The following is a 144,179-nucleotide window of genomic DNA, read 5'->3' as shown; positions in this document are numbered from 1 at the left end:
ATATGGTGATTAGCCTGGTATAAGGTGGCAGACAGATAGACGGATAGATGGATGATGAATATTAGCCCCAATGTGTGGGCCAAACTTAACCTGAAGGGACCACCTTTAGGTCTAAGAGTGTAGTTCAGCCTCCATTCCCCATGCAATCCTTGGCTTCTTTGCTGAGGCTTCAACAAGGGTATGTGCTATGAGCTAAGTGAAAGGTTTATGCTGGGTGACAAAGAACTCTCCCAAGACTATTCAAAATAATGCATCAATTGACATTACATTTACAGCTTCATTAACAATATTCATGTAATTATGTTATCAATAATAATACACCACAATTAAACAATATATACACATGCATTATTTTCCCATTAGGTCCCCCTCGTTCACCAAGAACCCACAATTTGTTGTGATGCCCACCTAGCAGACTTCCCCACCCCACCCTAGTTATTGGCCAGTAGATTAAACATTTTGTACATTTAATAATTGCTTGGATTTACTCCTTAAAGATGAAGTTAGTGTAACATTCTGAATAAAAAAAACTTTGAAGCTAATAATCAAAAGATTAGAGAAAGGATATCTTTTAATTAATTTCAAACCTTGGATTGAGTATTAAATAGAAACATGAAAGAAATATTTCAGTTGGGAAGGACTGGTAACTGAAGAGTCTCCCCTCTCTTGAGGATTACCATTTAATTTCAAACATTGATTTGAAATAAAAGATGGTACAATCCCCAAGGAAAGACGTTTTTCGGTTGTAAACATAGGAGTGATGTATAATAAATGAAATATATAACATTCTCCTTGAGGAGTTTTTTACTTTATTGTGCAATCATGCTAGGGGAATTATTTATGCCCTTTAACTTGACTCTCAGACAAAACCTATCAGGTATATTTCTGTAATCATTTTTTTTCCCCTTTATTTATATGGCTGTATTTCCATTTCTGAAAATTGTACTATGGCATCATGTTTAGGATTTTGCATCAGTCAATTTTTTTTTCTACCAACATTTATGAGAGCTTGTAAAGGGTGTTGTAGATTTGTTCTGGGTAATCATCTAAATGTTCAGATGCTTGTTCAAATCTGAACCCAACCTATGGAAGCCCTCATCCTGGCTCATCCCAAAACCCCACATGCATAATCTACCCTTTCTTTCCCCATGCAGCCATCTGACTGTCCTCCACTCCCATTACAATCCTCCCCATTGTGACTAAACAGTAGGGGGGTCTACAGTAGCTTTTCCTACTAATTTGTTTTGTGTCTGTCTTAGAGCTGGGCGAAGAAAGCAAATAATTATTAACACTTGGGGGAAGTGTGTGCTCTTTCCTTTTGCATTTGCTTACCACAAATACCATAGTAAACAAGTTTACTGGCAGGCATATAGGATGAAAAAGCAAATTTTAGGTGAATAGCAAGCACATTTCAAATTTGAATTTGCTCCGGCGACCGGATTCTAAGAAACATGCTCATCCAGTTAGGGAATGGATAGAGTATGAAACCTGTGTGTCCAATTAAAGCTTTGTATTTGCTTCGGCAAGTCTTACCCTTACCGACTGCTTGTAAGTTATGATCATGAAGAGAGACGCAGTCCCTGAGAGAGCTTGGACACAGCCCCCTGAGACTTTGCAAATCAAGATTGGGCGGTTGATGGGGAGCCAGTGCGCTCTCCAGAGTACTAAGGAAGTGTGCTCAGATTGACTTGTGTTGCATAGCAGGCAGACGGGTGCTGCATGTTCACTTAGGTATCACAAAGGTCAGTGTCTTGGAAATACCTGCAATAGATAGCATCAATTAGATCTCTTGCAGAAATCCTATTTTGGAAATTGTGTGTACCCATAGGTCCCTATTTCTGTACAGTGACAATCCTGGTCATCCCACTCATGCGCTCACACCTCTATTTCCGCAGCCCTAGCTACTTTAATCAAAGTCATACTTTAATCAAAATCAAACCCAAAGTGGACTCTGGGTTTGAGGCTCATGTCTGGGTCTCCCATGTTGCTCTAGCAGAGCCTGAGAATGGTGAAAAGGTCTGTGATGCATTACTATAAGGGGCCATACTGTGAGCTGGTCATGATTAGCACTAAAGTTTTGGGGTGATAATCAATTTTAAACAACAAAGTCATTAGCTTTCGTAATACAAGTGGGGGCACACAAAGATGGCACAGAAAGTTAACGGGGGAGAATTTCATGATGGATATTCCAGATCTTTCATGCTCTACACTAGCGTGTTATGGGACGTAATGTAATCAACATCCTATAGTACTGAGTGTTGCTGCGAGTGTTGTACACCACTCCCTGGTAGAGTTCTGGCAGGATCTACCAGGCTCAGAGGCAAGGGCTACACGTACTCCAAGAACTAGGCTCTAAAGACTGTATCCCTCAGCTGGCACCGGTAACATTCACAGATTCTGAGGATGTAGCAGAGCATTTTTTCACTAGGGCTACCAGAACCAAACAGTGAAAATACCCTAGCAAATACTCTTTCTTTTACGAGCTACAAGAAAAGTTCATAACCCTGCTCTTTGGGCAACCCAGTACAAGGGCATAAAGGTAACAGAGCCCTCTTGGGGGCCCTGCCATCGCACCTGCAGTTTTTCCTGTTTGCAGGCCACTGTGCTGTATCTTCCTGCTGTAACTTCTGCTGGCCCCCTCCCTGTCTAGCTCTCAGCTTTCAGTCCCAGATCTCAGGTTCCCTGCTGCCCAGCCTTCCCTCCCAGGCTGCTGCCTCTGTCCAGCCTGTTGCTCCAGCTCACACACAGCATTTGGCTCTCTCCTGAGCCTGGCCCCTGCCGACCTCAGGATGTTACTTCCTTTTCTTGGTGGCCAGAGATTACTGAGTCCTCTGTTGGCTGGATGCTGAAGTGGGTGACATAATACCTTGCCCGGGCTAATCCTTTCCTTCCATCCACGGTGCAAGAAAAGATACTCGGTAGATCTGTGTTGGGACTGGAATTTCCATTTTGCAGGAAACTCCACAATCTCTAGGGTTTTCATTCCAAATCGGAATGGAATGCTGAATTTCAAAGTTTCCCACAAAACGAAGTTTCGGGGGGGAAAAAAAATCAAACCATTCTGTTTTGATTTCAACTTCTTAAAGACAAAATCTAACATAAAGTAAAAATAATTTTGAAATGAAAAGTCATTTTGAAACGAAAAATCAAAATGTTCTTTTACAAAAATGTTAAAACAGAGCACTTTGACATCATCGAAATGCTTCATGTTGGGTTTTTTTTTTTCAAAATAAAATTTTGTCAAAATCAACACGTTCCTGCAGAAAGTTTCTATTTCAATGAAACATCATTTTCTGACTGAAGAAAAAACTGTTGGAAAAATTTTGACCCAGTGTAGTAATCAATAATCATCCAGTAGCTATAATGCAATAATAGTACTGGCCTCATTCCTGTAGGATGAGTATCACTAATAATAACTTACACTTATATAATACTTTTCATCAGAGGGTTTGTCTACACAGTGCGTTAGTCTGCACTGGTGGGATGTAAATTCTAGTCCTCACCAGTGTGTGGTGCACTAACGGGCCTGGGTGGACTCTTCTGATGCACACTAAAAGTTCTCCAGTGCACATAACATAGTCTCAGTACTACATTACCATGCACTAGAGAACTTTTAGTGCATGCTAGCAGGGTCCACACAGGCTGTAGGCTAGAATTTTCACTTCACTGGTGCAGACTTACTCATGATATAGACAAGCCCAGAATATTTCAAAACATTTTGTAAATATGAATTAGGTCCAAAATACTCCTGTGAGATAGGTAAGGATTGTTGTTCCCATTTTACCGATGTATAAACTAAGTCCTGGAGAAAGGGCTTGATCCACCTCCCATTAACTTGAAAGTTGAAGGCACTTCGCACCTCACATGATCAGGACTTCAGTGAATAGAACAGGTGACATGAGGAACAGAATTGAAAACTCCTGACTCCAGTCCAGTGCTCCAGCCAGTAGACACAAGTTCTGTTGAGGTCTAGAAGGCCGGGAGCAAAGGTCTTTCCAACTGGCTCTGCTGCTGGAAAAAAACAGTGGAACTCATGTAGCAGGCCCTTGATGCTGAAAAGACCAGTCAGAGTAGGGACTTAAAAGTGTAAGCTTCCTGTACCCCCCACTCTGCTAGAGTTGTAGAGTTGGCTGACACATCGGCTGATGCAGCTGCAACAAAAAGATAAAAAGAAGGAGGGACCAGGGCACCCAGATGATGTAATGATTCAGCACATTTCTTGATCAACCTCAGCCTCCAGTCTGGGACTTCAAGCTACTCTCCCGTAGGAAACCCCCGGAAGAGGGCAGCAATGGTTCTGCTGTCTGCCCTCCCCCTAGAGGTGAATCTCCCCTCCCCCTTCCAATGGGCACAGATTCCTTCGTGGGTGCTGCAAGTAAAATGGTAATATGTACCTGCCTATGCCCTGAGGGCTAAACCTAGCCAAGAGGTCTTTCTCATTTACTTGTTAATCATTATATGAGAGTTCTTTCCAAAGGCAGCTAGATTTACTGCTCTGTAGATTCTGTTTCAGACACAGACTGCTCTAGTACAGTAAACATCGAAGTATAACTTATGGGAAGCCCAACTTTCAAACTTGGGCACCTAAGTTAGTGCACACGGTTCTCTTTTTAGCAATCTGATCAACACCCAGAAGCCCACTAACAGTGTATGGACGCTTAGTTTTACAAAACAGTCCCTGTATGTTCTTTGCTTTCTATGCTAGGCTCCAATCTTATTTGAGAAAGAAGTTTTAAATAGGAAAACATCTGAATAGGGATCTTTTTCTCTAATACCTTTTAATTATTTGTTCTTTTATTTAAGAAGGGTTTTCCCTTAATATATTCGGCGTACAGATTCTGATACAACATATAAAAGAAAGTACAGATAGGAGCATTTTCAAACAACATTTTTTTTAAAAATCTATTTCTCCATATGACCTAAAACATTCTTAAACTTGTGCCAGGTAAACCACATATGTGTGATAAAAAAGATAGGCAGTATGGCCACAGTAAAATAAAGTACTTTAAATCGTGGTATCTTGATAGGTCATAATGCCATATTCTTATAATTTAAAAAAAAATTCTTAAAAAAAACCTTAACAGCGTAACATTAACAATCCTGGATCTGCCTATTGTAGAATATATAATCAAAAATATTTACTTCCTGGATGATTAGGAGGATGATTTTAATTATGAACGTCAAAGAAAAGGTAAAGTGTTTAAAAATCAATCACATCGGGGGAAAAAAGTTGTACTGATTCCAAAAGCTTCCGGGTTGATGTGATGAGCTTTAAGCCTCTCACCAAGTGTGTGGCACCATGCAGAAATCTGCCAAAACAACCCAGTTTGGTGCTCATTGTATCCTAATTAATACTATAATGAGTTTCCTTAGATAGCCAAATCCTTAATCAGCCCTATCAAAACTATGTCTGCTCAGAGAAAGACTCATGTTAATTCTGCTTAATTCCTGACAGTGGTTAAGCACCATTAATACTCCATAATTTCATTGTATGTTATTGTAATCATATCAGCATATATCTCAGCAGCTACAGAAAACTCAATAGGCTGTTCATGAATTATCAGTCATGTGACTCTGTTTCGCTAAGAGACTATCTTCCATCTCAGCCAGACCTCCTTTGCCCTCCCCACCGTCAGTAGCCTAAGCAGGTATTAATAAAGATCTCCTTTTTAAAATTGCACTGCTCAAAATGGTCTTTAAGGGACCCAGCAGTAATCTCAAGATCCCTATATTTTAGCAGGAAGGCAGGACAGAGGAATTAATAAGAGCCTTTTCTGTGTAAACTGCTCCCTGCTCTAAGGCTATATCCTGGTGTCAGGGCGCTAAGAGAATTTTAAATGCACAGGATGGATTGTTTGTGTTGCAAAAGCGAAACAGGGGGCAAAGGCTAAGAGACTTGAGAAAATTGAAAGACTGCCAGGGATGCTGGGATGCAAATAGCAACAAAACAGGGATAAATGCTCCTGCTCACATATGCAGGAGTCCTGCAGAAAAAAAAAAAGGTTATTAATTTTCACCAGGCTGTATCTTACAGCTGGTAGCTCAGCATCAGTTTTTGGTGTAATGAAAATGGTCTGAGCAGAAGATAAATGGTTCATAAAGTGGACCATTTAGATGCAATCGAGGCTCAATCTGGCCAGTGACTAATCACGTCCCCCCAGTAAAGCTGAATTCCACTAACAGACTTTTTTTTTTCCCCCTGCTGTACCAGTGAATTGTAGTCAGGTCTAAGTTCAAGGCAGGCAGAGAATTATCTTGATTTATTAGAGCACTGCCTGGCCGTGCCACTCGCGCTGCTGTGGCTTTGTGGGCTTCTGCCCTGTTGCTGTCGGAGTGTAATTTTTACTGGTCCCCTGTGACTAGTGCACAGCATCATTTTCAGTGGCTAGAAAAACGGGCTCCTTTTGCACCTGTAATTTTTCTTCTTTTGCAGCTGAAGGTATATAATATGTCTCTAAAGTGCGTAATAAGTTTCTGAAAAACGTGTTTTTAAAAGCAATGGATTCCAATGGTTTATAAGCCTGAGCAAGGCCACATAAGGAAATGCACCAGATTGCAAAGGTATGCTTGGTTGAAAAGGCAGCCATTTCCCCCCACCCCCACTTCCATTTAGTGAATTCAGCCTTCCAGTCCAGGGTGTAATTTCAGGCATTTTTCTGTACAGTAGCTATTCTCATAATGAACTCTGATCAAATAAAAATGTTGTTTATATTGAGACTTTACAAGTCCTGATTAAATATAAAATAGAGTAAAATCTCTCATAATGACATTTAATTGTGAGAAAGAAAAGATTCCAATATAAGAGCGTTCAGCTGCATTGGTTCAATGTTCCTTTGCATAATGCCATTTATAGATAGTTCAATTATGACATTATTATGAGCAGCATATGAGTAACTAACTGGTTTGTCATATTTTTAGACCTATGGAGAAAGGACTTGGGTAGGCGCTACATCCTTTCTGGTGGGAGTTTTTTCACAAAAGGCACATTATTTCTGCTGAGATTTGCAATGCCAATTTCTTTAATTATGCCTGATGTTTCACCCATGATCCTGTAAGCATCTTCACAAGAACTGGGAGTGGGGAGGAGGAAACCCCAGTTTACCTCCTTGAGAGAAAAGAATAAACTGACTGAATAATTTAAATATAGCAGCTAATATATTTTCTTCCAAGTCAGTTTGTTCTGAGCACTCAAAGAAGACAGGCTGTTTTTTCTTTTCCTCTGAAGGATCTGACAGATATGATAGGTAAACTATCAGGGCTAGGCAGGCAAAAACGCTACTATAAACCCTAGTGACAATACATCTTCTATAGAAAGAATTCAGCTCCTCAGCTGGAGTTTAATATTTTTCTAGCCGTGTGGTTAGTTTTCTGAAGTGTAAGGAGGAAGCTGTGCATATCTGATCTGAGCTTGTGGATTAATTATTTCAAGATCAACCTCTCTGTGCTGCCCTTTCCCCATTTAGCATCCAGTAAGGGGATCCTTTGCTTATTCTGTTTTTAAGAATTTGTTACTTTGAACAGTGATGGAAACTATAAGGCATAGCGTAAGCAAGAAGCACGCTGTCAGATCATGACCATGTAGATGTACATGAGCTGACTTGATTTTTTTCTTCCCCCACTTAAAACAACTCCACATGTTCAGCGCCAGAACTCTCAGGCTGTTGGTGGCACGGCGCTGGGACAAAGCAGGGAAGTGCCGTGTGAGCTCATTTCACCATTGCCATTGTGGTGCAAATCGTTCTCCAGCCAATACCAGTTTAATCTGGCGTCATTGTGGGTTTCAATTCAGAATGATGTAGTACTGCCTGAAGACTTCAAAAACAATTAAATGAAATGACTCTAGCTTTTTTTCCCTTGGGAGAATCCTCTAAACACATCTTAGAACTCCGTCCAACATACAGTTTTCACTTCCCCTCTCCACACCATCAGGGTCTGTGCATTGTACTACCTATCCCTCTGGGCAAAGGAAGGATAGGAATGGTTCCCCTTCAAAGCCAATCAAGAGTACTTCTAAAACATCCAGGGGAGGCAGTAGAGAGAGGTGAAATCATACCTCTTCTTAAGGGCTGAATGAACAGCCCCTCCCACGCTCTCAGATTGTACTAAGCCAAGATCATTCCATTTACAGTTTTGTAGCTGTTTTAGAACAGATGCTCCTGGTTTTTTTTTATTTGGGGCTTTCTTTTTATGACACAGAACCCCAGTAACACACTTACCAACATGGAAAAGGCTTTTGGGAACAAATTTGCACTCATGAAGGATAGCAGATTGACACCACTTGGACATTGAATTGTCCTTCAAATAAGCAACAACATGGGCGTCACTAAAGTAAGCCTCCCAATGTTGACCTGTCAATCTGCCTCAGCTCTCTTCTGAACAGGCTACCTCTTGCAGTGATCGGCTAATTAATTTGTTTTCCAAATATTCAGTCTTGCTCAACAGGATATTTGCCAGATAGTGAAAATTGTGGTACCGTTTTTGTGACTAAGGTGCCTGCCTGCTCATTTCACCCAGGCCATTAGATGGTAATTTTCAATCACTATCAGAAAGAAGCCAAAAATGAGCCTCAAATTCAAACCCTTTTTAGTCTTGGGATGGGGAAGGGATCTAAACCCCTATAATTTGGTTCTGGGTTGGAGGTTGTGTTACAATTCCTGTTGAGATGTAGCCAAAATCACACCATCACACCTGATTTTTATCACATTGCAAAAGATTTTCGGTCCAAAATCTTACAAGATTTCAATAACATTGAACCCAGAATCTAGCTCTTTTGAGCTTAGAGCCCAAACAGCAAACTGTAGACTAAACCTAATCTTGATCAGGATTTGAACATGGCCTCCTCGGGCCATGTCTAATCATTCAGTAACAAACTGGGCAGTATTTGAACTGGAAGCAAGAACAGTCCCCTAGATGTGAAAGAATCTACATCACTTTGATAACGCCCTGAGCCTACATCAAACATGACTCACCAGAATTTTCTTTTATCTTTTTTGTCTATTTCTTTTGCTTCTGTGGAATAGTTGGGGGGTGAGGGGATAAAGGGTTGGTTTTTTTCCAGTTTCAGAAACAATTCATATTTCTGAAATAGCTAATTGCCAAAAGAAAGTTCCATTTTCAGTGGTCACATTCCTATTTAATATAATTTTATCCCTATTTAATACAACTTTAAAGCAGAAAATAAAAACAAATGTAAGTAAGGAGAATCTATTCCAGTCATTTTTGTTTATTAATAGCCAAATACTTTTTCATCTAAAAAAAACCCCCCACTGTATAACACCTTGATTGCATTGCTACTTTATATTTACTTGCATAAATAAAACTGCAGTTTTACTGCTGGAAAGGCAGCTATTTTAAAGATGGCAAAATGTCAGCTCCTAGATGGTTGGTTTCATTTAACAGGGCTTCACATGAATTTATGAACTGTTGTGTAACATCTTCTGCTTGCCATGAATGGCAGACTTTAGGCAGAAACCCAATGGATGTTTAGCCAATATATAATAAACGTAGTATTTACATGGTCTGTGGACCCTATTAGGAATCAAGAACGGTTACTTTCTAAATTTACTGCTCTTTAATGCCTTTCCACAATATCCTAAATAAAGTGTTCCTTGCTCAGAGAAAGCTACTGGAGTATAAAGAAAAGGAGTACTTGTGGCACCTTAGAAACTAACAAATTTATTTGAGCATCAGCTTTCGTGAGCTACAGTTCACTTCAGTATGTGTGACCTTCATTTTGAAATATCTTTAACAAAACTTTTGACGGTTAGCTTATTTTCTTCTGATGCTAGGGTGACGATGTAGTTTAAGACATTGTTCCCTGACTTTAAAGGTGCCTTGCAGTTTTTAAGAATATTTCAGCAGCTAAAGAAATTCTGCTGCAGACACAGTGTATCAGTTCATTTCTTAAGCAATAAATGGCAAGCAGGGTGGTGCTGAATAAGCATGCTTATATAGAATTTCTCTTTGAAAAGCCCACTAGTTAGGCCCTATAACACTTCAGTTGATATTTCTACAGTGCAAACACGATAGTGAAAATTAAGTTGCCCCAGCAAATTCAGTTTAGGAGAAATTTGTTATGAATAAAACGCTGCTGCTGGCCTTAGAACATTGAATTTATCCACCAAATAATATCTTAGAAATACCACTTCAGAAGAAATCAGCTCTAAATAATTGATAAATTTGGTTTGTTTAGAAACCTTTTGACCCCTGTAATAGAAAGTAAAAACACATTTCAGTTATTAAAGTCACATATATTCCCTCTGGTAGGGGAAGCTTTTAATTTTAAGCTGGGCTCTGTTGGGGCCATTTGATAAAGCTTGGAAAAACCTTTTCAACTGCTGCTGGTGGATTTGGGTCAGCTTCCCTCGGGAAAACGGCAAAAGATAAATTTGTAGCTTTTCATAACATAAGAAAACTTCAGAGATTTTAAACATCAAGACCTATTGGAACTGAAAGACAGACTTTTCTCTTTTGTCTCCACTCTCCCCCTGCCTTCTTCTCCTCTCCAAAAGAACTTTAAATTCTCTTCTTGTTGTAATTTATTTTTATATATGGGGCTATAATGTTTTGACCGCTCTAACTGTGCTACCAGTGGCCTTTATTAACATAAAATTTATATTTTCGATAGAAACAGCATCTGTGGTGGTTTTGTTTCCAGGCTGTGTCATTTCAAGCTGCAGATTTTAAGCAAAGAGAAAAATTTAAGATCCTTCTCCACATTTTTAAAATACTCTACTTAAACTCTTTTTATATTTGGGTTTACAGACCTTTGTGTTTGAAATATAATTTGATCTCATTTCTCCTATATTGTATTAATAATAATAATTAATCATTAATAATTGATTAATTAATGATGTGGATGCTGAAGGGATCACAATAGTTCACCTGACCTTTCCACATTAACTTGTTATGAAAATAAAAACGGGGGGATGGAAATTTAATGCCCCGAATGATGCTGGATTAATAGCTCTAAAGAATCTAAAAATCTAGTCGTCCATTTGTGCATACGTAAGACAAATACTGCAAAGGCAGTAGCATTGCACACGTCCCCCATGTGTCCATGCATCTCAAATCTGGAAGTATAACTAATTGTAGTTGCGATGGTATTTCAGGCTCCATGTCTCTTCAATCCTTGGCTCCTGTAAGTGGCAACTCTGGCCTACAATTTGTGATGTGAACACATTTCCATCACGAACTAGACTGAGACCACCACATTCATTTTACATAAGCCACTGAGCTGCCATCAATCAGATAGGAACAACTTTAATTGACTGCTAACCTGGGCTGGATTAGAACAACTGGCCTGGAAGGGAAAATTATTACTCTTCTCAAGAAACATCCAATCCCCGTCCACATCTTCTTAAGTAAAACCAGCCAAACAACTCTCATCTATAATATGATTCCATAGTAAATCACATTAATAATAGGTTTCAGAGTAGCAGCCGTGTTAGTCTGTATCCTCAAAAAGAAAAGGAGGACTTGTGGCACCTTAGTCTCTAAGGTGCCACAAGTCCTCCTTTTCTTTTCACATTAATAATAGTAAATCAATTGAACCAGGTGTTAAAGTGGAGAATTAGATGGATGTGGCAAGACAAATGTACTTTCTGTTTGCTTTGCACAAGAATTACATGGTGAATCTGGCAGTGATACTTATGAAAGTGCAGAGAACTAGGTGAATTCTTGTAAAATTGGACAAGATGTGATCCTCCCACCACCCATCTGACAATTTCCTGTTTTGCTTACATTGAAAATAAGAGTATACTGCTACAGACTGGTGAAAACAACATTGTCTTTTCTTTATGCATTTTAAAGGTTGGTCACTACTCCCAGTGTAAGTAATTTTATTGCACAGACTTAGTGGTAAATTATTAAAAGGGTAGCCATTCATGCAGGAACAAATGATATGTGCACATACAGGTGTCTGCACTTGGCAAGTGCAGATCTGTGTGTGTGTGTGTGTGTGTGTGTGTGTGTGCGTGTGTGTACTTTAACCTTTCCAACACCTTCCTTATTTGAATAAGCTATCGCTTGTTTTGGAATAGTCATGTGTACACACAAATGTCATCCACACGAGTGGAAGTTAGGCCTTGAAAATGTATCTCTCAGAATATGTGCAGTTTTGCATGTGTAGGCGAGCTGGGCAAATAATAAAAAATATAATTTGTTGTTGGACTTCCTGATTTGATTATTGTTGTGTCACTGCTTCCTGTGCTACACATCCAGTTAATACAAAACAGTTTAATTGTAAAGTGTAGTGTCCTTTTGGTCCCTTAAATTGATGATATCTGATCTTCCCATAGTTTTTATTCCAGTTGTTTCCAGTCTTTTTTTGTTTGCAGTTGACCCTCTCACTTTTTTGGATAGATTAGCAGCTGGCTGTCATTTCTCATCTCCATCCCCTATTTCAAGTGATACTCTTTGTTTGATGTCTAATGTTTTGTGTTCCATACCAAGTCAATATAGGATGTACTTCATCCTTTCTTTCAGCAATAACCATGTAAAAGATCAGGTGCTTTGATACAAATGTATGCTTTCATTATCACTATGTATAATGCAATGCCATCAACAGACTAAAACAGACTTAAAAATAAATTTTGTCCTGGAATTTTCATCCAGTTGTACTTTATATTCGAGAAACTTAAATGGCCACCCTACTCTGCTATGCCCCATGGGAAGAAACTCTAAGGGATAAAGGAGTTCAGGAGAGCTGGCAGTTTCTCAAGGTGACAGTATGAGAGACACAACTGCAGACTATCCTGATGTGAAGGAAAGATAGGAAAGAGAGTAAGAGTGCAAGATGGCTCCCTCAGGAGCTCTTTAATGACCTGAATATCAATAAGGAATCCTACAAAAAATGGAAACATGGATGGATTGCTAAGGAGGAGTACAAAAGAATAGTGCAAGCATATAGGGACAAAAGGCTAAAGCACAAAATGAGTTATACCTAGCAAGGGACATAAAAGGCAACAAGAAGAGGTTCTTTAAATACAGTAGGAGCAAGAGAAAGATGAAGGAAAGTGTAAGTCCTCTACTTAGCAGGGAAGGAAAGCTAATTGATGTCATCAAGAAGGCTAAAGTGTTTAATGCCTATTTTGCTTAAAAGTGTTAATGGGGATCAGATATTTGACATAATTAATATTGTTAATACTAACAACAAGGAGAAGAAGAAACGTAAACCAAAATAAGGAAAGAACAGGTTGAAGAACTGTTTGATAAATTAGATGTATTCAAGTTGGCAGGGCCTGATGAAATTTTTCCTAGGATACTTCAGGACCTAATCTTGGAACTGTTAGCAATTATCTCTGAGAATTCACGAAGGATAGATGAGGTCCCAGAAAATTGGAGAAGGGCAAACATAACACCTATCTTTAAAAAGGGAAATAAAAAGGACTAGGGGAATTATAGATCAGTTAGCCTAACTGCGATACCTGGAAAGGTACTGGAACAAATTATTAAACACTCAGTTTGTAAGCATCTAGAGGATAATATGGTTACAAGGAATAGCCAGCATGGATTTGTCAAGAACAAATAATGCCAAACCAACCTAATTTTCTTCTTTGACAGGCTTGCTGGCCTAATGGAGAGGGGGAAGCAGTAGATTTTAGTGAGGCTTTTGACACAGTCCCACATGACATTCTGATAAGCAAACTAAGGCACTGTGGTCTAGATGAATTTACTATAAAGTGGGTGCACAGCTGATGGAAAGATCATACTCAAAGAGTAGTTATCAATGATCTGCTGTCAAACTGGGAGGGCATATCTAGAGGAGTCCTCCTGGGTCTGGTACTATTCAATATTTTCATTAATGATTTGGATAATGGAGTGTAGAGTATGCTTATAAAAAATTGCAGATGACACCAAGCTGGTAGGGGTTGCAAGCACTTTAGATGGCAGGATTAGTATTACTGAAAAGGATCTGGGGATTATAGTGGATCACAAATTGAATAGAAGTTAACAATGTGATGCAGGTGGAAAAAAGGCTAATGTAATTCTGGGGTGTATTAACTGGAGTGTTGTATGTATGACATGGGGCTGGTGTACTATGTCCAATTCTGAGTGCCACACTTTAAGAAAGATGTGGTCAAATTGGAGAAAGCCCAGAGAAGAGCAAGAAAAATGATCAAAAATTTAGAAAACCTGAGGGAAAGTTAAAAAAAACTGGGCATGGTTTGTCTTGAGAAAAGAAGACAGATGGGCAGGGGACTTGATAACACTCTTCACATATGTTAAGAGTTGTTACAAAGAGGACTATAATCAATTGTTCTTCATATCCACTGAAGATAGGACAAGAAGTAATTGGCTTAATCTGCAACAAGGGAGATTTAGGAAAAACTTTCTAATTATAAGGGTCGTTAAATCCCTGTCACTGGAGGTTTTTAAGAACAGCTTGGACAAAAACCTGCCAGGGATGGTCTAGGTTTACTTGGTCCTGCCCCAGCACGGGGCTGGACTACATTTCTATGATTCTATGTTTGAAGGTATAAGACTCAAACTATGTAATATTACCCATATTGCATGGTTTAAACTGTAAAGGTTGCACAGGCAACTGTAAATCTGTGGTTTCCTAACGTTCAAGAGCTTCACTTTGCAACCTAAATAACATTCATTTAACAGGGTTTTTTTGGGTGTGCATAATTTTTCCTAGGTTTATTTTTTCTTTTAAAGAAAAAATTAAAAACAAATTCTCTTTTGTGAAACTTTAACAATTCCCTATCCCCTATTGTGAACCACCAGCAAAGACTTGACACCTGAACACCCCTCTCCCTGCACTGCAGCAGAGACAGAGCTACAACTCGTGACTGGGGGTGGATTGCTGAATCCGAGGAGTGGTCAAGAGGAAGCCCAGCCCAGTCCAGCCTGACACTTTCCCTCCCCTACACCTGGAGCTGGGGGAGCTCCTGACCAATTTGTTGCCCCAAGAGTGAGGAGTTAGCCACTGGCACATGTGCTGAGTCTGGGAGGTGTTTCAGGTGGAATTTGGCCCCTCTCTCTCCCTCCCTGCCTGGGGAAGCTCCCGCCCCATGTGGTGCCCTGGGAGGGGTGGAGTTAGGTGGGTCATGTGCTGGGTCCTTGGGCGTGAGGGGGAGCCCAGCCCAGCCTAGCTGCTCCAGCTCCCTGCCCTGCTTACAATTGTCCCAGTAGCTCCCTTGTGTTCCCTATGCAGTGTGTGCTTCTGCGGCTGACCTGGCCTTGGAATGTTCAGTGATTTAGGCAGGTCGCCAGACTTCTCCTAAGCAACACAAATAAGAGAAAAGAGGTGGCCATTTTTTATCACTTTCTACTATAGCCAGAGCTGATTGGAATTGCAGGAGACACAGGAAAGATATTGAAAAGCCTAAGAGGACTTCCTCCGCCAAATATTAAAGACCTTCTGCAATCAATGGAGGTGTGAGAGCTTCTCAAAGAAAAGGTCACAATAATTCTTTATACTAGCAAGAATTCAGCAACGTACAAATAAGGAAAGGAGGACTTGTGGCACCTTAGAGACTAACACAATTATTTGAGCATAAGCTTTCGTGACCTACAGCTCACTACATCGAAAGCTTATGCTCAGATAAATGTGTTAGTCTCTAAGGTGCCACAAGTCCTCCTTTTCTTTTTGTGAATACAGACTAACACGGCTGCTACTCTGAAACCTGTACATATGAGAGTCACTACCAGGTTCCTCTGTAATGAAATAGTGAAAAAAAATTTGAGGAACTTCTTGAAAACTTCCTCTCTTTTGAACATGTCTTTGGACCAGTCAGAGTTTTGAGTATGGACATACTGCACATTGGATAGCAGGCACAAAAGCAACTGAAGAGCAGGGTGGGAATCAAAGCAGAGGTTAAATGTTTTCGGGAGGTGTTTGTCATTGCATAGGTGTTTGTAACAGTTTGTTCTGCCTGGATTGCAGCCACTTATCAGAAGCAGGAAATGACTGTTTTTCTTGGATCTCTAGAATGCCGGGGAGGGGCCAACTTAGTTATGAGAAGTGCAGTGTCGGGACATAACTAGTAAATGATTACTGACATGCCTGTGGCAGTGACGAGCTTGGCCGAAACAGGGGGGTGGCTCTCCCTCCCCCCAATTTTTAAAATATCTCAGAAAGATCACCTGCAGGAGAGGTTTGGTTTGGGATGTGGTCAGAGGTGACTTCCCCACAGCTGAAGGAGATTTAGAAAGGGAGGATGGTGGCAGAATATGCACCATATTATTCCCTGGGTAGGAGCACATGCCCTTCCCCTCATAGCATGGAATGGACTGAGGTGTAATTTCCCTTTCGAGAAGCTACCCATTTGAGATTATTAGTATTATTAGGTGTAAAGCCAATAGTATTATTAGATGTAATTTTTCTACAGCCTTTTTCTTTCTGTTTCTGGTTGTCGCTCGCTGAAGTTAAGTATGGAAAAGGAACAGTGCCCTGAATGTATCCATTACCAGCACACTGCAGACACTGAGGTACAAAAATCTAAAGAATTGGAGGGAACGTGTATTTTGTATTCACTTGTGTTCAGAATATAGACATCTAATGAACACAGTGAGAGATTTGAAGATTAATTTTATCTAATAAAAAGACAATGATAGCTCATAGGAATTTTTAATATACAGGAATATGAATGTAACATTGCATTTATTAACTGTTGGTGAACAGAAAGAGAGTACATACCAATTGGACATAAGCTATTAGCATTTCTTCAACTTGGAATGTGTTCATCATTACCTTTAAAAGGGCATGTCATGAGACCAAGGAAACGTCACACTTTAAAAAGAATGTTAAAAAATATAGCAGATGAGGGCAAGAAAACATTGGTTTCAAATGCAAACCATTCACTTTAATTCATACCTCTGAGTGAGGAAATGTGAAAACTTTTCTGTTTCATTCTTTCTGTTACTCATTCCAAGTTACAATACTTACAGTGTAGTGTAGATTACTATAATTAACAGGTTACACACATGAAAACATTTTTTCCTTGATGTGCCTCTGATTCCTTTATATTATTAGCATTAATACACTATAATAACTTCCTCCAAGAAAGAAACAACTGCTATGGGGGTTATTATTGAAGCTGATGTTCCTTTCTTTCAGTAATAATATTGAGAAATTGCAAGTCAATAAATAAAGCAATGTAATGACACTTTTACCTTCATAAAAAATAAGATTTAAAAAACTGTATGTGTAACATACAAACATACACGCACACTACCTATATTTACAGTATATTCCGTGTAGACTTTCGTCAAGAGAACATATTGGGGACCTTTTGAACCTAGTAACTCAAAGAAGTAATTTTCTTTCTGGTCTAGAGAAGCAGTTTCAGTTTAAATAAAATTAAACTCTATTGAATTAAAATGTAAATGTTTCTATGTCTTTTGTACTGTGATGTTTACAGCAAAGATTAACATTATTCCTATTTTTTCTCTTCTAAAATATATGCCATGCGACATATCCATAGATTTGTGTTTTTTTAAAATAATATGGCATGCTGGTTATAACATAGTTAATGTACCAGCTGCAATTAACAGACTGTCAAAAGATCAACTAACAACTGCTGATAAGCTTCATTTAACTAATTTGAGAAGTGGAAGTTTGATTTTTTTTTTTTCAGGAAGGTAGCTTGTTTCCTTATTTCCTGTCAAGTGAGCCAACTCCTGTGACCTGTAGTTAAAAGGGCTTTTTGTAATTAAGGCAGCAAGTCTCCAAGTGAACAGTTCTCACAGTAGGAGAGGGGAAAGAAGGAGGATGCATAACACTGCTTAACTAACTAAGGGGAGCTTAGCCAATACGTTCTCCTCCAAGCTGGTTAGTACACCATGAGCCTGTGGAATCTCTTCCTCCACTGGGTTCTTGTCCATTTTATGGACGACTGAGTCTGTTAAGATCTTGGGCAGTGGCCCTATCAGAGGGTAGGCTCCCTTTTCAGTGACTGCCCACAGACAACCAGAACTGATCAGCCATGTTATATCAATAACATTCTCACACCAGGTTGTGTAAATTGATCTTTTACAATTTCTCTCAGTGACAGTTTCTGTAGCCAACAAGATAAATCATTCCTCCTGTGGCTTTTTTATTGATTGCTGAGACCAGTATAAAAATTACACTGCTCAAGCTGTGAGGTGAGCATCCTCATAAAAGAAGACTTTCTGTTTACAATTGGAATATGTTTGGGTCCAGATCAAGTACAGATTTACTATCCTAGAGCCATGAGAGACCCAGAATTTAACGGAGACACAGAACATTTGGAAAGTAACCCACATAAATTTTAGAATACAAATGGTGTACTTCAAAAAACCCCAAGTGAAAAAAAAATGCAAGCTTAGAAAGTCTTGTTGAGGTAAAGACAGACATAATAACAAACCATCTGTTAAAAACAGCGATGCATAAGAAGCACAGCAACAGAATCAACCAAGGCACTTTTTGCAATTGCTTCTGCAAACACTAACACAAATTGCTTTTTGATACCATTTTATCACCCATGCAAATATTTTTTAAAGGGGAAAATAAGATTGGAGAGCTCTCTGCCTCTTTGCAGGAAAGAAACATCCGACAAGTCTAGAAGATTTGGCAGCTTTAATGTCATTTTAGATAAATTGTTTTAAGCTCCTGTACAATATCAGTTGTACTATTTTATTAAAGTTACAAAGCTAGAAGTATATGGCATAGTGAGTTTTTTGTCACTGCTTGAATTAAACTCCAGAACGTTTAGGGGTTGTTGTTGTTTTTTTTCTCATTTTAATTGTCATCTTAAAATATTAATTAAATTCCATGGATCTGTTGTCAGACTATTCAGGCCTCATGCTAATGTCATGTACAGCAGTACAAATCAGGAGTAACTCTGTTTAAATCAAGGGAATTATTCTTGTGTAAAACTGGCGTAAGTGAAACCAAACTCTGGCCCTCAAGTAGGTGCTACTTAGGCAGACGTTTTATTAGACAGAAGAAAAGAGTGGGGGTTAGATTCCATGTGTGGCTCCTTCACTGGCTCACTCTGTGATCTTGGGTAAAATACTTCCTCCAATTTACAAATCTGTAAAATGGATATAATAAACATAGGGTGAAATTCATCACTCTAGTAACTTCATTTAAATCAGTGCAGTTATACCAGAGATGAATTTGACCCATATCACCAACCTCAGAGGAACAGTAAAGTTTCAATTAATGTTTTCAAATTATTCTGAGATTCTTGATGATGGGTCTTATAGAAGTGTAAATTATATTATTAATTATTTTTAGTAGTAGTAGTAGTAGAATCCAGGAATTTAACTTTTTACACAATAATGAAGTATTTCATGTCTCAGATATATAGACAGCCATGACTGATATCACCTAGTTCTCTAAATATGTAGCAATAAGTGACCTCACAAAGCCGAGCGTCTCATTACTGGTTCAAGATATTTTCCGAACAGTCCAAAATTGTCATTTCTCTAGTGATGCAATTGAAATCTGGGGCAAAGCTAAACCTAAACCTGCCTTTCTGTTGTGATGACCAAGGAGAGCTAAAAATCATCAAAAACATTTTTTTAAATATTATTTAATTATGTCTAAGTTTAATTTTTGTCATCAGTGGTAAAACCATTCAAAATGCCGGCCCCACAAAGCAGCTGCTATTTTTTTTTAATTTAAATTTGGTACGTAGTCTTTGTTAAAATGAGGAATCTAGTATTTGGGCATCTGTCTGAAAATAGAGGTAGAGAGAGACGATAGCCTTTTGCCCCTTGCTATTGAGCCTCTCCCTGGAGTTTAGAAGCAGCTCTTTTTATTTGCACAATGGCCAAGAAGCCTGATTCAATTCAATAGGACTGGGGGAAGGCAAAGAAGTGAAAATATTTTTTACAACTATTGCTCACTCTGCCACTGCTGCTGTTGTCCATAAGGGGAAGAGACTTGACCTGAGACAGAAGTTTGGGGCTGCTTCTCCTTCACCCCACCCCCCACCCCCTGACTCCTGAAGCATTTCTGGAGGGAAAGAGCTGAAGTAGTAGTAGACAAACTGGGGCAGGAGGTGCTGGTGCAAGGGATAATATCAGAAGAGGGAAGATTTTAGTACAAACAACAACTTTAGACAGTAGTAGTGGCATATGAAAATGTTGTTAAGGAAATGTTTTGCCTAGGTTTTCGCATTGCATGGGAAAGTCCATATTACTAATTTACCTTTGTTTTCTTGTGCATTCTTCCTTAGTTTGGGTGTCTTACTTGGAGAAGTACTGAAGAAAAGCACCAACGTTTAGTTTTGGTTTTTCCCCTCAGTCAAGAATGCAAAATAAGTGGAGCTAATTTTTAGCAGGATCCTCTCCATTTCCTTAATCCCAGATTGTTACGACTCTCAAGCAGTTCATTGGAGGCAATTGTGGGAAAAAAGCCATTTTCCTTTCAGCTGTTCTTCCAAACCCTAATGAGGTAACAATTGAAATACAGAAAGTTGCTTCAGAGGTCAGGAGAGTATATTCTACACAATGGTTGCAGCATTTGAAACCATGACAGCACTATAAATTGACAAACTAAAGCAGAGCACTTGGTGGTCTGGAGTGAAGAAAAGAACATCACCAGAAAGCAGTAAAAGACGAGCCATGAAACCACACAGAGAAATGAGTGATTTTTTTTTCAGATCACCTTGTTAGAATTTAGTGTATCAAAGGTCAGACGAGTAGAACAATAATAAGGTCCAAGGCTGAATAGCAGTGAGGAAGCTTAACCCAGGACCTCGAGGTCAACCATAAGTAAATGTGGTAGAACATTGAAGCAGTGGTAGCCCAGGAAGAGAAAGTACAAAAGTCGAAGGGTTAAGGGGGAGGAGCCTGCCAGTTATCAATTAGACCAAGAGAAAGCCCAGTCTGAGGCACCTGGCACAGAAAAATAATCCCATCTCAATGAAAAGAGATATCCTTCTGTGCACAGATACAGCTGTCTGGTTTTCAGGTTTTTTGGAATTTGAAATGCAGTGTGGTGACGCTCTTAAACCCATAATAGATGGGAAAATGCAGTCCAAATGGATGCACTTTCCCCGTGTATTATATGCAAATGGCACAGGGCAATGTTTTCACCACACATTGGACAATATGATGAGAAAAAGGTGGCATAAAAATTACTGTCTTTTAAACATGTGAACACACAAAAACATCAAAGGGGTTGTTTTTAACTTTTTTTAAAAAGATTTTGTACTAAAAAGTACCAGTTTACCTATAAGTTATAAGGAGGCTCCTCTCCAGATTTCTTGTGTAAATTGCTTTATGTAATTAAGTGTGATTTTACAATGGACAAAAATAGCTTTTATTTGCAAGATTGGTGACAAAAAAAGCAGTCTGAGTATAGCCCGTGTCTTCCTTCCTAGAAGCGTAATACTGCACCATTTAAGTCAATGGGAATTTTTGTCATTGACTTCAGTGGAGCTGAGTCAGGCTCAAAGTGAACTGGATGATTGGATTCCTGTAAATATCTCATATTTGTTTAACTACCCTTAATTGTCTGCTAATATGGACTCTTGACTTTGCTTCTAATACAGACTCTGTAAATGGCTGTTAAAAGTTTTATTCGTCTATAGATTTGATTTGATTTTTTGTGCAGATCAACAGTTGGGTGCAACTCTAATGAACAGTTGAAATATTGTAAGGGCTTTGAGCATGTATAAGATGAGCTTGAAGATAATAGTTACCAGGTAAATTCAGCCAAGCTTTAAAAGTGCTCAATTTATAATCCAGTACTCTCTTTTTCTGACATCTGTGTCTACTCTTAGTCTCAAATTTAGAGGAACTATATGGTCCTGGAATGCTGCTAAAACCAGCATAATTCTTAAAATCAGAAAAAGTTTCACAAGCTATAATAGAGACTACAGTATTTCCACTCTCCTGTGAAGTGAACATGTTACTTTCCATTTACGAAAGGCCCATTGTGAAGGTATTGTGATAACTTTTTGAACTTCTTCCCTTCCGCCTCTTCTGAGTAATAGCATGAGAGGTACTAGCAGAACTGATCCTAATTGTTGAGCACAGAAGTACATGCTGCACCAAAACCAACCAAACAAAAGTTGTGGGAATTGCATCGAAGTGGGAACATACTCACATTGGGCAAGCTGTGCTATTCAATCTGAATCTCTTTCCGCAAAAGAGTGAACCAGAGAAGCCCTCTTAGAAGAGGCTCCACTTTTAATTTAAAACAAGGGGATGGTCATCGAAATCCAGGATGATTGGAAGGTAGAAATGGGTCACTGAAAGAAACTGGGATGGGGAGAAAGATCAGAAGGATACAAAGTGAAATAAAGCACTGCAGTTTCAATCTCATACTGAATCTAATGATCATATTTTTTTAAAAAAAAAGTCTTGAGTTCTCATTGCATATGATTAGGGAAGAGGTTATAACCTTGCTGTGCTGATTTAAAGGTACATTTTGTCCAAAGAGAAGGATTCTTGAAATTGGTGTATTAATTCCTATAATAGTGACTGTTTGATGGAGCTTCCTGGTGGGACCTCGCTATAGTCAGGTGTTATTTGGATTACTGTTACCTCCATTTTGGTATCTCTAAGTGGGTGTGCCTGCTGTGAGGAGGACAATGAAGTGGGAAGGATATGAATTTCCTTGTTTAAGGGGAGGAGATCCCATATAAATATCCTGCTGAAGTGCAGGTAACAATAACATCTCTTTTGTGTACAACAGGGGAACTTGGATTAACCACTATTAGGATTTAGTATATTTTTCTTAAAAGGGAAGTTAGTTTCTCTTACTTCATACAAGTGGAAATGTTGTGCATTGCTCGACTTAAACTGGATTTTATTTTTATTATTAGAAGTCAATGCATCTGTTTAATATGGACAAGAATGTTTGATAACCTCTGACTGGACCAGAAGTGCTGTCTATTTGCTGGATCAGAGCAAAGGCCCTGCGTCAGTTTAAACTCAGGCTACTTAACCAAAAATCCTTTCTTTGTCTGCTGGTCCCTGGAGAATCCAGACTGAACAAGTATATGGAAGCCTCTCTCCAGGTGTGGTTAGCTCTCTGGAGGTATAACGACCTGAATTAATTCAACTAAACACCTCCCATCCCCATTCTTAGTTTATGAAGGGCTGTGGTCTCCCTCCCCCATAGCACTCCATACAGTCTCTCAATAGTACATAAACATTTGCATTTTCAATACAATGAACTCCTAAAATATTTCACTTCATTCAATAAGGTTTAACTTAATTCAATAAGTTCCATCCAGGATATTGCCGGATATTGTCATATCTGCCACACACAGTTCACAAGCAGCCTAACCATTGTCAGGTGTCCTGTAGGCATCACAGCAAAGGAGAGGTTTAAGAAGGATTTGAAGGAGGACAATGAGGTACCTTTGCTAATGTTTATGGGGAGCTCCTCACATGCATGAGGGGCAACATGAAAGAAAACACAAAAGTGTTTGAAAATATAACGAGTGAGTGATAAAGGCTGGCTACCATAATTAGCAGAGTGGAGGAAGGAGTTGACCTCTTGATGGCCTTTGAAAGATGATAGTTAGGGTGAGGATAGACCATGAAGGTCCTTGAAAGGGAAGATAATTGATAGAGGAAGGAGAGCCTGTGGAGAGAGTCAAGGAAAGGGATGACATGGTCAAAGCACTGGGCTAGGGAAATGATCTTTGCAGCCGTGTTTTGAATGGAGGCGAACTAGGCAAGATGGTGCAGGGCACTTGCATTTGTCAAATCCAGAAAAAAGGATGTTGCAGTAGTTGAGATGTAAGATTTACCTGTGTGGATGGATAGGAAAGGCCTTGTCTTAGAGATCTTACACACAGAGAATCATCAATATTAGATATAGCCTGGTCAGGGCCGGATTTCCTATTAGTCACTGTAGGTATGTGCCTAGGGGTGCTGGCGTTCTAGGGGCACCTAAAAGTTTAAAGTGGGTTAAAAGTTTCATTTTTCACGGAAAACACAAAGGTCAGCTGTAGGCAGTTGAAGATGCTGTGGCTAGGGGTGCCTAAGGTGTAAATCCGGCCCTGAGCCTGGTGGGAGGATCTTGACAGAGGTCTGAGTCAAAGATGATGTACAGGCTACAGGCCTGAGTGACAGGCAGGATGGTAGTGTTGTCCACAGTGGTCCAGAAAAGGGGAAGAGGGAGGAATTGTGCCTGGGTGGGGAGGGAGATTAAGAGTTCTGTTTAGGCCATGGTCAATTTAAATCAATGGCTAGACATCCATGAGAAGAAGTCAGAGAGGCAGGCTGAGATTTTAGTTTGGACAGAAGGAGACAGGTCTGGAATAGAGCTGTGAGTTGTCAGCATAGAATTGATAGATGAATTTGTGTTTGCTAATGAGATTACCCAGAGGTAAAGTGCAGAGGGAAAAAAGAAGGGAACCTAGGACAGAGCCCTGTGGAATCTTTCTCCCCTCAAAAAAGTTGGAGGGGGGATGAGGAGGATCCTCCAGACAACCTGCTGAAGGAGATTTTAGATGGTAGAAGGAACACTAACAGAGGCCTGAGTCATGGAAGCCAAGAGAGGACAAGATATCAAGAAGAGCACAGTTGATAATGTAAAAGGTGGCTGACAGATCAAGGCGGATGAGGATGGAGACTGGTTCTGAGATTTGTTGAGAAAGGTCATTGGAGACTTCAGTAGGAGTCGTTTCAGTAGTGTGAAAGAGGCAGAAGTCAGACTGGAAAGGGTTTAGGATGGAATTAGAGGAGAGGAACTCCAGACAGCAGCTGTAGACAGTGCGTACAGTGCATTTAGAGATGAAAGGGAGAAAGAAGACGAGATGGTAGTTGGAAAGGTAAGTGGGATCAAGGATGCTTTTTTTTTTCCAAAATGGAAGAGACTAAAGTATCCTTGTATTGTGAGGTGAAACAGCCAGAGGAGAGTCAGAGGTTAAAGGAGAAGGGTAAGGAAAAGGATGAGATTGCAAGGGAGATCAGGAGATGTGGTAGGATGTTAATGTTACTGTATGCAATTAGGATCTAAGCATGTGAAATACTGAATCTTTACTGTGAGCTGCTGGACATATTCTGCTCCTAGGACAGTGTTATGCAAGAGCCTGGAGATCAGACTAGATTATCACAATGGCCTTTAAAATCCATGAATCTATGAATATGGACTGAGTGTAGTAAATGGCTCTAGCTTTGAAGAGTTGGCTAACAGAGAACAATTAAAAATGCAATTTGTCTCTCTCCACAGAATAAGTTTGGCACCCATGGCATACAGCATTCTTCTGCTGTATGAATATGAGATACGTTATTGTTGTGAGAAGTCACAACTCCCTTCTCCTCTTCCCCCCCACCCCACCCCCACCAAGTTTCAACCCAAGTAAGAAATCTCAGTTCAGAGGGAAAATTTTAAAGAATGCTAATGCTTTAGTTCAGCATGTGAAACTGATAAGTCTGAGCTACTGAACACAAAGTGTGCCATTTCCTATGACACTTTTTAGTACAATTACAGGATTCCTTTGTGGAGGTACCATGGCATAATGATATAATAAGAATAATTTGATATTTCACTGGCAATAAAGTTAGCTGTGCTGCTAAATAGTTTTCTAATTTAATATGTAAATACAGCTAGCAAAGGGTGCAGTCAGAAATTTATACATGCATGCATTTCCCACCCCATCATAAATGGACCTAAAATACACCATGGATAGTTCAGTTCCCTCTGGTGAGGGGTGATTTGCTCTTGCTTCCCACTGGTTTCACATCACCTGGAATATTTCTATAGCCAACAAATCAGAGGAGGGTACAGTTACATATAAGACCACTTTTGCATTAAAGTGTGTTCATGTTAACAATGATGGAAATTATAGCAACAGAAGAAAATGAAAGTTGCAAACCAAAAGAAATAAAACAACTTGTTATTTACAATAAACAACAGGGGATTTTTGTAGGACTGAAGCAATCAAAAGAATCTGGCATCACAAAGCAAATCTGAACAAAAATAATAATAATACTTAGAATTCAGACTTTTCATTTATTGAATTGTCTCTGTACAAGAAGCTGTACAGAATAACACAATATATACTAATGCTCTGAAATTACTCATGAAATAACCTAGTTGTAAAGAAATATAGTTTCTGTGCAGAATGGAGAACTGTTATTTTGTTGGTTCTTACACTTCTCACTCAAATATCTATTGTGTGCAGTTTTCTTCTCTGTCCAAAAAGTATTCCTCATGTTGTTTTTAAGAGTGTAGGAGTGCATGTAATGATTAACTGGAAGAAATAACTGTTCAATAATGCATCACCATGTGTGGACCTAAACTGGATCAAAATCTTTATTTCTGCTGTTTTTCAGTTCCCCTTCCTGTGATTTTTATGGAATACTTCACAATCAGAAATGTGATTTCTTCCATGTTCACATCTGATGCATCTATTAGACTCAAAAGAGTGAATTTAACTTCTTTTCAAGCCTTAATCATAGGTTGCAGAAATTCAGTAATCACTGTCAGATTACAGATTCCTCCTTTTTCTATATTTGCAAATCCCTAACAAACCTTATTCCACAGTTTGCCCAAGCTAAGTCACCATTTCAGCTGTGCATAGGTCAGGACAATATTCAGCCTCACACCCACAGCAAAAGAAATGTTCTCAACTTTTGCCAGTGATATTTGTAAATTTAAAAATGAAAACAAAAATTGCAATGCAGGTGCACATATGACTCCTGCTGTGAACTGGAGCACTGTTTGTAGTATCCCATTAATCTCTCCTTCATCTCTTCACTTTTAAGTGCATTGACTTTGTCCTGCATTTTCCCCCTGGTTTCTGCACATGCCATTTCTGTACATGCCATTTCTGGTAGGACTCTTTAAGACAGAAAAGGCAAAGACTTTCACCTTTCTGCAGTTTTATCATGTGAGTTAGTTCTCAAATTCTTTTAAGCATTTTGATGGCTATATTAAATGAATCAAATTTTAAAGGCTTGGAGTAGTTAATGTCAATTTTAATTAAGCTAAAGAAATTAAATTCTATAGACAAATGCTTTCGCTGCTAAATAAGTGCTTTCTCCAGGGTTCAGAATGATCCTCAATATTTAAGTGGTAGAGTAATAAGGCAGAATTCTCATTTGCACTAAGGCATCTTTACACCACTCTACCAGTGGAAAGGAGCCTTAAAGTGGGCATTTATATTTATATTTACCTGCCAGAGCAGTGTGAAAGCGGAGCAAATGATAATTGCACCCACATAGTTAACAGAAGTTAAATGACATTAAGAACTAGAGCTGAGCAAATATTATGTAAAGTGATGCCCCAGGGTAGGTTGTTAGAAGCAGGGATTGAACTCCAGACCTCTGGATGCTTTTACTTCATGAACTAAAAGACCCAGATGTAGCACTTCTAAACCTGTTTGTGGTCAGGCCACTAGAAGGGGACAGAGAGACACATCATGTAAAGGTGGATTATAAAGCGGGTCAGAAAATGCAGATTACTTGAAAGTGAAATGTTTTGTGAAGACATGTTGCCTTTAATGAAAATTCATTTAAAAATGAAAAACTGAAAGAAAAAAAAAGTGAAATCTTCCCTTGCAATCTTTTTGGTCAAATTATATTATATACTATATAACTATAAACTGTAACATAAAATGAAAGAAATCCAGATCAGAACAAGACATTCAATTTTGCAGAAACAAAAGGTTTTCAACCTGATTTAAAAGATTTTCAGCATTTCAGTTTGTGAGAAATTTCTAAAAATTTTGTTTGCATTCCATTCTGGAACGGAAGAAATTTCAACATTGTGAAACTCCTCCCAAAAATGAAAAATTTGCACACCTTTGGTAGCTTACACTGACAATAAATGTTCACAAATATTTTAATAAATTAGAAGCAAATTTTCATTTTGCTGTATTTTCAATATTGTACTGTATTTAGTGTTCAGTTTCCTTGAAGTCATGCCAGTGACATTTTGTTTGTACACATGTACCTAAAAAACAAATTTTCACCTTGTAGCAGAAATTCATTTGATGAAAATCCTTTTTGCATAGAAGTGATACTGTAACAGCCCTTTCAGAAAAAGAAAAGGAGTACTTGTGGCACCTTAGAGACTAACCAAGGTGCCACAAGTCCTCCTTTTCTTTTTGCGAATACAGACTAACACAGCTGTTACTCTGAAACCAGCCCTTTCAGAGCTTCATTTGTGGGGTTAGTGAAGGATGGTGAGTGGCAATTCAGAGCAAGGTGAAGAAAGATACTAGTTTGGAGGCAGAGGAAAAGAGAAAAGGGAGGAAGAGGAAATTGAAGAAGGAAAGGAGAAGTGGACCTACTCACCATCTATTTGGGCCCATTTCACAGAGATAGTAGGGGAACAAGACCTCTGGAGCCTGCAGAAGGCAGCTGAGCTGAGGTCCCTATGCTATTAACATGGGCACCTATGCATTTTGAGCTCACCTTTGGGCTCATCACAAGGATGAGCTGGAGAACTTGACAGGAAAAAGTTCATCACTTTGTTATCAGGTGCAGCATCCATCATAAAAGGAATTGCCACTAGGGCCCAACCCAAAGGATCTTGTATGTGCAGAGCATGAAAAACTGCTCTTCTACTTTATAGACCTCAGGGGTTGCTCCTTCATCCCTGGCTTGGCTGTAGAAGAGAAGAGCCCCTTGAAGGGTGAGAAGGAATTTATTGGGAGGTTGACTGCCTTTTTCACTTGAATGATAGAGGTGTAGGCCATTCTCTCCATGACCATGTCATCATTCTCTTCCATCAGTATCCCTCTCTGACCCTTTAAGGATTTCCCCAGTCCTGGAAATTTCTTTCCCCTGAAGACAACCATCATCCCCTTGTCCAGTTTCTGAGAGATAAATATATATGGCAAATACAGCTCAAAAGCAATCCATAGGCTAAAATTTGTCTGCTGCATAAAACAATTGCCAATAATTTTATATAAAGAACACATATGTGAAACTCAAAGTTTGTCTGAACAATCTTGAACAGCAAAGAGAATGAAATTAATTGGTTAAAAGATGGGGAACAAAGGGTAGGAATAAATGGTTAGTTTTCACAGTGGAGAGAGGTAAATAGTGGGATCCCCCAGTGATCTGTTCTGGGACCAGTGCTATGCAACATATTCATAAATGATATGGAAAAGGGGATGGACAGTCAGGTGGCAAAGTTTTCAGACTATACAAAATTACTCAAGATAGTTAAGTTCAAAGATGACTGCAAAGAATTACAAAGGAATCTCACAAAACTGGGTGACTGGGCAACAAAATGGCAGATGAAATTCAATGTTGATAAGTGCAAAGTAATGCACATTGGAAAACATAACCCCAGCTATACATACAAAATGATGGGGTCTAAATTAGCTGTTACTACTCAAGAAAAAGATCTTGGAATCATCTTGGATAGTTCTCTGAAAACATCTGCTCAATGTAAAGTGGCAATCAAAAAAGTGAACAGAATGTTATTAACAATTAGGAAAGGGATAGATAATAAGACAGAAAATATCATAATGCCACTTTGTAAAGCTAAGGTACGCCCACACCTTGTATACTATGTGCAGTTCTGTTCAACCCCATTTCAAAAAAGATATAATAGAATTGGAAAAAGTACAGAGAAACACAAGAATGATTAGGGGTATGGAACAATTTCCACATGAGGAGAGTTTAAAAAGAGTGGGACTGTTCAGCTTAGACTCATAGACTTTAAGGCCAGAAGGGACCATCATGATCATCTAGTCTGACCTCCTGCACATCACAGGCCACAGGACCTTGCCCACCCACTCCTGTAATAGACCCATAACCTCTGACTACGTTACTGAAGTTCTCAAATCATGATTTAAAGCCGTGACGTTACAGAGAATCCATCATTTACTCTAGTTTAAACTAGCAAGTGACCCATAACCATGCTGTAGAGGAAGGTGAACAACCTTCCTCTACAGAGGTTTCCCATTCCTCTGATCATCTTAGTAGCCCTTCCCTACCCCTGTTCCAGTTTAAATTCATATTTCTTAAACATAGGAGACCAGAACTGCACACAATATTCCAGATGAGGTCTCACCAGTGCTTTGTATAATGGCAATAACACTTCCCGGTCTCTACCGGAAATACTTAGCCTGATGCATCCAAGAATTGCATTAGCCTTTTTCATGTTTGCATCACATTGAAAGCTCATAGTCATCCTGTGGTCAACCAATATACACCCAGGTTTTTCCCTCCTTTGTCAGTTCCAACTGATACGTCCCCAGCTTATAGCAAAAATTCTTGTTGTTAGTCCCTAAATGCATGACTCTGCAGTATTAAATTTCATTCCATTTCTATTACTCCAGTTTTCAAGGTCATCCAGGTCATCCTCCCCCATACTGGCAATACCTCCCAACTTTGTATCATCCACAGATTTCATTAGCATGCTCCCACTTTTGTGACAAGGTCATGAATGAAAATGTTAAATAAGATTGGCCCAAGATCAACCCTTGAGGAACTTCACTAGTAACCTCCCTCCAGCCTGACAGTTCACCTTTCATTATGACCTGTTGTAGTCTCCTCTTTAACCAGTTCCTTATCCACCTTTTGGTTCTCATGTTAATCCCCATCTTCTCCAATTTAACTAATAATGTCTCATGTGCAACTGTACCAAATGCCTTACTGAGATCCAGGTAAAACAGATCTACTGCATTTCCTTTGTCTAAAAAAATCATTTATATTCTCAAAGAAAGAGCTCAGGTTGGTCTGGCACAATCTTATCTTTTGTAAAACAATGGTGTATTTTACTCAGTTACCATTGACCTCTATGTCCTTAACTACTTTCTCTTTCAAAATTTGTTCCAAGACCTTGCATACAATTGATGTCAAACTAACAGGCCTGTAATTTCCTGGATTTTGTTCCCTTACTTAAAAATTGGTATTATATTCACAATTCTCCAATCATAGGGCACGACTCCCAAATTTATCGACTCATTAAAAATCCTTGCTGTGGAACTTACAATTTCATGTGCTAGTTCCTTTAATATTCTTGTATGGAGACTATCTGGGCCCCCCCAATTTGGTCCCATTAAGCTGTTTGCATTTGACTTCCACCTCAAATGTGGTAATTTTTACTTCCATATCCTCTTTTCTGTTAGCCACCCTGCCACTACACCTCCTTTATTAAAAACTGAGGGGAAGTATTCATTTAGGTTTTGGGCCATGCCTAAATTGTCTTTACTCTTCACCCCATCCTCAGTAGTTAGTGGTCCCATTTCTTCCTTCCTTGTTTTCTTTTTATTTATATGGCTATAGAACTTTTTACTTTTGGTTTTAATTTCCTTTGTGATGTCCAACTTGGCTTGGCTTTTGGTAGTTTTCACTTTTTCCCTACACTTTCTGACCTCCAAGAGGTAGCTTTCCTTGTTGATCTTTCTCATCTTCCATTCCTTGTAGGCTTTTTGCTTTCTCTTAATAACCTGTTTAAGATGCTTGTTGATCCAGTTTGGTCGGCAGCTTATTCCTATGAATTTTTTCCCCTTGTTTGCGATGCAGAAAAGGGACGACTAAGGACGGATAGGATAGAGGTTGATAAAATCATGGTGTGGAAACAGTGAATAAGGAAGTGTTATTTACCCATTCACATAACATAAGAACCAAGTCACCCAATTAAATTAATAGGCAGCAGGTATAAAACAAATAGAAGAAAATACTTCACACAATGTGCCATCAAACTTGAAACTTGTTGTCAGAGGATGTTGTGAAGGCCAAAAGTATAACTGGGTTCAAAAATAATTAGATAAGTTCATGAAGGATAGGTCCATCAATGGCAATTAACCAAGATGGTCAGGGACGAAACTCCATGCTCTGTGTGTCTCTGAACCTCTGACTGCTAGAAGCTGGGACTGGATGACAGAATGAATCATTCAATAATTGTCCTGTTCTGTTCATTGCCTCTGAAACATCTGACACTGGCCACTGTTGGAAGACAGGATATTGGGCTAGATGGACCATTGGTCTGACCAGTATGGCCATTATTATGTCCTTACGTATAAGTTATTTGCTATGACTAATTCACCCAATTCTTTCAAGAACCATTAAAGTTCCACAATGTGCATTTTATTTTATTCTAGGATAGGTGAATAATTCATAATGAATCTTTAAAATGATAAAAGGGGGGAAATTCACACAACACACACAAAGAAAAGGAGTACTTGTGGCACCTTAGAGACTAACCAATTTATTAGAGCATAAGCTTTCGTGAGCTACAGCTCACTTCATCGGATGCATGTAGCTCACAAAAGCTTATGGTCTAATAAATTGGTTAGTCTCTAAGGTGCCACAAGTACTTCTTTTCTTTTTACGGATACAGACTAATACGGCTGCTACTCTGAAACACAACACATAATTAGACTGGGGAACTCATTGCTAAAATAGATCACTGAGTCCAAAATCTCAGCAGAATTCAAATAAGAGTTTAGAGATTTATGTGTATGATGATAAAATCCCCAGTTGCATTAACTAGGATTAAAAAAGAGGAGTGGGGGTAATAAAGCCCCATGCTTCAGAGTATAAGCCACTCATTGGCTGTCTGGAATTAGGAAGAAGAATTTAGGGTCAGATGATTCCGTAACTGTCCATTGCAGGGTTTATTGTGCTGCCTTCTGAAGCATCTAATCCTGGTCATTGTCTGAGACAAGATCCTACAATAAATTGACCCATAAATCTATTCCTATGTTCCCAAAAGCTGCATGATTCCTCTGTACAAGGTGATATCCAAAATGTTGAATAAACTTGTGTGGGCCTTCATGTGAAGCCTGTTACATGTACTGGATTGTTTTGACTTTTCAGTGAGCAGTAGTTTAAAAACTGTTTGTTTCCTGTGTCTTAAATAGGCTGGTTTGATGTCAGAAGTAGATTTTTATCTATCTTGCTGATGTAGAAAAATATGTGACAATAACATCACTGTTCAGAATTGGTGAACATGAAAATGATGGAAAACTGGACAGGAAGAAACTAGTGACAGGGGAATGAACATCCAAAGGTTCAGAGAGGTTCAGCATCCTGCAGCAGCAGGACTATTGCCTCTGTGGTTTTTCTCCAGACTTTATTCAGAGGCCCAGTGGGAACATACACATATGACTTTTACAAACTGTAGTAATAAAAGGGTTTTGTTCAGAAGTAGTTGTGCCAGGTTAAACCTGTCTCTCATGAAGTGAAACACTTAGTACCAAATCCTGCAGCCCTAACTCAGTCTTGAGTACAATGGAAGTAAAGAATTGTAGTCTAGACTGTAAGACCAAGCAAGGACTGCATAGCTCTATGAAGGATATTTACTAACTGAAAAGTGTATGGGTCAGATTTATCCTTATATGATTGTATGATTTTAAATGCAACCCTTTGTCCAGAATTATTGCTTTTTAATTTTGATTGTTCAAGGTGGTTTTTGCTCTTTTTTGCCCCTGTAAGAAAATAAAGCCTCCTTCATTTGGGAAAATTCACTGGACAATATAGAATAATCAGTTGCACCCTCTCCGAATGCATATTTAATTTCCCAAGTTTACAAAACTGTCAGATAATATTAAAATGTTCCTACTTCTCATTGTCCATCCTCAGTACAATTTTTTTTCCTGTTGCTCCTTCTGTTTCTCTTAAATTCTGTCTCTCATCATGTTCCTCGTCATCTAATAATCATGTCATCTCATAATGTTCCTTACTCTACATTAGAACTGATCTTGAGCCAAAAGTTCAAATTTAGGTCCAAAGTTCCCCAAATGAAGGAGTGTTTGTTGGATTCTTGTTCATTCCATTAGAGAGATATGGGCCAAGTGCAACATTAGGGCTGGTGGAAGATTTCTCAACTAAAAAAATTTTCCTGTTGAAAATGGGGTTTTACGAACAATGAAATCTCACATGGGAGGTTTCAAAATCTCTCATGGGAGATTTCAGAACAAATGAAAAATTTCTCTTAGTTTTTAAATTAAATTTTGTTTGTTTTTTTCAAACTGAAATTTGGGATTTTTTTTTCCCATTTCTCCCCCATTTTTCCTTTTGAAGCCTCTCATCTCAGAGGATGAATTATGACTAGACTTTTTTTTCACTTATTCCTGTTTCTTTTTTTCCTTTTCCCATTCTGTCATTTTTCAAAACTTCCTCAACTTTGGAAAAGTGATAAAGTTGCAAGAAATATGCTACTAAGCGGAGAGAAGGTGTTGGAGGAACCAGCATAAGCCAGGACCTTACCAGTTGTCAAGATGGTGTGAAACTTGGGGAAGTTTCCAGACTTATCAATGTTGCTGGACATGCAGATAGAGGTTGCATACCTTACTTCTTGGGTATGGGCCTGGCCACAATGATGCATGATTTGGTCAGCATAAGGCTGGATTATTTCACTTCCCTCTATCCAGAGTTGACCCTGAAAGCCATCCAGAAACTGTGATAGGTTCAATAAACAGCAGCTTGCCTACTGAGTGGAGTGCCAAATTACAATCACACAAACACTACATGCTCTGCATTAGCAGCACATCCAGTTCTGGTCATATTTCAAGGTCCTGGTCTTATTGTGAGTTGAAAGTGAATTTAAGTCTGCCTATCTAAAGGACTGCCTCTCTCACTATTCGGGCATCTCCTGCTATGACAACTGTGTTCATCAGGGATGTTAACACTAGAGCCACTTTTTCTGACAAAATGTTTTTCCATCAGAAAATGCTGATTCATCAAAACCCAAATTTTTCACAGAAATGTATCAGTTTCAGTGCAGATTTCACATAACCAGGATGGAAGCAGAAGACCTAGGTTCAAGTTCCTCCTCAAACTCAGGCAGAGTAGGAGCTTTAACCTGTTTCTCCCACATAGTAAAGGAGCATACCCTTGGCCACTGGGTTACTGGCTATTCTGGGATAAAGGGCTGTGTTCACCCTCTCCCGCTCTGTTTTTTTTTGCAAAAAAATTCAAAAGGTCTCAGTTTCATTCCACTGCAGAACAAAAACAAATGTCAAAACCTCAATTTTTTTCACAAAATGGCATTTTTGTTTTTTGGCCAGCCCTAGATAAGACCAATAGAACCAGGTTTTAATTTTCTGAAGCTAGAGCCAGGGCATTCTCATCTAAATGCCCTCACCTCTGGAACTCACAGCTACACACTCAGTCCAAGTCTTCCCTTATGATGAGATGAAAGACCATCTCTTGCAGTGAGCTTCCCACTAAACCAGCAAATTGGGCCCAGCTGTGAATAGCATTCTCCTGAACGACTAGATTAAATTGGCAAAGTTTCTGCAGAGTTTTGTTCCTCCTGGTGTAAATTATTGTCACATCAAAACATATGTTAACTGATGCCCAGATACTACTGTAATGGGTGCTTCAGAAAAGATTGTATAATAAAAATGAACAGTGTAAGGAAATGTACAGTATGTAAAGGGAAACTTCTGCTTATATTCTGTATATACCAGTACATAAGTTACTATAAAGCAAACAAAAGAATGGACTATGCTGTAAGGTATTTCTTTGATAAAAAATTTTCTCTGAATTTATTCACAAAAGCTGCATCAATAAACCTAATTCCTTGCCTCCGTATGCATATTGTTAAATGTGTCAGATATCAGTTTAGTACCAGAAAAAGAGTTTGCTAGTGAGCCTGCTAGGGTATGCTTTCTTGTATCATGTACTGGTATCTAGCAGTCAAGAATCATAGAATATCAGAGTTGGAAGGGACCTCAGGAGGTCATCTAGTCCAACCCCCTGCTCAAAGCAGGCCCAATCCCCAATTTTTGCCCTGATCCCTAAATGGCCCCCTCAAGGATTGAACTCACAACCCTGGGTTTAGCAGGCCAATGCTCAAACCACTGAGCTATCCTCCCCACTCCCCCCTCCCAAGAAAAGGTGCAAGTATGATAAAGCTGTAAAGCGTTGCTGAAAAGTAATTACACAGTATCTTTAAATTAACGCGTACTGTTTCTGAAAATGGATATATCATCGTTCAAGGTATACTGTAAACTTCTTGAAACAAATGTATCATAAAATATATGTTGTAAGCTTACATGCAAATGCATTCTTTCATTTGTATTCATATTTAATCACAAGTCCATTATTTGAGACTCAAGATGGGCTAAATCTAAATATGAGGCTTTTAAACTGTCTTGTAAGTTATTCTGCATAGTTTAATATTAGGATTTTACTAGGCAGTTACACAGTACTATGTTTTAATATGGAACACTTCTTCATGTTCATTATCACCCATTTAGACTCATGTAAACAGCCACTCCCAGAATAACCAAGCTTTAAAATGTTAATATAAATGTTATGGCTTTTTTAATTGCAATCGACATCTCATTAAGTAATTTAATGCCAATGGGTCCTCTTAGTGATAAACAAAAAAATATTTTGACCAGCTTTTATATCCAGGACAATGTAAGATGGATTTTTTTTCTGCAAGAGTCACCAATTTCCATTCCACTCTCTACATTGTGGTAGGGAAGACACAGAAGTAGACTCCAATAGTGGGCTTGCAACAGCAATGCATCTCTAACGGGTTCATACAGTAGTTTTGTTTAGCAAGACGTGTGTGTGTCTGTCTGTCTCCCCTGGGCTCAGCACAGCGATGCTTAAGTAACCAGTATCAAACAAACAAGGACTACCTGGATCATGCCCATGATGGAATTAGTTCTTCATATAGATGGAGGTAAAAACATCCATGACATTTCATTAGCCTAGAAGGCAGAAACATCTGGATACTTTGTTCAGCTCATCAGCAGGAGAGCCTGTATTTGATTAGCCCTTCTCTCAGTAGTAGGCGTTACTATAGTCAGTGGGAATTACTAAACATGGTTTCAGGGGACTGACATTAATTTGCCTTGCCAAAATAATATGCCATTTTTAAGGAGTTTGTGTTAATTAGTTGTATAATTTGATGTGATGTGATTGGGATTGCACAAAGAAAACCAGAATAGAGTTTGCTATTAGTATCTGCTGTAGAAGAATCAAGAGGTGGCACTTAAACAGTGCACAGTATGAATTTTCAGCAGCGAAAGGCCTTAGTTCATGATCTAATTACAATGGGATTCCCTTTCTCAAAAGCTAAAAGCCTTTTAATTCATATTTTTTCTTTGGAAAAGATGTTTTAGTTTGATTACGATACTATTAATTTTTGTGCAATTATCATTCTGTCACAAATTAAGTCAATTTGGGTATCACAGTTTGGCTTGTTTTGTATCATCACACTTTAAAGTAAAAGGAACATGTAAAATTAGAAAAACTGGACAGCGCATTTCATATAACTTCATACCTCTCTTCTCCTGTCCAATCACTAGCTCCTGCCAGACTCCAACTGGCAATTTAGACTTCTTTCCTACTTATGAAATGCTGTTTCCTGGCATCACTGAGTCAGAATCAAAGGTTTCTTCTAAATTGAGCTAAGTGATAAATGTGTAACTTGGGAGTTTAGGAATACAGGTGAGGTAGCCAAAATCTTCTTTGGAATGGCTTTTTACATACAGGTATTTGGAAACATTTTAGAAGGCTTCTCTGAAATATATTTGTTGAGGGCTGTTTCTTGATTGGCAGCAGTTTTTCTAATCGTTCGTCAGGTCTTATATAGGGGAGCATAAGGTGGGGGGGCAGACGGGGTGATGCTGTTGTTAACCTAGGGTGATGAATCATCCTAGGTTAGCAAAGGGAATAAAGTGGGTCAAGAAAGGTAACTAGAACATCGGGGGGTGGGGGAGGATGAGGATAGATTCCCCACCCTCTCCCCCTCTCATTTTTCTATTTCTGTGGAGTGACCATGAATCCACCATAGTATTACTGGCTGTCTGGGGCATCTGGACAATGGGGAAGGAGGATGCAGGAGGGTTGTGTAGAGCAATTTGTTTTAAAAAAAGGTCCCTTTGCCAGAGACAGTGACAATGAGCACCAGTACACAACTCTGAAATGGATAATTAGTTAATTGTTTTTCTATAATTGTCATCTGCCTTATCCATTTAGAAAAGGAGGACTTGTGGCACCTTAGAGACTAACCAATTTATTTGAGCATGAGCTTTCGTGAGCTACAGCTCACTTCATCAGATGCATACTGTGGAAATTGCAGAAGACATTATATACACAGACACCATGAAACAATACCTCCTCCCACCCCACTCTCCTGCTGGTAATAGCTTATCTAAAGTGATCATCAAGTTGGGCCATTTCCAGCACAAATCCAGGTTTTCTCACCCTCCGCCCCCCCCCACAGACAAACTCACTCTTTTGCTGGTAATAGCCCATCAAAAGTGACCACTGTCTTCACAATGTGTATGATAATCAAGGTGGGCCATTTCCTGCAGAAATCCAAGTTCTCTCACCCCCTCACCCCCCTCCAAAAACCACACACACAAACTCACTCTCCTGCTGGTAATAGCCTATCCAAAGTGACCACTCTCCTTACAACCTGCATGAAAATCAAAGTGGGCCATTTCCAGCACAAATCCAGGTTTTCTCACTCCCCCACCCCCATACACACACAAACTCACTCTCCTGCTGGTAATAGCTCATCCAAAGTGACCACTCCCCCTACAATGTGCATGATAATCAAGGTGGGCCATTTCCAGCACAAATCTAGGTTTTCTCACCCCCCACACACACACACACAAACTCACTCTCCTGCTGGCAATAGCTCATCCAAACTGAGCACTCTCCCCACACTGTGCATGACAATCAAGGTGGGCCACTTCCAGCATAAATCCAAGTTTAACCAGAACGTCTGGGGGGGCGGGGAAGGAAAAAACAAGGGGAAATAGGCTACCTTGCATAATGACTTAGCCACTCCCAGTCTCTATTTAAGCCTAAATTAATAGTATCCAATTTGCAAATGAATTCCAATTCAGCAGTTTCTCGCTGGACTCTGGATTTGAAGTTTTTTTGTTGTAAGATAGCGACCTTCATGTCTCTGATTGCGTGACCAGAGAGATTGAAGTGTTCTCCGACTGGTTTATGAATGTTATAATTCTTGACATCTGATTTGTGTCCATTTATTCTTTTACGTAGAGACTGTCCAGTTTGACCAATGTACATGGCAGAGGGGCATTGCTGGCACATGATGGCATATATCACATTGGTGGATGTGCAGGTGAACGAGCCTCTGATAGTGTGGCTGATGTTATTAGGCCCTGTGATGGTGTCCCCTGAATAGATATGTGGGCACAGTTGGCAACGGGCTTTGTTACAAGGATAGGTTCCTGGGTTAGTGGTTCTGTTGTGTGGTATGTGGTTGTTGGTGAGTATTCGCTTCAGGTTGGGGGGTTGTCTGTAGGCAAGGACTGGCCTGTCTCCCAAGATTTGTGAGAGTGTTGGGTCATCCTTCAGGATAGGTTGTAGATCCTTAATAATGCGTTGGAGGGGTTTTAGTTGGGGGCTGAAGGTGACGGCTAGTGGCGTTCTGTTATTTTCTTTGTTAGGCCTGTCCTGTAGTAGGTGACTTCTGGGAACTCTTCTGGCTCTATCAATCTGTTTCTTCACTTCCGCAGGTGGGTATTGTAGTTGTAAGAATGCTTGATAGAGATCTTGTAGGTGTTTGTCTCTGTCTGAGGGATTGGAGCAAATGCGGTTGTATCGCAGAGCTTGGCTGTAGACGATGGATCGTGTGGTGTGGTCAGGGTGAAAGCTGGAGGCATGTAGGTAGGAATAGCAGTCAGTAGGTTTCCGGTATAGGGTGGTGTTTATGTGACCATTGTTTATTAGCACTGTAGTGTCCAGGAAGTGGATCTCTTGTGTGGACTGGACCAGGCTGAGGTTGATGGTGGGATGGAAATTGTTGAAATCATGGTGGAATTCCTCAAGGGCTTCTTTTCCATGGGTCCAGATGATGAAGATGTCATCAATATAGCGCAAGTAGAGTAGGGGCGTTAGGGGACGAGAGCTGAGGAAGCGTTGTTCTAAATCAGCCATAAAAATGTTGGCATACTGTGGGGCCATGCGGGTACCCATAGCAGTGCCGCTGATCTGAAGGTATACATTGTCCCCAAGTGTAAAATAGTTATGGGTAAGGACAAAGTCACAAAGTTCAGCCACCAGGTTAGCCGTGACATTTTCGGGGATAGTGTTCTTGACGGCTTGTAGTCCATCTTTGTGTGGAATGTTGGTGTAGAGGGCTTCTACATCCATTGTGGCCAGGATGGTGTTATCAGGAAGATCACCAATGGATTGTAGTTTCCTCAGGAAGTCAGTGGTATCTCGAAGGTAGCTGGGAGTGCTGGTAGCGTAGGGCCTGAGGAGGGAGTCTACATAGCCAGACAATCCTGCTGTCAGGGTGCCAATGCCTGAGATGATGGGGCGCCCAGGATTTCCAGGTTTATGGATCTTGGGTACACACCCCTGGAACCCCGACCTGGGATATTCTATCTACTACCCAAGACTATTTTACACTTGGGGACAATGTATACCTTCAGATCAGCGGCACTGCTATGGGTACCCGCATGGCCGCACAGTATGCCAACATTTTTATGGCTGATTTAGAACAACGCTTCCTCAGCTCTCGTCCCCTAACGCCCCTACTCTACTTGCGCTATATTGATGACATCTTCATCATCTGGACCCATGGAAAAGAAGCCCTTGAGGAATTCCACCATGATTTCAACAATTTCCATCCCACCATCAACCTCAGCCTGGTCCAGTCCACACAAGAGATCCACTTCCTGGACACTACAGTGCTAATAAACAATGGTCACATAAACACCACCCTATACCGGAAACCTACTGACTGCTATTCCTACCTACATGCCTCCAGCTTTCACCCTGACCACACCACACGATCCATCGTCTACAGCCAAGCTCTGCGATACAACCGCATTTGCTCCAATCCCTCAGACAGAGACAAACACCTACAAGATCTCTATCAAGCATTCTTACAACTACAATACCCACCTGCGGAAGTGAAGAAACAGATTGATAGAGCCAGAAGAGTTCCCAGAAGTCACCTACTACAGGACAGGCCTAACAAAGAAAATAACAGAACGCCACTAGCCGTCACCTTCAGCCCCCAACTAAAACCCCTCCAACGCATTATTAAGGATCTACAACCTATCCTGAAGGATGACCCAACACTCTCACAAATCTTGGGAGACAGGCCAGTCCTTGCCTACAGACAACCCCCCAACCTGAAGCGAATACTCGCCAACAACCACATACCACACAACAGAACCACTAACCCAGGAACCTATCCTTGCAACAAAGCCCGTTGCCAACTGTGCCCACATATCTATTCAGGGGACACCATCACAGGGCCTAATAACATCAGCCACACTATCAGAGGCTCGTTCACCTGCACATCCACCAATGTGATATATGCCATCATGTGCCAGCAATGCCCCTCTGCCATGTACATTGGTCAAACTGGACAGTCTCTACGTAAAAGAATAAATGGACACAAATCAGATGTCAAGAATTATAACATTCATAAACCAGTCGGAGAACACTTCAATCTCTCTGGTCACGCAATCAGAGACATGAAGGTCGCTATCTTACAACAAAAAAACTTCAAATCCAGAGTCCAGCGAGAAACTGCTGAATTGGAATTCATTTGCAAATTGGATACTATTAATTTAGGCTTAAATAGAGACTGGGAGTGGCTAAGTCATTATGCAAGGTAGCCTATTTCCCCTTGTTTTTTCCTTCCCCGCCCCCCCAGACGTTCTGGTTAAACTTGGATTTATGCTGGAAGTGGCCCACCTTGATTGTCATGCACAGTGTGGGGAGAGTGCTCAGTTTGGATGAGCTATTGCCAGCAGGAGAGTGAGTTTGTGTGTGTATGGGGGTGGGGGAGTGAGAAAACCTAGATTTGTGCTGGAAATGGCCCACTTTGATTTTCATGCAGGTTGTAAGGAGAGTGGTCACTTTGGATAGGCTATTACCAGCAGGAGAGTGAGTTTGTGTGTGTGGTTTTTGGAGAGGGGTGAGGGGGTGAGAGAACCTGGATTTCTGCAGGAAATGGCCCACCTTGATTATCATACACATTGTGAAGACAGTGGTCACTTTTGATGGGCTATTACCAGCAAGAGAGTGAGTTTGTCTGTGGGGGGGGCGGAGGGTGAGAAAACCTGGATTTGTGCTGGAAATGGCCCAACTTGATGATCACTTTAGATAAGCTATTACCAGCAGGAGAGTGGGGTGGGAGGAGGTATTGTTTCATGGTGTCTGTGTATATAATGTCTTCTGCAATTTCCACAGTATGCATCCGATGAAGTGAGCTGTAGCTCACGAAAGCTCATGCTCAAATAAATTGGTTAGTCTCTAAGGTGCCACAAGTACTCCTTTTCTTTTTGCGAATACAGACTAACACGGCTGTTACTCTGAAACTTATCCATTTAGATTGTGAGATCTTTGAGGTAGGGTCTGTCTGTTACTATTTGTACAGCACTCAGTACAATGTGCTCCCCATCTTGGTTGGGACCTCTTGGTGCTACTATAATAAATAATAATAATTAAATAAATAAGAAAACCCTTTTCCAGTATTCTAACTTTGCATATAAGAGATGCTGAATATGGCAGATACTTTCACCTGTAAATAAGGAAGCAAGTCTGAGATATACAGTATGTCCATCTCCAGCCCTTGTAAGAAGCACCATGGTGATTTGGGTTGGCACCGTTATTTAACATACTACCTACCCCCAAAGACATTAGAAGAGTAGAGCAAATTATTTGTCTGCCTCCTGGAAGATTCCAACAACTAAGTGAGGTGTTCTGGACCTACTAGGAAATGGGGAATGTCCTTCTAATACCTCTTTATAGTTTTCATGAATCTCTAGCAGACTCACAACCTTTTCCAAGAGGTCCAAAAACTTCTGAACCCCCAAGCAATGCAGATTTTGTGTGATTTGGGGTTTACTTATAAAAGTTTCATATAGTCTTATTCATTAGGATTACAAAGATAGTTATTGCATAATACATGGAATGCTGTTAAACACTCAACCTATGTGAAAAAAGCTCTGTCATGATTTCACACCTGAGAATGGGAGTCCATCAAATGTAGAAGAGAGTGGATCCATATTAGACTCTGCCTCATAACCATCAATATTTGGAAGAGAAGAAAAGCTTACTACCAGCTGGCATTTAGGAATCTCAGACCCAGAAAGAATGGCATTAAAGGGAGTATAGATAGTAGTGAGGTGCAGTTTAAGGAGCTGGTATTTTATATAAATAAGGGGGAACACATCAGTATAATTGCAAGGTGGTTATTCTATTGAATGACTCTAGTGACCAAAAAAAAAATGAAAAAAAGTCACTTCATTCACACAAGCCACACTGAAAACGGCTAGATCAATTCCAAATGATTCACGAAGCTCCACACGGACACCAGGGTCTGTCTGCAAAGTTGTGCATGTACAATCAGTGTTATACTTTAGGATGGCACCTTAACTCCTACTGGAATTGCATCCCCATAATTCACAATTACCTGTTATTTGTTCCATATATATCAATGGGTTACAAAGATTGCATTTATTTACAGTTAACAATTACTTAATACATTTAGTACAATTAATAGAGTTTATACACAATCTTGCTACTCAACTGGTGATTTAACGTATAAGTCATTTGGTAAGCTTAAATTAAATACACAGTTATTGAGGAGGCTTCATTTAAAGGGATATTGCAAGGTCAATGGTATTTAGGATGTAATACAAATTTAATTACTCATTTGTCAATAGTTCTGGAATATTAGTTCAGTGGACAGCCTTAAAGAGCTTATTGTTATTGTCAGGTAAGCATTATTTATTTGAGCAGATATTCTCTATACTTAGAAACAAGAATATTGCTAGAATCATTAATATTTTCTTAATGGTAAGATAAAAACAAACATTTTAAAGATGCCTGTTTTATCAAACTATTTTGATATCTTGTAATACAAAATTATTTGCACCTCTATTGATATAGCATATTTTAGCTATATCCCTGCTTATGCATGTACTATCCTGCCTTATGAGAATTTCATGAAGTGTGGTAATTAAAGAGGTAAAACCAACACATAGGCACTGTACTAGTAAAGAGCCTTCCAGGGACTGGAAGCAAACCTGTATTTAATGCATTTTAAAAGAATTCCCTGGGGACCAAACTGGCCCAGTGAGGAGGAGGAGAACCTTCAGATACTACGGTGATATAAGAGAATGGATAGATGGAGCGATACATGATGGATTTTATTTTTGAGGAAAGCCATTGCTCTTTCTCTCTGTGGCATGTGGACTTGAGCAAAGCAGGTTTCTAGCTCTGAGACGAACTGTGAGAAGTAGTTTGAGAGCAGATGTAGAATACATCGATTTTAAAGCTAGAAAAGATGTTTGTAGTAGAAGGAAGTAGGAAAGTTCAGCTTGGACCTGCTTGGTTCAACAAAGCCTGAGTTTGCTGACCGCCTGGACACGCTGCAAAGTCTGCAGGTGAAATCCTGGGCCTGCTGAAGTCAATGGCAACATTTCATTAATGTCCATTGTGCCAGAATTTTACCTTATATGTTCGCTCTGGATTTTTATGAAAAGCAAGCTCAGTAGTAGTGAATGTGTGAGTGGCTTGGAGCTTGTTTTATTGTCATTTTTGTTAACATTACATTTATATTTTTATGATGATGTATGTTTTAAATAAGTTCTTTTATGGTTTAGGAACCTAGAGAATTGTGGTAGCAAATAAATCAGTTGGCATATAAATCAAAAGCTGCGTAATATGAATCAGCAAGTGAGAGAAAGATAAAAATCTAGTAAAAAAGGAATAAAAGGACAGGGACTCCTTTATGAAAAGTAACACGAGAGCATTACAGTGGGCTGAAGTTTTACAAGCGATAAGTACAAAACAGGTTCTATAAGGTTGCAAATCCATTTCCGTTACAAACCCACTGTTCTGATATGATCTCAATTTTCTGAAATTGGGCTGAATATTTCGATGCTTGGTCTTCCTCCTAAAATGAGGTGTTTTTTAAAGACTGGACTAGACTCTCTTCAGTCATTTGAAGGTTAGGAAGTGAAGAGCAGGCCTTTTTCCTCATTATAAAAAAAATTAAATTAAACCCATTGCAGCACTCCTCGTGCAGTATGATACAAAAATGGCTAACCACTGAAACCTGAAATATACTAGGGTACGTGTATATATTTTGCTTAGTTTAAAAACTACTGACTGTCAAGTGACCCGGTTACATTCATTTGAAAATGTGCTGCCGGTCATGCTGAGACGAAAACTCCTGTCCTGTTTATGAACTATGAACCTTGTCTCAGAATATGCCAGACTGAATCCTTGATAACTTTAGAACTTCCAAAGTGATTTTCTTCAAACATTCCTTGATGTTTATATCTTGAAGATCTACAAACCAAGATAGATTTGAGGACTCTGGCGTCAGAAGCTTTAGCGTTATGCAAGCATAAACTTGAGTCAAACACCTTCTCTGAGAATTCACAAAACATTATATTTGAGAAATAGTAACAGGCAATTATTGTCAATAATTAGGCTGCATTATAATGCAGATGCACAAAGGGATTAGAATAAAGTATGCCCAGTCAACCTTACCTTTCATATTTCCTGACTTCTAAATGCTTTATTGTACAAGTTAATGTTGTCTGAACGAATATTTTATATGGGATTGTATAGTAATGGCCCCAAATTAAACAATTAAGTAATACAATTAAAATGCATTTTTCAATAAATATTTTAAGAGTAATGAGGCAAATAAGATTCACCGTATGGGACAATTTCATCATGAAACTCTGTTACACAACAAAGCCACCAGTTTTCCTTTGTTGCTATCTAAGAGAATGATGTTACTTTCCAAAAGACACTATGCTCCGTTCAGCCCTGCTGGTACCAAGGGATGCAAACTGCATGTTGCTGCACCTTCTCTGGGTATAACCATGTTCTTCTTCTAGTCGTCTACACTACTAAATTAGGTTGATTTTATAGAAGTCGATTTTTAGAAATCGATTTTATACAGTCAATTGTGTATGTCCCCACTAAGCTCATTAAGTCAGCGGAGTGCATCCTCACTACCGTGGCTAGCATCGACTCACGGAGCGGTGCACTGTGGGTAGCTATCCCACAGTTCTCACAGTCTCCACTGCCCATTGGAATTCTGAGTTAAGCTCCCAATGCCTGATGGGGCAAAAACATTGTCACAGGTGGTTTTGGGTACCTGTCGTCAGTCTCCCCTCCATCCTTTCCTCCCTCCCTCCGTGAAAGCAACTGCAGACAATCATTTTGCGCCTTTTTTCCTGGGTTACCCATGCAGACACCATGGCACAGCAAGCATGGAGCCTGCTCAGCTCACCGCTGCTGTTGCAAGCATTGTAAACACCTCACGCATTACACTGCAGTGTGTGCAGAACCTGGCTAAGAGACAGCAGCATGAGGACGATTGTGAGGAGGACATGGACACAGATGTTCCTGAAAGCACGGGATGTGGCAATTGGGACATCATTGCAGCAGTGGGGCTGGTTGATACAGTGGAATGCTGATTCTGGGCCCAGCAAACAAGCACAGACTGGTGGGACCGCATAGTCTTGCAGGTATGGGATGATTCCCAGTGGCTGCGAAACTTTCGCGTGCATAAGGTCACTTTCCTGGAACTCTGTGAGTTGCTTTCCCCCGCCCTGAAGCACAGGAATACCAACATGAGAACTGCCCTGACAGTTGAGAAGAGAGTGGCGATAGCCCTGTGGAAGCTTGCAACGCTACCGGTCAGTCGGGAATCAATTTGGAGTGGGCAAATCTACTATGGGGACTGCTGTGATTCAAGTAGCCAACGCAGTCACTGACGTTCTGCTATCAAGGGTAGTGACTCTGGGAAATGTGCAGGTCATTGTGGATGGCTTTGCTGCAATGGGATTCCCTAACTGTGGTGGGGCGATAGAGGGAACGCACATCCCTATCTTGGCACCAGACCACATTGCCAACCAGTACATAAACCTCAAGGGGTACTTCTCAATGGTGCTGCAAGCACTGGTGGATCACAAGGGACGTTTCACCAACATCAATGTGGGATGGCCTGGAAAGGTGCATGGTGCTCGCATATTTAGGAACTCCGGGCTGTTTGAGCAGCTGCAAGAAGGGACTTACTTCCCAGACCAGAAAATTACTGTTGGGGATGTTGAAATCCCTTGCTCCCATGGCTCATGAAGCCATACACAGGCAGCCTAGACAGTAGTAAGGGGCAGTTCAACTATAGGCTGAGCAAGTGCAGAATAGTGGTAGAATGTGCCTTTGGATGTTTAAAAATGCGCTGGCACAGTTTACTGACTCGGTTTATGGCGGGGTAGGAGATTGAGGCAAATCGCCTGGCTGCCAATTTTGAACAGCCAGACAGCTGGGCAATTAGAAGAGCACAGGTAGGCGCGCTGCACATCAGAGAGGCTTTGAAAACCAGTTTCATGACTGGCCAGGCTTCGGTGTGACAGTTGTGTGTGTTTCTCCTTCATGCAAACCCACCCCCTTTGTTGATTTTAATTCCCTGTAAGCCAATCACCCTCCCCACTTCGATCACAGCTGGCAAAAGAAATAAAGTCACTATTGTTTTGAAACCATGCATTCTTTTTTTTAATTAATTTTTTAAAAAGGGAGATAACTGATAAGGTAGCCTGGGTGGGGTAGGGTGAGGTGGGGGAGGACGGGAGGAGGCAAGGACAAGGGCACATTGCTTATTGTAGCCACACTACAAATCAAAACTCTTTGAATGACAGCCTTCTGTTGCTTGGGCTATCCTCTGGAGTGGAGTGGCTGGGTGCCCGGAGCCTCCCCCCCCGACCCCGCGTTCTTGGGCGTCTGGGTGAGGAAGCTATGGAACATGGGGAGGAGGGAAGGCGGTTGTACAGTAGATGCAGTGGCGGTCTGTGCTCTTGTTGGCTTTCCCGCAGCTCCTCCAGACGCCTGAGCATGTCCGTTTGCTCCCCCATTAGCCTCAGCATTGCACCCTGCCTCTGCTCTTCGTGCTCACTTAATTCTTTCCTGGACTCTGCCACTGAATGTCTCCATGCATTCAGCTGTGTTCTATCAGTGCGGGAGGACTGCATGAGCTCGGAAAACATGTCAACGCAAGTGTGGTTTTTTCGCCTTCTAATCTCCGATAACCTCAGGGACAGAGATGATAGGGGGAGTGTAGAAACATTTGCACCTGCAGGAGGATAAAAAGGGAGAGTAAAATTTAAGATGATACATTTCTGAGAACAAAAGGGAGACTCTTTCACAGTGAATAAAGCAATTTACAGCAGACAGCATATGTGCTTTAGGTAGAAGATCACATTTTCCCTTATTCTGAGCACCTGCCGGTATGGTGACACATCAGATACGGCTGAGCAACAGAATTGGGTTTCCAGGCAGCCATGGTAAGCCAAAGGGTATGTGGGTTTGGCTTCTAATGCCTTCATAACATGTGGAAATGTTTTCAGACTGCAGCACCCTCCTTTCCCATAGCAAGCAATGCCGGTTGGGTTTGCCATTTATAAGGAGGGGCTGCAGTTTTCAGGTGGATGTGCAGCACACACCTTCCCCCACCCCTCCGCATGGATACTTGGGATGATCCCTTCATCCCTCCCCCCGCCGCGTGGCTATTCTCAGTGATGATCCCTTTTAGCCAAATGCAAACAGCCCAGCATGAACCGGGTCCTTTTACTGTTCCCTTACAAAAATTCCCCTATTTCAACCAGGTGACCATGCATGATATCACTCTCCTGAGCCTAACACAGAAAGATATGGACAGAATGTTGCTTGAATGTGACCAAAACCCAGGACCATTCGCTGCCATGCTTTGTGCTGCAATGATTCCAGACTACTTGCTACTGGCTTGGCATGGTAAAGTGTCCTACCGTGGAGGACGAAAAAAGGCTGCTCTCCCCAGAAACCTTCTGCAAAGGCTTTTAGAGTACCTCCAGGAGAGCTTCATGGAGATGTCCCTGGAGGATTCCTGCTCCATCCCCAAACACGTTAACAGACTTTTCCAGTAGCTGTACTGGCCATGAATGCATCCCAAGTCTTCAGGGCAAACCCAAACATTAAACACTATTGCTTTTAAACCCTGTACTGTAGTTACAAATGTGCATTCACCAGAGGTGCCTTCTCCGGCTTCAGGGTCGGGGATCCCGGCTTGGGAGAGTACTGGCTCCAGGGTGATGAAAAGGTCCTGGCTGCTGGGGAGAACGGATTCACAGCTTGCCTGCTGCGCATTCTCCTCCTCCTCCTCTTCCTCAGCCACAAAATCCTCCTCCGTGCGGCGTGAGACTCCCCCCTTGCAGGTGTCCACGGACAGTGGTGGGATAGTGGTAGGGTCCCCCCTAGAATGGCATGCAGCTGCCCATAGAAGCGGCATGTATGGGGCTCTGACCCAGAACCAGCGTTTGCCTCCTTTGTCTTTTGGTAGGCTTGCCTGAGCTCCTTGACTTTCACGCGGCACCGCCGTGTGTCCCTGTTGCAGCCTCTGTCCATCATGCCCTGTGAGATTTTGGCAAATATATTTGCATTTCTTCTTTTGGATCGGAGTTCTGCCTGCACAGATTCTTCTCCCCATACAGCAACCAGATCCAGCCTCTCCCATTCGCTCCATGGTGGAGCTCGTTTGCGATTCTGGAGGGACTGCATGGTCACCTGTACTGCTGAGCTCACCACGCTGACCACACAGGAAATGAAATTCAAAAGTTCCTGGGGCTTTTCCTGTGTACCTGGCTAGTGCATCGGAGTTGAAAGTGCTGTCCAGAGTGGTCACATTGGAGCACTCTGGGTTAGCTCCTGGAGACCAATAACATCAATTTGCCTCTGCACTACCCCAAATTCAACCCAGCAAGGTCGATTTTAGTGCTACTCCCCTCGCCAAGATGGAGTACAGAAGTCGATTTTAGGAGCCCTTTACGTAGACGGGACGGGGTTGCTTGTGTGGATGCATTCATTATAAAATTGACCTAACGCAGCTAAATTCGACTTACCCTGTAGTGTAGACCAGGGCTTATTCTCCCTCATTCTGCCTTTCCTGATTTTGTTGTCTCCTCTCTAATTGCTCCCACGGCATCTCTTTTGCAGGATCCTCTTTGTCCACATTGCAGCTTTCAGTGGGGACCCCACAGGGTTTTGTCCTTGGCCCCCTCCTCATATCTGTCTCTCCTGGTGATCTCACTCAAAAACACTGCTTCCACTACTATCTTTAGAATGACAACTCACAGATCTACCTCACCACTCTCTTCTGTCCAAACTACATTTTTGGCCTTTCTTTCTAGAATTTCCTTTTGATGTCTGGCCAAGTTAAACTCAATATGGCCAATATGAGCTCTTCTCCCCCTTTCTGAATCTCTATGGATACCATCATCATCTTTATCACTCAGGCCTGTAACTTGGATCTCATCTTTGACTGCACCATCTCCCCAAACCTACACATTCAAGCCACTCTCAGCCAAGCCCTCGTCATTTTCTCATCTTGACCACTGCAACTTTCTCCTTTCTGAACCTGACAAATGCCATCCTACCCTCTCAACTCCATTCAAAATCCTGCTGCAGAGATCTCCTTCCTGGCTTTTTGCATCTGCCTAACAGCTCGCTCTGTTTTCTCCACTGCACCAAATACAAATGTCTTCTCTTCACTTTCTAGCTGCGTCCTCCCTATCATCTCGTATATACTATTGAGTCATTGATCCCCACCTACACTCTGGTAATGATACCAGCCCCTGTTGCCCAGTAGACCCATTTTTCCAGACTCACCTTTGTGCTTTCTTCCCTGCCACCACTTCTCCATGGGAGGAGCTCCCCATACAAATCTGCAAGAGAATACATTATCCTCCTTCAAAGCGCTCTTTAAAACTCACTGTTGCAATGCCTACAAAACACTAGGCAGTTGGTGTGCTGTGACTGTGGCTTATTACGCTAATCAGAATGATCTAACTCTTGTGCTTCCCCATCTGTTTGCTGTATCCACCAGTTGTCTTTCATTTTATACGTAGATTGTAAGCTTTTCAGGGGAGGGGCTGTCTTTTCATTAAGTGTCTCTGTGTCTGTGTGTCCAATACAATGGGACCCCAATGCCTGTTTAGGGCCCCTAGAGGGTACTACAATTCAAATAATAGATAATAATGATCATAAATAGAAAGGTAATTTTCATCCCAGAAAACTAAATTAGATTCCTGCATCTTAGGTAAAAATATCTGTGTTTGTCAAATGTGCATCACTATTCATTAAAGCTTTGTAAATGTGCATAGGTTCAGCTTAATGGGAAAGTAAGCAAATCTTGTCTTCTACTTTCCTTGGGGACGATGGTGTCTTGAAGGGGAAGATAACTGGCTTGTCTCCCATGTGTGGCAACTTTAGGAGCCACTCTCCTCCTACCTCTGGAGAAGACTAGGGCTACCATTTTTCTCTGAGCTTCCCAATCTTCATGCCCCTCATGGAAATTCTTCCCTTTTGTTTTCCCATCTCTGTCTTCCCTTGTGAACTCTCCCAATTCTGTCTATTTCCCTGCTCCTTAAGGTCAATTAGCCTCATTTTCCCCATCTTCTGTTTCTTCTCCCTCCAGGTTTTGCTGGTCTTGCCACACCCTTCCCCAAATCTTGATTCTACAAGCAAGAAGATGACTCCGCTGACCTTGCTGTTGCAGCTGTTTTGCTACTCAGTGCCTCTGGGCCAGGTGAGATGTTCCATATCCCAGGTTACCCCTCACTGCACTCAGTCCTTTGGCAATTCACCCTCTCTGGATCCATCTTCACACTCAGTTCCCACGGAACTATCAGCCAATGAAGACCAGGTAAGTATGGCCTCCCACCTTTCCACTACCCAATGGAAGAATTGAAGTGGCCTCCATTAGTGGTCTGCAGGTGAAGACTTTAAAAAGACAAAACCAAACCCAGAAATCAAAAGCTTTTGGTGGCCAGGCAACAGAATTCTGAAATGCTCAGCAGTTAGGCTGGAAAGCAAGAGGCTAGGCAGGTCTGTCTCAACCTCTAGATCAAAGATGGGGATGTAGGCAATGCCAAGAAAAGCTTCCATAACAAAAACCTTTGTTATAGTTAATAGCTCAGACTAAAATTCTTCAGTTTATTCTATTCACTGAGTAGCAGATCTTAACCCTGATGATAAGGATTAGACAGATGCCATGCAGAATTTCAAGCTTTTCACCAATGATATAATAACAACCAGAGTAACAGTAGTGTTGCTACTCAGAAAGGAGATCTCACGTGAGAGGTTGACAGCTGTATGTGTGCATGGTATATTTCCAGTATTGATGGGATACTTACTTCATTTATTTACTGATTAAAGTCCCAATACAACTCCTATTGAAGCCAATGGAAATACTCCTGTTGACTTCAGTGGTATTTATAGTTATAGTAATATATGGTGTGAATTATTAGAAATCGTTAGCTTTCTCCTTCTATGGAATAATGTTGCTTCGTTGGTGATCATATAAATGAATCATACTAATTTGACATAATATGGACATTTCTGCCCACTTCTGATTTTCACACTTATTAAGATACTTGCATATGTGTCTGTGGTTTGCCTTCAAAGATGCTGTTCCATAGTGACATCCAAAGATGATACGTATATCACAAAACCTATATGCTTTCCCTTTCATAATTCCAAACTGTGAAAATTACCACTGTGCCTTCTTCAACCAGTTTATTTCTATTGAGGATTTGCCTTCCTGATCAAAGCCCATTGGAGTCAATGAAAGTCTTGAATTGGATTTGGATCAGGACCTTAATGGGAAAATCAGTTTTAGACAACCGGCAGTGGTTTGCCATGTCACTGCTTTAGACACAATTATGAATTATAAATTGAAATGACAGTGATCTTGTCTTAGTCCTGATTTCATAATCCACTCAACTTTTAAGGCACAGTCAAATAAATTTCCTGGAACTAGAAGTGAATAGAACAGAAATCTTGATCCCATTGAAGTCAGTGGGAGTTTTGCCATTGACTTCAGTTAAGCCAGGATTTCACCGTAGAACTTTAAGTGAATCCAGACAACAATGGGGCACATGTAGCCTCTCTGGATTCTCAATTCTCTCTCTCTTAAACATCATTTTCATGGTTACAGCACCCACATCCATAGTCCCACTAAAAGCCCTGACATTTTGAAGATAGTCCTGAGGGCCTGAGAAATCCTCTAAATATGCCTAAGTTTCTGGTTAGGCAGATATTGTTGAGGTTCCTTGAACACCAGGAGGAAGAGAGAGGGGGGATTTGGAAGAGCAAAGAGAACCAGGTATGTGGGGGGAGGGGTAGAAAGAAAGGTTAATAGGGATGGCGGATAGAACCAGAGTCGGGGACTGGAATACCAAGGAACACTGGATAGGAGAACAGAGCAAGTGTGGAAGTGAGAAGAAATGGGGTGAGCCAGGGAAGGTAAGTAGTTTGTATGCTGTGTTCTCTCCGTTACTTTGTGCTCCTTAGTCTGTTTCTTGTATCCAGCTGTTGTCTGTTGTTTCATGCATCAATAGTTTTCTCTTCCATGAACTGTCTTTTTGTTATATGTTTTGTAATGCCTAGAGCAATAAGGGCTGGCTGCTGTAGGCACTAACTCAATACAAATAATAAGAATAATAGCTAATGAGGAGACTTAGGAGATAGGGATTATTACCTTAGAAAGAAATCAAAAGGGAACATTATAAAAGTTTACAAAATAATGCATGAGATTGAGAAAGTAGATCGGAAACTTCTGTTGTCTCTGTCTTCTAACACAGGAACAAGGGAATAGTCAACTAAATTAAAAGGTGTCAAATTCAAAACTGATAAAGGAAATACTTTTACACAAAATGTGTAATTAGACTTTGGAACTCATTGCCATACAAAGTCAATGTAGCTAAGAACTTAGCAAGATCCAAAAAAAGAAATTGGGTATTTATATAGATAACAATAGCCAGACTTTATCATAATTAATTATAACAAACATTTTCTGGAAAGGATATTAAATGTCATTCTTCGGTGTTTAAATCAATCTCTATTAACGATCAGGATGAGACATAATTGTGGGGATATTATTAAATATCAACCTACTGTGGTGTCCTTATATCTTCCTCTGAAACATCTGCTACTGGCTACTTTCAGAGAGAGGGTAGTGGACTAGATCGATCTCCAGTCTGATCCAACATGGCAATTATAGTCTTTCTTGAGGAAGAAAACAGAGTATGCATGCCCTAGCCCTTAGGAAAAGGCAAGTGGGAGAGGGATAGATGAAGAAAGCAGGAAATAAAAACAGAGATCCTATCAACTCTTAGCATTTTTACACCCATCACCTCTCCATCTGAGAGTGAGAGAGAAAGAGAGCAGGAGACTGGAGTTACAAGAAAAAAAATATGGTGACAAGGAGAGAAAAGAAACCTGATGAAAGAAAAATAAAACTGAGGCAGAAGTAAAAGAATGGGAAAAGAAAAGCAAGAATAGAGACAGTATCACGGTAAGTTCACTTTATTTTTACCTTATTCATATTCTAGCTTTACATTTAGGAGTGGTCCTCAAAGATGTGATTCATTGATCTGTATTTTTTAGAAAAATATTATTGATGATCATTTTTCTTTTGCCTTGGGATATGCCTACAATTATTAGCCTAGTATACCACCAATATACCCAAGAGATGGACCCTGCTCTCCATTCTGCTTTACTGTATTTCTGTAGAAAACTAGACACACACAGAGAGAGAGAGAGGAACATTTGTTTCTGAATTCTAAAGTAACCCATGTACTAAACAAAAAAGGGTTATTGTATAAAATGTATTTGGAAAATAAGTAAATTATGCTCATAAAAACAGAGAGTTAGCAAGAGATGGATGAACCACTATGGATAAAATAGGAACCAAACCAAACATTTTTTTAAGGTTTGAAAAACTTTTAGGGGTTTTTTCTCTCATGCTTTCCAAGCACTTTTTCAAATTCTGGTTTCATCCATATCACTGTGAGAATGATAATTCTCAGTTTATTTCTGACCCATCAGAACCCATAACCAGCTGGAATCTCACATGAAAGACTGATCTCATATGATTTCCAGCCTGTTTTAAAGATGCATTTTTCTGCAGTCTCTCATTTCTGGGAAGTCAATGAGGATGCTACTTTCTGGTGTGAGGCTGGGCAGTGTCATCATATACAGTATGTTTGCCTGAATGATTAATTTTTTCTGATACCAGAGTGCCTGAATTTCATTTTGTATCCTAGGTTAGGTTTGGTTGGTGGTTCAAACACCTCCTAACTTCATGATCTCCTTTCAAATTTAAGCAAAAGGCACCTATGAAACCAAAAACTGAAACAAGGTGTGGAAAGAGATTGTCTCCCAAGAAAGGAGAAGTATCAACTGAATGAAAATCAAATGGACACAGTCGAAATGGTGCTCTGTTATCTTCAATATAAAAATATCAGCCATTCTGTCTTCAGAAATTATTTGGCTGCCGAACGGGGCAGCTGAATCCACATTCTTTGCCATTCCATTTCTCAGACAAAAGGTTGGCTCCTCTTTCTCTAAGATGACTGCTTCACAAATTCAGGTTTGTTCTCAAACATTCAGCTGCTGTATTACACCATTACCATCAGAGCTTTGCCTCTACACTTTCCCAGCACTGCTACCACATAAATGGATGCAGAGACATTTTTGCACACACTCGATTGGTCTACAAAAATTAGTCAAAATCTTAACAATAAGCCAAGACTTTAGTGAGACCCTACATCAGAGATGGCTGTTTATTAATTTACAGTCCCGCCTTCTTCTCTTCTACTTAGTGTCTGCCTGTGTTCTTATACCCGGTCCATCACCAACTGAGTGCCTGTTAACTGCCAGTGTTTTGTCACAAAAAAAACACTTCAGCCCCAAAACTTCAGGTGATTGGATAAGGTTTCAATCAGCAACCAGACTTGAGGGACATTTAGCAAAATTAAACTTCCACGATGTTTAAGATTTGCTCACCGGTTTTAAAAAATGAGTTAGGGAGCCCCATGAAAATTTGAAACTTTAAGGTTATGAGTCTGTGACAACTGGTATCAAAATCCTTATGGACTTGCATCCAGTTGGATTGGGTTGCATGTGTGCATTATGATTTGTTTGGCTATTTGCTGTGCACGATATGAGATGTGTGAGAGACAAAGATTCCAGCACAAATGAATAAAGCAGAAATGTGTATTTAGTTGGGTTACTGAGCTTTTGTGTCACATTGTTTTGTCCTGTAGACTACTCCCCATTCCATGCTTCAGGGCTCCTGACTGACTCCTCATTAAGGCACATGCCTTCTGTAGCTTTGTATCAGCCTACTACACTGTAGTCATTAACCGTTTACATTACTATGCACGTGATTCTTTAAGGATTTATTCATCCATGTTCATAAGAAGCTAATTAAAATCTCCTTCAGGATAGGTTTAGATGGTAACAATAACTAATAATACTTTTAGATGGTAACAATAACTAATAATACTCTTATAGTACCCTTCCGTGCAAGGATCTCAAAGCACTTTGAAAATGCTTATGAATTAAACATCACTACACCCATGTAACGCAGATACTTGTTATTATTATTACCAGCCAGGAAAATGGAGACACAAAGAAATTAAGTTGATCAAGGTCACACAGGAAATCTGTGGCAAAGTTAGGAATAGAACATAAAGATCCCCTAACTCCTAATAATATCAATCATCATCCTATAATCACAAAATGATTTTTAAATCATGTTTATACTTTTACTTCACAATATATCCATTGTATACAATTGCAGAGTTTTTACAGAGCTATGAACTATACATCATTTAGCTTAAAATCTCACTCAGTAATTTAACAAAGATCATTAAGGTATTTGAACATGCTGCATTTAAAAAGTATACAAGCTTGCAAAATGAGATATGTTGGTCTATGAAACAGTATGCATACCTCCTCAAAATAAGAATTCTATATATTTCCTATTTGTTAAGTACCTAATCATGTATCTAGAAACAAGAACCATATATCCTGGAAAATGTTGATTTTCTTGATGAGTTGGAATGATTCCATTCCAGTTCCCACATTGACTTCCCTTGGGAAATCCGCCAGGGTGGAGAGGAACATGTCAGAGAGAGAGCAATTGTTTCCTGGCTCCCTATCCCACACCCTTCCCTTCAAAATCTGCAGACCTCCAACCATACATTGTTTGCATGGAGGGTCTTCCCAGGGTTCAGGAGAGAGGGAAGTCAGCTCTGTTCTCCCTTTTCGTAGAATGATAGAATCATAGAAGATTAGGGTTGGAAGAGACCTCAGGAGTTCATCTAGTCCAATCCCCTCCTCAAAGCAGGACCAGCACCAACTAAATCATCGCAGCCAGGGCTTTGTCAAACTGGCCCTTAAAAACCTCTAAGGATGGAGATTTCACCACCTCCCTAGGTAACCCATTCCCATGCTGCACCACCCTCCTAGTGAAATAGTGTTTTCTAATATCCAACTTAGACATCCCCTACTGCAACTTGAGACCATTACTCCTTGATCTATCGTCTGGTACCACTGAGAACAGCCTAGCTTCATCCTCTTTGAAACCCCCCTTCAGGTAGTTGAAGGCTGCTATCAAATCCCCCCTCACCCTTCTCTTCTGCAGACTAAATAGGTCCAGTTCCCTCAGCCTCTCCTCGTAAGTCATGTGCCCCAGCCCCCTAGTCATTTTTGTTGCCCTCCACTGGACTCTCCAATTTCTCCACATCCTTCTGTAGTGGGGGGACCAAAACTGGACACCAATTTGTCTAGGTAACTCTGGACACTATCCCTACTTCCAACATAACTACCTCTCCCGCCACCTTAGTGTCATCTGCAGTTCATCCCATCATCCATTCATTCCATCAGCAATTCATCCCATCATCCATTCATCATCCATCCAATTAATCCCATTCATCATTTCTGTAGTCATTTTCATCCTTTCCCCTACTCCTTTGCTCCCCTCCCATTGTACAGTGGATGGGTGCCTATGGCTCTTTGTTATCATCTGCCATTGGTCAGTTTACATTACAGTCTTCATTCAATAGCAGAATACCACACATGCATAAACTAAAGGGAGGGGCTGATTTGCACAGCTCTTCTCCCAAATATCTTTGTTCTTTCTTCCTCGTCACTCCTTAGGCACTGTGCACCCTCCCCGAACTGATCCATAAGGGCTGCCTGTTGCTCCTTCAAGTCCCTTCTCAAGACCACTTCTGCCATAAGAAACTAGCCAAAATATGAATAGTCTGAAAGGCAGCTGAGGGATAACTGAGGAAAGTCAATATTTATTTATCTGTGTAATTATACATCTAAATATACACCTATATATATGGCAAATATATATTCATGTATACAAAACATTGTATATATTGCATTGTCTCCCCCTCCCCAACCTTTATATGTTGTTTATCTTCCTAGACTGTAAACTCACTGGGGCAGGGACCATGAATAGTTCAATTTTCACAAGGCCTAGAACAATGGGACCCTGATCTTTATAATACAATATAAATAATAAATAAATGCTAATAATTTACATACACAAAAAGGCCAAATTCTGTGTGTAGAAATTATATGCTCTGTTTGAGTCAAAAGAAGTTGCACATGTGTATCTGAGCACAGAATTTGGCCCAAAGCCCACTTGTAACTAAGCCCGGCATGTGAGGACAAAATAGAGCCCATTGTCTATTGAAAGCTTTTTTATTTTTTCTTTGTTTTTTTCTAGGACATGAATTATATAAACTGAAAAATGGAGTTTTCCTTCAGCATAAAATGCTTGATAGTCAGATTTTTTTTCATCCCTTAGGAGGTTTTTCTAGCCCTGGTTTAAAAGACTGTAGAGACAAAATAATAATAACCTACATCAGTTCCTCCCTGGGAACTATCTAAGGGGAAAAGGTCAATGCATTGCAGAAAACTCTCTGAGGAGCTCCTCACAGAGTTCCCCCTAAATCATTTTATCAGGCAGAAGGGGCAGAGGATTTTCCCTCTGACTATAGTTCCCACAGGATCATCTGGAGGCCTGTGCCTTCATTCCGCCTCCAAAGTCCCTTGTGGGTTCCCTCAGTTCCCTTGCAATATGGTTGCATTGAATTTCCCGCAGATGCTACTGCTGCCTCTTGGAATGGCCCTCCCTTTAAGGCCAGAGTAGACGGCAGAAGTGAATGCAGTCTCAGACTACATTAACTCTCCACCTACTTTTCTTCAGGGCTGTAGCAAGAAGGTATACTTCTCTCTGGGGTCTTCCTCTCCTGCCTCCATCCTATCCCGTCCCGGGCCCCACAGGATAGACAATGGAAGGGCAGTGCCATGGGTGAGGCGTACTCTGCCACACTTCCAAGTGGGAAAGGGACAGGGATCCACCTGGAGGACTAAATGATTTAGCCCAAAGTTTGTTTGCTGCTGCTCCCCTTGGGTACATTTCCATGTGGAATATCCCTATTTAGGGCTTTAGAAGGAGTCGGATGACATTTTTACTACAGCTGCTCATAGCCTTCTGCTTTGGTTTTGAGTGGGGCTGATTAGATCCTGAACAGGAGCTGATTTGAAAGTGTCAAGTGTTACTGGCTAGCTAAGATTGGCTAAGACTAAGTTAGTAGATGAGCTCAACAGCCAGTACCTCAACCATCGACTTTGATCTCCTGGACACTTCATGTCATTACCTAAGGTCTAGCAGAGCTACACCAAAAATGCTGACCTTGACTTATTTCAAATAAGTGGATACTCTGTGTAACTGGTCTTGTTTTTTTCATTCTCTTTCATTCCCAAACACAAACACAAAGAGTTAAGTTTTATTCATTCTTGCTGCAAACCCCCCCCCAGAAGGAGAGGAGGGAATTAAGGAATGTGAGGGAATCTAAAACAACAGTTGAATGCTTGGCAACAGTCTATATGATTTGATGCTGTTTTACCAACATTTAATAACATTGTGGAGAGAATAAAGAATCAAATGAGCAGTTGTTTACTTATTATTTTCAACTGCAGTGTTCATCTGATACGCATTACAGGGCTCGAATGTAACCACAGTAGTGGCTAGGAGGTGCACTTCACTGTGAGCTTGTGGGAGGTCTGGTGCTTGAAGACACTGAAGTATTTTGCTTTTAAATGCTCTGTGCTTTAAAAAAAGGGAGTTATGGGATTTAATTATAAATTGGTGGTCTGCTGGCGTTTTTCAGTCAGAAGTTACCCTGTATGCTTGCTCGCTCGTTCGCTCTCCAATTTTCCCCTGCAGAAGGTTTTGTTAGGCATGTACATCCATTTCAGAATCTAATCATAGACAACTTAAATCTTTCCAACATTACCCACATTAGTAATTGCAAAATAATAAACATGACAAAATTCAGATTAATAGGGCATCCAGTATAACTCCTATTGAGGGGAGAGCCCTCTGGAATTCTAAGCATAATAGGTCTCTGTTTATTTCTCAACCAACAGCATAATGTGACTGATTTACAAGAGTTTAACTCAAGTGTTAATCTGACAGTGACGAAGAGCTTCTCACTGGCAGAATCACTTACACTATCATATTAGTTGCCTCCTCTGTTAAAGCAGTGTGTTCGATAATTGGAATGCTTTTATGTCTAGTGGTTCTGACAAGGCTCTCTTTAGGTCACATAGGGGCGGTCTAGCTTGCTGCACAGCTGAAGAGTGGCAAATAATTTAAACTGAGAAAGTATTGTTCTCCCTCATATTGTGGAGCAAGGGCAGTTCAAGGAAAGTAAGGCTCTGCACTGGCTACCTGCTGGTGTGTAGTAAAATAAGATGGACATGATACTGACTTGGGAGTACAATTAAATCTATTTTGCACCAATGTGTTGGTGGACAGATGAGTTTCCACATGGCAGAGCTTTATGATCTTTAAGGTAGACTGAACTAATAGATTGGTGTGGCGCGCACTGAAGTTACTAAGGATGAGAAAGCAAGCAGCAGTACATTTGAACTACAGGTTTCTCATATGCTCCACGTCATGCTGAGTTTTTATAGCTCCTGGCTTTCAAAAAGCCTGTTTCAAAGAGGTTTGCGCTAGACTGGGCATGCAGTTTTGCTCTGCAGATATTGTCGCTACCGATTTAGTGGAATGCAATTAGGAAGCCTAAATTAAGTGGTAATGGAGAACCAGCTCTTGAAACTGGGGTTTCCACGGCAACCACTGCTTACAATACAGCCTTCAGTTAGTTTTCCCACTTTATCTGCAAAATGCACAATTGAGCTTTAAAACAGCTTTGTGCTGAAAAGCGCACTGTAAACAACTGTTTGCAAGGAGAGTTTTACACTGTCTTTAAATACAACAAGCTATCAAATAAAATTTACTTGTCCACACTAATAAAAAAAATCCATGCAGTGCAAAACAATAAAGGGTCCAGAAATTATTATTCACTTTCCAATTTTATATATAATACAGGAAAAGTCAAGCTCTTCTGATTCCTCAATTTGTCTTTTAAGGCTTTAAATTCTCCCTTAATTTCAAGTCACAAAACTCTATATCTACCATCAACCCCTTTATGAGAGGCATTTGGCATTTTAGTGCAAATACTGTATTTATGGCAATAGTAGTACTGTGCAATTATATAGTGCCTTTTACACGGATATAAACTAATCATGAGTATTTTCCCAGTGTTTCTTTCACGTCTCATATTATTATTACATCCTTCACAAAATGTTCCTATTTTATGACAAAGCAGAGTTATTCTCTTTCTGATTATGAGACATTGTGGATTGCTTTAAGAGAAATTCTCTTTTACTCTTGTCCTCGGTGCTCTGATATATACTGCCCTTTCTGTTGCATAATTTGAACTCTGGGTGGTGGCACTGCCTGAGTTATCTGTCTTATTTTTCTCATAACGAGACTAGGAAATGTCTTCAAACTTTTCTGTCTGTTCATGTATAACCTTATGTGACTAAATATAAGTAGCATAAGACAAAGTGAAAAGGACACTATTGAGGTAGCTTTAATGATATGTATTACCCACATGTATTATGTAATTATGTAATGTATTATGTTGATAAATTCCTTAAAACTGAATCTTCAAGCTGAAATACATATTTTTACTAAATTATTTTATGCCACTGTGTATCCATTAGGCCCTGGGTTAATATTGTAACGTTATTCGTAAGTGGATTAAGGGTGATTGGCATTTATGTATTTACTTTGTTTATTTGTTTTCATTCCTGAAGCATTTGTTTGAAACAGGTTTCAGAGTAACAGCCGTGTTAGTCTGTATTCGCAAAAAGAAAAGGAGGACTTGTGGCACCTTAGAGACTGACCAATTTATTTGAGCATAAGCATTACCAACAGGAGAGTGGTTTGTGTGTGGGAGGGGGTGAGGGGGGGACCTGGATTTGTGCTGGAAATGGCCCAACTTGATTATCATACACATTGTAAGGAGAGTGATCACTTTAGATAAGCTATTACCAGCAGGAGAGTGGGGTGAGGGGAGAGAAAACCTTTTGTAGTGGTAAACACCCATTTTTTCATGCTTTGTGTGTATAAAAAGATCTTCTATACTTTCCATAGTATGCATCCGATGAAGTGAGCTGTAGCTCACGAAAGCTTATGCTCAAATAAATTGGTTAGTCTCTAAGGTGCCACAAGTCCTCCTTTTTTTTTGGTTTGAAACAAAAGACAATCACAGAGAAAGTATTTCATAGACTTTGCCAAGACAAGTTAGGAAAAATATGTCAAGGAGGTTACATTTTGGGCCGACTAGTCTTGACGGTATTCCTTTTAAATAGTATTTGTTGAAAAAAGTGAGACTACTTAAAGATCTTACAGTTAGAACACACCTATTTTTTCATCTCAGATAAAATCCAGCATTCAAAGCAGCTTGCAGTGTTTCAGGGTTGATGTACTGTGTGTGTTATAGTAGCCACAGCGGTCGAGGCAGAGAGAGAGAAAGGGAAAGAGAAAGTGAGCGGTGCTGGTGCCTTTCACTAATGAGTCTGTGGGTCAGAGGACTATATCTTGGTATCAGCAGTCATGCCTGAATCTAGATTTGATATAATCTCTACAGGCTTTGAATATGCCAGGCAGGGAAGCTTGCCCTTCACAGTAAGGGTTTACCTTCAGCAATGGTGGTCAGACTGCAGAAATTCAGATCTGTTCAAAACAGTCTGTTCTGTGCTGATCTAAAGCAGAATTAGGAGTGGGGATGGTTTGTTGAAAAGTTCACATCTCTTCCACGCTGTTCTGTTACTAATGGGAGTTGCTACCAGTAATGGTTAGGCAATAAATTATACATCTGTAGAGAATATACAAGGTGAACAAATCAAAGAACCAAGTAATAAAAATGATGTATGTACCAATATATAATAGTACTTGTGAAAACTACTAAAGAAACACATCCTTTTCTTTGTATCAGAACTTTCTGTAAAGCTAAATCAATGAATTAATAGGGCTATTTGTAATGTTATTTTTTCTTATAAGACTGTTATTTAGGAATCAGTTTGAAATTATTTAAAATGATAATTTCTTTAATGATTTTTGTGACATAAATTATCCTGGCTCAACACAACCATCTAGGAGGCAAGAGGAGAGATTGACTGGGTTGTCTTCCTCATTCTTACACAAAATCTGCTCATTTGGACTGATATCAAATTTAAAAGAAACAAATTCTTGGAAGAAATGCAGAATGCCAGCATGTACAGGACTTTCACAGGGCATCTCGTTTCAACACTGACTGTCTGCATTTTATCAAGGTACTAAAGGACACATTGAAATTATTTTGTTCTGGCAACAGTGTGTATTGTGATGTGTATGCATTCAATTGCACTTGACAAATCTTTGGGGCAAAGAAAATGGTCTAATGTAAGGAAATACCTCAGCATATTCTAAAATGACATTTTTAGATCAAACATGTGTTCGATTGACTTGCCTTCTCCAGAGATCCCATTTGAATCCAGGCCAGTGATAAGTATGGAAGCAGCTTCACACTGAAGGCCATACAGGGTCAGCAGTACTTCCGATGGTATTTCCTGTACTGCAGAGTTCTATACCTAACTGTACAAATAGCTCCACATGGCATTCTGATAGTGTGCCAGGGAATTTTATGATCACATGCCAAGTATAGTTGTCGGGTTCCACTCCGCTGCTGTGTGTGTATATGTGTGTGGTTTGAGCTAACTTCAGACTGAGTAATTACCATAATCCAAACGGGGCCTTTACCATCTTATTTGCATTCAACCAGCAGTGCTGTTTTTATCAGCACCACTACTGAATTGTTGCAAAGTTTTAATTATCTTGATAACTCTTTTTTTTTTTTAATTCATTCTCTTTTTCCTCAGCTTGTGTTTGGATTTCAGCAATCATCCATGTATGGCAGCAACCACAATTCTAGAATGAGAAAAGTTTTCTTACTCTTTCTTCATATCATAATAATTTGCAGTATCCGGGATCCAAAAACAGATATTTTAGTTTTCAATAATTAATGTCTAACATTTATCTCAGTAAAAGTAGTTCAAACCATAACATTTTAGGTCCCGGCCCTGCAAACACTTACACGATGGAGTAACTTTACACATTGGAGTAGCATCATTGAACTCAATGACACTACTCGCATTCACAAAGCTACACCAGTATATAAGTGTTCGCAAGACAGGAGCCTTAGTTGACATGTTTTCTATATTTCCAGAATTATTTGATTTAGGATTAGTAAAAGTATATCATGTAACTTATACTTGCTCTCGCTCAAACGCTCAAGAATTTTCAGGATTTAAATGCTAATGTTTGGAAATATTTAAATTCACATTTAAACTTTAAAGATGACCATTTATTTTCAGAAATCATTTCTCAGGAAGTATTGCAGCTAAATAATTCTGGGGGGAAAATAATATTATTCAAAAATCTGTGAGGGTTCTTCCATGCTACTTTTAAAACATTTAAGATCGTTTTTCTCTTTAATTAATGTGGATTAAAATTCTGTCAGGTATGAACTTTAATAATTGGGGGGAAAGTAGGCTTTAAAGGACACTGATCAATGTTCTGATTACATAAAAATTGGTTTCTGGTCCTTTTCTTTTTCAGGTGAGGTAAACATCTTAAAAATAAGCAGGATAAATATGTTTGTAAGCATAGTATATTAGAAATGTCAGTAGCTGCTCCTCTTGTATGAGGGTCCATGCATCAAATTACATCTAATTGCTACCAGTGTGCTCCTTGCCTCTTCTTGTGAAAGGGAAACAAATGTAATATAACAGTCATAGGACATTCATTTGGCTGTAATTTTGCCTTTATGGACACCTTACCCCTGCTTTCTTTTTAAAAAGTAAAAACAAAAAACAAAAAAACTTCAAGGTAAGAATCATTAGGGATTGCTCTTTAAATCCAGCAATCTATGCACACTACTAAGAATCAATGCTCTGTAAGCTGTCTGGTGTTCTGCAATAAATTCTAGCTTTTATAGACTTTTCCTGGACCAGGTAGCTGCTAATGCCATAGAAATTGATTATTTGTGGTGTTCTTATCACTGCTTAAAATATCTAATTGCTTTTTCTCCACAGATTTGGATTTGGCTTGCTTGATGGTGGACGATTAATGAAGGAAGCCCTAACTGGACAAATGTTGGTCTCCCGAGACCATGTGTTGTTGATAACAGGTCTGATCTGAATGAGTTGAGTCAGATTTGATTTTAATAGAATTTAAAGGCACATGGAAGACACATACACGACTCTGTATCTAAATCTGTCGAGCTTCAAAAGTTTATTTCCAGGAAGTCTTAAACTTCTCAGGGAGGTTGCTCTAGGATACAATTGCTGCTATGTGTATTAGACTGGTTTTTTTAACCAGCGTTGTCTAGTATTGACTTTATTCATTATTACTTGCCCCAACTGCAGTTCTGACCTAACAATTCATTGCTGTATTACTCTTCCTATAGATAAATTACTATATTTTGATTTTAAAAACAGATAAAAATAAGGTTTAAGGTAAGGAAATAAACACTTCCCTTCATAGACTAATGAGATGGCTGCAATTGATGTGATAGTGGGCGTTGCAACTGGGTGTTTTCAGATCCAGGATGGAAGCCTTCTCTAAAATCAGCTAATCCACAGATAAAAAGCTAATGCAATTACTACTACTTTACACACTATTTTGTGCTCCCAGAGAGTCTGTTAACTGCACATTAGACCACTGAATGCCATATTTCTTCTTTACAAGATCATTCAGTTACCAACAACTATGCCATTAATTCTTGTGAAGGCAAATACAAAATGGTTCTCCATTGCATAAACAATCACAAAAATCAGTCACTATAATATTCAGTGCCTGCTCTGAGTGCAAAATTCAGCTCAACCTCAACTATGGAGTCACAGCCAGCTATTTCTTAGTTAGAATTCTCAGGACTCCAGAACATATAAACCAAAGGGAATGATATGATTTCTTTTTTCAAAACATTTGGTTCTGAAGCTTCCTAGAATAGGTGTCTTATCTATAAAGACTGTGCTCAATGGTACCTTTGACCTTCCCTCCGCACAACCACAGGTTTCTGAACCCATTTTTAGGTTGATAGTAGGATGTCATCCACAGGTGAGATGGTGTTATTTTTAATAGACTTATTAGGTCAAATTCAGCCTTGGAGTAAGACCATTCCAGCTAATGAAATTACACCAAGAAAACCTTTACTCATCTGAATTTCAGGATTCATTTCACCTTTGCACTCTGTTAGATGCAAGTCACCGGATGCCAGGCTGTGTTCTTCATAGGTTATTCCCACTGGGGAAATAACTTTCCACTTACTGAGGTTCCCTGGAATTCTTCCATATGGAAGAGGGAGGAATTTCCCCTCCTACCCTCTATCCCTGTGAAAAGAGGCTGAAGGTTCAGTCCCCTATAACTGTACATTGTCAGGGTCCTTTGGTAGTGGGAGCCATATAAATATCTAAGATAGATACATATGCATGGCTGCAGAAGGGGCAGGTTGGAAGAGAGCAGGGATGGCTACCCACCACAGAATTGTCCCTCCTGCAAGGATTCCCTACCTAAGCTAAGGCTGACTTACCGCTTTGTGGGAAGGAGGGCCCTCCCAGAAGGGGGCAGGGTTTGGGAGTAGTAGTAGATGGAGGCCTTGGGAAACACAGATCCCCAAAACCACATGGGGGTGAGGGGATCAATCAGTTTGGGGGCAATGCCCTTCTCTTTTCCTTTCCTGAGACAATGATGCCACAGAATCTCTAGGAGGGGAACTGTTTAGTTTTCAATACAAGTTAATCCTGTGTACTGAATATTTTCTATGGTATAACACCTCAGACTGCTTTTATAGACCTGATGTCATTGCCCATCATCAGGGAAGGGAAATGAATGCATTTTAGGACGCATTTGGCAGTACATTTGCTGAACTTTTTCTTTTCCTTCCCTCATATACAGGACAGACCATTCCTGCCTTTAAACATCATACAGTGAAAACTTTCTTGTCTGTTTGAACCCACGTGAGTCTTCGTTGATTCTGATTCTTAACCGTCCTGATTGTATGTAGTGCTAATTACTGAGGTATTTTAGATACTGGCTGATTATTAAGATTAATAAAGTTGGGTGACATGTTCTTTTTCAATGTTGCCAAATGAATTCGTTACCAACTAATCCTCTTCTCAATATAGAATTTACCTTAGGCACTTGGAGGTGTGATTAATTAAACTACAGGTCATGATCTTCTTTTTTTTTTCTTGTCACATAACATGTAAACAGGGGGACACTCAGTGAAATTAAATGGCATGAGGTAGTACATTTAGATGCAATAAAAGGAAATACTTTGTGCTGTGTGTGGTCAGCTTGTGGAATTTACTGCTACAGGTGGTCATTCAGACAGATACGGTTACTAGGTGGAAAAGAGCATTGACTAATTTTATTACCATAATTAATAAGCCCAATCCTGTATTCCTTGCACACCTAAGATTTATGCTAACTTTAATGGGAGTTCTGGGTGTGCAGGGAATAAAATTTAGGGTCCTATTTGCTGTTGTATTAGCTAATAAAATAAGAGAAATCAGTCCTTAGGCTTCTGTCTATAAGCTAATCACCTGAGAGAGTCAGGAAGGAAATCAGTTCTCCATAGACAACAACATAGCACATTTGGCTTGGCCATTAGTTATTAGATTTGTTTCCTTTGCTTCCTCTAAAGCATCATATACTGGCCATTGCCATTTTAATGGAGTATATGGTTTGGGCTGGTATGGCAAATCTTCTCTTTCTGTGACATCTCTTTCTGTGACATATATACACGTACATACAGAGAGAGAGAGAGAGAGAGACTGAAAATAGGTTGAGATTGAGACATTCATCACTGATGAATTATGGTTACTGTAAAGGTGTGGCCATCTCCTGGATGCCTCCTCAGCGCAGCTCTGCAAATGGCCCCTTCCCTCAGTTTCTCTCAGTTCCTCAGATAAACTCACTACAGACTTATTGTTAAAAGTCCCACTACTATAAATCAAAATCCATCCAGCGCAGTCCAGACAGTACATTCATCCCAACAGTCCAACTTCAAATACGGCTCTGACATCTCTCAGCATGCCCCCAGGTACAGCTCCAGCATCTCTCACCAGTCCTCCCCGCACCATGTTTTCTTCCCAAGTAGGGTTCCAGCTTCTGCCTGTAAACATCAGTGGGCTCACCCCTCCATCGCTCCCCAGCCTTCAGCCCTCTCAAAGAGCCAGCGGGCATCTCCATCTGCTGCTGTCAGCCTCCAGCCCTCTCTGGCCATAGTTTTCTTGCCTGGGGTGTTTTACAGGTGACCCCCTGACTGCCTTCTGCTTTCTCCAGCCTGACCTGGCTCCCCTATTCAACCAGGCAACTTTCACCATTCGCTCTGTCAGGCTCATCCCCACCCTGAAGCTCTTGGCCTAGCTCTGCTCTTCCTCTGAGCTCTCTTTACTCTCAGGGCTCTCTCCCTGTCTAAACACTGGGTTCTGAACTCCCTAAGCTCTCGCTCAGGATCCTGGACTCTGGGTTCTGAACTCCCTTTGCCAGCTTCTTAACTCTCATTTATAACTTCCAGAAGCACCTCCGCCCCCCTCATTACACCAAACTAGGGTGCACGTGAAACAGGAGCATTAAACCCAATTTCATTTATGGGCCAGCTACATTGTTACAGTCACTAAAGTGAAAACTTCCCATTTTTAATAGTGTGAATAAAAACGAGCTTCATAGCCTTTCTTGTTAGCAATCTGTGCATTCCTCAGCCATTTCAAAATGGCAGAGGCATGCTATAGTGTGACAGTTAAGCTGAAGAAGCACTTGATTGCCCTGAACTGTTTTTATAGCTGGCATATCATTGATTGTTGAGGCCCTTGTTCATTAATGGCAATGGCAGGGTACTCTGATTATTATTTATTCAGTCACAATGGTGTGACCTAGAATAAGTTTGTATTTAATCCTGTAAAGAATTTAGAATTATTATGTTTAGATATTTTAATCTTTGTAAAGTAAGGAGTCCGCTCATAATCTAATTGTTTTTTTTTTATTATTGTGTTTGTCATTTTACAGAAGAGTTCAGAGTAAGGGGCCTGCCTGTGTTGTTTTGTTCTCAATCCACATTAAAAGATTTCATACCCCCAAAAAATCTTTCTTCTCAATTATGAAAATACTTTCCTGATCTCATTAAGCCCAGATAAAAAGATTAAGTGGTGTTTTTGCTTTTTATTTGTGACAATACAAATTAGACACACCTATGACGAACTAATTACTATGTTTATATTTTTTGTACAGAACAAGCTTGTTAACTGTGAACATGAAGAGATGAAGTAAGCAAAAACAAAGAGAAGAGAGGAAGGCCTTGCTGCTATTATTGTCTATGATATTATACACACACACGCTACGTGCTAATGTATTCTGTCTTGCTCTCTTCTCCTCCTCCCTTCCCCCCCACTTTAGGATCAATGGAGGAATAGGGAGGAAGATACACAGATTAGACAGACATGTTTGTCTACTAATAAGGTAGATTTCAGGTTAAATAAAATCTGTAAAAACAAAAGTAATTTTTAGGAGATTAGACAAATTTATAATAGTTGTCGCCTGAAAACACTAGAAACAGAGCTTATTTTTAACAGTGCTTATTTTAATTTATGATATTGAAATAGGACCAGTATAGTATCAAGAGACAGACTGTGAAAACCCTTACTCATGTTGAATTCTACCTTACCCCTCCTATAGTCCCAGTGAAGTTATTCATGTGAGTAACTATTCAATGAGGTGAGTCAGAGATTCACAATCTGGCCTTAATTTTTATACTTACTGGGTGGTGACTTGAGCATTCAAACACTCGTGCAAACTGCAGTGTCTTCCAATGCTGTACACTTTATGGCTATAATCAATGTCATCCCTAGGTTTAACCATGGAAGTGTGTATTTGAAATTACTTACCATTTTAATCATTGTGATTGTTACTCAGTATTGCATCACATTTCACACAGGGAAATGAGAACAGTGTAAATCACTTGGAATAATTGTAACCAGACAGAAACAACTGGTTTTTTGTCAAAATGGTTGAAGTGTATTGGCATTTGGGGGGCTAGGATTAGACACAAAGAGAACTATTCATTGTTCCCTCCACTTCCTGTCTCTACCACCACATTTTCTCCCCTTTGCATGCCAAAGTGTAAATCTGGGTTCCAACCCTGCAACTTGGGAGTCAGTCAGCCTCTTGGCAAGCACAGGGATCCACCTACTTGCTCAACTTGCAGGACTGGGACCTTGGAGTACATATATAGCGGGTCAGAAATGTGTACACCGCTTGTATCCTCCACTCCTTTTCCACACAGTGCAGTCCAGTACAATTTGCACCATTGATTCAGCAAAAATATTCTGATCTAGCTAACCTGCCTTTTCTTACTCATAGCTTAGCCATACAATATAAACAGAAATAGAACTTTCTATCTGCCTTACATTGAGCTATAGGAAAAGGGATTCAGAATCATTTCTTTGGATCAAGAGACAGAAAGAGGCACCAGATCTGGAAGGTGCCTAAAAATCAGGTGCACTTGAAAGGAGAGGGTCTAGTAGAGCAATGGATGAAAAAATTCATTCCGCTCAAAAAGAGTGGGCTAAAGGGCAGAGAGAGAGCAAGACAAAAAAAGCTATAGAGAAAAGTGGAGCGAGAACAAAGAGAAAATGAAATTCTTCTTTTTACTTAAATTTATGGTGGAGATTGTATTTAGCAACCAACCCAACTAATTGTTGTAGCCATTTGGAGTTGTAGCCAAAGCAACCTCACAAATAGCTCTCCCCTTGCCAAATTATGGACTCCCCTCATTTGAAAGGGGCAGGATGCAGGCATCTCCCTGCAATTTTTCATTTCATTTCTGGTTATCATAGATATTCCCTTTGGTGTGTAGCCAAATCCTCAAGACCTCAAGGATCAAAACTTCCATTGACTGTGGTTTTTAATGTCAATGTTTTTAATGGGATTGGGCCAGTTAATCACTCAGTATGAACAAAACAGTATATTGCCATCACTAATTGACTCTGAAATGTTGTTATCGTTCAGCGTTTATTGTCCAAACGCTAGTATTTTTTGTAAATCTATAATACATATAAAATGTAATTCTATATGACGTTCACTCATAGCAATGCTATTTCCAAACTCCAAAGAGTTTTGATAGAAAATTTTCAATGAGCCCAAATACCCACCCTTTGCACATGGCAAGCTATATTCAACACTGACATAAAACCTGTGCGGTTATGTACGCTTAAAGAAAGTCTGTGCAACGAGTCAGTTATGATATTACATTTATGTGAACAATTCGGTGGACAAAGTCAGAAACACAAGTGGTGCAGTAGTAAGTACAGTATGATCAGTTCTCTCAAAGCGCCTCATCCATCACATTAAGCGACTGGAGAGTCTTCCATTGTCTTTAGTAGGCTTTGGATGAGGTCTGAAATCCAAAATAACTCACACTGTTTGTGTTTGTTGGGTTACATCCACATTAAAACCTTAAAAATCAGGAAAGTGGTTGAAATACTATTCTAATTTTAGCATTCAAAGATTAAATTTGTCCATTGCCATGTTGTATCACAGAGATGCCACTGATGTCAGAAGATTTAGGAAACTCGTTGCTGGAACCATTTCTCCTCCTATATGCAGATACTTCACTAATCTTGTTTTCTTCTTGTAGTTGATTCTTTTAGAGAGAGATATTTTTTGGGCAAGATATTAGGAATATGGGACAGTGCCGTGACAACTCTGGAGGACCAGGGCTTGCTGAGGTGGGAACCATTGTGTGGAAGTGGGGCATGTGTGCTGGGGAAGTGCCTGGTCTTATAGAAGCAGAAGGACTAGAGATGCCTCGGGTATCAGAAATTACACCAAATCTGAAATTCCCTAAACTTTCCAAACATCAGCACTTATCCACACACCTACAGCTTCCATCTCTAGTCAAAATGGAGAGATTGGAATTGAATATTAGTAGCTCTATACAACTTCACAGTAGAGTTAAGGTAAATCATGGATGCCATCCAACATGCGAAAGGAAAACATTGGACCTTTATTTCCCTAGTAGAAATTCCAGTTGACTTCATTACAATCCATGAAATTGTCTCTACAGGATCAATAGTCCCAGAAACCAATAGCCCAACAGAGCCATTGCTCTGTTCCAAATTTTCTGTTTTATAATTTCATATATAAATTCACACTAACATTGGGAAGCACCAGGGCAGATTAATGAGTTTTATGAGGAAGCTGAAGCCTGACTGTCTAGGTAGGTACAGAGCGTCCCATCACTACAGTAGCTGAGTGCCTCCCAAACATTGGTGGATTTAGCCTCAAATATCCCTCCTTTTCCATTTCACAAATGAGGAACAGAGAGATGACGTAGGTTGCCCCAGGAAATCAGTGTTGGAGCCCAGAACTGAAACCAGATCCCCTGATTCCCAGTCCTGTTGCACAAAGTCATCCTTCCACCCTATGCCAGTGGTGAGGGGGGAGCACAAGCAGCACCAACCAACTGCAAAAGCCTTTAACATGTTTCATTGCTGAGTGCCAGTGATGGGGCCAGCAGATGATGTAATCCTCTCCTTTTGGCCCACAGAGAGTATGATGTTGCCTGCTGTGATCCTGGCCCAGCAACCCTGCAAGATCTCACTGACTTGTCTTTCAGTAAACTGCAAACATACAAATCTGTTCTTATTGTGGTTTGCTGAAGATCTGATTAGCAAGGTTATACTCCGTGTGTGTATGCATTTATGTATGTGTATGTGGATACAAATACATATTTAAATAGGTGTATGCATAAATATACATTAATGCACACAGAGGCTTAAATATGCACGTATTTTATCTTTAAAAACTACAGATGCACACAAATAAAAAGATTTAGATATTTTTTAAATGGACTTTCTACGTGAAATGTGAAATCAGTAATGCTCACGTGGCCACAGGCTGCTAAATAATTAATCAATAGCAGCAGTGTGGCAGTTTGAAATGTAAATGTGATGGATGAAGGTGTGATGCTTGTCATCAAGTAGAAAATGATGTGACTGGAATGGATAACCTCCAGTACCTGCTGACTGGGAAAAGCTTGGACACAAAGATAAAGTAAAGCCATCAGACAGTAGCTCCGGCAACCCCTAATTCTTGCCTTTGACCCACAGTTCACTTTCATGTCCCTGTCCCAGAAGAGATGTTTAAAAAAATGATGAAGAGAGATCTTGGGGTGAGGAAGGGGAGAGAAAACCATCTAAAGAAATGTTACCTGACAAGGCTTCAGGCTACATATTTGAGAACCCTTCTCTTTTCTTTATGTTCTCCTTCTTCCGTTAAAAAAAAAAAAGGAAGCTTCTTTTTTCTTTCCTTTCTTCCCAAATTCTCTAGAGCCGTTCCTCCAAGTGGTTCTGTGACTCGGAAACTGACAACAGCTGCATGCAAAGGAACAAAGAATGAGACTGACAATTTGGAGTGTGAGCAGGTGAGAGAGACACCTCTTACTTATCAAACTAGGCTGTAAAAAATTGCTCTTTTTACTCAGTGTACTAGAAATAGACCTGATTTAACTAGGCATTGATCCAAATTATTTATTTGTGCCAAGATGTGATGCTAATTGAATTTTTAGGTCAACTAGTTGTCTGTAGCTTCTCCATTCAACTACTGTAAGGGAAGCATAGCTCTAAATTGGAAAGAGGGAAATCCTCTTTCAGAATCATTACTGTACATTATTCTACAGGAGAATTTATGCCACTATGGTAAAGGGTCTACAAGAATGTCCACCAAAGAGTCTGTTTTCTGGGAGTTTATAACTTTGTCTGTCTGTCCAGAAACATGATGTATTATGGCTCAGCCAGGGAGAAATGTATTTTTGTAAATTAATAATAAATGATTTTTATCTATTTCTCCATTTTAGAAATGCAAGACTGCAAATAGTGTTTACCAGTTTGGTTGCTTTTTTTTTCCTCTACAAGTCAAAATTACATTTTATTGTAAAGTACATTTTGAGTGGTCACAATCTGAACAAGGCTCTTTTACTTTTAAAAAAAAAAATCAAACGTCCACTCTTTTAAACAAATGAATAAATGGACTTCACGTTATATGGATGTTTTAGACTGTTCTGAAGTCTACATTGGTAAATATCCATTTTAGGTGGAAGCTAAAAGTATTTATATAATAGGCCACTGAGGTACAAAAATAGCTTTTATCGTTTTTTAGGCACAAAGAGTATATAAATATATGCAATTAAGAGTTCTTTAAAAATCTGTAAATACTGTACATATTTTACCATTGTAATGGCTTCAGTAGCCAACATTCATGAGTTAATTCTCATATACTTCCGTGAAAGATTATCTTTTCTTTTTTTCCTTTTCTGTGATTTTAAAATTATCTTTATATTATCATTATACAAAAGAAACAAGGAAATGAGGAAATACAGAAGTTATTTATACAGAAGTAAAAGAGCCTACTTTAAATTTAAAAAGCCAAGATTTCAGAGGCTGCACTAAAACAGAAAGTCTATTCTACTCTTTTCCATAATAAATATTTCATTTTTACATTGGGCCAGATCCTCAGCTGGTGTAGCTCTCTTGAAGTCAGTGACCTTCAGTGTATTGCCAGCTAGCTAGCTGTGCTATTTACAGAACACCAAACACTTCAGTATCTAAGCACTGATTTTTCTGCTCATAGGTCCTTTCCATATATAGGAGTAATACTGTTGGTTGATATGGAATTAAGCTTTGATCTTAATTTTCTGGCATTTTAATACAGTCCTTTAGTTTTATAGATCCAGGGCCTGATTCTTGTTTACGCTAAGGCATCTTTTACACAACTTTTGCATTTACGTTTATACCCTTTAAGGTCCTTTTATATTGCCAGAATGATGTAAAGGTGTCTTCATGTAAATGAGAATCAGGCCTCTGGAACTTTGTGATGGTTTTGATTTGACAAGCACAAGGATATGGTTACCATACAAATTGTGTATTTTCTGAAGGATATGCTCTTACATTTGACAGCCTCTGAAAGATAGCTGGCGTAACGGTCTAATATCGGGTGTTGCTGGTCTGTCTCTCCACACCGTATTAGCAATATTTGTTGCTTTCAGGACTCCCTTCTGTTTCGGCAGTTGTATTGCAATTAATACAATTATATTAATGTCGCTTGATGCGACAGTTTATTTTATGTGTAGTTTTCAAAACTGTTTTTTCTTTAGTAAAAAATTAAAACACATACATCCATAGTTCTCAACAAGGAGATTTCCCATCTACAGGGCCACTGTCTGTCCTCAGATGCACACATAGAGTTCCAATTGGTTCCAGTGGGGACTGTGTGCTTATCTGAGGACTGAATTTCACCATTAGTTTCTAATCTGATGGAAAGGCACTATCTCAGGAGAGTGCTATCACTGAGTTTATTTGTATCTATATATGTGCTTCTAGTGAGCCACTCACCATGATATCTAAGGCGGTAATGCTGGGTTCAGAAATAAAACACTCCACCAATCTAGGAGCTCAGCTACATAGTTTTGCATCTGCATATTAGTAGTAGTAGTAATAATAATAATAATAATTTGTATTGTAATAGCACCTAAAGGCCCCAACAGTCAGGGCCCAATTGTGCTTGGCCCTGTACAAACACATCACAGAAAGGCAGTTCCTGTCCTAAAGAGCTTATTATCTAAGTAATGTAATATAATAAGTGTAATGTATATGTACGTGTTGTTTTTCCTATGGGTCTCCTTGTAAGATACCAGGTGCATCATTTGCCCACTTTGCTCATACTGATGGGAGTGAAACGTGACGCTATGGATCTCCCAAACAAGACAGTTTTGTTTCTCCTCAAGGATTATACCAAATCAACCATATTTCATCAGGAGGAATAACTGCTTTAACCCACAGTTGATTTCATATGGCATATTTCACTAGTATGCCTTCTGAAAATTCTTGCAAAATACACTATAGACCTAAAGCATGATCTCCTTTTCCGAAATGAATGGGTTTGATTACTGGTGTATTCATTTTGTAAAAGGTACAAAAGGATACAAATGTGCCTTTCCATTTCATGTAATGCCAAAGGAAGACCTTATTGCCCTTTTATTTCAATTCCCCCAATCTGAAAAATAAAAACATGAGTTGATTATATGTTTTTTACCATTAAATACATTATTGCTTTTGTGTTTTGACATTTAATTCCTCTTACCAAAATACATGGTAGGAATTAAAAAGTTGAAACCTTTTATGGGTCTGATGTACAATTCCCTTCTGTGTATTTCAATAAGAGAAACAAAACAATAAAACCTTAAAGCAGGTAACAGTGAAACCCTCTGAAAATGAAGTCTTTTTCACACTGAACAACCTAACTATGGTCCCAGTCTTATTCAGGCCAAAGTCTCTTTGAAATGAGTGGAAGTTTGGAATGAGTCAAAGCTGAATAGGATCTGCAGGTTTGAGCCTATAGCTGTAACTGTGCACTGAGGAGCAGATTTAAGGGTTACTGGCCAGTCTGCAAGTGAATTTTGGAGGCCAAATGACAGGGTCTGCCCTGGAGCTTAAGAGGATTTGACCTGAGGATGAGAGGAGTGGCTGTGGGGAGCAAGCAATCAGGTTCAGCTCTGCCAGTGCTGGAGCAGGCAGGCAGGTGTGCAATGTTTGGGTGGGGTTGCTGTGCCAGCTTCAGGGGAGCAAGCAGCCTGGGTTCCGGGACATGGACAGGAATCAGGTTTTGTGGGCTGATCAAAAGATCTGTGTGTATATGAACAGAATCAAAGTTTGTTGATGTATGATTTGGCACTTGGCTTTCTGTGGAGTAATAGAAACAATTACCTTTCTAGTACTGGGTCTCTCTTGCATTTATTCTCTTTTCTCTGCCTGCTGGTGTATCCTTTCCTCAGTCTTTCTCAGTATTTTTCCTTCAGTCTAATTTGTCTGTACTGTTAAAACTGTCCCCTCCCTTTTCTTCTGCCCCAGCCTTTCTCTTCTTGTGCTGTATTCTCTCCCTCCTTTCTCCTGTTCTTTTAGTTTCTCCTTCCCTCCCTCCCTCGTGTGCTCTCTTCCTCCTCTGTCTCTTACTCCTTTCCTTTCAGCTCCTCACTCCTTCCACTGGCTCCTTACCTTGTCCTCCCCTTCCATGCTACCCAAATTCCTCTGCCTCTCTCCACTCCACCTTCCATTCTCACTCACTGTGTATTCTGTACCCCTGACGTCCCTTCCATACACACCCTCCATCACTATCACCCCTCCCTCAGATGTGCACACACCTCCTTCCATACACCCCACAAAGAGACATTCTGCCATGCTTTCACTCCCACACACACTGCTGCCCACTCAACCCAACACACTTTGAATTTTCCCCCCTCTCCTCAAGCCAGGATATGAAGGAAGGCACAATTTTCTCTCTTCCACGCCAGAGGAGGGTCTGAGACTGATGTAAGGGATAATATCTGAGCTAGCCAGAGTGGAGGGAGCAGGGAAGAGAGACTCACTCAATGCAGGGAGAGCAGCTGATTAAGTAGCCAGCTGGGAGGCTGGCAGTGAGGGTGAAGGGGCACAGAGTTAGCCGGAGCCAACAGTGTCGGACAGCAAGAAGGGAAAGACTTGGAACCCAAAGTGAGCAGGGAAGAGCTATTCTGGCCATCTTTGATCTAAGAGTTATAGCTTCCCAAGATCACAGCAACTCGGATTGCATTAGAGATCAGGGGTCTGGTTGGTTAGCTACTACTCATGCTGCCCCTGAGATCCTCCACTGTTTGAGCTTCTCAGCGCAATAAAACAATTTGGGATTTCCATGCCTTAACAAACAAATTGCATTGTGAGTTCACCCATGGATGTAAAGGTGTAGTTTTCAACTATCAGTTCCACTTGTGTGCTCGCAATTCCGCCTGCAGCACCAGTACTTTCTGTGGATGTGGTGAGAGCTCACACGAAATTATGTGTAAATAAGTAGAAGCTGAGTTCTAGCACTGAAAATCAAATCCCTAGTAAATAATCCTGACTACAGAGCATCAGGAGGAATAGGACCTAGGCCCTTCAGCAGGGAAACACAGGCATATGCCACTTGAGTTGAGGACTTTAAGCTGATGGTAGTAGTAGGCTTTCATCCCTTCTGTAGTCCAACCTCTAGACAAGTCTTGTGATTAAAGCATGAAACTGAGAATCTAGAGATCTGAAGTCTGTTTCTGCCATTAGCTTTTCCACAGACCAGCGATGTAATCTTGGACAAGTCTTTTGGTCTCTCTGTGCCTTAGTTTCCCCATCCAGGGATAATAACTACCTCAGTGAGCTGTTGCAAAACTAAATATATTCATATTGGTAAAGTGCTTTGATATTCTCAGAGAAGAAGGTGCTATAGAAGTGCAAATAACTATTATCAATGAAGTCAGTGTGACTAAAGTCTTCATTGAGTTATTTTGGATATTGTATTTCTTCTACACTCCTTTCTTACTAATAAGAAGATTAATTAATGCAGAACATATAGGTATCTCTGTCTCCACAGATTACACAATGGATTTTGAGTCATTCCTCCTCATTTCTTTTTCTGGAGACAACAGTGTCTAACAACTGCTGAATTTACTGCTGCTTATCTTGAAAGGGAGCTATTACTCAAAATGTGGAACTTGGGAGCAGGGATTTCAGTTCAAATGGAAATTTTATGGAACAGATTTCACCCTATCGTCCAGAAGTAAATGTCAGCTCTCTCGATAGTTTGAAACTTGCTGTTTGTTCAGCCCCAGAAATCAGGTGATGAACCAGAACTTCAGCCCCTCAGAAACCAAACACTTTATGCTTCAGAGAAGTTGGCTGGGTTTTTTTGTTTTGTTTGGTTTTTGTTTTTTACTTTTTTATAATTTTGATAGATGATATTTTGTTCTGTGGTGAGATTTAATGTGTGTCGCTGTGGAACAATTTCAATTGTCAAAAACAACAACAACAAAAAGCAATATTTCAATATTTCTCAAGAAAAAGCTTCAAAGGTTTCAGATCTTTTTAAAATGTTTCTGCTTTATTTTGACGTGGCATAAAAGTTTTGTATGCATTCTCGCATCCACTATTGTGACAGCTGTATTTAATGAGTGCAAAATGATCAGAAAAACAGCCTTTACTGTGGGTTGCCATTGCCAGATGATGACAGGATAGAGGCAGTACTGTAATGAGAGAAGCAGCAAAGTAGTTCACGCATCTACTGATGAGGTATTTCCATCCCAGTCATCTAGGTGTACCCTTTGAAAGTACCGCATTGGTCATGTTACCTGGAAGGTTCAACCAGTTTTCTTTCCGTGTAAAGCCTGAATGTTTAAAATTAAACTATATGTTCGTAGCTTGAGGTCATGAAGGTATTGACGGTGACATGTTATTTGTGAGTAAAACACTGAGCTCCTCTAAGAGAAAAAATAAAGTCCCAGTTCTGTCTATAAATACAGGCTTTTCCATAACAGTGATACTGAGCACAAAACATAATCAGTGGAGATATAAGAAATGAAACATTACACACTTAGTTTGCTTCCTAATAATTATGCATATTTAATATCAGAGAAATTTAGACAAAACTGGAAGCAGTATAAATTATATCTAAGTGGATGTAGAGCATTTAGGGTTGTTGTTGTTTTTTCAAAGCTACGTCTTTCCTGACTTCCTCTGGTGACTGTTAGCTTATCGTGCCTTTGTATAAGAGTTCTAAGTATCTCATTCTCTCTTGTGTCTCCATATGGTACCATTTCCCAGCTATTCTTCCCTCGGTCATGAGATGACAGCAAGAATGGATTGTCAAACTGGACCGTTATGACAATTTACTCTGGGGGAAAAAAATCCTGTGGGTGTTTAAAAGCTTTACTGTAAGTTATATTTGATTAATTTATGCTTCTACTGACAAATAATTAGGTCAGCAATTAATTTTAAAATGCAAATGTGCTACAGGCCTTCATGTTTTAAGAAATACTTACCCTTTGTCTTAGGTTTGTACTTGTGTTAAAGTCTTACTGGATATAGTTGGGTGAAAGAATGAAGTTATGTTTTGTAATAGTTTGTTTACTTGATTTTTTAGCAAATATTGATGGCAAATGTTTGTTCGGGAAGGATCATGTGTGGTGGAATTTAATGGAATAACGCAACCTAGCAGTATAGTAAAGAATCATCCATTTAAAACAAATATTTTTACACACGTCTGCTGCCAAATATTTGTCTACCTGGGTGGATCAGACACAGACAGACAGACAGTGATGTCAGTAGCAGAGGGCTTTGTCAAAGTCTTACATGCCTGCTTATGTGTCCTAAAAAAACAGAAAGGAAAATGTACTTAATAACACTACTAGTTTTGTTCATAGAGTGCCTATCTACCACTATATCTTGGGGGCTTTATAATAAAACAAATACAGATTAAAGGCCCAATCCTGCCTAAGTGAAGCTAACTGGAGCTTTGCTATGGCCCTTTAGGGGGCAACGGCCTTTAAGACTGGGTCTTACATGACTGAAACATACAATATTTTATAAACTATTCAAAATTAATATGAAGTCATAAATAAAAGTCAACATCCCATGCCTGAAGTCAATGACCTTCACCAATTAACAGGTGTTTTAAATCCACTTAATAGAGGTTACTTTTGTGGTAAAAAAGGAGGGCACTCCATAGCCTCCTCACTATAGTGGCAAAGATATGGCCAGTGATATGTACTGTGAAACTACATTGACTTCAGTGAAGTGCTTCTTAATTTCACTGGGGAGCGGGGGAGATCTAAAGCATGCTTGTTGCCTCTCCTGCTCCTGAAAACCTTAAGTTCCTATAGCCCCCATTCTCTTGAGGACAGAATATATATACCTGCTATCATGACCCCAGGTTTTTCTAGGTTTCTCCTGGAAAGAGAGGGGTAAGTAGAATAATGAAGTCTCACTTTATATGAGAAGCTTATGCTCTAATAAATTTGTTAGTCTCTAAGGTGCCACAAGTCCTCCTGTTCTTTTTGCAGATACAGACTAACACGGCTGCTACTCTGAAATCTAACTTTATATATAGGCAATGATCCTTTTTTTCTGCCCACATTTGTGAGAAAGAAAAACACAAATGTAATTGGATTCATAATGCAGGTTGCTTGATGCTGTCTGGAACTCAGAAGCTTGATATTCCCAGAAGGGAAGGAAGAAAGCTTATTTTCACTAACCAACCATTTCCCACACCAGTTATTGCATTTGTGTTGTTTAGCTACTGTAATGAGCTGACAGGCCTTTTGCTTTTATGGTGGAGGGGATCGGGTACTAAACTTGTTCATGGAATAAAGTGAGCCTGGAATGAGAACAGCGCTCTCTATGTGGTGTTCAGTGCAATCTTGTTTAATGTGGGTTAGAGCAATAGCAGATTTTGTCTCATATGAAAGATTAATATGTAAAATACAGGCTAACCTTGCAAGCGTGAGAGACCCTCTGTTGATCTTATTGAAAATAAGAACTAGAACGATGTTGTTGATGAAAGCTTGAGTTAGTCAGAAAGTGTGCATTAAATAATAGAAAAGAAAAGGAAATAAATGTGAAGGGCCTGATAATGGAAGTTTATGTTGTTCTGCAACTCACAGAAGCTGATTCATAATAATGGGTAGAATACTGTTCCAGACTGATACATCTGTAATATTGACAGCATAATCCTGAGAGATATTCAGAACCAGAATTATAAATACACAGCACCTCTCAGAACCTGGCCCAGAGTTTATATATCATAAACCTGATATGAATATGCAAGACACACCTGAAATGTTGTAAGTTTACGTAAGGATGATTATTTCCTCTAGGTAGTAGCTGTTTGTTACATGAAAAATAAATGAACGTAATATTAATACAGCACTGCACTCTCAAATTGAAAAAAAAACTTCAGTAAATTTTGCATAAAATCATCTTGTTTATGCTTGAAAAATAATTCTTTCAAATCTGCTTGATCTAAAGAGGTGATTATAAAAAAGTGGTACAGCTACAAAAAAAAGAATTTTAAAATATCTTAGCACTCTCAAATTAGATATTTTATTAATATATTTATATTTATTTCCATCAAAACTGCAGTACTAAATATTCCAGCTGCTTTATGGAAGTCTTCTGCTAGTTTCATTTCACTCAGCCACTCATGTTCAATAGTTATCCCTTCATGTAAATAAATATACTGACAATGCTGATGTCACATAGTCTGTCTTTTTCTCGCTCCGTCCTTTGGACCTTAGGTGTTTTTCAACCTGCTATGGAGCAATGAGTGAGAATCATCTCTTAGGATCAGATGGGCATATCCCATATGATGGATTGTCTGTAACTACATGGGACAGAGACAGGGTTGGTGGATATCTGTTCTGTTTCCATGTATATGATCCAGCTCCCACTGAAGTCAATGGAAGTTTTGCCATTGATGTCAAAGGCCATATGTCTCTAAGTTTGTAAAGTGATAAAAATAGTTCTACTAGGATTCTGCTGGAATCGTGGCATTTTTTGTTGAGCAGAAAACAGAGGTAAAATCGTGTATTTTTTCTCCAAACTGTCACAGTTGAGATCTTTTTCCTATGGACAGAAATGACCCAAGGAAGTGATTTCAAATGGTTGTTCCCACTCGAGCTGGTTGGAAATTTTTCATCAAAACAGTTTTCCGGTGAATTTTGTCAAAATTGAAATGTTTCAAATAAGTGTTGATTTTGACTACATTTGTTTTTCAGAAAGCCCCAAAAGGAAGCATTTCGCTAACATTGAAACATCATGTTTTGACAATTTCAGAATGGAACATTTCAATCTTTCTTTTCAAAACAATTTTCCAAAACTAAATAAATTATTTTTATACAGGAAAAAAAAACTTTTAAAAAGTTGTTAAAGGGTGATATTGAAACAACATGTTTTGATTTTTTCAAAATGAAACATTTCCATTGACCTGAAATGAATTTTTTTTCTTCAGAATTTATCACCTACCATCATGTTGTCACTATTTGTGTGTACGCGTCACCAAATCTACTTAGACCTGATCTCATTCCTTAAAACTTCACATTGCAACACTGCACTATTTTGTTCATCTTTTCTTAGCTGGAGAAAAGCAAACAGTACTGCGCACTGTCCTTCTCATCCTGTCAACTTTTTTCAAACAGCACTGTTTTGCTAAACAGGATGGGTCTTCTGTCACTTTTGTTTTAGATCTTCTCACTTAGTATCTGCAGACCTCAATTAGTAAGTGGACACAGACCATGTCTATTGTTTGTTAACTTCTCTGTCCCAGCAGGAGAGCACAGTTAGGATCTGAGCCTTAAATTCTAAGGTGTTGATTCTATTCTCTAATATGGACACACAAAAGCCAGATACTGTTTAATGGTAAAACAGCCACTTTTACAACACGCAGCAATGCTTCTTCGGGTAGCAAGATCACTGCCCAAAGGGTGGAGGTTCCAACGACCTAAGCCCAAAGCAATGCAGTGTGCAGCTGCAGTCAGACCCCATGCTTTAGGGATCCCTCTTGTTCCGGGACTCCATCTTTAAAAACAGAGAAGATGAGCTGGAGCCAGCAAGCAAAGTTTAACAGACCCCCCTTTGAAGACTCAATCTCAGCCGTGTAGGAAGAAAGAGGGTGTTGGTAGTTTATCTGTTTTGCCAGCCTGGAAAAGACCCTGCAGCTATAAAAGCTTCCAAATGCCCCAGGGCAAGTGTCACAGTGTCCCACTGGTGCTTCTGTAACTGCCATCGAAGCAGCTCGGTGATAAAGGCATTACCTTTAGTGGAGGAGAAAGTAGAGTGATGCAGTAAATTCAGACAGGGCACTCCCTCCTCCCTGTAAGTTGCTGGGGAGTAGCGTTCACCACCACATGGGAGCCAATCAGGGAAGAGACAAAGAGACTGTAGAAGAAGAGGGGAATTAGCTGGCTGGAAGGAGAAAGGAGGGAAGCACTGAACACTGTTCCTCCACACTGATTGCCCTCAGAAGATGTCCTCAGAAAATGAAACCACAGTGCCTATGTCAAATGTAAAACTTTCTCAAACCCAGGCACAGCCTCTTGCTCCCCACTCCATCCTATGTCAATCCCCTCGCAGCACCCATGACAATTAGCAAGCTAGAAAATCCCAACTGGCAAAAATAAATCTCACAACCCCCCACTGTGCAGGTTACGTGTAAGCGGGGGAATAGTCCCGCTATTGTGGGGAACTTTCCTGGCTTCTGCACTACCCCGGTGAAGTGGGCTAGGAAAAGGATCTGAGTCCTCGCTCCCACTTCCTTTACCCAGTGGCCTCCCTGCCCTTGAAGACTCTCCTTCCACTCTCCTGCCTGGCAGAGTCCTCGTAACCCCAACAAGGCTGGGCCCAGGATTCCTGGGGGGCTCGACCCCCAACCCTGCTGTGGTCACTTAGGACAGGGCCTAGGGTGTCCCCACTCCGGGGTACTCTCTCTGCACTGGGCACTTCTCTGACCCACTGACCATTACATACAATGTGAAGCAAATGCAAGTTATTTAATCAACAATTAATTTTAAAAAGAATAAGGGAAATGGGAAAGGTTAAAAGAAACACATCAACCTGCTCTGTGGCAGGGAACATCACAAACAGTGTCTCTGGAACGTCAGGGCAGTTCACAGTCTGTTCCTTGTAAGTCCCAGGCCTCCTTCTGAGGCCCTGGCTGTGCTGCAGGGATGCTGTGGGTTGGACACTCGCTCTGGTGGTGGCCACACGCTCTCAGGCTCTAGGTGGCAGGGCCCTTCTTCCCAGCATTGCCCCCGCCCTGTCAGGGTTACCAATCCCCACCACGGGTCTGGTCTGGAGAGCCTCCTGGCTGAGGCATCTCCCTGTCCTGGGCCCGCTGCCCAGGGTCCCCCTCGCTCTCCCCAGCTGCTCACCGCACCCAGCTCCGGACTTCTCCAGCCCCAGCTCCACCACTCGGTCTCTGCGCTGCTGCTGCTCTGCCTCCAGCTCCCTGGGCTGCTTTTCTGGCCCCTCTGCCTCTGGTTGCTGCAGCTCTGCTCCCAGGACAGGTCTGCTCTGCAGGCTGCTTCTGTGACTCTGCTCCCAGCACTGACCTGCTTCCTGGGCTGCTTTTCTGGCCCCTCTGGCTCTGGTTGCCACAGCTCTGCTCCCAGGACAGGGCTGCTCTGCAGGCTGCTTCTGTGACTCTGCTCCCAGCACTGACCTGCTTCGTGGGCTGCTTTTCTGGCCCCTCTGGCTCTGGTTGCTGCAGCTCTCCTCCCAGGGCAAGTCTGCTCTCCAGGCTGCTTCTGTGACTCTGCTCCCAGCACTGACCTGCTTCGTGGGCTGCTTTTCTGGCCCCTCTGGCTCTGGTTGCTGCAGCTCTCCTCCCAGGGCAAGTCTGCTCTCTCTGGGCTGTGCCCCTAGCTTTGAGGCTGCAGCTCTGCTCCCAGGACAGGGTCTGCTCTCTCTGGATCTGACGCGGCTCTACTCCCCAAGCTCAGCTTGGGCCCCTGCTTTCTCCTTAGCTCGGCCTCACTCTGTCTGACCCAGGCAAATCCAGCTCACATGGAGGACAGGACTTCCCTGGCCTCCTGATTTCCTGAATAGCCTGCCCGCCCTGTCATTCAGGCTGATCTGGAGCATTGGCCTCTCCCCATTCTTCCTGGGGACTGTCAGTCTCAGGGTCCTGATTCCCCATCGACTCTTCCCCCTTTTAGTACTGGGAGCTAGCAACTAAAACACCCACATTGAATGTTAGTAAGGTGGCAACAGTCCCCTTACATATGGAAAAGTGCCTGCGGCCACAAACATGTGACTTCACTGGAGAATCTAGATCCAGCCCTAAGGGATCTGGTGCAGAGACCAAAGGAAGACAACTACAATTGAAATGTGTGTAAATTAAAACCCTTCTTGTTTCAAGAAGCTCTCATATCAAATGAGCCCATTCTATATTTTTTTACACTGGAAGGTATTAACAAAGATTGCCTATAGAAGATGCTAAAAGAAAAGGAGTACTAGTGGCACCTTAGAGACTAACCAATTTATTTAGTATAGAAGATGCTGCGTATCTCGATCCATTCATGTCACTTTGTATTTTTGCACTAGACTAGTTTAAAACTTTGACTTTAACCAACATGAAAGGCCCTTAAACAGTAAACAGCATATCATCAAAAACAAATAGATTAAAAAGTGAACATATATAGCCATTATATTTCTTCCCAGCATAGCTTAGTTTGCTGCACTACCTAGAAGTATAAGACTGGCAGATCTGGGGCAGAGGTATGTAATGGGCCTTTTTGCTTTCTTTTGTTCCGTCTCCAGTAATAAATAATCAGTTTTAGAGAATTGATAAAAAGAGACAAGAATGAAAAGTGAATATGACACATTTATGAGATGGATTTTTTTTATCTGTTTCTTAAATCCGGCACCTTTGTTTCAGATCATATTAAAAAAAAGAAAAGGGAGAACCACACATCATCGTGCATTGCAGTAGTGAATACACATGAATAGATGGATCATACTCTATCAGAGGAAGAAAATTCGCCAAAAAATTACTTGACAAGTTGAAAAAAATTGTTCTATTATCTTTCCAATTTAATAAAACAAACAAACAAACCATAGGCCTAGAGCCAGCAGAGGTTAAAAACATATTGTTTCCACATGAATCCCTATCAAAGGCTTCTGAATGAAGATTCTGAAGTTGAAACTTCATCTGCATTTAAAATTTCCATTAGCACTTTAAAAAAACCTGGAGTTTATGAATTCTGATTTGCCCCATGCTTCCCAATCCTGATTGATAAGAAGGAGCAGCATGAGCACTATTTTGCCGCATCATTCCACCAAAGCTAATGAAGTTGAGGATTAGTTACTTGATCTAATGGCAATAGCTTTCCAATAGACATGCACGGAATCATTGATTAGTTTGTCCGCGCCTTGTTTGCGTTGGAACACTGTTCAATTTACACCAATTAAAGAATGCTTGGTTTGTGTATTGAAGAATAATTAAGGGATGGGATTCCCTATAGGCTGCTAAAAATGACATCTGACTGGAATGGTGATTACAGCATGAAGGCAGCATTAGTATTTAAATAGTCTGACTGCTCTATAAAATCATTACAGCATCTCACCATGAAAAAGAGCATTAGTTAATTTTGCTTATAACTGAATTATTTGTATGTATTTGCCTGGTCACTTTAAGCAAATTGGACAAGGCAAAGCTTAAAACGAGTGTGCGGAGTTTGGTGTCAGAGGCAGCTAGAGCACCATTTAGGATAATTATGAGATATATATAAATACTCACAAATGAACAACAGGGCTTTGTCAGAGATACTCAGATGAATGCAAGGCATAAAAATAAATTTGTTGCTGAAAGAAAAAAATCATAGGGGAAATGGTATGGTAATTATATAATAATCAAAACTTTACACAAGAAATTCTTATCTGGCCACCATCTTGGTTCTCAAACCGTTGCCCAAAAGTCTGTGGAGCTCTTGCTGGTGGTCCACTGAATGACACATCTTGAGAACCATGCAGTGAGAGATTCGGGTGTGGCCATGGAAAGTGGTGCAGGAGAGTAGATCTCCCTTGTGAAGTGATTCACAGAATGAAACCACTGGAGAACCACTGGCCTAACACATCCATGCAATGCTTTCATAGACAAACTTGGTTTTCCATGGATTACAAGGGGGAGAGTGTTTAAATTAAAAGAAAATAAACTTGGGGGGAATGTTTTTAGCGTCCATTAATCATCCCTTCTAGCCTTTAAAAAAAAAGCTGAAAGATTATAGTATCTACAATAATGGTCCAAAACATGACAGTAACATTACTGTAGCATATGCTGCTTGAGGCCATTCCTATACTATATTTACTTTTCTGTAGTCTATTTAAATGTAGTATATTTATTTTACTATATTTAGTTACTGTAGTATATTTTATAAGGTCATCTGCTCACTTCAAGGCCTCACATTGCAGCCACCATCCTTCCTTTAAGGATTTATGGGATTTCGTTTGAAGGTCATCAACACACTCTTTAATTGATCAAAGAGTTCACTGTTAAGGAATATGATAAGATTCTTCCATTTAAGCCTCTGAGGGGAATGAGACTCAGAATAAATTAGATCTGAGTCATCCCACATAACTGTAGAACACAACCGCTGAGCTGTCCTCCATTTTGCTTTAAATTATAAATAGTTTTTTTTTAAAAAGCCTCCTGCTTCTGCTCTGCTATTGGTCTTCACCACTTTACTTTGGCCCTTCAAAGTTAATACTTCCTCTCAGTGACCAGCAAAAATCTCCCTTTGCAACAAGGCCGATATAGAGGTGTATTGTTCCCTCCACCCAGGCAAAGAATGCCTGTTAATTTAATAGGAACTATACATCCAGAAAAGGGGGAAACTATACCCTGGGGAGTAGTCATGGAAGATTAATGGCAGCAGGAGAAAAGTGATACAGTGCAGGCAGAACAAAATCAGAACCACCCATACAAAGCTGGACAAGAGTTCATTTTTTAAAAGTCAATCAGAACGACAGGAAAGCTTATTAAAAAATCAGGACTGTTGCAGTGCATTTTTACTTACACTGGCTTTCAGGAGACATGAATAGAAACCAAACAGTAACTCGGTTTTTTTTCATACCTCGTCTCAGAGGTCTCACTAGCAAAGAAGGATTTTAGCACTTAATTCCTGTACTTTTATGTGGAAAATTAGGAATTTGCATCTTAAAAGGAAATTGCTTTTCAAACTCTCATAAATTTTGGGTTTCATTTTTTTAAATAGAGAACAGCATTCTCTACCTTCATCCCCAACACATAATAAATAGCAATTTCAATTGGTTCTTCTCAGAAAGGGGTAGGCCAGAAGGGAAGTAGAACTAGACAATGAGAGAGGTATTCCCGGTTACTGCTGAGAGGAGGCAAGGTGTGTACATTTAGCCATTTATTCTCCTCAGCACTCCTCAGCAGGCACATGCCTTATTCTTTGAATTTAAATCTGAGGGACTGCATGGGAGAATATTTAATTTGGGACAGTAAGTATTTAGCTAACATTTGACCATGCAACTCTGAAAATCTCAGGACCTACCTGAATTATAATGAGTGTTTCAGGGGGTTGTGATTTTTTTTTTGTTTGCTTTTGTGAGGTGGTTGTTTTGGGGTTTGTTTGGTTTTTTGGTGGTGGTGGTAGTGGTGTGGGGGCTTAGTTTAAGATGATTTATCTATTCTGGAATCAGCTACTTGGAGATCCAGCTGCGGTCCAAGATGAGTGTCAACATTTACAAAGACTTCTGGTGAAGCTCCCTTTCCCCGCTCCTCCCACAGGAAGATTACAACATGAGTGTTGGCACATCAGCTAGCCTGAGCTTGATGACATTCAATCAAAAATTAGTTAGCAATAAGGTTAGTACAAATCATCATTTGATATATTACTGAGTCATATGGGGTGAGGCGGCTGCTCTCATTTTGGCCCTGCTTCTCTTGCTCAGTGCATCATCCACACGGAAACCGGTGGCTGGGTTGTGGTGTTCTTCTAATCCATTCTGCGGTGTTCTGTCAAAGAACAGTGGTCACTTGAACATATTCTGGATTTATCTATGCACAAATTGCTCTTGTGATAACATACAAAATGAGTGGTTGTTTGGAAACAATTGTTTGACAAGCTGTTGACCCTTCACTTCTTAAAAGAGTTAAGTATTTAGAGTTGCTAACTGGTAATAACTACAAATAGCCATGCGCCACAGACTTGGGATCTGTAACCAGATTTAAAACAACCCAGTGCTCTAGGAGTTTTGGATCTGAGGTTGACTTTGGGCTCAACTCTGCAGGTGATAATCAGTGATAAGCAAAGCTCAAAGGATTTGGTTTAGTTTCAGTTATGTGCACGCATCATCAAACGGAAGAACAGCAACTAGATTTTCAAAAGTGACCAGAGATTTCTTTTAGGTATCTCATTTTGGGGGTTCCAAAAACAAGACACCTTAAGAGGCCTAATTTAAACAAGATGGGTGATCAGCATTTTCTAAAAAATCAGGCTCCTTTAATATATCTTAAGTTAGGCACCCAAAAATTGAGAAACTGAAAATCACTAGTCGTTTTCAAAAATTTTGGCCACCTTTATTGGGCGCTGCAGAGGAGTTAAGTAGTAGTATCTCTGTCTTGGGGAATTTATGCTATAAGAGATCCTGCAAGTGCTCATAAAATCCTATTTCCTCTCTTTAAAAAAAAAAAAGTTGTCACGCAATTGTAATGCAGTCCAAAACTCTGCAATAATACATTGTAAGCTGTATTGTGTGGGACCATTACCTTAGAATAGTGTTGCATTTATAAACAAGGGCAGCCTCATAGTCTTTTGACTGTGAAAGGTCCATTAAGTAGTACCATCCATTATCTTTGCATGTGAAAGGAGATAAGAATGATAAGGTGATCCAGGTGAAAATTCGTTTTCATAGCCAATATTTTAAAGGTTGTATAATCTACTGGAAAAAGTCTGTCCAGCCCAACAATCTAAATGCAATGATCCTTCATATAAGGATCATATAGGTAAATCGCCTTCCAACTAGAGTTATGAAAACCTTTCCAAGTTCAGTTTGAACTAGTTCTGTATGCAATCAGTTCTCATGAGTTTGAGTGCCTTGATTTTCTAAAAGGTCTGAACAAACCTATTTTTCCAATGTTCAAATTTGGGATCACACACATTTTGCATGAATTCACACAAGAATACTGAAACCAGGAGTAGAGCTTGTTGCCACTGGAGATGTGCCTGATCCATGAAGTTCAAATCTAGATTTGGATCAGAACTGAGGAGTCCCCAAGAACTGCAGACTTCCAAATACTCAATCTGTTACAGAGATAGGTCTGAGCCATTAATTTCTCACATCCAAATTCAGATTTGTATCAGAATTTCCTCAGAACTCAAGAAAGTTCAGATCTAGTGTTGCACTCCAGACGCATCTGTAGTAGCCAAATTGGAAAACCCTCTGTGATGTGCACATTTTGACCTTCCACAGATCTCATTTTCCTCCAGAGCATTTTGGAAGAGGCCCTGGAGGTTTTTCGCCTTCCTCTGTAGCATGGGGCACGGGTCACTTGCTGGAGGATTCTCTGCTCCTTGAAGTCTTTAAACCATGATTCGAGGACTTCAGTAGCTCAGACATAGGTGGGAGGTTTTTCGCAGGAGTGGGTGGGTGAGATTCTGTGGCCTGCGTTGTGCAGAAGGTCGGACTAGATGATCATAATGGTTCCTTCTGACCTTAGTATCTATGAATCTATGAATCATTCCTCAGACTCAAAATGCACAAGTGAATAGCAGACTCAAGCAGGCTGATTCTCATTCACACTAAGGCCTTGTGACACCACTCTGGATTTGACAAAAATGTCAAGTTTTGGCATAACTTTTTCAGACACAAGCAAATCTTGAGTGAACCACTGCTGGTTTCAGAGTAACAGCCGTGTTAGTCTGTATTCGCAAAAAGAAAAGGAGGACTTGTGGCACCTTAGAGACTAACCAATTTTTTTGACCATAAGCTTTCGTGAGCTACAGCTTATGCTCAAATAAATTGGTTAGTCTCTAAGGTGGCACAAGTACTCCTTTTCTCACTGCTGGTTTGTGAACACAAGTTGAGTTCCAATCAGTCTTGATTTTGTGTATATGTTCAAGGTTTGTGTCTAATTCCATGCATGTTTCAATTTTCAACACACCCTCCCCATAATGAAAGTTATTTATTAATCAGTTATTTTGCATCTACCATAGTGACTTGTCAAGGGAAATTTCCTTCACTTCACAGTCCACTTTCACAAGTGGCTTATCATGGCAAAAGTGTGCAGCATATTGAGTACTATGAAGAGAAGAGGTCATAGCAGACATCTCTGATAATGTTACCTGTAGTAACATGTCCTGGGATGTTTAACAGTCTTCACCTAGCTTGCACAGAACCCCCAACATTTAAAAATAAAATCTTATGCATCAAACATACATTCTGCAAACTCACCCTCTCTAGAGCCTTTTTGACATCCAAGGAGGTGATGAGGAGGAGGATGATAATGATTATTTATTATTTGTGTTATAGTAGCACTTAGGGAACCCCACCTCAGGAGCTGGACATCACTGGGATAGGCACTATATAAATACATAGTCTGGGCTCCAGTCTAGATGGATCTAGATGGATCTCTTTATGATAGATGGATGCAACAGACAAACTGTGGAATGGGAGAGTGGGAGGACAAGGCTACAATAAAATGAATATTTTGCATACCAGGCAGAGGTGTCCACTCACTAGGTGTTATAGTCACTATCAGCTGATAGTCTTTCGTCCGGCATGATGGCAGAGATCTGATGATGAGGGGAAGGGAATTATAGGCATCATGGTGGAAGTATGGGGATGAGGATAGGGGGAAAGCACTCTGCTGGCAACAGAATTAAGCAAACCTAGTTCAGTGTGATCTGAAGGATTGGGCCATGGAAGTGTGACACTAAACCCAAGGCCAGAATTTGAATTGCTACAGTACCTTAAAGATGGAGATAGATAGAAAGTAATTTGGGATTCCTCTCCTTCTTAATGCAAAAAGTAATTTGTGCATCAGAGGCACTGAGAAGGAAGCAACCTACTCAAGACAGCACGCACATGCCACACTGTGGGAGAGAACAAAGAAAGATGTGCAGGCATAAAAATCTAGGCTAATCCAACACCAATCCATTAATGACTGCAATAGGCCCAACTAAACATAATCTTTTAGCCTTAGAGATTGCAGCGAAGAGACAAGTCTTGTCTTACCTTAAAAGATGAACATTACCTTTTTCATACAGACACCTCAAAATAGTCTTCCAAGGGATCTTTAATACCATATGTTTGAGTATCCTTTAGGAAAGGAGGGACTAGCAAGGCTAAAATCAGGCTGCATAAATATTTCCAACACCATTATAATCCCTCTTTTCAAGGGATTCAGATAATTAGTTTGTTTTATTTTCCTGGAGGCCATAATTTGTCACAGAAACCCTCAAATCAAGGATAGTTTTTTAAAATAATTTCCAAACTTTTATTTACAGATATTTAGCTGGTTTTAGTTACCATTTGGGAGGAGGGGAGGAAATGGGTTTAAATGTGTAAAATCATTGTACTTCTACTATTACTCAAATGTAACAGATTCAATAACACCAGATTGTTGTCTGTTCTGTGCCTTGTTATTATACTTTCAAACTGGTCTGAAAAAGACATTGTTATGTGTCAGTGTGTAGTATTCTACCTATGCAAAATTTGCAGTGCTACCAATCAGACTAAGCATGGCTCTATGTATCCTGTCTACACTTAATATAGTGCCTATGCACTGAAATATATTTTGCTTATGCTGTATTAAGTGGTATCATAACATATCACAAAATTTTGGCAAAATATTGAACGATAAACTAGTAACATCTTCACATGATGGAACTGAGAACAAATCAGTGACTCTGTTTGCATCATGTCAACCTGCAGCCGAATGGCAATTCAAGTGGAAGGGGACTAGCAGTAGAAGGGTTTTCTGTTTGTTTGTTTGTTTTGTTTTGTTTTGTTTTTGCAGGGCTTTTTTATTATGAGGTATGTTAAAAGATCAAACAAGTTGGAGTTAATAAAAACCAAATAACACTAAAGTTCTGATTTAAATTAAACCAAAGTACTGAATCTGAAACCCTAAACTTCAGGAAACTTAGGACTCAATGTATCTGTGATGTCATGCCATTAACTTCAACCAGGGATGAATGTGATCTCGATTTTGATACCTGGCTCTGAATTTTGAGGCTTTGGTCCATATCTAACTTCAGCCAATAAAGGTTAAGAAGCACAGTGGTAAGCCTCTTAGTCTATTCTAAAATCACATGCTTAAATATTGTTATATTGCAATATGTACAATTTGATTCTGCCCTTTGTCTGAAAAAAGCAAGTAAGTGTGTTAGGCTGTGATAAAGACAGCCCAACTTTCTTGTATGCTCACACCATATTCTTCTCGGTTTTGGCAGGTGTGCACATGGAACTGGTTTGGGGCATGGTTTCCATATCTGTGCCTCTGGTAAATGCAGTCAGATGTGCCCATGTATGGGATTATTTTTGCTAGTGAAAACTACACTTGGTAGTTACCGTTTGCAAGAACAATCCTTATGATTGGCAAAATCAAAATTATCTTCCTCTGAAACTCTGGATGAAAACACCATGTGCATGACCAGAAAATATAGAGAATATTTGCCCCATTTCTTATAGTCTAGTTCTGTCCTTTGTGATCATAAATTTTATATTTGTTGTTTAGCTATGTTTATCTTTTTTAAAGTAGGAAAGGCATGGGAAGGGAACGGAAATAGGACGATATACAAAAAATAGAATACAGCTCATTGCCACTAAGCACAGCAGAGCTGATCCTGATCTATTGCAGCATTTTATGGCATACCTGAGTCAAAATTCCAAAGCCTGGCATACTTTTCACTTCAAGAAGCATCGTGCCATGGGCTAGGAAATGCTGCAGACAGTCTAGTCTCTCATTTTGTATAACTGAATAATCAATCTCCATTCTGTTCTGCTATATAATTGATGTGGCTCCATCGAAGTCAACCATGTATAGAGCCAGATCCTCAGCTAGTTGATTTCTCTGGAGCGATGCCAATTTGCTTCAACTGAGGATCTAGCCAATCTTTCTTTCACCTGTGCCAAATGTAGTATAAGGGTAATATTATTCATTTAATAAATCATCCAAGTAAAACTCAATACAAGTTGCTACAGCAATATGCAGAAATATTCTTTAGTCGAGCAATTTCAGAATTATAGCTGAGGATCTGGCTCCATGTATCATTGAATGTAATGCTATCATTGGGTTATGCCCCCAACACCCCAAGAGAGCATCACAAATCCACATGAAGTGGGTCAACTGAAGAGGCTGGTGGGATAACTGAGGAGTTAAATGAATTTCTTGCATCATCTTTACTACTGAGAATGGTGTCGAAATTCTTAGGCTGAAGGCACTTCGCAAAGGAAATCAGAGTGTGGCCTTTACACAGACTGGAGTCTCAATGGAGAACGTTATAGAGCAGGGATCTCAAACTCAAATCACCACGAGGGCCACATGAGGACTAGTACATTGGCCCGAGGGCCGCATCACTGACACCCCTCCTCCCACTGCCCCCGGCCCTGCCCCCACTCAACCCCTTCCATGAGGCCCTGCCCCTGCCCCGCCTCTTCCCACCCCTTCCCTGCCCCCATTCCAACCCCTTCCCCAAAGTCCCCACCCCAACTCTGCCCCCTCCCTGCCCCTATTCCAACCCCTTCCCCAAAGTCCCCACCCCAACTCTACCCCCTCCCTGCCCCTATTCCAACCCCTTCCCCAAATCCCCACTTCTTCTCCACCTCATCCCCTGAGCGTGCGGGTCCCCGCTTCTCCCCCCTCCCTCCTGGAAAGTGCTAAGTGCTGCCAAACAGGAGGGAGGGGGGAGAAGCGGGGACCTGGAGGTAAACAGAGGAGCGGGGGCGTGGCGCGCTGGGGGGGGGAGGGGAGGAAGTGGGAGAGGGGAGCTTGGCAGCCGCAGGAAATAACTTGGTGGGGGGGTGCAGGGAGTTTGGCGGGCCGCAGCAAATAACTCCATGAGCCGCATGCGGCCCGCATGTTTGAGACCCCTGTTATAGAGTGACTTGAGAAACTCAAGTGCAGTAAAGCACCACAGCCGGATGGTGTTCCTTTGGGAGCTCTGAGGGAAATAAGGTGTGAAAAAGCCAAAATATTGACAAGGGTGTGGATTATTTCCTTAAAAACAGCAGCTGCTCAAGAAGACTGGAAAGTCCTATTCTGCTGCTTGTCTTTAAAAGAAGCTGAGAAAGATCCGGGAATTGCAGTGCTGTGAGCACCACCACAGTTCTAGAGAACCTGAGACACAGTTATTAATAGTAATTTAAGATAAAGGCAGTAAAACCTTCGGATGCATATAACCTCCTGGGGGTCAAGCCAGCATGGCTTCTCCAAGGAAAAATCGTGCCTGGCTAACCTGTTGAAGTACTCTGAAAAAGTTCAAAAATAGTAGAGAAAAGTGACAGTACACAATCTCCTTGAATTTCCAAAGGTTATGAGGCAGTTCCTCAAAAGAAGGCTTATAAAAAAAGTAAGGAAATAAAACTCAAATGCCAAATCCTAGCTCACACAAACTTTGGGAATGCAGCATCCATCCCAGACTGGGATCCAAGTTTCACATCTGGTTCCCATCTTACAATAGGACAAACCAAACCCAAGATTTAAAACTCCAGAGCTAAAGTTTGCAGTTCCAACTCATTTCATAGTTACAAATGAAATGCGTGTGTCCGTCTATGGGGAAGAAATTAAATATAAAACCAAAACAATTAAAATAATGGTTTGTCGGACAAAAGTAGAATTGATGTAACTTGCTGTTGAAACTACATTTCTGTGGCTGGTACAAACTGTAGAGGATTATGAGAAACAGATCAGTCAATTTTGTTGGTTTTGGTTAGCCTCGCTTCTGACAAATATTTTGGATGGTTTGGATTTGCGTGGTTTCATACCCCTTAAGTTTCACTTAAAGTTTTGGGTTCATTCAGATCCAAAACCTTGCAAGCAAAACAGGCTATTACTGTTCTGCTCTTTGTATCCCCTGTGAGCTCATTATGTTTGGGCAGTTTTCAGATGATACCAGGGCTGGAACTAGACAAAATATAAGATGTGGGACATCTTTGACTGGTTTATTGTAGGCTTTTAGTTGAGAGACAGGCGGTGATTTTTGAAGACAGATTGTAAGAGAGCTTATAAAAATAGATAGTTACATTTGCATTAAACCAGATCCTCAGCTGGTATAAATCAGTGTAACTCCTCTCTGTCACACATACACGCATAGAGACTCATAACAGTTTTGTTTCCCTTGTTTTAATTCAGTTTTGTTTCTTTTTAGTCACAGTGCTTTAGTTAGCTTTGTAAATTGTAGGTTTTAGGAGTTAAGGTTCCTTCAGGCTTATGTGAGCATCATTTCTTTAAGGAAGGCAGGAGGTGAGGACAGATGAGGCAGAGGTGCTGGAACTAGGAGTGCTGGGGTACGGCAGCACCCCCTGGCTTGAAGTGGTTTCCATCATATCCAAGATTTTCAGTTATGCTCAATGGCTATCAGCAAATTTGTTCCAATGCCACTGAGATGAGGTGCAAGAAGGAGAGGGACATCTGAGCAAAAGAGATTGTGGGAGAGGAGAAGGTAAAAGAAAAAGGTGGGAAGGTGAGGTGTCAGATGGACAACAAGGTACCAAATGTTAGGCATGCCTTTCTGGGCCCTGATGCACTGTTAAAATTGTAGCTGACAGCCAAGGTGCCATCTGATTCCATGGCAAGAGAGAGGTGATCTGTGATTGAGTAGTTGAGCTTTTTGGAAATACATCAGGTAAGTACAAGGAGGCCTGTCACCAACAGCAAGGTGGTAAGAGTGTGCAGGATGATACAGACAGGTGGCTGCTCCTGTGGCACAACTGCTATTCAAGGCATGTATTAACCATACAAAATTCTCTGTTACTCCCACACTTTAGGGCACCCACCTTTACCCAGCTCCGAGGGCTGAAGGTAACCCTCTTAACTGAGGCACCCACCCTTAGCCCATTCCTAGGGCTCAGGGCATAACCTTCAGCTGGTTTGCAGGACCTTTTACCAGTGAAAAAGCCTTACACAGTAATATCCTTAACCTCTATTAACAGTTACCAAGCAGAATACACATGCTAAGCATACGATGCTATGCTCACCAATCCTGATCAGGCAGGCGGACTTTCCCTGTTGGCCGGGCAAGGTCCTCTAGTCTGGATTCTGGTTGCTGCACATCACGGTCGTGCAGAGGAGTCTTAACAACTTTGATCTTAGGCTGTGTCTTAGAGGTGAGTTCTTCTTCTTCTTCTTCTTCCTCCAGGTCTTTCCTTCTTATTATTCTTCTGTTCCTTCTGCTGGTCTCCTTCTTGGACCGCAATTTATACAGTGAAACTTGAGTCTTGCTTAGTTATACCTTAACCAATCATTTTACTAAAACAATTCTTTAACCAATCATACCCCATCACCTTAATTGATTTACACCTAGCAAAATTACAGACAGAAACAACCAAAGAACCAGACAGAGACCAGACAGATAAACAACAGAGAAGTGGGGACCATGAAGATAAAACAATACAGAAATGAGGCTTTCACAACCACAACCATTGATAAGTGATTTCTTGCCAGACAGGATGCTATCAAACTAAATTTTCTTTAACCATGTTAAAATCTATTTCTTTATATGGTGATGGTGGGTGCTATTAGGAGGATCACCTTAACAGCTGGACATTGCATTGTTTTAATGTAATTTAGATGGAATGTGAGGATGTAACTTTCTGTTTCTTGGCTAATGGCTACTGCTCTCCTAATATGGCTGCAGACAAAGGCCTTAGACTCTACAATATGGCTACAAGAAAAGGCCTTATCCTTACAGCAGGGACTGTTTATTAGTATGTGCTTGCACCTAAACAATGGGGCCCTGCTACTGATTTGGCTCCCTGGACACTATTGAATATAAATCATAACCACCACAGGGAGCAGCAGCTAGCTGTGGAGAAGAGTGGGACCAGCTGCTGGAAGGGATGAAGGCATTGGCTGAGGCATTGAGGAGTGAGAGAGGGCCATGGCACAGTCAATGGAGACTCATTGCCAAGAAGAGGAAGATGAAAGCACAATAGAGGTTCACCTTAGGGAGTTGCTCTTGGCCACTCTCCAATAACTGGTGGTGAGCCCAGGCGAGGAGGAAATAGCAATGGTGAGGGGCATATCTAGCACTAGTGCTCAAGTGATGATGGTAGTAGATGCAGTGCTGGAGCTGGTGTGCCCGAGAGAGCATCAGGTGGTGCCAATAGAGAAAACAGAACTGCCACTGGGGAGCAATACCACTTGCAGAGGTGAGCCCATGATCCTTCGGCTCCTCTACTCTACCCCATCTCTGGGGCGTCGAAGTGGGTGCAGGCTGGTTCCACTGCACTTACAACTGAAGCAGGATTAAGGGCTAAATTTTTAAAGATGTTTTGGTGTTTATAAATGCAGATTGGTGCCCAGTGGGATGCCTAGGTGCCTAACTCCCATTAATTTCAATAGGAGTTGGGCATCTAGGCACTTTTATAAATCCCACTAAGCAGCTATCTACATCTTTAGGCATCTAAACAGCTTTTCAAATCTAGCCCTAATTCCTTTGGGCTGCTCAGGTGAAAGGGTAAAGTAGATACAGTTTCTAGCTGCACTCAATGCTGCTGTGTATTTTTAACACTCTGGTGACATTACCAGTGTTCATCTTTTTTAAAATGTTGTTTCTTTTCCCCACTCAAGGTATCACTTTAAGGAAAAATTAGTACTATTTGCTCCAGTTTCACATAGTGTGTGCCCACACAGTACCACTGTCCTATACATAATCAATAATAAAAAAGATGGCAATAATCTCTCGAATGTAGCCCATTGTAAATTGAACTATGATACTTACCTACTTCATAAACATATTGTTTGGATCAATTAACTCATGTTTGTAAAGTATTTGGGGATGCCTGAATAAAAAGTGCTATACAAGTGTAGAGTATTGTTATTAACTAGAGCTGTGTGATAAATTTCACTTGCACCTTTTAGACATACTTTAATTTAGCCCTGCATGAACCAACAATGTTTTGCTCCAGGTTTTTTGTGTTTAGTAATTTTTCACTAAATTCGGATGCAAATACATTTGCTCTATCTGGATTTCCATCAAGAATCTGAGGCTTTGCTGGTTTCTTTCAAGTTCAATGTGTGTTCTTTGGGAAGGCTCATAAGAGGCAAAACCACATGTTACTTTTCCTGTGGCCCTGATTGGCAGAACAAAGCCTTCATTGTCTGACTATACCGAAAGGAGGACAGGAGACATTTGACATGGATTTAATCAGGCCATAACTTTATTATTAGATATCTGAGACTACCCAGCAGGTAAAAGTATACAGGGCAGGTAACCCTATGTTTATTCCATAATTACCCTGGGGGCTTTTACCAGCTCCCCCTCTTTTTTCATCCAGGTCCCTCCAGCAAATCCATTGCTGGGACCTCACCATCCACCCCCCTTCGTAGGAGAGTTAAGGTGGGCTATAATAATGGGGGTTGGATCCCTGCTGTTCCAATCATAGGAGTCCCCAACCGCCACCCACCCCCATTCACTCCTTTACCAAACACCTCTTTTTAAGACCTTTTCCAAGCCATTTATCCGGTCACTGTATACTTTCCTATGGAGCACCTTCACTGGACATCCACCCTACACTTGCATAATGAGTTGCGACATATGGCCCACTACCCTTCATGCCATGCATGCACAGAGCCCTTCCTGAAACCCGCTGTGGGTAGGGTTGCCAACTGTCTAATCACACAAATCCAAACACCCTTCCACGCCCCTTCCCCAAGGTACCGCCCCACTCACTCCATCCCCCCTTCCTCCATCATTCACTTTCCCCCACCCTCACTTGCTTTCACTGGGCTGGGGCCAAGGGGTTTGGAGTGTGGGAGGGGACTCTAGGCTGAACTTGGGGCAGGGGTGTAGGAGGGGATGTGGGGTGCAGGCTCTGGGAGGGAGTTTGGGTGCTGGAGGGGGCTCGGGCTGGGCTAGGCAGTTGGGGTGCAGGAGGGGGGTTGGGGTGCTAGCTCTGGGAGGGGGCTCAGAGCTAGGGGTTGGGGTGCTGGCTCTGGGAGGGGGCTCAAGACTGGGGCCAGGGGTTGGGCTGCGGGAGGGGCTGAGGGGTGTGGTCTCCGGCTGGGCATCACTTATCTCAGGCGGCTCCCAGTTGGCGATGCAGCAGGGCTGAGGCCAGATCCCCGCCTGCCCTGGCCCCGTGTTGCTCCCGGAAGTGGCTGCCATGTCCTTGCAGCCACTGTGGGGGGTCCAGGGGACTCTTCACGCTGCCCATGCCCACAGGCACCACCCCCACATCTCCCATTGGCCGCAGTTCCCAGCCAATGGGAGCTGCGGAGTCAACGCTCAGGACAGGGCAGCGCGCGTAGCCCCCTGCCTCCCGCCCAGGGGATGCTGGGTAGTGTGAGTCACTTCCGGGAGCAGCACAGGGCCAGGGCAGGCAGGGAGCCTGCCTTAGCCCAACTGCACCACCAGACTTTTCGCATCCTAAAATCTCCCAGTTTGGCTTCTGTAGCCGCCAGGAGATAGCGCCAGATTCCAGGAGACTCCTGGCAAAAACAGGAGGATTCGCAACCCTAACTATGGGGAAAGTGTAAAAACCCCAACTCCACCTGGGTCAATATGGTGGCAAGGGGAAATTTACTTCCCAGCCCCCCTTAACAAAGGGGCGACTAGCCTAATGCCCACAGCAGGTCTGGACCAAACCTGGTATTTTACCACCGGAAGGGTGAGTGCTGCCTCAAGCTGCTCCATGCAAAAGGGAGGGATAAGGCACAGGGCTGTCCCTTTTAAACCTCTCATTTCAAGGGGATGAGTCAGTGACCACACTGAGCCCTTTTGCAGCAGTTTTCATCTCACCCGCCCCCACTACCCCACTAAGCCATAAAGTACAGTTCCCTTTATTCAGCCAGCGTGCCAAATATCCCTCTCCCCTCATCGCTTAAAGGTGCAGAGCGGTCATTTCTCATACGGTCTGTGTTTAGCTGAACTCTTCTATCCATTTAAAAACAAAAATATAATTTCATCCCATTTTATTAATCAGACTGAAAGAATCTCCATTTGTATAGCCAGGCAGAGAGTGGAGAAACTGAGAGAGGCGAGGGTTTGTTTCCTTTTATGGCAGTCCCACCCAAACAATGCATCAGAGGGGCCTCATCTTTGTTTCTTTCTTGTAGGCACTGGCTTAGTATAGTTCATAAGTGAGCCCATGTAAATGTTCATAAACCTGAGGAAACCCATAGGCAATATAGAGATTAATTAACTTTAGCTGTATGTTTGCAATGAGATTCAAACATGAAGAAATGGGTTCTCTCAAAGCAAACCTTTTTTGAATGTCAGACCCAACCTAACTTAATGCTGCCAAATAAGTCTGTTTTGAACTGAACTGGAAAGGGCTTGCACACCTCTGTTGTTAACCAGCTGTGATAAAAAGTGGCCTCCACTATCCAGACATGCCATATGGCTGCCTGTCAGTGTTCACTGGCCAAAGGTTCTCACCTGTCTTCTATGGAGCAAATTCTTCTCTGGCTTCAGCTATAGAGCTTCCATTTATGCAGCTGGCAATTGCACCCACTTATTACATGTCCTAATTTGTTCTTCTGAATCTGTGTATGTATGTCTATATTTTCCACATAAACATGCACATTGTCATAGTTTGCAGGTAACTCCAGAATGGGTTTTTACTGTAAATTGTTTTTATTATATAATAAGTCAGCCATAGGCAGTGCATACCCTACATAGGAATCAATAAAAAACAAAACACAGGACTCTGTGTATCACATATAAATATTTTAATGATTTGGGCCATGGAGTGCCCATATGAAACAAGACTTTATGCAAAAAATATATAATGCAATAGGCAGCATAATCAGATCAGCAAAGAACATTTATCCCACCCTCTTAGAAAGATGGCTTCAGCAGAATGAACCAACAGAAATAGCTCATCAATACTAAAAAGAAAAAAGAAAAGGAGTACTTGTGGCACCTTAGAGACTAACCAGTTTATTTGAGCATGAGCTTTCGTGAGCTACAGCTCACGAAAGCTCATGCTCAAATAAACTGGTTAGTCTCTAAGGTGCCACAAGTACTCCTTTTCTTTTTTCTTTTTACGAATACAGACTAACACGGCTGTTACTCTGAAACCTCTCATCAATACTATCTCCTCTGAATTGTATTAGGTGAAACAGGGTAAAGTTAAACAAGTTGTACCATCATCACTTTTACTGGTAATTTTTTTCTATGCTGACAGCAGTTTGAATTGCTTAAAGGAAGTAAATAAGCTTATATAAATAAGGTATAAATGAACTTATTGGGAGCCATTATTTTAAAAGTCTGATCCAAAAGATATCAACTCATGAAAGCAATGTTCCACACAGCTGACCAATTTAAAGAAGCCCCTGCTGGTACAAAGAAGAAGGAGTTAGCAGATATCATTAAACATGACCAGATGAGGCTGCAGGTAGCCAAAGCTTTTCTTAATGAAAATTTAAAGAGTGAGGATGAAAATGATATTCCTCCAATCCAACAGAAACTCTGGTAAAGACATTCAATTACAACCAAGGTCTGTTTAGCACTGAGGAAGTGTTGTTTGTTGATCAGGATTTATTGCCTGACGTGAACTATTAGGCTTATGACTAGCAACATATCTTCTATGATAGACTATGCTAGCACTTACACCTATTTACTAGACAAGCCAATATGTTCAAGAGTTGTAGATTTTAAAATAAAACACCAAAAGCTGGACATTGTCATTTTTATCTCACGCTTGTGTGTAAAAAAGAAAATCATAGTGGTGAGCATTTATTCTTAAAAACAGTTGGATTGACTGTTTCAACTACTGTAGGCAGTGGTGCAAGTAGAAATAATTTCTTGCCGGTACTGCACTGATGGGAGGGAGACGGGGGGGGGGGGGTATGTGACTCCCCACGTGACCCTCCATGTGATTCCTCCCTGCCCCACCCCCAGTTCGGGGCCCCCACGCTCTCCCTGTCCTCTCCGACACTCCCCTTTGTATATACAAACATCAACATGCTTAACTACTCACTTTCCCCCAAAATACGTAGTATTTCAGTCTGTTTATATGGGAGTTGGGTGAGGAGCCACTTCAGCATATGTATGACTTATTAAAAGACAAATTTTAAGTAGAACTGTATCCTAAACTGCTTTATGGTATTGTACCAAACACTACATTTCAATGGGGGATTCAACTTCCTTTATAGGAACAGACTCCTAAAACTCTTACTAGTCCAGAAAAGTGGTCCATAGTCATGCAAATAGTCCCACTGTCTTCAATGGGATTGATCAAATGATTAAGGGTTACAGGATTAGGTTCCAAGTCTGTAAATTGTTTTGGATGAAACTGACAATGCCTGAGCTGTCAGATCAGAAGGAGCGTCATTAGAATAAAGGTGAGCAGATGTGTGATAAGTCTTAGATCTGTTGCTAAGATGAGGAACATATTTTCAGGAAAGTTCTTGGCAGAATCCTGAGGTAGCTGGTTTAAGGCCATCAGTGTCCAACATTATAATCTTCACTTATAGTTCTCTCACCCAGAAAGCTGGAAAATGAGGCATTTGTTTTCTTTGTTTTGCTGCTCCAGTTCCAGTTAACACAATGCATGTTAAACTAGTTTGGCTGCAAAGAAGAATTCTATTTACACTGGGGACAACACCTGATTCCTATCAGGCTGCAGAACTGGGCTGACATCAGAATCCAAACATCCTCCGGTCAGTGCAAGCAGAGGCATTCCTCTAATGGTTTGGACTTGATGTGATGCAGTATGGGTGTCATGGATAATTCAGACCAATGGGCAGCAACAGTATCAAAAACATCTTTGTCCCCTGCACCCCTCCCCTCTTGAGGACTCCTGACCAACGTAAAGCAGCACAACACATATGCTAACAAACTTAAACAAAGCCTTTGTTTAAATTTGTTAGCATATGTATTGTGCTGTTAAAGCCATTTAAAGAATGAATGCCCTCCCTAACCACGTTCTGCTCCCTTAAGGAGCAGAGCGCAGCACCACCCCGACACCTTCTGGAGGGAGGAGCTAGCCCCAAGTCTTTCTGGTACCCCATACCCAGTAAAAATCTCTTACCAAGACTGCGTACTAGAGGGTACCTCCCTACTTGCACTCCTGACTATAGGTAATAGTGACCAACAGAATAAAAAAAAGTGAAGGTAAGGGAATGATCTTGCAAAAGGTTCTCTGTCACTCTGTCTGCCTGTATAGGAATTTTAGGACAGACACCACCAAAGTGTCAGAGTGTACAAACTAAGACAGTTGGTGCTCAGCACCATGCAAAATCAATCCTTAATTCAGAGCAGTAACAGCACCTTGTGACACCTCGTCACCAAAAAGAAACTGACAGTCTAGACCAGTGTTGAGAGAAGAGCAAGAAAAATAACCAGGGGACAGAAGGGATTGATTTATCAGGAAAGATTAAATGAGCTAAATATGTATACACAGATTGGCTAACTGACAACTAAGAGGAACATTATAATAGTCTAAAGATACTTGAAGGAAATAACTCCAAGGAAGGAAAGGAATTATTTAAGGAGGTTCAAGGGAACATAACTAGGAGTAATGGGATGACATTAAGAAAGGGGAAAAAATTGACAGCAAGATCCATTAGGCAGTGAAATCATTTCCCTAGGGAAGCGCCATCACTTGGGACATTTAATCTAGATGTACAAAACACTAGAAAATATGCTACAGGACACAATCTTGCATTGGCAAGGAGCTAGACTGGATGTCCTAAAGGTTTGTACGTTGCTAATTTATGTGAGTCTGTAATTTTCCTGGCTTGTGCCATAAACTCATTGTTAACTCAAATGTATTTATTTTCTCTGGGCCCAATCCAACGTCCACTATAGTCGATGGATGTTTCCAGTGGGAGTTGGAATGAGCCCTCCCTGTCTTTGTCAGTGTCAATGTCTTTGTTTCCTGTTTGAACTGTTTTAAAAGGGAAAAACCCAATCATTCCCAAAGGATTTTCATGAGTGTATTACTTACCCAACAAACCAGAACTACTTCCTCAATACGGTAAGAGATTTTAACCCATGTGTATGCTTGCGGGGAAAGATGCTTTGGAACCTCTCAGATAAATAGGCACGTATTTTCAGAAATACATGTAAGGGAGCTAGAGACCAGAAAAAAAAAACTTCCAAGCACCTAAAAATACATTTCAGGGAAAAATTGATTCAGTTACAGAAGAGTTAAATGAACGTTTTCTAGATATTAAACCAAAAGATATTTCATAAGATGTTAGCGCCCTCTTATTTGAATACCTCTTAAAGCAGGAATGCAGCTGGTGGAAAAACAGAATGTTGCTGCAATGAGTTTATCCATTGATCAGGATTCGACTCTATTTCTGGTTAACTGAATAAATAGGTATGTAGTACAGACCTTTTTAAAAAACAGTAAGTATAGTAAGCACATACAGGGGACTCAGTTTGGCCTAATTTACATGCACATGGTCTAGTGAACAAAATCATGTATGTATATGGCAAGATATATATGCACAAAACACACTCTTGAGCTGAGACGTTGTATACCAACTTTCATCCTCGCTTACATTTACAGGAAATGTAGGTCACTAAAATAAGGACTGATAATGAAATCTTTGCCCAATTGTTACTATATTGCCATGAATTTTAAATAGTAAGTTAACCAATTTCTTCTCTACAGTTCACACAATAAATAAAATCCTATGTGAAAGATGAAGCCTTTTATTCCTTTGTCAAAATCTGATTGAGTAAACTACAGACGTTAAAAGGCAGTGTAGTTCAGAGAATTAAAAAGAGAATCGTATGGGGGTTGTAGCAAGAACAATTTTAAGAGAATAATATGGAAAATATTAAAATGCCATTATATAAATCAGTGGTACATCCTCACTTTGAATACTGAAGATTGGTCACCTCATCCCTGAAAAGAGATAGCAGAAATAAAAAAAGTCCAGAAAATGGCAATAAAAATGATGAAAGGCAAAGGGGAGGGGAATTTCATGAGAAGAGATTAAAAACACAAGGACTATGCTGCAGGGGAGATCTACCCCATGGGGGTGCAAATAATATTTGCACCATGACAGTTCCATCTGGAGAACTGCTTGTGACCAGTGCTTCATAAGACCTCTGTTGCCAGAGTCAGTTTACAAGATGCACTGAAACCTAACCATTCTTGTGGCTGCTCTGCACAGCTATGGGCCTGCTATAAAGCTGATACTCTGCATCATTGCAGCCTCCTCTCTGGGAGGACTTTCACCTGCCAGAGCCCCTGCCATGAATCAACTCTGTCACAAACCTGATAGGTGACCCTGGGCAAGTAACTTCTTTCTGTACTGTTGTTTTCACATTTTGGATGGAATTTTCAAAAATTTGAGTGACTTAGGTGCACAAGTCCCATTGCCTTTCAGTAAGTCTTGTGCTCCTTAGTCACTTTGGCTCTTTTGAAAATTCCATTTCAACTGTAAGCCCTTCAGGGCTGAGATGGTCTCTCACTATGTATTTGCGCAGTGCCTAGCACAATGGAGCCCTGATGTCGGCTCGAGTCTCTAGGCACTAACAGTAATATAAATAATTCGCCATAATCATCATCATCAAGCTCAGTTAAAGGCATAGGAAAAAACCCTTCAACTTTTTCCATATTGCAAGATGAAATCTTTAAAATGGATAAGAGGTATTACTTTTTTAAACAATGCATGGTTAATTTGTGGAACTCACTGCTGCGAAGTACAACTGAAGTAAATAGCTTAATAAGATTTTTAAATGACTAGACATTTAAAGAAATACAATTTCAGAAGTTGGGTGAGATTCAATGGCATGTGTTATGCAGGATAATAGACTAAATGAGCATAATGATCCCATCTGGCCTGTAAATCTATGAAAGTTTGACTAGCTAGGATTACATTACTATGGCTAGGTATCCCAATGGTTCATGGCATAATTTAGTCACAAATTGGGGTCAAGAAGACATTGCCCTGATGATAAAGCATTGCACAATTAGGTGCATTATGTAGAGGGATAAGCTGCTTCTGAAACATCAGCTATGGTGTTGTAACCTTTGTCAGAGTCACAACACCATACTTGAAGGACCATGGGTCTGTTCAGGTATAGCAATGAATAGGTTCCAATATTCCTCAAACAAATGTTCAGTGGCACAGAAGTCCTGTGTATGGAAAGTCAACAGCCATCTGATCTGCCCAGCGATGGACAGGCTAGTGCAGGTCTGGAGCCATTGTATACAGGGACTGCAGAGGCCCAGAAAAGACTAGAGAACTTATGCAAAGTATGTCTCTGCATCCCATTCACCACAGTTGTGCAGATCCTGTTTCCTTTCTGTCCCTGCACAGGAGTCACAGAGGCTGCAGCGATCCGGGTGCTGTAATAGCCCCCACAGAACTTCAGGGCAGGAAAAAAGAGGGCCAAGGACTGGAGGAGAACTCAGTGAGCACCTGGATGAAACAGGTGTTTGTGAGTGGAAGGGGGCTGGAGGGTCAATTGTGCCTGTGTGGTTCCTCTTTCCCCAACTATCTGCATGGGGGAGAGGGCGGGGGGGGGGGGGGCGGCTTCCGGCCAGTACTCCCATCTAATCCATTTAGGAGATGTCAGCATACTTTGGTGCTGAATGAGGGAGACCACTTGTGTCCCTTTACAATCTCCCTATGCAGGAACAGCAGAGGAGGTTCCATTTTCCCATGACCACACTCCCCTCAATACCAACTACACGATAGGCCATATATGGCACTGTGGAGGAGTCTTATACCCTGTCGCTAGGGAAATGGTGGAGGTGGGCTGCTGCAGAACTGTGACAGCTCAGAGGAGTTATGCAGTAACCACTAATAGGCCCTCTAGTTTTAGGAAATTGTTTACCAGATAAAACCAGTGAAAAGGATCAGAACTGTTCCCTGCACTAGAGTTTTTACACCAGCAGTCTCTAAATATATGTAAAGATTTAATAAATGTGTAAAATAAGCACAAAATGCTTACACTGTTGTGATTCCTATATATTTATATCAGTTAGCAGCTTATATTTTGAATTATTTCTTTTCTGGGCAGAAAGCACAGTGGAAAAATGCATATTATTCATAAAAATGATTGTCCTGTTCACTTGTATACCTATGCAATTTATTCTTTAACAGCTTTTTACTTCAAAGAAATCACTAGCTAATGACATCTCAGACTTTTAAAAAATCCACTTATTCAAAATCCTGTCCCTGAGGGAATTCCAGTGTGTTATCAGAAATTTTTCCAAAGATCATTAGCAGATATTACAAACCAATTGAAACTGAGTATTTTCTTTGCAAATTACTTTTAACTTTAGAGCTATTGAAAAAAAGACATTGAGTGATTTAATTTACTTAATCTGTCTACAGATTGCAGTTATATGCACATTCTGTGATTGCATTTCCAACAAAAAGCATATATAACTATCCCTAATAGAGATATTTTTCTAAATTATCATACTGGATCAGTAAGATCTCTGAAGATATTAATGTTTACTTTTTCATTTAGAAAATTGCACTAAAAATAGGCATTTGTACTTTGTTGATATGTTAGGAAATAATAATATTGCATCACACTTTTTTTTACCTGCTATTTTAATTAAAACTCCCTTGTAGTCCTCAGGTTGGTGTGTCCTTTGCGGACATGTTTTTACTGATTTTCCTTAAAATCATTATATGTTTACTAGGCAATTAAGCTAATATTTTACATGAGAAGCACTTTATACAGTTACTCGTTCTGAACCAAATCCTTTCTCCTGTCCCAAACCTAAGTAACCTAGCTTGATGATGAGACTGAGGGTGGGGAAAAGGACTCTTGCTCCCTAGCTGTGATGCACCAACTCTACTGCTTTATCCTTATTCTTCCAGGATCAACGGTCAGTGAATCTACACAATGGTAGATCCACTGCTGATGCCTACTCTATGCTATCACAACTACTCCCTACTCCTGCTCCTCCCCAAAACTACACCCACCATCAAAATCCTGCAGTAGGGAGAGTCCACAACAGAACAGACTCTGACACTCTCAGGGGGCATGCACTCCTGTGCAAGTTTTCAATCCTTCCTGCTCCCACCTGCTGATGATTGGAAATGATCCACTTGTGTTGTGTTTGAGGACCTTCCTGTTCTCTGGATTTTCCCTATTTCCATTGAATGACGCCACCAAGCATAGCTTACAAAAGACTCAATCTGCAATTCATGTAGTTAGGGTTTCACAATACAATATTAATTCATAAGAATTTGTATGTATGTGTCAAGAGTCCTCAGTAGTACACACATTATTAGATTACTTGTATAGTCCTTCTTATAACCCCTGTTGTTATCTACTATATATATATAGTATATATAGCGCATCAATTGTGTGCTAGGTGCTTTTAAAGACAAATATAAGTATAAGGGATAAGGGATCATATTCCCCAACTGTGAAGCAGCAATCCTGCTTTGAAAATCCCATTAGATGCCTATCTGCATCTTTAGGCACCTAAATATCTTTTAAAATCTGGACCAAAAGCCCCTTCCTTGGAAAGCTTAAATTCTAGGTAACAATATTGTTTTACATTAAATATGTGTTCACCCCAGGAGTGGTATTGCAGCATTTGTGGCTACCCCTGCAAAATACTGCTGCTTTTCATGAGGAGAGTTTATTTGTGTTCATAGGGACCTCTTCTCTCCTTATCACACATATGCAACTCACATTTGAGTATTTGTCAGGACAATGCACACATATCAAGAAAAGGACAGATCTCATAACACTTACTTAGGACTTTCACTTATACTTTACCAATAGCACCACAATATCTCATACACATCAGACTTTAGTGGGAGTAGAATTAGTCCCTAGAATTTTTTCCACAAGATTTTAAAATAAATCAGTAAATTTTGTTGCTTGTAAGTTAACACTCGTTGACAGCCCTGAATATTAAGGTTCTCTTTATATTCAAACACCCGGTACAGCACGACATCAGTGGTGCAAGCAACTCTAACTGCTCTAACTGTGGCTCAAACTTGACCTGACATGTCCACCTATAGGTATTTAGTGCTAGATCCTCAGCTGGTAAATCAGTATATAGTTACCTTGACTTCAATGGTATGACACTGGTTTACACCAGCTGAGAATCTGCCCATAATCTCCCTCCTCACTGAGTCATTGTCATCTATATTGAGCCTGACAACACACGTTAACTAGTGCCAGCTGTGATTGATGGTCATTTATTGGTGTAAATTACCATTGCTCCATTGAAGTCACTGGAGCTGCAATGATTAAAAGCAGCTAAGGATCTGGCCCAGAGATTTGTTTACAATGTGAATTCTTGTCCTGTTGGAACTGCATGTAAACCACGAATCGATTTCACATAAACTACCAAACAGCCATTAGATTAACTTTCAGTCACTGCCAGCCTGTGTTAAATTAGAGGGGTGATGCAGAAGTGAACAGCTCTGGATCCATTACCAATTCTCTGAGCCATCCAATCCCTCTCTTATAACATATATAAGTCACAACATTCTAAGGAAAACTTTTAAAGAAGAGAACAGCAGGAGATCAAAGGTAATTCTAATAACAATCACATACAAATATAGTGTTTTACATTTCAAACAATTGTCCAGATCCAGTTTTATTAGCAATAATATGGACACTTGTATGAAAATTACTGTTCTTTCAGAACCTTATACTAAATGCACTGTTGCTTGATGCATGAAACAGCATGATAATTTTCTCTGAATTTCATTTCCGATATTTGTCAAAATTTAATTTTCATCAATATTTTCCTTCCTACTCAAATTCCTCTTGGCTGTTGTAAATAGAGCTGTAATAAATATTAATTCTTAAGTTAACTAGAGGCAAGTAAAGCCCTCCTCAAAATAAAGCAAAAGTCTGATAGGTTGTGTTAAAAGGAGCTCATGTTATTACTAATTATTAATTATTAGTAGTAGTAGTATTTGTGAAGCACTGACAATGTGCTCAGTTCTGCTGATTAAGTTCTACCGAGCAAGTTTTACTGATTAGCTTATAAGGACAACATACTGTACTAGAAAGGAGATACTTAACAGCTATCAAGACTCTTACTTTCAAGGCTCACTTAGCAAAACAATTATGTGCCTGTTTTGTATGCAGGTTTTCATGAAAAAAGTAGAAAAATGCATAAACTGAGTAAATATCATGATTTTGTGTTCACTAATTTTCTCACCCCACTCCACCGTATTCTGCCAACTTCACTTCCACTGGGGCTTGAGTAAGTTCGAAAGCCCGGATCCTGGAAACACTTATGCACCTTTTAGTTTTCAGAATGCGTCTAGGTCCCATGAATGGATCTAAGTTAAGCACTCATGTAAATGTTTGCAGGATCAGGGCCTATTTTTGCAAGTAGGCCTATTGAAAAAAATGGAACTACTTGGAGAGTACTACTTAATGTGAGTACAAATGACAGAATTGAGTCCACGGTGGACAAAACTGTAGGAGTGTCTCCAAGTTTTTCACTATCACCACAAAGCAGGTCAGATACCATTAACCAGTTTTGCCCCCTCCAATATCCATACACCTCTAAGAAGCCATAAACAAATACAATGAAGAAAGGGCAGCTTGCACCTCCCCTATCCTGGAGCTGTTGGAGGTCACTTCAGCCTTCAATGCTCAGATTTGCTGATTAAGTTCTACTGAGCAAGTTTTAGGGTCTGTCTAGACGTACTGCACTGCAGCAGTAATATAACTGCACCACTGCAGCGCGTCCGATGAAGACACTCTATGCAAATGGGAGAGAGCTCTCCTGTCAGCATAAAAAAAAACCCTTCTCCGCGAGTAGCATAAGCTCTCCTACGGACATAGCGCTGTGCACACGAGTGCTCATGTCAGTGTAACTTATGTTGCTCAAGGGGGTGGTTTATTCACACCCCTGAATGACATAAGTTATGCCGACACAGGCTGTAGTGTAGACATAGCCTTCCTGAAGGCTGCCTTAACTAGTACTCCAGCTGTTAAGGTCTCCCTGTGGGCCATGGCACTACCAGAGAATATCTGGAGCACAGAAATGTCCTGCCTGCAGAGGGCATGGAGGTGGCTAAGCTGGTTCTATGGCTGGCTGAGAGGCCCCATATGCCAGGAGTACTCCTAAGGGTACTCCTTTACAGATATTGTCACTGAACACTATAACCACATCTATTCCCTTTAACTGTAATGCTGGGGAGAATTCCAGCTGTAAACGTGTTCTTAGGAAAAAATGTACATTTGTCTATGTCCAGCTTCCTAGTTTGTATACCTCTCCAAACCCAGCCAATATGTTTTTTCACAACTGACATAGAAAGGTCAGTTCTCACTTAAATGCTTTTTGAGAAGATCGAAGTGTATGTATGTGTAACTCAGACTGTTAGGGAAAATTCGGCCCTGATAGTCATTCCATGCTACCCACAATGGTTTCAGTGAAGCATCGTGGGTCCTTAACTCAGGATTGAATTTAGTCCTTAGTATGTTAATGGGTAAATCCAGGCCTCTCCTCTACAACTGCCAAGGGCCTCTGTGCTGTGGAATCATTCTGCTGTTCAAGACAAACTGGATGTGAGCAAGATACTGTCCATGCAACAGCATGAAGGGAGTGGGAGGGGACAGAGCATGGGCAGTCTGAGAACAGGGTGAGGCCAGGAGAACTGTATCTGACTGGTGATGCAGTGTGAATGCCCCTCACAAACAACGTTACTCACTGGGCTGACGTAGATTCATGGAGCAACACCAAAGTTATACTGTGGCCTGGGAGGGAAATTTCTCCCCACCTGCCACTGTGCATCTCCCAAGCTCACTCAGGCCAGAGTGGAGTCTGGATTTTTAGCCACAATTTTTTAGCTAGATCCCTAAATTAATTTACCATTAATTACCATTAGCATTAATTACAATTACCAATTATCATTAATGACCATTTATTAATTTACCACTCAACAAAAAAGTGAGGATTTTGTTCCGTAAATATGGTCTTTGTTTTCCTGACCACTTATTAACTGACACTGAAACTTTTGTAATGGGAATAAAAATAGAAATAATTCCACTGATTATGGTGCCACCAAGAAATAAACTAATCTGAATCAGGAGTACTAGAAAAGAAATCCCCAGTGTGCAGAGGAAGGATAAAACTCTTGGCTAAAATGCAGTGTCACCCAGTATTTGTATTTTACTAATATATTTGTTTAATTAACAATCAGAAACATACCCAGGCAACAGACATAGATGATACACCTGCTTTTGAGGACAATGAGCAGCAAGACTCACCACAGAAGCCTCTCTCTTCCTACTGGTGTTATGCCACATTCCCTTGCATACGATAGAGACAGGCCCTATTATAGTCAGCCCTAATTTTCTCAGAAGGGACAGCTCTTAAAGAAGAAGTACAGACTTTTTTTTACATTGCATCGTAGCAGTGGGCACAGACTTAACCATAAGCATATCAAGGATGGATGAACCAATTCCGCTAAAACAAAAACATTCTTTCCCCCATCACCACCGCTACTAAAATTTCAATCAAAGCCTGAACTAAACCCTAATTTAACTTTTATTGGGGTTGGAAAAACGGAGATTAATTTCCCTTCACTCACCCGCTATTTTTATTTTCTGCACTTCTGTATTTCATAATTTCACTCAAGATGAAGACTGAAGGCAGCAGGGCCACAGAGGCTGGTTTTGCAATATTTCTGTCCCAAATGGATATTAAACATCTTGCATGAAAGCCTATTCTCATCACGCTTATTGTCTAGTTTTTCCAGTACAAGCAGTGTGGACAGTTCAGACAAGGTTCAGATATGCATCCGAACATATGGGTGTGCATCTAGACTGAACCGCCTTTCGAGCTTCAGCCAGCTCTACTCGGCTGGGGAAATATAACATAATTCATTTTTTTAAAAACTGTTAGAAGAATGTTCAGGCTTCAGAGTAAAGCCCTGCAACATCAGGAAATACCAAAGTTACAGCTGACCCCCAGCACAGGGTGAGCTCAGCTCTCTCCTGAGTGCATTCCAATGCAGTCCTAGAGTGCTGCTGGACTTGATAGGCACTGCCCTGCGTAAAGGGCTTTGCACAACTTTACTTCCCCAGGGAGAACACAGGAGGCATTGTGCTTTATGTAGGAAAAACATCTTGCAAAGCTCACCCTTGTTCTACAGGGAGAGCATACCTCCATTACAACCTTTAAAGGGGTGCAGCATGTCTTTGCTTGCATGTATGTGCAGGGATGGGGAACTTAACCCTATCGCCTCCTTTTCCCCTCCCTTTTGGGGTAGCTAGTGCCTAGCTAGGGAGCACTAGAAGGGAGCAGTTGTCCCTGCTCTTAGGGACAGTTGTTCCCAGCCACTGAATGAGAGCAGTGAAGACTTTTCATGCCCTCCCCAAACTTGTGCAAACATGCAGTGGTCAGATACAATCGACCCTTTAACTTTGGAAATTAAAAAAAAAAAGAAGGCTTCTTGTTGCTATGAGGCTAAATATTTGCTGAGTGCATAGGGCGCAATAGTAGCAGCATTCAGTACTAACCATAGCTATAGTCCCTCCCTTTTAATTCTTTATCACTTTTCCCTTGGGCCTGAAGCAAAAAGATTTTCTAACACAGTGGAACTCTGCTCCCCAACACACAGACAATAGAGTCTGCACCTCAGACAGGGGACAGAAAGAAAAATCTTCTACAGATCCTGCTGTGGGAGTTCCAACAGATTAAACAGATTAAAACAGACCTGTCAGACATCAAAATTAGTGGGGTTGCAAGGGATGTCAGTCAGAGGAGGATTCAGCCCACTGAACACAGACAGGACAAAACAAAAACGCCATACAATTCAGGCAAACAGCCCCCAGTTTCCAGGAAAACAAAATCCTCAAATTAGATTTTTCCTGACAGCATTTACTTCCCTTGTCCTGATTAAAATGAAAAATATCACATTCACCACTTTACCTTAATGAACAGGATCAGTATATGACCCCATGGACAAACTCACCATAACACCTGGCACTTAAAAATGTCAGGCCAGGATCTCAGCTGGGGTAAATCAACATAGCTTTGTTGACTTCAAGAGAGCAGCACGGATTTACACCATCTGAGGAGCTGTCCTCATATGCTGTATCTTTTGAACACCTCTTCTCCCATTTTTTCACGATCTGCATCGGGTTTAAAGTGACTTTTCATGTCTAGCAGATGGGGCTGAATGGTTAGGGCTATTTGAATTTATTTTAAATCACACTATATTTAATGGAAAAATAAAGTTGCTATGGTTTGGTTCACTCCTGGTTCTGATTATTGATCTGAATGAGTAATTGCAGCTATCATAATTAATGTTTATTTAATAACTATACTTGTGTACTAAAGAGACAGCTTTGGATAGAAATCACATTTCTATCTGAAAATTGTTTCCCTACTGAAATTACAAGTAACACCTAACATTAGTCTAACTAAAAGAGATTGGCAAAAATAAATTATTTTTTATCTTCATTTTCTTTATTGTGTGCATTTCACAGCACTTTGTGCATAGTCAGTTTCACTGCTTCTCACCTATAATCCCTTAAATGAGACTCTTTCCCCTTGTTGTTTGTGTGAATCTGTCACACAGCAGCTAGGGATACAAAAACATTTTTAAAATAAAAAAAATGTGGTACTGAAACCACAAAACCTGGCAGATTGTGAGGCAGGTACCTAAAACTACTTTCAACCTTTTTTTTTTTTTTTAACTAAGCAGATTTCAAGTTGATGATGTCCCTTTAACATAAATAATGAGCTAATGAAATAAGTATGAAATTGCAAGAATCATAAAAAGAATTTTACATTTAAGAATACCATCTGTGTCACACTCAGCCTAACAATGAAATCATTTCAGAGCCAAAATACCAGAGTGTGCTTCCAGCACAAGTTATACAAGAGTATAAGTGATTAGATTGGAGAATAAGAGAATGTCTGTGTTCAAATGAAGAATGAATACCTGGGTTCAAATTTGGCTTAGATCACAAAGGCAAGGAATATCATGTCATTTTAAACTAGTCCCAGTAAATGTTTTTCCACATCACAAAACCATCACACATTTTGGTGCAGGAGACAATCTCTACAAAAAGAAAAATCAGGAATGAAAGTAAAAAGTTTCTGAGGTCAGAAATGGGGTATGATCCAACAGCTCTTAGACAAATTCTGTGGTTCTTAATTCCATAAACCTCAAAGATAGTTTTGTCTGAATAAGCAACACAGAATTTAACCCCATGGTTGGAAGGCTAGATTTAAGCATAGATGCAACAAGAGAAGTTTATCTTCTTACTATAAAGAATCATAACCAGAATCCAAGCTTCTCCCCCTCTTTTGGAATGGGATCCCAAAGCACAAGACTGTCTGGGCATGATGTGGCAGTATTTGAGTTGCAATACAGTGTTGTCAGATCATAACCATCTGTCTGCAGAACCTGAACTCACAAAAATTCAGGGGCCAGATCCTCAGCTGGTACAAATCAGCATCCTGCAGCTCCATTGAGGTCAATGGAGGTCTGCTGATTTATACCAGCTGAGAATCTGATAGCAGATGCTTTTCATCAATTATGTTACAATGGAGATTGGTTTAAATGCCCACTCCTCAGTACACAGTACATGCCCTCAATACGGGCAATATTCTACAGCTGCTCTGCTGACCGATCTCTTCATTGGAGTAGTTCTGCACCCAGAGCAGCTCTGGACTGAGACCTCATATCTAGCAATCTCTTCGCAAATATTGAAAGTTTTAAAAAAAACTTGTCTTAGAGACTGATGATGATGCTCACACACAATGGATCCCATCAAAAAGGATGCTGAAGCGTTACTTGGAGAAACAGAGCTTTTGAAATCCATATAGACAAGGCTGGAGAACATGCTAGCGGCCTATAAGAAAACAATAGATAATTAGGGTTCATTCAGAAGTATAACTTATAACAGTCAGTTGTGTAGTTTAAAAGTCATGCTCAAATGGAATTAATTGCTATTTCCACATTAAAATTTCTCCTTGTGGCAAAGGTTTCCCCCCATATTTTGCTTAAAAATTTAATTGTGAGACCATTAATATATGAAAAGTTAAAGTGCTTAATAAACATCCCAAAGTGTGGGACGCTGTATTCGTATAAGAAAGGTATGAGCCAACTGCGAGACACATTCAGATGCGATCAAAGAGGATCTGAGCTTAACTGAGCTCTCACATGACAGTTCAGATCATTTCAGATCCCTTCCAATGGAGATAAAATAGCATCAAAAGCAGAGAGGCTTTTTTCTTTCTTCCAAGGATGAACACACAACATCATTAGTCAAATTTACTCTGAACTTCCGCCTCCTCATGTTGATTTGTACTCAGGTTGAGTAAACATATCTTTCCATCATGGTAAATAAATGTAAAAGCCTATCAGTAACTTAATTGCTTAACGAATGATGCCGAGTAGGGTGTAACATGTTTTTTTTACTATAGCATTGAAGATAAGGATCTCTCAAAAACTCTGTTATATATCTTGGCAGTGAATATCTGTTCCTAGTTGAAACTTTACTTATAAAATTTCAACTCAGGATCATTTTATTTTTCAGTTTTTGGAAAAAAAATCACCTTGGATAATGTTTAAGAGGTACAAATATAAAATTGTTTATTGATTGAGAAGACTTTCTCTTGCACTGTGCATCACAGAGAAATGAAATCTGACAAAATTGATGAGTCTGTAATAAGGGTAGATTGTGTTTGGTGCATTAAAAACACCCTAAAATAAAAATGGCAAAGATACTGAGAGTGAAAAATATCACAGTGATTTTTAGCCTGCAGATATCAGAGGAAAATCTAATCCCCCATGCATGGCACACACCTAGACACAACGGGGACCATGCACTCTACTATCCTGGCACACTTATAGGCTTAAATCAAGGGGATGAAAGGGACAAGACAGTCCTTCTTCTTAAAATAAAGTAGTTTTATAGAGGTGTTGTGAAAACAGCTTGAGTGCATGCCATTTACCTAAGATTAAAATCTGGCTCCTGGTGGGCATGTGGATATAGTGCCCATGCATAGCTGCCAGACTGGTATGATAGATCATAAAGGCTACAAAGGAATGGTACGAATCTAACCAGTTAAACAAATATCACAATAGGCCAGCTCATCTTTACAATTTATCCTTCTTCAAAAGCCATACGAGTGTCAAAATACGTATTGACCCTAAAACCTCTATCATCTTAAAAATAAGTATATTAATAATAATTACTGGCAGCCCATAATTGTAGATAAATATAAATATAGAGCATCTTGAGAAATAGTATGGTTGGATATTGTGCCTTAATTATATATTCCCATATCAGCTTCTCTCAGACACTGTGGGACAAAGGTATATACAGTACTGCTGTTGTCCATTGTGCTGAAGGGTTTAGCCAGAAACTCATCTTGCTCAATCAGTTAGTAATGGTGAGGGTATGATATGGTTAGCCACGTCTGCCTCAGCTGATGTTACCAAAAGCCCTGAACCTGCCAAAGATGATTGTCCCTGATGGCAGGTCCCTAAGGTTTATTGTCAAGTGAATTAAGGATGTAGTATCAGACTATAGGGTGATATCTCCCACTTCTGGGTAAGAAATGTAGAGCTATGAGAGCCCAAGGGCTCAACCTTGACTCGACACTTCCATATACAAATTGTCCTCACTCTCTCATTTGCCCACGCTAAATCAAAACCTACATTTGTGCAAGCAAATTTGGTAATTAGATACATTGTATGTGCAAAAACAGCATTTGTGCAAACTGCATGTGCATCTGTTGTAACCTTCTAAGTGTGGGTGTCCAACATAAAATGAAAACACTCTGGCAACTCCTCCAGTGAAGATAAATATAAATTAAAAAAAAATTACTTTGAAGTGACGTAAGGAAGTCACAGTCCTGCTAGAGTGACTTTTGCATCAAATAACTTTGTTAGAACCCCCAGACGTCAGTTCTGGGTTCAGTAACCCACACTGGGTTAGATTAAATTAGATAGCCAGAAATTGCAATGAAGTCTGGTACTACCTCCCTAATTCATGTTCATAAGACTAAAAAAGCCCAGAGTTTAACCTTGAATTTCCTGGCTCCATCTGCTTAAAACATGACCCATAACATTAATTAAAATGTGGCTTTCTGGTTTATTTCAAGTGCCCTGTTGTATTGGGGGAATGGTGGAAAGTATTTTTTTACTCCTCGGCATGTTATGTGACATAAAATAGGCTGTTATATCCTGCTCATCTATTTAATTTAATACATCATCCGCATCACAAAGCACATAGCATTTTGTTCCCTGATTTCTAACTAGTTCTCACTTATCTCTCTGAAGAGGAATAGACAGAACAAATGCTGACGTATTTTAATTAGAAGTCAGAGATAAATTTCTAACATTAAATATTTGCCTCTCAAAACAACTGACCATCTTCTGCCCATGTAGATTTACACTACACACATTGACATTTATTTGACACAGATATGCTGCTCAGTTGGAGAAGGGCATACATTGTTCAATAGTCTCTTGTTTTAGTATGTCCAACACAGAGACACACAATATCATATACCAGGAATTTAAGTCAGCACACATTTCACTACTGATTTCACATATGGGCCTGGAGTAACTTTTCTCCTAATATGGTGATAGCACGTGCACTATTTAAATGCATCCTTATTCCGAGCCTTATAAATATGCACCAGATGTATCTTTTGTAAATGTTATGTTTTTCAACATCTCAGCATTTGTGAGTAGTTGAAAGCTATGTCAGCCATGCTTTAATGGGGCATAAAAGTGTGCTGCATTCAAAGAAATGGCACACCATTGTAACAGGCAAAATTAGAAGTGCTGTCAATGGCTACATTTTCACATTATCGATTTTCACTGTTTAATATGGTACTCTGTTTTTATGCGTGTGCATTTTTAATTGATGTCTATACATCCATATACACATGCAGGTGTTTTTTTACATCAGTGAAAAATAACCAGATACAAAACAATAGCCACAGCAAATTAACTGATTCCTGGAATTGTATCAGTGTGTCTACAATAATCACAAGGTTGCAATTAAGTGATTCAGTAGATGTCCTGAGTTTGCCCAGGATCAGCTTTAACATAGAAAGCAAGCACATACACACACACTGTTACCCTCTACTGAATGGAATCAGAACTGTTCAACCATATGTCATAGGCCCTATATTGCTAACAGCTAAAAAATTATCTCCTGTTGCTTAAGTGGTAGCAGCCTGTACATTTGCAATAGCAGGATCTGACTTGTCCCCTTGCTAACATGGAGCTCAAAGTGATCATGGTGTGCAGCATAGTGAAAACCTGGACTGTCACCAATTCAGTACAGTATACAGATAGCTCGTTTTAGGCCATATCCTCCCATTCTCATGTAGAATAATGTAGGAAGGGAGCACTTAATTTAAAAACTGTGTATCATTTACGGAAAGGAAGGCTTGTGAACATGTGGAAGAAGCAAGGAGTGTGGTCAGAGTTACTCATAGTTTGAAGAACCATGGACACTGACTGTGCAGACCCTGCAGATCTCTGGCCATATGAGTTTGTGCCCCTTGGCTCTGTGCTGTTCCTAGCCCTCCCCCACCTAAACAATGGTATCACATTGGGAACAGTTGATGCGGTGGTACTGGCTTCTCCCCAGCACAATCGGTGTCTATCTGTGACTGACCCGTCACAGAGCACATACTGTGAGTTCATGTTGGGCCATTTGCCTTATTATGAACATTTCTTTTCTCTTTTTAAGAATTTGCACCTGACCATATCTCAGAGAAGAGAAAAGGTCTCAACATGTTACATAGTCGATATTATTTGAATGCTAGAATGCTGTTTGCTTGTAAGTTTCATGTTAGAACCATGCTATGCCCCTCACCCAGGCAAATCAACTCAAAGTCTGAGCCATATGACACATCAGTAAACATAATGGCATCCTTGCATTTTTGGAAATAGTTTAACATCCCACAACTATTTTTATTCTCAAGTTCATGGGCTTATGAATGAGAAGAATATCACTGGATAACTGCCATTCAGAAATATGTGTAGAAAAATCCTAGATGTCTGTGCATCTGATGGAATGATCAAAAACACTCAAAAAATGCATATGCTAAACTTTTTAGAAATGCACATTGCTGAAATATATCCTACAACTAATGTCACATTTCAGATATATTTTAATTGTATTTTTACATTTGATATTCAAATTGGAAAAGTATATCTTATTAAACACAACACTTGGCTTTGCTATTTTAATAAAATATAAGTTGTTAAGGGAAAGAAAAGCAAAACTACTGATTCTTTTCCTTATGATGATCAAATGAGTCTTTCATGTTGTATCTTACACTTCACTTTTTAGCATTTTGAGGCAAATAGCAGATATCAAAACTTAGTAAATAATCAAAGACATACTCAGTTTTTCCAAACTGTCATGCTACTTATCTTGTATTAACTGATCTCTTAGGTAGCATAAGCTTATTTAATTGCTACTGAAGATTATTTGGATGAAAAAAGAGATGACACTTTCCCTTACCTTCAAAAAAGACAAAACTATATTTTTCAAACAGACACACACAGAGAGCCAGATTCTGATCTCCTACACACATGCACAAGTGCAATAGCTAATGTTAAAAGATTTGATAGGAGCTGCATATCTAAGATTGCACTCTGGATCACTGACTGTACATTCTATACTTAAAATGACAATTTGGAAATATATTTTATTGCTGAGTAATTCATATTGTGTTACATTAAAAAAGCAGGTTTCTGATTTTATTTCTAAAGGGTAGTTATGCATGCACAATAACTACATTTCAAAAGGAGTTTTAGTAGGTTAGCAAAGTGCATATGCATGTATCCCCACTGACATGATAGACCGTAATGGCTGCGGTCTGTCATGTCAAGCATCTGCATATTAAACAGTCCCTAAGTACACATTGACACAGCAGACCCTAATAGCTCTGAAGCTGTAACAATCTATTGAGTCAATAATATGCGTGTTAAAGAGCATCTTGCATACTTCCATCAATATATTTTATCTTTTAGTTAATTTGTTTCTTCTTTTTATATATATATATATATATATATTCAGTATTAATGTATTCAGTATTAATATTATTGCTATAATAACCTTTATCCTTAACACAAGGTCACAGATATGTAACATATGTCACACACATTTTCTCCGTAGCAGAATCCATCCAGAACCGGACAGTTCTTAAAAGGGTTATTGTAATATTTTACACTGCCATCATACACACTTTCAGGTTTGTAGCTGTTCAAGACAGGGTAGAAATAGTCTCTTCCCTTTGGTGCACCTGATCCAAAGCCCACTGGAGTTGTTGGAAAGACTCCAGTTGACTTTACAGGGCTTTGGATGAGGCCCAGTGTGAATCTGCTTTTTTTCCTGTTATATATTTCCTTATAATTAAATGGAAAAGGTCACAAGGGGAGAATGAAACAAAATGTAAATGGTTTAATGGCTAGTATTAGCAACAAAAAACTAAGAAACAATGTTTGAGGCCTGATTCGCCTCTTGCTTGCACTAGTTTTACATTGGCACAACACCAGAGATTTCACTGGCATTACTCCTGACTTATACCTGTACAAGCGAGAACAGAATCGCCAATATTTCCATTCCTCTTCCTAGGAATCTCTGTGTTTCTCACTGTCTCTACCCCATTCCTGGTCCCCAAACACAATCAAACCACATCCTGTATCATGCTGCGCTTCAACACAATCTCACCCTAACCTGGACCTGGCTGGGACTTCTCCCTGCCATTTATAAACATGCCCAAAACTGATGGGAATAGCATTCTAGTAATACTGCAACAACTTTCCTTGTATAATCCCACAGGCCTCAATCCTATAATTGGATCCTCCTGGGCAGCTCCCCATTGGGTTCTGTCCAGCTTCAGAGTTCTGTACGCATGGATATACCTACAGGACTGGGGCTTCAGAATCTCTCAGATATGTTGGTTAACTTACTCCTATATACCCACTAAGGCATAAGTATTTATTACTGGGCTTTACAAACAGTGAATAATTCAACACACACAGCAGCAATGACCTTCATTATTTTAGTTTCTATGCTGAATAGCTAACAAATAAAAACTTCTTGTCAGTGACACAAGATTTTTTTAATTTATAAAATGCACCAAATTATCAAAATTCAAGGCTAGTGAACAAAATTTGAAAATGGGATGCAATGATACAGATGGAGCAAATCTTGCTCAGGATTATATCTAACCTAAATCACAGAGGAGCAGATTGTGCAAACTATCCATGGTCCTGAGCTAGGAGATTATGCAAATCTGCTCTGCACCCCAAGGAGTTTTTGGAGGAATTGTCTCAAGAGGGAGACAATTCTCCCCCCCTCCCCCCAGCTTCCTAGCACAGCGAGGCAATTCATCACCATGGGACGCTGCAGAGCATGCTCCTCTCTCTGCAGCTAGCAGTTATAGGCATGGTCTCACCCCTTGTAGAGAAATTTGTACCCCCAGGGACTCATAGAAGGATCGCTGAGTAAAGGGACTGTAACTGCCCCTAATTCTTGCTCCGGGAATGCAAGGGGAGGGGCTTAAGTCTTCTCATGCCCTTCCACCCTCCAGCCAGCACACCAAGGGCCAGGGACAATCTAGCCCCAATGAAGGCATGTCACACACCAGGGTCTTGTGTGGTCTAATTCACATGTAGAAAATCTACTACCCATTTGGTTCTGCCATCAGCACATAACTAGCCACAGAGCCCTCTACTCACTTAACAGGTTGCTCGCACTGTGCTGTGTTCTCACTGAGCATTCCCAAATATTGGCCTGATCCAAAGCCCATAGAAGTCAAGGAGAAGATTCCCAATTACTTCAGTGGGCTTTGGATCAGGCTGTATATCCTTAGTAGCAAGTGTGTATGTAATTTGGATATGGCTTTGACTTCACCCTGTCCTTGTTCATGGGATGTGACCCCTTCCACACTGGTGAACGATAGCTAGCTTGCCCACTGCTTTTATTTTCATTGCCGGGCACTACACATGGAGTTGTCTCTAATTTACCAATGAGCTACAAGAGTAAGCGGCTGACAGTCATGGGTGTTTGGCTTCTGTACAAATTTAGCCAGAGTAAGATTTGACCTACTAGCTGTGAAAAAGCAGCTCATGTCACATGTGCTGCAAAACCCAGCCAGAACATACTGAAGTTTAATTGTGACAATGTTAACCTACAAAAAAGAGAACATGTGCTGCATGTCCCAAACATCAAGGAGGGGGGGGAAAGAATTCAGCACATTAGGAATGTAAAGCTTTTGATTTGCTTTTTCCTTCCACAGAGACTAAGGTCCAAATCAACAGTGCTCCCATTCATTATGACGCCCTAGCGTGAATACTAGGAGTAGGGCTTCTGATTTTTGGTTTTAACTAATAAACACGATAAAACTCCCAAGATACAGGGGGAAAAAATTGGTGTTTATCCAATAAACACCAGAAAAATATCGGAAATGGTTACTTGTGTCTAAGAGCTTGTTCATGGAGCAGTAATGTGCACTCTGGGGGTGTGATGTCTAAAGTGCACTAAAATGTTATGCATTAATTGGGCTGTGTACACCCCGCTGGAGTGTACTAAAGGTTACCTAGTACACTTGAGCAATAGTGCTTTTGGAAATAGTACTACATTAAAACACTAGGGAACATTACAAAGAGATTACTCATTACAGTACCATGGAACTTCAAACAGCTCCAGTCCACAGCAGGGTTCTGTGGTGGATGTCATGTTGCTCGTAGGTACGGCTTCTGTTTTGGGGGATTTATTAATTTCATTTTTGATTATTTATTTTTAGCAATTTTTGAGGTTTATGTAGAAGTCCAAAAATAGGGTGTTTTCAGAGGTTCCTCTTCCTCTATACTGAACTGAGTAATGTATATAGTGTATATAATGTATATACATTAGTCATCACAGTATATAGAAAGAGGAAAGCCCAAAAAACCAATTTTGGGACTTCTATATAAAACTCAAAAATTGCTAGAAATAAACCCCAAAATATTAAATTAATAAACCCCAAAAACCAAAATCCCTACCTATGAGCAATGTGACATCCACCCCAGAACACTGGGGTGGACAGGAGCTGCCTGAAGGGGACAGGTTTCAATTTCATGAAAGAGATGTTGCCACTAGAATGTATGCTACAGTGTCAGAACACATAGGGGCTGGTGATCAGCAGTGAGTCCAGACTACAGGGCCTATAGAAAACTAAAAGACAAGTAAATGTGATATATGCTGAAATGCTCCTTTTGCAAGGGTAAATTATCAATGCATCAGTGCATTATCAGGCATCCATTTCCCATTCACAATTGTGGCCACTGTGTAACTAGTTCCCATCATAGTGCTGAAAACTTCCTCTTTAGCATTATTCTAACATATTTGTTGGTTAATAAAGTCAAGAAAGAGTTTAAACCAATAGTTTTGTTGTTTCCAATAACTTGGTGGCCTCTTCTTTATGTACCCTGTGTATTAGACAAATATAGTTAATAGGAGCCAGACCTGATTGGCTGATATCTGTTTCTTTATGGGATTTATATTTGCCAAGTAGCCGGACAGCAATATCCATTTAGTATTCATGGAAAGTACTTACAGAACAATAATGACAATAATTGCTTCTGATTCTTGTGTTTACAACACTGCCAAAGTATCATTAGGGCCTTATTTATGGATAATAATGCTTATTAATCACAAGTATTTGAATTTTGGAATGTATTAGATTAATATTCTTTTGTATTTCAGTTCTGTATTAATGCTGTGAAAGGCATTTATTGAGTGCAACTCATTGGGAATACTTATTTTGGAAAAGTAAATCATCTGAGCAATTTTCAGGTAATAGATAAAGAAATTATGTGCATACCACTCAGCTAACGTGTGCACAGTGAGCAATGGATACTACGAAAATCAGCACCTGTGGACTAAAATCAGGGACAGACTCTGAAAAGAAAATACTCTGAAAGGGATACTGATATTACAGGTTAGTTTGCTTTTAGAAATCCTATTGAATAAAATGCTTTTTATTATTTTGAATAAATATTTTCTTTTTTGTCTGTCTTTAAACTCAATCTTTAGTAATGTATACTATACTGGGGGAGAGTTTTTGCATGAATTCTAAGATTCATGGATGCTTGAAAGGTTGCTAACATAGGAAGTATAGTATAAAAAAGACAATTTTGGATGTAAATAATTTCAGCTTTTATAAATCAGTGTCTGGTAGTGCTAGAATAACATGATGGAATGAAAGCGTAAGAGGAAATGACAGTTGTAACAAGCAAAAACGTAACCCTAAATCTAAATATCAACTGCCATATATTCATATTCTCCTTTGTCCTTCTGTAGTACTTACAATTCTGAAAAAACACCAAAGCTACTGTAGTACCAAACTCTCTGATTTTTGGTGTGCGGCCAGCTCCATAAATTTGCATTTAAACAAATAAAATCCAGAACAGTGTCGTATGTCTTTTTTTTTCTGAGATGGTTCTTCAAGCATAATTTAAAGAAGCACTGTCAACTTAAAAATCACATTTTGGTCTGATTTTTTTTCCCCTGACTGTTGATGTAACACTTATGATTACTATCACTGACAAAGATTACAGAAACTATCTTCCTATATTTTATTCAGTTTATTTACTTTGTGCTTTTTGTAACAATTTGTGCATAGTCAGGTTAACCTGTGTAGTCGGTCACTTCCCCCTGTTTGGGTGATTCTTTTATTCAGCACCCGTGGAAACAAAAAAATTTTAAAAATAACTGTAAAAGCACAAAACTAGAGAAATTGGGAGGAACATTTAGGTCTGGTGAAGTACCTGAAACTACACTTAACTCATATATTTAATATTTATATAAGCTGACAGTGTCCCTTTAAAATGTAAGTATTTCACCTATTAATATTTTGGCTGGCTTTATTAAATATATTTATAAAACACATGCATACAGGTTTACTGAGAATTTCAAAGCATTAAGCAATAGTCCATGCTGTATATAGCTTGATCCCTATTAGAAGAATCAAAGATATTTTTAAAATATTTTAGAAGAGATGAGCCCAAGTAGCAAAGATCAGGCCCAGATCTGGAGTAGAAGTTTTACTAAGTTCAGTTCCCAAAGAACTATCCCACTGATCAGAGGTGGGAGTGGGTCTCTAGTTGTAAGGCCTGGTATTATCCTTTGCTTGACCCATTGTTATAGACATAAAGGAAGTTCAGATCCAAATTAAGAGCTGGGTTTCCCTGAATTTTGGGATGTTTGGCTGAGGGGCTTGGACTAGGCCCATCCCTAATTTTTACTCAGCAATATCTGAAAAAAATTGTTTCAAACATTGATCATGTTACTGAAGGTCTTTCACTAATGATCAATCACCCTTTTTAGTTCTTCTGATTCTACTGTACTAAACAAAATTCCATAATGTCAGCATTTGAATGTTACATGATTAATTACAATGGTACAGTACGTGACATCATTTCTTCCTAGCTCTTATTTATTGCCCCCCACACACAAAAAGTTTAGACTGGTGGTTAGAATTCAGTTTATTACACTCAGAAAATTGTCCTTCCTAAAAAGGCCCAGAAAATATACTTCTTAGTATTTCCAAATCATAGCACAAAATCTGTGGAAGAATATAATACTAAGATCTTTACTTGTGTAGCCTAAAATGGCAGCATTGAAAGCATAACTCACCATATGCAGCTTCCAGCCTCCCTGTATTTAATAGTATTAAAGTATTTGTAGCATGGATATCACTTTTTTTTCAAAATGTTTTTACTGTTTTAGGGACTGTTCCTACTCTCCCTACTGTAAATGGCAAAACTACCAACAGTTATCCATGGAATTATAGTACTGGCATTTACATCATTGGGAGCAATAAAGAACCTTTTTGCATGGGGGTAAGGTGATTGTTTTGAGGGAGAGGGTGTTATACTACTGCTTTCTTCAATATTCAGTATTCCTTTTATCCTGAACATCCTCTACAGAAAGGAACCTAAATTCCAAATAACAATCTGTAGCCCAAATTTTCAAACCAGCACACCAAAACCTAGGTTCCTTAATCCATATTTAATTTCCTGTGGCCTGGTTTTCAGAAGTGCTGAGCTCCCACAAATCCCCCTGAAGTCAATGGCAGCTGTACAGTGCTCAGCACTTTTGAAAATCAGACCACTTGCATTTAGGTGGGTTCCTAAATATAGATTTATGAGCACCCACGTTTGAAAATGTTGGCCTTGATGCGCAATATATGGACCTAATCCTGCAAACTCTTACTCACATAGTCAATAGGACTATTCATCTGAGTAAGGGCTTGCAGGACCAGATCTCAAAATAGTGCTAAACTGTAAACTGCAAACCTACCTGCTTACATTAACAGTGGGACTGCTAGAGGTTAAACTTTAGGATTTAAGGGTACAAAATCTAAAACCAATGTAGAACAGTTTTGTCTGAGTAATTTGTTCTTTAACAGTATTATTGCAATTACGATACATAAATTAACATTTCAACATGGAGCTAGAAAAGACCTGGCCACATAAGTAAGTTTGAAAATAATCTTTTTTTCTTGCTTTATTTTACTTACTATATTTCTCAGTGGAACTATAATGTGCCTGCCTATCTTTAGTGTAGGCTTTATTATCAAATTGTAATTCTTTTTGCTTTCAAACTGCATGATTATTCTGTATTTATCCCTCCAGATACATAATGTGACCATTTATCTTCCTTATTTTTATATAATTTATAGCTACTGTAGTTTTGAATTCATAGCCCCTCTTCATTAATTGGCTTGATGTAAAGGCTTCTTTTACATACTTGAATGGAATTTTTGCTCAGCAAATTATATCTATATATAAAACATCATCTTTATTAAACTGTAAGAAAAAATTAGAAATAAAAATAAAATCATATGTCACCATCTGATATTCTATCAACCAAAAAGTACACTCTTGTCTACATCTAAATATCCCTGTGGGAGTTATATATTTTTAATACATGCTATATATTTTGTAATTTTTTTGTCTGTTGTAGCATGTCTGAGTTTTTTAATTCCAAACTTTTAAAAAATGTTAAGGCAACAATCATGGGAGTAGATTTAGTATGATTTTCATTATGATAAGTTCAATAATTATCCTTTAAGCATGACATGAAAGTCCCATTGTTTTAAAAAGTTTCTTCTGGAATAAATAATCATCATTCACATTGGTGTAACAAAATTTAAAACAAAAAACAAAGAAAAGTGGAAACGAAAATGTGTTTTAATAGCAAAGAAATTCACGTTTAAACAAACATGGAGGAAAGGGAAAAACTGTTTAACAATGGATTTGTTTTTATATCAGAACAGATTGGAATTTAAAATCTCAATAGCAAGATTTAAAAAGAGATTGGACATTTATATAGAGAAGACAACACCAGACAGAGTTATCATAATTAATAACCAAAAAAACTGGAAGAGATATTAAACTTCATGTGTCAGGGCTTTAGCCCATCTCTAACTAGTAGAGTTCAGGAAAAGAGCTAATGTGGGGGTAGATTACCCCACATCTGCCTATCACAAGGGTCTTCCACTTTCCTCTGAAGCATCTGGTTGACCCCTGTCAGAGACAAGATATTGGACTACATGGACCTTTGGTCTGGTCCAGTATGGCAATTCCTATGTTTTTCTGTCCCTAATGGGAACTTCAGTATTTCCTAGTTCTTGACGGTGTCTTGTGTAATTTGTAAGGTAGAAAAATTCTCACAATCATCTGGATCCAACATCACTTTCTGATCCTATGAATCAGCACAAATTAACCTGTATATCTAACTCTTCTAAAAAGCTTAACCCTGCATTCCTTACTTAAAGGCAAATTCTGCTCGCCTTAATTGTTGAAGCCAAAGAGAATTTTGCTTGATTAAAGTAAGCAGGATCTGGCCCTCATTTCTCATGCTGGAATAATTGTTATCCGGGATCACAATATGGCACTCAGACCTTACTCCAGCACACTTCTCATAGATTTTAATGAGAAGATATGGCCTTCATGCCAACCATATTATAACCCCACTGCAGCATTTATGTCAGAGTGAGGATTGAGAAACAGATCCTGGTCACTTTATTCAGGCAAAACTCCCATTGCCTTCAAAACATACGGTAAGCAGAATCTGGCCCTAGGCAAGGAACATAGGATTTAGCTTTTAGAAGAATTAGGTATACATGCTCATTTGTGCTAGAACAAAACCAGGAAGTGTTGAAGTCAAAGGGACTCATGCATGAAGAAGGACTGAGGGCCATGTCTTCATCCCACTGAAAACATCCAATGGGACCACAATTTGGAGTTGGAATGCAGAATTTGACCCTAATACAATCCTCCCAAAAGCTTTTATTGTGATAATTTTAGTATTGTAGTATTTTTTAAAAAATCCAATGCCCAATGTTACATGATTTGCTTTAAGCAAAAGCAAATATATTGTATAGATTACTATTCTAATCTGCATTAATTTTAAAACCAAATATGATTATTGTTGTGTTATCTGGCTTCATGCTTTCTATAAATGTCCCTTTATGGTTTTGTTTTTAGTATATATTTAAAAAATGCAAGAATTATGGAGTATGTCAATTCACTTCATTTCATTAATCAGCTACCTGAAAATGTTTTTCTTGCAATGTAGTGGAAAGTAAAATGAATGTTCTTTTTTATAACGACCAAAAGTAAATTCATATTCCACAATGTTTATATTTCATGTGCAAAATTACCTGATATGTTGAGATATCTGACTTTAGTTCTTTAATAAATTGCTTCATTGGCAAAATGTTGCATTTAAAATTTAGAATCTAAAATGAACTACTTATGTTTTCTTGCCATGAAACATTTTTTAAGTTCACAGTAATGTTAAATATGATGCATTTAAAATATTAATATTTCACATGTATTATTCACTGACTTCCAGGTGTCATAGCAAGTTAGTGACACTTCATATTTCAAAGGAAGAATTGTTTCTTTTTTCAATACTAATGTTCTATTAATTCACTTTGTAATATCACTCCAGTTCAGGCAAACAGAATTGCACTAAATTACTTATGCCAAAAATCATGCTGAAGTTGTTGACATTATATAAAATTTCATTTTCCATTACTATTTTATATGGTCTTATCTTGCTGGTGTCTTTTTCAAGTGCAATACATGGCCCTCATTAGTTAGTTTTAGAAACACAGGTATATACATGAACATTTATATGTTGACATGAGAGTGCATGTGGATATATATTATACATTCTATCAGTTAAATGGATTTTACAGAGTGAAACTTCCAGTAAATTACATGTAAATATTCTTTATGAACATGCTGGGTCTCATTTAAAGTTTCTATGGTGGAGCATCAACAGATCCAGTTACTGCTGTTTTTTCAGTAACTTAGTGTGATTTTCTGTTCCAGCATGTGTTTTAAAATATATACAAGATAAATTGACTGAGAACTTTTCTATTATAAAGGCCTAAAGGCAAACAGCTTCCTCATCAAATCCAAATAAAGGCAAAAATGCTGGATGTGAAAAAAGAACCTATTTATGACCCTGTAACATTCATATCCTTCATATAAAGATCACATGGCTACATAACTATCCCCAAAGATATGGTGGAAAATATACCTGGAGATGCCAAAAAGCTTTAATAAGTGAATCAGAAAATAATTCTATAAAATGCCTTTCAACAGTGAGATAATTACAAAGCACTGGATCCAGAATAGTGAACAGTAGTGAAATTACTTATAAATAAATGTAAAGAGCTAAAAATATACATGGCTAGTTGTCTAACCAACTCTTTCTGAATGTCATCAGAGTCAAATGTTGCTTTAAGTAGGAATACAATTCCAAGGTTATTCATAACTAATCTTGAAGGAAGACACATTAATATATATTTTTAAGTATATGCTCTGAACTTTCAGTTTTGCTACATTGTTTAGTGTAATACAGGTAAGGTCTCCCATATTGGTTTAATCTCTGCCATGTTTTCAATTTGGAATTTAACAAATCTGAACATTTAAAAAAAAAAAACTTGATCCAAATCTTTTAAAATAAATAAATAACCCTCTTCTCCTTTGTGACCACAACAAAACGATTTGGATGACAGTAAACAACATGAGAGTCTCCAGGTCTGTAGTATGGAACAGTCTTCTATTTCTATCAATTCTTCAGACGCCAGGATTTTGACATACCAACTATACCCCCAACTCCAAATTAACAACAGAAGTAAGACACCATCATATAGACATCCAAAGTCAAATGCTCCCTTTTCTGTCTAGCCCACCTAAAATATTAAAGAAGCCTAAACAAAGCAAGTGCACATCAAGCTAGAACCAATTAAGGAAACGAAATTTATATACAAACACACAGGGAGACACACACACACACACCACACATACACACCTTACTGAGCATGCTGGAAGGGATGGATTTTCTCCCCCAGTGATACCTACCTTATGAGTGCTCGCAGGAAGGCACTGGGTTAAAGTGTAATCCCCTTTGATATTTTTGATCCAGTTTCACGCGGAGTGGCGGGGGGGGGAGGGGGGAGGAAGTAAAGAGAGTGCAAGAGAAAAATCAAACTTGGGTACCAAATTATAGATCAGTTAGTGGCGGAGGAGGGGGGTGAAAAGACATAATTAGTGACAGAGTCTGGACACCCCCCCACACACACACCCCCGCACTGGGGGCTGACTGAGTGGGCAAGGGAGGCAGGGCGATGAGCCAGGCGAGCTGGAGCGGTGCAGGGCTACATCCCCCCCACCACCACCACCACCACCACCCTCCTTCCCACCCCCAGCCTTAGCGCAAAGCCACAGCGCGGCGGCGGAGGAGAAGCAGCAGCCGCAGCTACCTGGGAGCAGGCGGAGCCGTCGTGCGCAGCGCCGGGCTGGGCGAGCCGCAGGGGCCGGGCCGGGCGAAGGGAGCCGAGGGCTGCAGCCAGTCGCTCCGCGCGGCCAGCCGGTCCCCTTGGGTGCCGCAGGCGGGCGGCGCTCGGCTGCCGGAGGCGAGGGGGAGCCGCGCAGGGGCGGGGGAGCGGGGCTGTGGGTGTGCGCGCGCCCCGGGGGCTGCTGCGGCTGCTTCTCCCTCCTTCAGCCTCCCCCCGCCCGCTCTGCCTCTCTCGCCACGGCCACAGCTGCCGTTTGGCAGCGGAGGGGAGCAGGACTCGCCCCCCCACACCCCCACACCCCCAGTCCTGGGGAGAAGCACTAAAAAGGGGGGGGAGGAAGAGAGCGGGGGGGGGGGATTGGGCTCCTGCAACTGCACCAGCCCAAGTGGGAGCCAAGGCTGGAGCATCGATTGCGTCATTTAGGAGGGTCCCCCCCCCCTTTCCTTCCCCGAGCCGGAGTGAGCTACCTGCCAGTCTGTGCAGCTCTCCCCATCCAGGTGCCGCTGCTGCGCCGGTGTCAGTCCGTCCGCAGGGCTCGGGCCGGGGGAATGGGGACCCCGCGCAGTAGCTGGCCCGGGGCCGGGGGCAGCCGGAGCCAGCCCTTGTCTTGCGAGCCGCCGCGCGAGGCTCCGGGAAGGGTCAGGCCGAGCCGATGGGAGCGATTAAGACGCATCTGCTGTGTCGGCCTTCCCGCCGTCCTCGCGCCCCTGCGTGCCGCGGAAAGCTGCCGGCGGGCGGGCGGCTTCGCTGCTCGGTGGTCGCTCGCGGCCGGGCGGATCCCGCAGCAGCGCGTTTTGTCCGTGCAGCTTGGCTTCAGCGCACCCCGGCAGACTGGCAAAAGGGAATTCACTGGTGCTTGGAGGGTGCTACTTTATTTGCAGGGTTGTTGGTTTGGTTTTTGGTTGGGTTCCCGTCCCGTCCCCCACCGCAAAAAAAAAAGTTGCCCGTGTGCTGGGGAGGGGAAAGGATGCTCCCTGCTCCAGCTCCTGGTGCCCAAGGCGTGCGTTGAAAGTGTTAGCCGTCCACTTGTGCATTGCCCGGTGGGGTTCATTGAGCCCACTGTCATTTCCTCCTACTTCAGCTACACACAAACTTTTCTTCTGCAGAGAGGAACTAGTTGAGGCTGAGAATCTGAAGGTAGCGAAGCCCTAGCGGCTCTCCTCGAGCTGCACTGACCCCAGCACACAGGCGAAGGAGCGGTCTGCGGGGCCTTTTTATAACTGACAGAGAGTGCAGCATGCCGTACATTTTAGACAAAATAACAGCCTCGGGAACAATTCCCCTCCCTCCACCAATGGCTGCTTATCCCAGCATTGTTTCCTTCTGTAACTGATCCTCTCTAAGGATGTTTAAACTCAGCTTCAACCATTCATGTCTTTTTTCCCCACAGTGTCAATATTAAAAGTGTACATTTTCCCTCATGAGATGCAGATCGTGAGAATCTAATTTGGGGGACCATTTTGACTTCAGATATATGAGAGAGAAAATCCACTACCTAAATGAGTTTATGATATCGATTCTGTAGGATAATAACCTATGGATGCTGCAAATAATAGGGGGTGTTTTGTTTTTCATATGGTATATAATGATGAGTCTGTCAGACTACACACTGCTTGATCTTTTATATATATATAATATACAATATTTCATACACACACGCTGTTGATACCGTAGGTGTTTGAGGGTGGGGACAAAATATCTTATAAATCTGAAGCTTTTATCAGGCAGAGCAGATTACTTTAAGCGTTCAATTTCTCAGCGATCCAATTTTATTAGGATTTACTATCATTTGTGCTGTGCATCCCTGGGGAAATAATGCTTTGATTAATGTAATCCTGGGCTGGGATCCGCCACATGCCCCTCTCCCAGGAGAAGAGCCCTGTTTGACAAACAAAAACAGAGCAGCAACTATTGCAATCTGCACTCACCTTTAGAAGACACAAAAAATCCACCCCTCTCTCGAATACAACAGCAGCATTTCAAAACAATGTGAACTCTTATTAATTTACTCTGAATGCTCCTGATTCAGTGTGGGCTGTCCAGTCCAGCCCTCAACTTCAAAGACAGCCCAAAGGATGCTCTCTGTTCCCCACAGAGAAGCAAAAGCATCTCTGGGAAGCCCAGTGCCTCTCTGTAGTTCTGCCTCTCCTTGGTCTCTCAGCGTTTCTGCCTCTTTGTTTCCCACTGCAGGGCTTGCTGCAAACTGTTTTCAACTCTCCTCATTCAATCCACCAGCAGCCAGAGGCCTATGAAGCTCTGTCATTTCATGAGGTTCAGTCACACATACCTGAAGCCATATATACCTCTCAAACCAGGGCAATGGTAAGCAAACCACAACAAAGTGCTCTAAGCAGTTCAAAAGGGAGGTAGTGGGGCCCCAGAAAACAGCCTTGAACAAAAGATCTTGTTAAATAAAAAGAAAACATTCCACCTTTGTTATTTTTTAAATATCTAGATTTTTTTTCTTTTGTTTTGGAAAGTGCTTTTCTCCCCCAGTGCAGAGCAATATACTTTTAAAAGGCCTAATGAAATAAGCAAACCAAGATCAGAACTAAACGTGCTTTCCCTTCCTTTATAACAGTAGGTGAACTGGCCTGTAGTCTCCCCACATCATGAAGCACATTATGGGCAGCCGAAATGGTAGTGCAGTGTTTATCTTATTCCACCATAACAAAGCAGGTCTCATGGTGCTTGAGGAGGAGATCCAGTGACAAAGGAGGGCTCTGCCTGCGGTTTTGCCACTTTATTCAAAGTCTGGATTAATAAATCCAGGCTAGGGAGGAGGGCTCTCAAGCCTGCAGATAGGGGATGGGATTTGCAACAGGGTTTTCAATAAGATGCCAGCATCTCTCTCCTGTTTACCCAATGACCGCATTACAGTGACTCAGCATTTACAGTTTCTTTAGGTGTGTTTCCCCCCCCCCCCCCTCTTCTTTTCTTTCCTGGTGAAAAACGATGCAATTACATTTCTGCATGCTGATCTGCGCGTTCGAATAACAAGCTTTAAACGCGTTATCAGACGCTTGTTAAAGGGAGTGGGGCTGCTGAGAGAGGAGAGAATGCTGCATTTTTTTAGAAAGAAATTTAAATTAAAAGCAGCTATGGGAAGAGATCGGCTGCAGCTCCGCTTCAATCAATGCACCGAGGCAGATTAGGAGAAAGTCTGAGTCAAAAAGCGTAAATCACGCCAGGGAAAAGTTACTTAGAATTAATTCCTGTCTTTTGAGAGTATAAAATGACTTTCCTATGTGGGATTCACTCAGTTTGCTTCACATCCCTCCCTTCAACAGTATAAAATTGTTCTTTACATTTTAATTGTAAAAAGTGGATCTTTAATAAGCCACTATTTGTGGGCGTGTTTCTTTGATCATTTCAACCAAACAGTATAAAAGGCCCCAAACTCACCATTGCTACTATTGTTATGGTAGAGGTTCCTTGCTTCAGAGGTTGCAAAATTGTAGTGGGAAGTATACAAATCCATGTTAGGAGCTCAGGATCTCCTCCTTCACAGCCCCATCAAGCAACAAGAATTTTTAAAAAGTAGGATCAGAGGGTTGAATTTAAGGAGGGGGGATGCAAAGAAATGATGAACGATGTTAACTTTGACTGTAGGAGTCATGATAGAGTTGGGTGAAGCTTCGGGGAAATAAATCATTTAATCCCAGAGCTACTGAAGTCCCTTTTTCAAACATTTTGAGGCTTGAAATCATGCTGCTGTAAAAGCGACTGAGTACTTAGAAGAATCAAACATCAAGAAATGTAAATATATTAGGAATGGATCCAAAATGAGAAAAAATAACCAGGCTATCATGAAAATATCACTAGATTATATCTCCCAAGGAAAACAACAACAACAACAACCCATCAGGAAAATTGTAGCTCTTGCATTCACTAAAGGAGAATAGACAGCATGTGCATGTTTGTGTGAAATGCCAAAAAGAGCAGCCTTAAGCTTGACCTACTGCAATCTGCACTGAGCTCCTCAGACAATAGACAAGTTCAAATGTCAAAAAATCTAATAATAAAAAACAGAGCTGCCAAACTGCACGAACTGTTTTCTGGTGTACCACAATTATTCACCCTCTTATCCACTAAGAGACTGCCACTCTTATGCGCGTAAAAGAAAATCTATGTAATGCATATAGATTTTTTTTTAATGTGAAACGCGATTGAGATGGCCAGCAAGCAAATCAGAATATGTTTAATGAAAGCAGGGCTAAGGTTTCCACAGCCTTTGAAAGACGCTAACTTATAAATCTTTTTTTATGTTGCTATATGCACAATTATTCTTATAAATAAAAATCTACATGTTCGAGGAGCTAGGTTGTAACCATATATCCGGAGAATTTTAAGGGAAGTGGTGACATTAAGTTTCATATGCAATGTGTCTACATGGAACTCAAGCCAGCAGATAGATTATTCCATTCATTTGAGAACTTTCATTACTATGCATGTTAGGTGCACCCTAAACACAATAGAGTGTATAATATCAGAAATGTGCTGTTCTAAACGTACCTATATTTTCAAATATATCTTAATTGTACGTGTAGCACTGTGTTATATTACTAATTTATTACAGAATCAGAAATTATTTATTACCCTAAACAGTAAATAAGGTTCATACTGGAACCTTCACAATTAAATGTATGGATAAAAGATCTTCCTACCTATTGTGTATCTCCTTGTTACTGTAAGCCTTTAAAAGTAATATGTATATTTTCCTCTTTTCTCCAGATTGGTTGGTGTAATATCTCTTGTTCAGCTATCAACGGTTATATGAACTACAATATGGGTAAGGTTTAAAAACAGAGCAAATCACATTACCCAGGAATGCTACAAATCTGGAATCCAGTCAACTCCACCTTTTCATCTGACTGCTGTATTATAAAGAAAAACATTTTACATATAGCATACTGTATATATAGCATGTCTTTGTTTAACATTTTAATTTGTAAATGCTAATTAGGCAGTTGCTCTCCACGATTATAGTATTACACACCTAAGCATTCTCGAATATAAGTAGATGAATACTAAATACAGTAAATAGCCACTTTGTATTTCCCAATACCTCAGCAATGTTCTTCATTTTGCAAATAAGTCTTTGCGGACAAAATAATTTAAAAAAAAAAAACCTCTTTGTAGCTTTGTTTTAATTGTCCTGGTACTTAAGGCATAAACGTGGCGATCACATCCAAATAATATCTTTAACAGCCAGCATGGAAAGTAACTCTATCAAATTAACTTGTTGCTCGTTTTAAGTGATCGTGGTTTCTATTTGCTTTTATTCGCTTCGATGTATACAGACAGTAACTTATACAGGAATAAGACTGTCGGAGTTGACCTACTAGGATTGTTTTCTTGGACTATAAATGCAAGTTGCATTTGAGGTGGAAAAAAGACAAAGCACGAACTGCACAAAAATGCAATATTTTCAAATATGGGATATTAACCATCACTGGCCACTCTAAACTCAAAATCCCATGGTCATATGTCCAAAAACTGTTTGGTAAACAATGGTAAATCCAAGATTATGTGGTGACGCTTGTGAATAAAATTGCACTCTAGATATGTACCCTAATAGTTTGGGAAATAGTCGTTGCTTTCTTTGGCAAATGAGGCAAGGTTGGAAGTTTTAGTCATGTAAATATCTCAATGCATCTTCGGTCATGTTCAATACACAGCAAGGCTTAACTCAGTTGTAAAAGTGAAGGCATGTGAACAATTTGCACATGGAAAAAAGAGAAATGTCTTATTTTTTCATTGTTTCTCTTGCTGTTTACTTCTCTCTATTATGTTTTTGAACAGTGACTTAGCTTTCCACCAGATTTATTGGCAATACTATTTCCAGGATTTAATTGGTCTTTATATTGTAAAAGCAAAGACTAAAACTTGCACAGTCACACTGAAACTGACGAAGTTCTAGTTGGAGAGAACAACCTGTCTTTTTGGCCTGGCATAGTTTGTTATGGTTATGCATCAAACGTGCGCCTGCCCCACCAGCCTCCCTGGCACTTCCACTTTTACAGGTGTTTAGCTCGTGCTAAAGGAATGTTAACTTGCTGGTGTGCATATAGATATACAGATAGACCTTCATAATAATAAACATATGTACTTATCAATAAAATCACAGAAGCTGAATTGCTGACTTATGTGTCCGATGTAGCCACCTAGAAAAATAGCTAACAGGAATGGGCTCCTTGGGCAATATGTTAAGACTATGTACAATATGTTTGCAAAACGACAGAAAATCTGAGCAGACACAGAAGTTAAGATTGTTTTATGTCTGTAAATAGCTGGAACTTCTTGTGTACTTTTTACATGTGTTTAGTGATACGGACTTCAGATGATCTAGATTGTTAACATGATTGTTAACATAATGTTATTTTATAGCTACATTCGAGATAGTGAAGTACAGTAATTGAAAGAGCGTGAGTGGCTACTTTATTGGGAATATTGCAGATACTTCTGAAGGTTTAAAATGGCAATTAAATATTAAATTATGTAAAGACACCCGGGGTTCTCTTTGTTATATCTGCAGCGGTTTAAAAGCTTTATTTGGACAAAGTCTGTGTGATACCTTAAATGATGTTTTTATTTATTTAACTGATTTCATTTACTCGAAGGCCTTATCTCACTTTAAGATAATGCACCAAATTAACAACTTTTAGGATGGCTTTTTAACTATTAGTCAAACTGTAAAGCCCAGTGTAGAATCTTGTGTTTCTATCTTAGCGGTGTGACAGCTCTATTTGGACTTAAGTCTGTTGTATTTAGGACATGAGTTTACTCTAGCCTCTTTATCCACCCCACGAGTTCACTATTTTGATGTCACCATTTATATAACTATATAAAATATCAGAGACACATATAGTTTGGAGAGGGCATTTGTTCCTCTGACAACTCTGGAGGGACAGAATTGTTGTTCAATGTAGTAACATTTTACTCACCAGGTTCTGAGCCGCATCAGTGCGCCCCCTGCTGACCATCAGTGCTCTCACTGAGCACTTCAAAAGTTTATTTTGTTCTGCAAACCGTGTCATATAAAATTAACGACAACCAATAAAATTATCTTATATGTTTCAACTGTAAAAGTCCAAAACAAAATAAAGCTAGTTTTAGTGAAGCTAGAAAGCTCTGGTTTGGCTTCGTTCTCTTTGGCTGAACTAGGGTCCTTTTATCTAAAGCCCAGTGCACAAACATATAGCTTAATGTGACTAGTGTTCTTCCTTTTATTTCTTTCTCTATGGCAACCAATATGTTCTGCTCAGAAATGTTCCCCCATCAAGGAAACAAATGATCTTGAGGGAGCAGCTCTATACGGCATCTGTTCCAATGGAGAACACAGAGTTAACCCCAGTCAAAAGAGACGCTGAGCCCGTCATCAAGAAGTGGAAACTGAGCGATTCTTCTCCCCCAAAATTGAAACCTATACCTCCCTAGTTTTACAAGTCATTTTACTGATTTGAGTATCGATCGTTTCCAAAGAAGTAACTAATTCTAGGGAATTACAATGATCACGAGTTGTTGTGTATCCAAAAGAGCAAAATGGTGCAAATAAAATAAATTAAAATTACAATAAATGAAAGTAATGTAATGGATATTTAAGCCTCGGTAAAGTTTTCAGTAGCAGTATCTGGCCTACTAATTTCACCTTACATTATTTATCACATTATTTATCACACTGACCTAAACGCTATAAAAGAGTTTCAGATCACTAGACTATACCTCTCCATTAGATGGGAATTCAGGGAAAGTGGATCTAGGGACAAGGAAAACCGTCAGAAATGAGAAACAAAGTGAAATCTGGTTTATAATGCTCAAGCCACAATCTCCTTTGAGAATAAAATGAAGGGGTGTCCTGGTTAGTTTTGATTGATTATACTCTTTCTGATGGACTTTCACTACAGAGCTCTAGATGTTGTGCTTAACCGTCTGTTCCCTAGTTACAATATTAACCCTATGTGTGCACCATCGCTCTCCTCCTCCTCCTTCTGCTCTTCATCTTCCTCCCCCAGCACCAGACTGGTTTATTTCACTCCCCAGCTCTCAGCAGGTGTCCACTTCTCTACTTTTTGCCTTGCCCCTCAGCACACTATTGCTGTTCAAAGCTGATTTTCCCCAGTCATCGGAAGAGATTCTCCTGAAGAAACATTTGAAAATAATAAATATTTATAATCCTTCACTCTTTAGAATCTATAATATTTTCTAGGGCTCCCCCTCCCCCCCCCGTGCTACCATAATTAACAGTGCCCAGAAAAGTGAAGTAGTAACCAGAAGACTTTCCAGTACTACAGAATTGCTTTACAGCCTTGAGCTTTGGAATGAGCTTTTTATGTCATATTTCACTAGGGCGATTTTTTTGAAGGGGGGGAGCGAGGGGGGCTGGTGGTTTGTTTTTGTTTTTGTTTTCTTTTCATTAGGCTTGCTTCCTTCCAGAGAGTTGCCATGGGCTCCCTGTCTTTTCCTAAGCTTTTAAAAATAGATTCACAGGACTTTAAATAAAACAAAAATAGAGAAAAAAAATTAAAAACACTTACCGACCAGACTCCCAGGATTTAGAGGGCTTTTTAAAAATTTTGTATTTTTGTGGGTTTAATAAGGTGACAGGGGAAAAATCATGTTCTGAACTCCAGCGAAACGATCCATGCTAAGATTTTCCTTTGCACTGACTCCACTAAGCCCAGCTCTCCACTTGTCTATTATTTTCACCAAAATATATGAAAATTTATGCAAATGAAAATCAGCACTAACTGTTCTCCCCTTGTTATACTTTGGATTTTTTTTTTCCAGACAAAACAATCACACTCTGCAAGGGAGGGCGTGGGCGAGAGTTGGGGAACTAAGTTGTTGTTGGCTGTTGTTTTTTTGTTTTGTTTTTGTTGTTTTTTTTTTTTAATAAAACACCAAGCTCCAGCACAAGCTTAGTTTTTGTTGTGCGTGTGTACAATATTTTTAGGATTTTTTAAAGAATGTAGATCTGTTTGCAGAGGCGCTATCACGTTTCATCAGGCCACCTGAGACGGCTTTTGAAAGCGTGTACTGTGAAATTCATAGCAGTAATTTAGACAAAATCCTCACTGTATATTAATGAAAGACGGCCCCATGGCACCGTTCCTATCCTCCCCATTCAGTGTAAACAAAACCACGAGACTCACTCGGTTTTTGAGCCTGATCCAAGCAAAATCGGCTGGAAAGGAAAACATGGGGTTCTGGCACTGACTATTCAAACGTCTGCACCTGGAGATCTCAGATTTATTCAATGAAATCTGTGTTAGATCTTTTATACACATAAAAATGAAACCTTTGGAGGACGCATGGGAACAAAAAAAATAGTTATGTTTAGGGTTTAGTTACCATTACTCTTCAGATCTGTATACTTCACATTAATGGTTTTTCTAAACCTACCTAAGATGGTATCTTTTACCGTGCAAGCAAGGACCTGGAAAGGGTCCTAAATAAATTCTGCTAGTCTACAGTTAATCTTCAAATCACGCAAATGCTGCATACTTGCTGTTGGGGATGTAGTCTGTGTTGGAAGCTGAATTCAACTAGCTGAATTTTGTAGGGAAATTATTAACTGAAAGAGGGGGGCGTTATGTTTCACATTTTAATGTAAACATAATGCATTTTTCTATCCGTAGGCGCGCGCGCACACACTATATGTGTATATGCATTATACATGACGGATAGGTAGCCTGTATGGATTACACAACACAAACACAATCATTAGTAAAGATGTGTTCCTTGAATGTCCGAATTGTGTTATTTCATTGGAAATCCCCGAGGAGTGTTCAATTTGCCCTTGTTTTGGTTGCCACTTTCTCTTTTTTCTTGGTTCACTGAGGTTGCCTGTGTGCAGCGTTTCCGCTTGGTCGCATCTCTCTCTCTCTCTCCTTCTCCTTCTCCTTCTCCCGCCCCCCTTAACTCTTTCAGCTGGATTAGAAATAATAAAACGCTTCATACGACCAGATCGGTTTCCTGTGAAATACCAGCGTTCGCAGAATAATAAAAAATAGTGGAGGAAAACCCATATATATACTGATATACACATATCAGAAGGAAATGGGGACAGAGGATTGTTTGGTGGATCTGGAGCAGGATTCAATCTGGATTTTTTTTTTTATGATAAGGATTCAGCTTTAACATGTTTTATAATAATGCACATGGTCAGAAGCTTGAGCTGTTCTGTGTGGTAAAGACATTTTATTGTGCATCCTCTCAAATATTGTTGATATTAAACAGTTCGGTGCAGCTATCCATATAAGTGTCCAAAGACATATGAGCTGCATTCTAGTTCCCATACATACAGGGGAACTCAGAAACTAAAACAAAGAAGCGTGTGGCTGATTGCATGTAATTAAGGGAACAACTTGCCATGATAGACTGGAGACTGGCCAAAAACCTTAGTAAATCTTTAAAAGATATTAGCTCCCGCACTTTGCCTTTCTGACATATGCAGAGAGAGATAAATAGAATACAAAACTTTGAAACAGAACAGGACGCTTCCTTCTGTAGGTGATGACTGTTTGATTTATGTAGACTGTAGCCTATATACAATGGTTGCTTACAGATAATGGGAAATATTCGCCCATGAGGAGACTCATGTGCATACAAGTAAAATAAATGCATTATTAGATAGTGTCTCTTCCCCTCATCTTTCTTTTCATTCCTTCCTCCCCCACCCAACCCCCCCACCCCATGCCCACGGGGGGTTT

The 144,179-nt window shown here is 40.1% G+C and overlaps 2 long non-coding RNA genes across 6 annotated transcripts; one reads left to right on the top strand and one right to left on the bottom strand.

Annotated features, from left to right (window-relative positions):
• Positions 1-47,388: 47,388 nt before the first annotated feature.
• LOC141994477 (uncharacterized) lies at positions 47,389-134,750 on the bottom strand. 5 transcript variants are annotated; one of them, XR_012641140.1, is made up of 8 exons: positions 133,429-133,559; positions 133,028-133,071; positions 97,708-97,913; positions 92,477-92,600; positions 89,402-89,521; positions 83,796-83,919; positions 73,365-73,527; positions 47,389-47,926 (listed from the first exon to the last, which is right to left on the bottom strand). It is a non-coding gene; the product is annotated as an uncharacterized LOC141994477 (long non-coding RNA). The 5 variants fall into 5 exon arrangements; XR_012641146.1 differs by lacking the exons at positions 47,389-47,926; positions 73,365-73,527; positions 83,796-83,919; positions 133,429-133,559 and adding an exon at positions 133,932-134,750 and having other exon boundaries at positions 84,961-89,521; positions 97,708-97,910; XR_012641139.1 differs by lacking the exons at positions 47,389-47,926; positions 73,365-73,527; positions 83,796-83,919; positions 133,429-133,559 and adding an exon at positions 133,932-134,748 and having other exon boundaries at positions 84,961-89,521.
• LOC141994498 (uncharacterized) lies at positions 133,967-141,000 on the top strand. Its single transcript, XR_012641147.1, has 3 exons — positions 133,967-135,786; positions 138,199-138,256; positions 140,733-141,000. It is a non-coding gene; the product is annotated as an uncharacterized LOC141994498 (long non-coding RNA).
• The last annotated feature ends 3,179 nt before the right edge of the window (positions 141,001-144,179 follow it).

This window comes from Natator depressus, chromosome 1 (genome assembly GCF_965152275.1).
Source record: "Natator depressus isolate rNatDep1 chromosome 1, rNatDep2.hap1, whole genome shotgun sequence".
In the NCBI taxonomy this organism is placed as follows: domain Eukaryota; kingdom Metazoa; phylum Chordata; order Testudines; family Cheloniidae; genus Natator; species Natator depressus.
This window is presented reverse-complemented; position numbering and strand designations above follow the sequence as displayed.